General features: G+C 44.6%; 1 long non-coding RNA gene across 1 annotated transcript; it reads left to right on the top strand.

The window, feature by feature from the left end:
- Window positions 1-39,949: 39,949 nt before the first annotated feature.
- LOC122154767 lies at window positions 39,950-108,958 on the top strand. Its single transcript, XR_006166855.1, has 4 exons — window positions 39,950-40,007; window positions 41,939-41,997; window positions 71,000-71,109; window positions 106,451-108,958. It is a non-coding gene; the product is annotated as an uncharacterized LOC122154767 (long non-coding RNA).
- Window positions 108,959-144,179: the final 35,221 nt, after the last annotated feature.

Below are 144,179 nucleotides of genomic sequence, written 5' to 3'. Positions count from 1 at the left end.
TCTCAAAGCCAAATCCGCAACGTGTCTCTGCAATAATGACTAGAGAGAAGGACTTTGCTCATTCAGGATATTTCTGCCTCCTCCAAATATACACAGGATTCCTCAGATTCCTGGAAAACACATGAATGTACTGTTAATAGGTCTTGTCTCTTGTGTTAGAAAAAAATGATATAATTTGTATTTGAGGATCATCCCTGTTTACATGCCTGCAGGAATTGAAACTGCTTTCCAGAAGCTATTTCCAGATAATACCAGCATACATTCTCCTGACCTAAAAATAGTCAAGTCGCTGTTTAAACCGCAGAGTGAAAATCTTTCTATCTGTAAAAGAGATCCCAGAAATATTTATTCTAAGCTGTCGTGAGATCCTCCCAAAGCCTGTCGTATTTACATTTTTTATAGGAGCAGTGTGACTCTGAACCACCTTTATCTTGCAGCGTGAATGGACCAGGCTCCCGTGTTTTGTGTACGCGCTCGTGCTGTGTCAGTGAGCTTCCCAGAGACTGCAGGAGAGGGATTTTCAGGAACGGTATTATCAAAGCTAATCCTTTTGGGGAAAAGTACACTGAAATCCACTGCAGCTCTAGATGATATAAGTTGTAGCAAGAAGTGTTTGGGGTTGGGTTTTTTTCCCTTCATGCGTTCTGAGGAGCAAGGAAGGAAAAAAAAATTCCTCTCTATGGTGTTTTGGGGTTTTGTTGTTTTGTTTTTTGTTTTTTTTTTTTTTGTTAAGAACTGATACCATGAGAGTAATGTGCACAGTGAACAACAGGGCAACACACAGCATCGTTTCCACGGCACGGAGTCCTTTCCCAGCACCAGTGGCTACCAGCTGCAGTGCATGACACTGACTCACTTTCCCTGGCTCGGCCTGGCTGCGGAAATACGTTGATATGACTTAGCATCGTAACTCCTCAAGACGTCTTAATACTGAAAAGACATACCAAGCCCTTAGTCATATCCTGCGCACAACACAGCATTTGAGTTCCACAGGGCGGGCCGAAGCAGCAGTAATTTGTTAAATTGGTAGAATATCCAACAAAACGGATTAGTGGTCCGGCAGCGCCAGATGTCTCTCGGGCTTGTTGGGGATGAGTTGATGGAGAAAGCTGTATCGAGCCTGTGCTCAGTCTTGGTGGGACTTGCCGGAGCCCCCCGGATGGGCGCACAAAGTGCTTCCCCTCCATTAAAGGCGGGCGCATTTAATGATTGCACGATCCCATCCCCGCCGTGCACTTGAGCCTCTTCCAAGCCAGCGGCTACGCCAGCACGCTCCCTCCTTCCTCCCAGCGACACCTCTAGGAGACATCACCCAGTGCTGGCGCCCACCCCGCCGGGGCAGCGCCGGCCGGCTCGGCCCCTGGGGCTGGAGGCAGCAACGGTGGGACCCAGGAAAGCATCCTCTGCCGCCCGCTCCTCTCCCTGCCGGGGTGCTGCCCGAGGACACAGCCCCTTTGGGGGTGATGGACGTCAGTGTCACAGCAGCATCCGTCACACACATCTCGGGGTGGGCTTCTCTGACGAACCAGGATGCTGCCGGGAGAGTCATCGGTCGGTCGGTCGGTCCAGCAGCGTGGCAAGGGGGCGAGGGGGAGGCGCGGGCTGGCTCAGCTACGCTGAAACCTTTCCAAACCCTCCGCGGAGCAGCAGCACCTCCAGAGACTCCCCTTCAAACAGGAGATCCACGAGAGCTACGTGCCAAGCTGCAATAAGAAACGGAGGCTGCGAGTTGTGTAATATTTACATTTAATACAATCCACTGACATCTGACATTTTTCTGGTAAATTTTACGTGGGCCATAAACACTTCTGGAGCACTGAGTAAATTTTAAGTCCTCCGAAGGTCTTTTGCGCTGGTGGTATCTGCAATGAAATATTTCACTGCCTTCCCCTCTAAAACCTCATCCATCTGCATCTGTCCCAGCTTCGGGATCTGTCATGAGACTCCTTATGTGTTCTCGGTGCATCAGTGCTGCAGAAGCATCCCCCCACTTTTTGTGTTTTTGGTGTGATATTAGCCACTATCAGCTCCTCCGCTGAGTGCAGACAGCATGCACATGACAAACCCAGCTTTCCTATGCCCCAGCCCCCAGAGCAAGTGGCATCCTCCCTCAGAGGGCTTTACACAAGCTGTCCCCTCGGCTCCGGCAGCACTACACACTTTCTCTTGGTGATTTGTGCACAGCTGCCCTGCCGATGTAATGGTGTCACAAAGAGACACCTTTTAAAAAGCAATAAAAATTCAAAAACAGGGGAAAGGAAATTAATAGCTGAGCAACCAGCCCACCTCTGGTAATGAAACAGAAGGTGGACAGACAAGGAGAACCTGAGTCAAATGCAATGGCTCCAGGCTTCGTCTCCAATCCCTTCCCCTCAGACCTTGGAAGGAGGCCAGCAGAGCATCCCGGTATCTGAAACAGTATCCGACCCTGAATTTCAGATCAATTTGCGCTCTGCAGCCTATTAACTTTTTGTTAATTCTCTCCGCGTTGTTTTACATCTTGCCTTCCATCACGGAGCAGGAGGGTCCGTGGCAGTGCTGGGGTGACTAATGGCGAGTCCCCCCTCGAAACCTGGGGATGTTCAAGTTACAGCCAGGTGCGGGGCTTAATGGGCTTTGGCGATGCTGCCAAGACGTAATTGCCGTAAATCAGTCTGAGCTCTATGGAGACAGTTCCCTGTGTTTTGAAGTCCATTTGCCCTTATTGCTTGTTCAGCTTCTTAATGCATTAATGATAGGATAGCGTGGGGAATACACAGGACAGCCGTCTCCCCCCAAAATCCCAAAGTAATGAATCAATACTGCTCCTATCTGGTTTGACCGCGGAGGAGAGGAACGTAGACAACGCTGCATGCAGGGGAAATCTCTTTTTCCGAAGGTTTCTTTGCCAGTCTCAGGGGGTGTTAAACATCTTTAAGGACCATGGGGGCTGGTTTGCAGAAGTATCCCCCATCTTTGCACATGACTGCAGTACTCCTCCCCTTGCTGCCTGTCCGCATGGGTACATTTTTATTTGAGCCTACCAATGCTTTTCAAGTTCCTTTCTCGAGCGAAACGTGCTGCGTTAACAAAAAAGCAGGGAGACTACCACAGAAGGACTGGAATGCTTTTTCTTATGTCAGGCAAGCTCTGGAAATCACGTGCTGTGTGGCACTTTGCGGCCAACAATCGGGCTCCAAACGGGCCCAGCACTTTTGACCTACTAGAAGGCAAGGTTGTTGGGTCTCTGCGGTGAGCCCGGAGAGGTGGAGGACGGCGACAGGCACTATAGTGTCCCTGCGGGCAGCTCGGAGGGCTGTCCTGCTGCTCACCGGCTCCATCCCCGGCTGCTGGGGCACCCAGGGGCCATGGCACCCCTTGGCAGCACGGGGTGGCTGTGTGGGGGCCAGGGGGGGCTGAGCAGCCACGAGCCACCCGGAGAAGCCAAGGGAGCCAGCTCTGCCTTGTTACTGAGAGGCCCCGGGGAAGTTATTGGGCTTGCCCACAGATGAAAGAGCCCCAGCGTTACGCACTGGAAGCGGCTCCCTTTGAGCTGGCTGAGTCTTGGCAGGGTTTTCTCCCCTCCACCCCCCTGATTAGTGCATTATAACCGCCTGACAAATCACGGGTGCTCTATTGACACATTTATGCCGCTGCTTTCTTCTCAGCCAGTCAAGAGGATCCCGGCTGCTGGGCGCTCTTGGGCATTGCAAACATCGCCTGATGCAAGTGGCACCCTGTGAGGGTGAAAAAAGCAGACATCCACGGACAGACTCTCATCCTTTTGATGCTGACATCATTTTAATTTTGCCCCATCTTCTCCTTTTTCATGTACAAAACTTAAAAGCAGGAAAACCCTGACAGAAAGGGCAAAGAGTTAAAAATCACTGCCTGGCTGTTTTTCATCATCTAGCACAGATTAAGGCAATGAGCAATTTCTACCCACCTAACGATGAGAGCAGCGAACAGCCTCTGCCTGCCTCCGTCTGACGGCACATCTCGTTCCTGTCCTTGTCACCAGCACGAGGGAGGGGCTGGCCTGACCTGCCCCAGCCGGCACAGCCCCAGCAGGAGAGCTGGGATGGATCTCAGCGGGGGCACAGGCTAGCTCACCCCCCTTAAGGCCTTCCCCAGCACCCTCCCGCAGCTGGTGGGATGGGTGGTGGGCTTGGGAACCAGCTGCTCTCAGATAACAGCCATGAAGCTGTCTCCGTGGGGTTTCTCAGCTTGCTGGGGAGAAGGATGACCAGTCCAGCTCTGCTTAGTTGCCATCAAAAAATCAGACTAATAATGGGGCGAAGTCTGGACCCCTGTATTTTTTCTCTAGCACAGAAGGCAGTCCCGGTACCCTTGTTCTGTTTTGATTTCAGAAGATTTTTTAACCATTGCTTCTCAAGAAACTTTATGCCCTGGGTCCATTTGTGTTCTGAGTATTACGTTGTACCTGAAATGACTCTGCAATTTGGTGTCACTGGTAATAAAGCTAATTTATTCACTCTGCTATCCTTTACTAAATTGCATGCATTAATGCCTCAAAATACCGCAGGCTAGCTAACTGGGTGGGTCCTTCAGCAGAAATCTGTGTCTTTGGAAGTGAAGGTCAAGAGTTTTGTTCCTGTTGCTGCATGTGTGCAACTGGCTATCACCCAGGGCTGGCTCCGCCAGCGTGTGCCAACAGACCGCTACGTCTTCTGCTGCTGCCAGCAGAACTACGTGAAAGACAAGCGATGCTATACAATTAGCAAGTGACACTTCTTCTTGCAGGGTACAAAGCAGAAAAACCGTCTCGTCACGGTGTGGCATCGGCTCTCTTTGAGGTGTGACTCAGCTCGGAGAATCTGCTGTATCAGAGCACAGGGCTTGACAGGGCTGGGGCCGTGAATGATGCTGAATGCAGAGGACCAAAGGGTCACAGGCAGACACTATAGAAGAGGGACAAATAACCTAACATCATTAAAAAAAAAAAAAAAAAAAAAAAAAGCCATAGTATTTAGACATAGAGTTATAACTTACACAGTGCACCCACCGCAGATGCAGATTTGAGCCTTTTAGTATATTTTCAGGTGCTTTTCTTGTCTAGTTCGAAATAACCCAAGATTTCAGTGGTCCCCTTGGGAAAGGATTTCACAGTTCAGGAAACCTCTCCGTATGGAACCATTTCTCATGCCTCCATCTGATTTTTCATTTGTCCAGTTTCACCCATTTCTCCCCTTTATATTAGCTCCCAGACTTGCGTGGCCCTGGGGATTCTTCTCATTCCTTGGTGCCCAATCCTTCAAGTCCTTGGACTCAGCAATTACATTCCCCCGAGATGTCATTTAGCTGAGTGATGTGTGTTTAGTTACTTTAATCTTTCCCCATAAATCAGCTTGTTCAACCTTCTCTCTGTTTCTCATTTATGAGTTTTTCCCTCTCTGCCGTCTTTCCAGTATTACTGAGGCATCTATAAGTGAATTTAGCATCATATTTTCAGCCTTGTGGGGGAGGACCATCATTTTCTTGAACAATGAGATGACATTTACTATATGATAGGTATTTTCTGAGCTATACAACTCTCCACTACCATACTTCTTTTTATATCCATTATCACAGCTGGGTTTCTCTCTGCAGTACAGATTTCCTATTAATTACCTCCCACCGTCGGCTTTGCTCCTTAAATTGGACAACAGGTTCTGGAATAGGTACTAAACTGGTTTTTTTTGTGCCCTACACCCATCTGAGTATGAGAACTATGTGAGCAGCAGCAGGAGATTATTCAACATCTGCCTATCTTGGTTTTCATGTGCCTCTCTTTGAGGCATCTAACGCTGGCCTTGCCCAGTATCCCATCTCCAATGAGGCCGAAAAATTTGGCAGTTCCTGTGATCTTAACTGTGATGATACTTTTCACAGATAAATCCACACTTGTATTATTTTCTTTTTTTTTCAAGTGCAGAACTGAGACTGCAAAAAGGTCCACAAGTCGCCGTTCCCCTCAGTTACAGGCAGCTGTTTGAAATAGATACTTCATCTGGAAGAGTCCACTGAACTTCTAATATATATTCATGCAGGATAAGGCTCACTCCATCACTGTTGCAAGCACAAGACTTGTATTACGGAAGACCAAAAGCTACACAAATGGCAATATGCTTCAAGTAAAGAGCAATGAAGGACACTACTCATGTCCTAAATCCCCACACCAGCAAGAAATTTGTTAGCTGCAAATGTCCAAATGAAAGATGGATCTCCATCCTTACAGTATTTCTAACTGTTCTTCGTTGTGTTTTGCCCAGATGACTTCAGTTATTTCATAAATCACCGCAGCTCCACTGAAGACAAGCAAGGCACCAAGACATGCCCTTGTTCCAAGAGCTGTGATACTGAGTTGTCACTGTTGGCACGGAGAAAGAGGAAAAGACTTTTTTGATCTCCTGTTCAAGGTGGGAAGTCTAAATGCATGTACTCAAACCTCTGCAAAGGCATCAGAATAAGCGACCTGCTCTTAACCTGGGCAATTGTAACCTCGCTTTTTAATGCCCTTATCTAGCAAAGCACATAAACACCTTACACATAAGCACAGTGAAACAGAAGCAGGTTCATAAACATTGATAGCTCAGGGTCTACCTGTCAAAATGTGGTTGTAAATTTGTTCCTTTGCTTACAACACTGCAACGGACTTCATGTCCATGTACTTACTTCTTCTGGTCTGAAATTCTATACAGGGCATCACCATTTATGCAGCAACAAAACCAGTGTTTAAGCAAAGTGATTTACATTTTACATGGACCAAACAGTTGCAAACAGGTATGATGGAAAATGTAGCTTATAACATGAAAACCCAGGTGCACTGGCAAACATGCAGCCCTTTCTGTGGAAACATGGAATCACGGTCCATATACATGTTGTATTGTAGTTCAGGTTTCAATGAGCACCAAAGGACATGGAATAACAGCCTGTGCCCCCTGATGCAGAAAGGACGGATTTCTTTCTGCGGGAACTCAATCAGTAGAACAATGAAAATAATTCATCAAATTAAAGTACAAATAAATCCTGTCCTGACAATTGGATGTTATCGTCTTCAATTTCAACTTAATTATTTTTGCATTTAATTACAAAACAGTTAATTGCTTCATTTTAATTATGTATCTCTTTTAATTAGATTGAGGCTAAAAAAACCTGATAAGGCTGCTGCTACCCCACAGCCCTTCCATTCGTCATTTTACCTCACACGGTATCGATAGCTTCCCTGTTAGTTTTCTGCGCCAGGTCTCTCCCAAATCCCCTGCTTTATATTTACCTTCACTTAAGCAAAGCCCTGGCATGGAAGCAATGTGGCAAGCCCAGGATCCTGCCTGCTAGCCGCAGCGAGACGGTGTGCCCATGCTTGCACAGAAGTGTGTGCTGGGCCCTGGGGCTTTGGCTCCGCTTTCCTCCCACACCACGGGGCCAGACTCATTTTCCAGCTGCGGAGGTTTGCCCGCCTGTGGGGCAGCCCAATTTGTTAACCCTTCCTTCCAGAAGAGAGGAGCACATCAGGAATTCCCCGGGGCGTGTAGGGGAGCCACAGTTTTATCTTTGCTCAGGCTAATCTCAAAACCTAAGCATGCCCCTCAGCATCAGCGGGAGGATGCAGCTGCCCATACCCCCACGGAAGCCCAGGGGACCCCCTCTGCGATGGGGAGCACGCTGAGTGGGGTGTCTAAACATGGGCATTGGGCCATGAAGGGGAGGTAGGAGGCAAGTTGCTTGTGCAATGCATACCAGGCCAGCATTCACATCAGGAACCGGCCCTTGTCCGGGCAATAAATGAGGCGGCTCAGGGCAGACGAGGAGCCGAACGGAGAGCTGCAGGGCACGGGTGAGCAGTGCCCACGGGGGACAGACAGCAGCTCCTTGCACCCCCAAAGCAGAGATAACCGGTGCGTTGCAATGCAGCCAGCCTGTCCTGGCTTTTATAGTAACTTCTACATCAGCATTGACTTCAACGTTTGCATTAGCATCTCTTTATACACGTTGACTTTTCGGTGTAGGCAGTGAACACCAAACCGCAGCATGAATGCCAAAGGGGAGATGTGGGTAGTAGAAAGGAAAGTCCCTTTTTAGCACGCATTTCAGCAGTGCTTCTTTTCCGCTTGTCAGCGTAAAAAGGCATTCCTGAACTTCTGACACAACAGAAGAAAGTCATACATAAAAGCTTATGAAGACACCTCAGACTGAACCACAACAGGAGGATTCTTGGCTGTCGCCTCAAAATTTGCTGTATGGATTCTAGCAATTCATGTTACCCCTACAAATTTAATACACACAAAAAAAAAAATAAAACAAAAATAACCACAAAAATATTGGACAAGCTTGTTAAGACTCCGGTTTGCTATGATGTCTTAGGTACAGTCTCAGGCCATCACTAGTTTTTCAAGATTAGTGTCTAGGCTCCCAGAACAAGGCCAAAACCTGCCATTTTGCCATACTATTAAACAAGCAAACACTTTGGCCTGTTTAGTTCTATTGAAACTAAGTAGCAACAAAAAATTTCAGGAAATGTATGGGAAAACAATGTCAACCAAACGATTAAACACGGTGAAGTATTCATAAAGCTTTTACTTTAGGACTAATCCCATTCTTTTGAGCTATAAAGCCCTTTATAAGACCATGCACTTCCTCCCTCAGTTTTTCTGGCCATTAACTGAAGTATGAATGGCTCTCATAGGGAGACCAAAACCTGCCTGACTTGGGAAGGAGTAGCCAGGACAGTAGGTGTAGCCTCCCACCGTGTGCCTCCCAGGGGCTGCTCATCCAACCAAGAGCTCTGAGACCCAGCAAAGTCATGTCACCCTGGGATTTTAGAAAACATGGCTTTCAGGTGCTTGTTTTGGTGGCAGGCTCAGAGAAGCATCGTCCCCCCCTTTCCCTCATAGCCCCATCAGGTATGTCCCAGCCTGCCCATCCTGCGAGGCTGAAGACCCCAAAGGGGAGCACCAGCCTGACCCCCACTTCCCACCCTGACCAGAACCACTTCCACTTGCCCTACTCCCAGCCCTCGCGTTCCCCACATTGGTCAAAATTAAGTCAACTGGTCTCTTCCCAGCACTAAAAAAATTAAAAGGCCCTTAAAAACAATGGAAATGTTTAGTATAACAAAAGAACTTGCTTTGCTCTGCTAAGGGATGGCCCAGCCCAGCATCCTGCTTCCAACAACAAGCAAGAGGCATAGAGAAAGGACAGACAGAAACAAACATGTCCTGTGCGATCTCCTTCTAGCACTTTCTTCCATCTTCAACATTTACTAAATGAGGGATTTCCCAAGTCAAAGGTTGCATTCAGACATATATGTAATTCCTGGATCTCTTTGCTGTATATTTGTTTAAACATGTTTTTTAATTCACTTGTGGTTTTAGGGTCCACATCACTTTGTGCTAACAAATTCTTTAAATTCACCGAGAACTTGGCTGATAAAGGTGTGGGGTTTGTTTTAGGGGCTTATGTGTTTAATTTTCATTCATATGATCTCTAAATATTTAAATTTCTTTTAAGAGTGGTAATTTTCAGTCTGATGATTTCACAGATTTCTTTCAGAAGACCTGGAAGGGTGAATAATGGCCCCCCATACACCCTTTGCCCAATGCTCCTGCATCTCCTGCCCTCCCCATGTTCCTTACTGGCAACACGTGGTCCTTTTATGTCTCCTTACTGGTGGAGAGAGACCAGTTTTCTCACAGGACATTGCCCCTTTCCTCTGGAGCTGAGTAAGAAGATAGTTTTTAGGTTTTAAGTAGAAACCCCGAAGTACCTGAGGTGTCACCAGTTAAAGTTTTGACAGAGGACCCTGGGTTGGGAAGGAGGAAAAGGTTTCTGGTATTGCACCAATTAAAAGGAAAAAAAAAAAAAACAAAACAACAAAACAAAAAACAACCCTCTACAAAACAAATAAACAAACACCAACAAGAAAAAAAAAACAACACAACAAATGAAACCAAGCAAACAAAAAAAAACCAAACCAACCAACCAACCAAAAAACAAACCAAACCAAAACCTTGCAAGGTGTTGGGTTTTCTGTCTTCCCAGAGGTGTTTACTCCTGACCTGGGGGCACCTTCCAGCTAAATCCTGCTGGAATTTGTCTCCAGAGGTAAGGTTACAGGTTTTTTGAATAAACCTGGCCTTTAATAAAATGCTTGCCTTTGTCCTGCTAGCTAAGCCTGCCTGTGGGGGTGCAAAGCCGGGACTGTGCTGGTGGTTCCCCTGGGTGCGGTGAGAAGGGGAATTGGGGCGGTGGTGGTGGCAGTGGTGGCAGCAGCTCTGCTCTGGGGCTCTGCCAGAAGGTCCCTGAGCTCCCCCCACACACAGGTGAACAGCGATGAGCACAAAAGCCAGGCTGGAGCTAAAGTTGTGTTTTTCTCTGCCAGCTCCCCACCTCCACGCTGGATAATCAGAGGGTCCGACTGCCCCCAGCCTGTCACCGCTGTTTTGGGTCGGCCCATCCTGGAAGAAAGGAGACAAAGTTCTCCTCTCTTGACAGATCAGTGACATAAAATTCAATATGCAAGGAGCCTTCCCTGGTGGCTTAACCCTCCTCACTCGTGACTTAAACCTTATTGTGACACGCAGCTCAGCACGGGGTCAGGGACCAACAAGCTGGTTTTGGGGATCGGAGGCCGGAATATCCCGGCACAGCCCCTTCCCACACAGCCTGAAGCCGGGCTGGCGTCGCAAACAGCTGTAATCCAATTAATTGATGTGACATGGGGGGGGGGGGGGGGGGGAGGGGAGAATATGGTGGTATCATGAGAGAGTTTGAGTGAAACACTTTTTAGCCACCCTTTCAAAGAGCTCCCATCAAGTGCTTTATTTTTAATGCTTCAATTTGCTTTCCTCTTCTTGATTGTAATACCCTTCTTGAACTTTACGAATAAAATGTGCTTTCCCTTTTGATTTTTGTCATCATCTCCCTGGCAAATTATCAGACTTTTAATTCCAAGCCTCCATTTCCCCATCCCCTCCCCCCAGACTACCAGCAGGGTGAGAAGTTAATAAAGTATTTCTCCCGGATTCCCTGCTCTCCAGTAAATCAGCACTGTGCCTGCAGCCCTGGGCAAGGTATATTAGATCAGTTGTACTGTCCATTCTCTTTAGGAGAAGAGGAATGAAATGTTAACCAAGGTCCGGAATTGGATAACTCTATTACAACCTGGATTATAGTAACCTCTCCTCTGTCAAAAGTCTTCTTCAGTTGAAGCAAGGTCATAACCCAGTGTCTGCAAATGCAAAATGTTCCTTTTGCCCAGGTGTCTCAAATGACTGGAAGGAGAAGAGGTGCCTTTGGGAGAAAATAAGCAGTGCTGGAAAGTAACATACAGCCCTTAAAGACAACCTACAAAGAAGTCATAAGTGATGCTATCTATATAGCAACCACAACCTAAATCAAAACTAAGGATGCTAAATTCTGGTCACTAAAAAGAATTGCAATAAACAAGATGGTCCAGAAACAGACTGGCCAGCAGAGAAACAGGGGCAAACTGGGCAGCTCTTCTCCAGGTCATGGTACCGAGAGGAGGATGGCTCTTCCTCAACGAGGATCCCTGCCCAGGCAGCCCCATCAAAGACTCTTCTGAGCAAGGCTATCACAGCCGCTTAACAAGAGGAAAACAACCACAGGGTATTGGCTGCTGGGAAGACCAGATCAGAGGTTTAATTCACTTGGTGGTGGTGAAGCTTAGATGTGATGCTGGGTCTGGTGTGGACACCTGGTACCCATGTCTTTTGGGGTCAGGAAGAAGTAGGGATATCAGAGGCAGTGATATCCCCACAGATAGCTTCTCCAGAGCTGGGGAAAAGGCACATCATCCTTGGGAGCATGAAGACATCTGTGAGGGCAGTTAATTCAACCAGTGTCACTGAAAATGATGTGGGTAATGACAGATAGTGTCAGCTCGTGCTGCTGTTTCAGTTACTGGAACAAATGAGAAGAGGGCAGAAATAGAAAAATGGAAGAGAAGTTTCTGCCAGATATCAGGGAGAGGGGTTTATTTTTAGCTCTCCACCTTTCTTCATTCAGAGGATAAGCAGCCTGTGCCACCAGAAGGACCCTGACCAGGCACACAGCATTGGCACTGGTGCTATGCTGAGGTCCTGGAGGTCCTGGCATGGTGTGTTAAACACCTGCCACTGCTTCGCTGGAGCCTTCCTCTTTACCCCGTACCTAACTGAGGAGCAAGCAGGTACTGTGCACAGGCTGCCTCGGCAGTGGGGCAGCACCAAGGGATCCCTCGGAGAAGCAGCACAGAGCACTAGCCTTGGTATGCCTGCACAACATTCACATCTGGTGAAGAAAATGAGGTGAAAATTGATCTCTGCTGCAATCACTAGATAAACTCCCCCTGATTTCTGAAGGACCGGGGCTTCACTCCAGGGCTTGTTGCATTTCCTTGGCTGATGCTCCTTCCAGAGGGGATACGTTTCCATTTCCCGCAGCCATCTCCCCTCCTTGGGAAAGGATGCTGACTGCTGCAGCCTGAGTGTTATCTTATTGTACTTCCACATGAAGCATCACCCCGGTGGGTGATAGCACAGAAGCACAAGCCACTGAGGGCTCAGACTGCCTCTCCCTCACTCGCTGGCCGTGCTTTTACTGGCAGCCAACTCAAAGGAGATTCCGCCTTGGTAGGAGCAGGACGCCCACAGCGTGCTCCTGAGCTGCCTGAGACCAGAAACGGGGGCATGGACAGGAGCAAGGGGAAAGCTGGATCTGCTGCGACGGAGACTGGGCCACAGCACAACTTGCCCACAGGACCCTGCCCGGCAGCTACCGCGGAGGCAAAACAAGAGAGTGGCGAGAGCATCTGAGTGAAGGACCTTTGTGCCCTCACTGGCGCCTTGGGTTGGCCTATTTCTGGCTCGTTCTGTGATAATGCAGCTTGTGTTTTGGATGCTTGCTTGCACTTAAGCCTTTTAATCACTTGTTCATTAAGAAAAGGTTTTCAGGACACCTTGCTGAGAGGCAGCATCTCATATACTTCTGCAGAGAAAAAACAGCCACTTAGTCAAACACTCAAACCACTCAGATCCTAATGATAGAATAGTAATGAGGGTGAAGTGTATTATCAACTTAATGATAAACTAAGAGATTTGGCACCCGTAACATGGGTTCGCTCTTGAAGCCCCATAGCTGGTTCCTGAAGGATAATTGAGATGCAATTGGTAGGGACTGGAAACTGCTTTTTTCTGTTGGGAATTGGATCAACTAAACTGCATTTTAAAATGAAATTTTTAAGTGAAAAAAACCCTAGACCTTCCTTGTGGTGATTTATGACATAACAGAATCAGAAATCAAATTTACAAAGGCAAAAATCCTTATGAGGTGTATATTATTTCCTGTTTACCTCTATGCACATCCACCTTGATGTGTAAATTTAACATCTCCTAACTCACGTGCTGGAAGAACCAATAGTTTCAGGTAGACATGGAAGTAAATGCAGTGACCAAGCCCACCCTGTCCCCAGTTATCCAGGATTCATACTTAGGGCTGAACCCTTCCTCTTGAAGCTTCCTCTTGCCATTGCTAAATGCCACCACTGGCAAAGCTAGTAAAAAGCTCCTCCACAACAGTCAGACTACTGCTCTAATTGGAATAGATGCCAATTCATTTTTTTCTGCCAAACCATCAGAAATGGAATTTATCAGTCTTTTCCTGTTCTGTTCCTGGATCCTCACTGCAGGGTGGCCAAGGCGCAAGGCACGAGGCTGGCTGTCCTGCATTTGCCACAGACTTTGCTCTGGCCATGGGGAGATGGGGAGAGAGGCCCGTGGCACCACAGCTCCATGGATATTGCACTCACTAAGAACCGATGCAGCTTTACGTACTTATATACACAAACATATTGATCAGTCACACATAAAGCTCAATCTAATGCGATGCCATGACAGGCAGCGCCCACTGAAGCGATTTGCAATTGCTTTAAAGGATTCCTTTCCTGACAGAGTGAATAATTCCTAATCCACACAGACACAGGCCATTTAGCGTGGTTTACCTTAAAGAGCGCTCCTCGGCTTGGCCAAAAGGCAAATCAGCTCTGCTAGAGGCCCAGGGAGCCCAGAGAGAGCCAGAAGCAAATCTGGGCTTTAAAATCTCCATCTCCTCAAGTATAGTGCTGTTTTTGAAGTGAGTCCATCTCAGGTACTTGGAAGTCTGGCCCAACCATTTTTGAGCCATCTAGGTAGATAACATGAAAAACAAACCAACTCATGTTCTGCATCCTCTTGCATGAAGTTTCATGAGCTCATGGGTGTCTGTTGAGGATCGAGGGGGATAGTCAGGAGGGGGAGCAGGCTCAACCAAAACACTTCTTAAAATACAGACAAAGTTAAACCAGACTCCCAGCGTGAGTCTAAAATTCTTAGCATAACCCTAAAATGCTCAGATCACCGCATTTTTTTCCAGAGAGGATGTCTCAGTTTTGCTTGGACTGTGTGGTTTCAGAGCCAAAACAGACCTCGTGAAACTTCCCTGATTAGGGGGTAAAAAAAGCACATTTCAGTCACACCCACCCTGCTGTACCTACAGCCGCAGGCACCTTTGGAGGAGCTGGTTTAAAGACGAGGCTTCAACTCAGGTTCCTTGATTTTCTGTCCGAAAGGAGCAGATGTGTAAATATATCCTGATGGCTTGCGCACCTAATCACAGGGCACCAGCAGCGGCTCTCGGCAGCTGGGGACAGGGCCTGATCGCGCGGGGAAATGCTGTTGCTTGTGGCAGAGCTGCCCGGGGGGGGGGGAGGCGGGGGAGGCCCCGGGAGCCAGGGGCACGGCTGGCATCCTCGCCGGGAGATGCCCTGTGTGGTACCCGTGCTAGCAGGGCACCGCTGGCAGCAGGGGCAGAACACACCCGTCCCTGTCATCCTAATACCTGTCTGCTGAGACGTCTTCCCACAAACACCGCTGATGCCTCACAGCACCCTGTCATCTCTCGTCCCTGTGATCGGCATCTCGCAAACCCCTGTCCGGTCGCAGAGGCATGGTGTGTGCGCACCCACTGTCGGGTATCACATCAGGTTTTATTCCGGGTGGCGGGATTCCTTCCCGGGTGTGTTGCCCCCCCACCAGCTCCTGGCACCGTCTTCCCTTCTCTGAGCTCAGGGAGATGCAGCGCTACCGCGGCACGGCTCTTGGGCACCTCGTTGCTTGTTTTGAAGGCCTGGAGCCAAATTTGTCAGATAAACACAACGTTCCTGTCATCAGTAATAAATACAGTAGATGACAATTTAATTCTTTGAAAATGAAAAGTTATCAGCTTTTACTATGGTTTATTTTTTTCCCCTCAATCTCTTGCATGTCTAAATTCAGTCCTCTCAAAATCAGCTCCATCTATTTAGTAAATCACTTTAACAGAAGGGTTAAAAATGCTTCCCACCATCATGAACTACAGAACGCATTTATCTCCTGCATCAATGTTCAGCTCCTGCATACTCTAGGACAGTGGTGCTGAGGTTCAGTAGTTGGTAGCAGATGTAGGCAATATTTTAAAGAAAAATATATGTCAAAGTGGGTTTTTTTTTTCAGTTTCTGTCCTATTTGCTCTGCTGTAATTACCATTCTTAAAGATTTTTTAACTGTATTTTACAGGGCTCTTCTTTCATTTCTAGTGCAGATCTGGCACCTTAAAGGAGCATCAGACACCTAAGGCAGTTCATCCTGCGGTGGTGGGATTATTCCCCGTGGCAACTCTGAGTCAGCTGCCTGAACTAACGCTACACCGTCACTGGTAACCTGAAAGTACACTTTCCAGTTTAAAAATTTGGATTAAAAATGTTGGGTGTTATTACCCAGCCCCTCTTCTGGCGGCAGGGGTGTGTGTGGGGAGGAGGACGGGGCAGACTGCGGGACCCTCTCAGACCACTCGCTAGAGCAGCCTCCAGCCTCCAAGTCCCTCTTGTCTGAGACCTCCTTCCAAAATCACAGGACATAGAAAAGCCACAGTTTGGGTCTGCTTTATGATTGATGTGTTACTGCTCTTTTCCTTTACAGATAAAGCAGTGGAGCAACAATTAAGGAGAAAATATGAGGATGATGCAATCTGGAGTGAAATCCCAGTTTAACCGAAGCCCATGGGGTTTTTGCTTCCTGCATAGCCAGAGTTCTCATGCCAGCAGGGAAACAAAATAAGAGGATGAGATGGCAGTTAATTATTCTAGTGTTTTTTTGCTGCGATCAGTGGGCCAGGGACTCCTCTCCCAGCTCTTTCTTTGCACCCACATTCCTTCCTTGCTGCTGGAGGCATGTCGTGCTTACAGACGTACAGACAAACCCCTACGACAGGACCCCGCTGAGGGATGCTGCAGCCCAGCAAGGAGTTTGTTTACAAAGCAGGTTGCAATGCAAGGCTAGCTCACACGCCAGAGGAATTTTTACCTTCAGAGGCTGCTTTCCCATTTCTGGTCACCAGACATAAGATAACGGGAGAATAAGGGGAGGAAGGACTGCAAGGTAGATGTGCCTGGCACTAGGCACCGCTCCCAGCTCTGAGTGTCAGTGTAGCAAGAGATAGCTCCAGAGAATTCGTTCCCCCATCTGTTCCTCTGTAGATCACTTTAAAAATTAACTTACTCTATTAAAAAGAAAATGTGATTGTTACAGTTAAGTGGCTGCAGTGCTAGAGATAGTTCGTCCTCCCCCCTCTCAAATTATATCCAAAAATGCACAATTAATAACACATTAACTTAGCCAGAAACGAGTAAGAGTAAGTTAAGGTTTTGTTATAAATACATTTTAGTTTGTGTAATAAACAGGCTTTTTTCCTGGTATGTAATATTGCAGAAGAGATAATTCCTCCCTACAGCACATTTCACACTTTTCTAGTTTCAGACAGATTAACACAAATGACATTTTGTGCTCATATCATCTGATTTTAGAAAGCACTCCTCCATCAAGTTACGCTACGTTCAGATAATTATTCTATAAAAATATTCTTAAACTAATTGTATGAATGGAGAAAAAAATATGGCCACATCAGCTAGACACTCTCTCTGTGTCCAGCAGAAAATGTCGAGCAAGGGGAGCTGCCAGGGTCCTTTCACCAGTGGAGAGAACCGACATCTGACAAGGTTGATATTTATGTACAGTTCACATGTAAGAGTATAATCATTAAAATCGAGGTAATGCAAATAAAAATAGGTATTAATGTTTCAAAAAGCTCAAAGGAGGCTTATAAATCCATTAATTTTTCAGCAAGACTGAATCCATCGGAGCCCAGATCCTTCTTTCTAATAAATTCAGTTGTCAGACTGAGTCATTTACTGCAGATGCTGACAGTGCTCTATCAGTACCCAGGTTAGGCTCTGCTTTGGTAGGAATTTCTTTCTTTGTCTTTAAATTGACCATGTGATAAAGCCTGCTGCTTGAGCAACGGGTCTTATACCAATTAAACCACTTAGTTTACCAAATTTTTTTCTGTGTCTAAAAATAATAAATGGCTACAGTTAGCACTTTGCTGTCTTCAGAGCTGATCTAGGATCAGTTCTCTTATGAGAAAAACACTCCCTGAAACGAGATGTGAGTTCTGCCTTGTTACACTCCAGAGCACAGAGTAGCGTAGTCGTGCTCCAGAGAGACATTTTCCAAAACAGTTTCCTCGCAAGTATTAGGCTGGTACCTTGCGCAAAGAGAAATGTAGAAACGTCTTCGTGAAGTTTTCAGCAAATCTGACCTTTGAATGCTGAGTTCCTCTCTCCGTTTCACAGGATGGTTTCACCACCTTTGCATAAGTCCTACATGAAGTTTCCCAGTAGCGCTTGTCCTGGCTGACGTCGTATTAAATCCTTCTCTAAAAGCTTCTTTGCAAGATGTCCCTGCAGTTCTGAGTTTCTAACTTCTCTGATGGTATCACTTTGATATCGGCAGAAAAGTCACAAGGATGCTAGACCTGTTGGTATCAACCCTCACCTTTTGTTGGGTTTGCAACCTAAGGGGCAGAGTGCCTTCCACAAATTAAATGGGATGATCAGTGACCATTAGCAGTCAGGATAACTTTTCATTTGCCAGGCTGTAACTAGCCAGGAGGCTGTGACTATTCCTTTTCTGTTTCATGACTGTACCTCCGTGCCAGTGCATGCTTCACATGATGGTTCATCTTAAATCGGGTTAGCTGGTCAAGCTGGTGCAGCATCTGGTGGTAAGTGTCCTTTGCTGTAAGCGGTGTCTGTACTACACAAAGATGTGCTGGCTCCCTGTTGGCTTCTGGGCAGCTTCTATGGTGAGAAACTTAACTTCAGAAACGCCTCAGCACTGATTCAGCTTGGACAATGTCTGAAGGTTCAGCCAGAGAAGCTATTTGGCGTCGAGCCTTCAACCCACCCCTTAACTGCCCCACAGGTACACTGGATGTCTGCGGCAGAACAGGATTTGAGTCCACGTTCTTAAATCTACAAAATGCTCCTCCTGTGAGTCTGGATTTGACTGTTCACGGTGTCATTTCGCAAAGCACAGCGGAGATGGCTTTGCAGGTCCACGTCCCTCCAACCCCCACCTCAGAGCAGACCTAACCCGGGTGACCTGGATGGACATCCAGCCCTGCCTCATCTGTTCTTGCCTGCAGGTATCCTGCAGCCTCCCTCCAGCCTTTTCCCGTGTTGGCTGGAGGGTCTGGAGCTCCCCAGATTCCCGTGGCTACTGGCACAGTGGTCCCTGTCAGGGATCGAGCTTGCTGGCCTCCTCACCAGGAGTTCACCCTTTTGATAACAGACCCCCCCACACACATTTTCTGCAGGGAATACTTACACAGGTGAAAACATAAATAGTCAAAAAATTCCCCCAAAGACAAAAAGGCAGGAGAAGAGGGAAAAACGGTTTCATGGAGGTATTTTCAGCAGGTCCCAGTGGATCACGTCACCGCAGGAAACTAATTTGTGGGGCTTTGTGCCGGAGGGCAGTGTCAAGTGTCACTGAGTTTCATACAGGTCCAGAAAGAGTTAGACGTGCATTTTAAATGATGGCAGTATTCAGAATGACAACGGGTTTGCTTTAATCACCAACCAACCTCGTGCTCCAGGACCTACCCCTCCGCAGCCGGAGCCTGGCCTATGAGGAAATGGCCTTGGCGGGAGGGGAGGGAAAGATTTTTCCATATCGCCTAGATGAATTACCGCCTAATTTCATCTAACAGCCTGGACTCGGGTGCTGGCAAGTGTTGGGAGGTGATGCAACGAGCTGAACTGGTGTCCTCCAGCTTTGGCAACCTCTGCTGCCCCTCAGCCCCTGCCCGTTTCCCACCTCCCCTCCCCTCCCCAGCCGCTTTCGTCACCCGCACCCGTGAGCAGCGGCCAGTTTACATGCTGCGCTCCCAGTCACACTGTCAGAGAGGGTGTATTTGGGTAATAAATACCGAGATGATGTGTGTATGTATGTAATACATTTGAAGCATAAACTACAGGTATTCTTAAATGTATATGTAAATAATTGGTATTCTTTAGCTGGTTCTGCAAACGTATAGAGGATAACTCTATAAAAGGCTGTGTCAAATAAAGATGGGAGGGATAAAAATCCCTGTGAATTTTTAATCTGAGAAATAAAGAACATACTGTTAATACAGCATAATTGTTTCATTAAATATTTAAAATATACCTTCCATACTAAATCTGTATTTTAACAAATATCTTTTCTGTTGATAAACTTGTAACACATTTTATGAAAATTGCATACAGCTAGGAGAAACTTCCTCAACAAAAAGAACTTAATCCTTACGTATTCAGCCTCCTGATCAAACATTTCCATTTTATATCAGGATACATTTGTATTATTCATTATAATTTATAAATTTTCTACTTAGAGATAATGCAATTACAAATGTTTCTTGCAAATCTTTCTTACTCCCCTTATATACCATTTCATTTAAATATCATTGTTATTTACAATTGCTTCATTTTAATAAGAAAAGATGCTCACAATCAATTATTTAATTGAATGATGCTTCTCAACACACTATTCATCTCTTCCAAAATAATTTGCATTTTGTGTATTCGGAGCAGATATTGGGAAACATTATTGTCATTTTGTCAAATAACATTTATGTACAACAATTTGGGGCAAGAGCTGATACAAGCATGGAAATCAACAACCTCATCAGCCTTACTGGGCTTGTATCCTCCATTACTAAGTGGAATAAATACCTTACTGGAGACAGACCTTCAGCTGGCAATTACTTTATGCCCCTGAAAACTGAGCTGAAAATGTTTATTTGGTAGGGGCTGTTACACGTGCCTCATTTTTTCGTGTTCTCAAAACAGTGTGCAAATCCACCAGAAATTCTGGCTGGGAAGGAAAGTTTCTCAGCCCTACCATATCTCAGTAAAAACATCCATGCGGTGCTCCTTTTTGTTCTTTTTCTCTTATTTATTTTTCCTTTTTTTACTTTTTTTTTTTTTCACTTACATTTGATGAACGACCAGATTGTATGAGAAGAACAAAAGAAGCTTGAATAATGAAGCAAGATCTTCTGTAGGCAAACAGCATCTCTGTAGTACAGCAACACCCTTCCACAGAGCTTTGGTATGTTTTTTTGCAGTGTGTTTTAGGGTTTTTCCCATTTCCACATCATTAAATTACATATGAAATAGTAGTTGCAGGAGGCTATCTAGCATTAGCTGGCAGCGGCAGTATTTGTGCCTTGATGCACTTCAAAATACAAACATCAGTTTTTCACCTGATATAAAATATCAATATTGATACAATCATGTGATCTTAGACCAAGGGGATGAGCTCAGACCTCAATCCCACCAATACCAAAGCAATTGGTGAAGTGTATTACATGAGATCTCCTAAATGAGTACTTAATTTTGCATGGTTGTCTGAGCAATTGTTACCGTTTTCTACGGGCATGTGGGTTATGAAACATCTTTAATTATCTCACTATACTACTGGTTTTTTTTCTACTTAACCCCTCCCTCACTAATTGCTCTTCAAAAGCCTGCTCGTCCTCATCATCAATGCATGACTGTCTCATTTACTGCACACTGTTCACACCCTGCTCTGAAAGAAGAATTATTCATGCCTTCCTGGGCTTTGCTGCAGCGTGCAGTATCAGTGTTTCACAAACATTTAACTTACTCCCACGGCGCTTCTGGTGAGATGAATTATCGGCGGAGATGGTTACGCATAGAGAACCAAGACACACTGAGCGTATGGTCCAAACTTCCCACTAATTCAGGGTGGAATGTTTGAAATACCTAAGGCTTATCTTTTCATAGTACATCGTATTTTCTACAGCACTTCATATGCCCAGAAAATAGCTTCTATTGATTTTAGATGCGACTGTGCATGCCAAGTACTCCTGCAAGCCCAATGTTGAGATTTCAAGCTGGGTACCGCAACATGCAAATTGCCATCTCTGAAAAGCTCAGTTTCTGTGGCTTTCCACCATCACAGAGGGATTTTGTGGCAGAAAAAAAAAATCTAGGGTGAGATCCCAGGTGGGGATTTGGCTGCACCATAGAAGAGGCTTTTCTCTGTCCATGTGCCACCCATGCTTCAGCTGATGTGAGAAATGAGATTCAGAGAACTGCTCATCTCGCCCCACGGCTCTGAGTGAGTCCAGAAACAAACCAAGGCTGTGCACAATGCTGACCCATCGCACTCAACATCCCAGTTGTCCTTCAGAGAATACAGTTTGGCCATAAGATGCTATAGATACACAACAGAGACAAATGAGAGTTGTCCAAACTGCCTTAGTTCTGGCAGCTTTCGATATTTGAGGCATTTCCTTTATTAGCTTTAAGACAGTAGCTTTTCCCCGTAGTCTTCTGCATTCTTTCTCTAAGTAAGATGTTAAAAATTCAATCCCATCATTTAGCATCAGCTGACATCCGTGTGGTTCATTTGGGTTGGTGGGAATGTCTGTATTCGCAGCATAACCGTGCGACACTGGAGCCAGCCAAGTAACTGATAACAGTGGTAGGGTTTTGTGGACCAGAAGTAGAAGAGGGTCTAACAGAAGTAGAAGACAGGGGAGGTTCGTGTACGATGTACATAGTTGGGGAACAGCAGAAGTCATGGATTTGGGAGTCCACTGAAAGCTCTGAATGCCCATCCCTCTTCCTTCTGGGCAGCAACGGGAGCAAAGCTGCTGCTGGAGAGACGATGCCCCCCTTATACCCCATTTGTGCAGGCACTGCAGGTGAGTGTCAGGTAAAGACTGTCACCACCAGTGGCCCTGGGCTTGGGCACGCTCCGGTGCTCTGTGCACGTGTACTGCAGTCAGCGAGGTCCTGGGGTCAGGAGGTGGCATTGCAGCACGGTGTGTCAGGTTGGACCCTGGGGACATTTTTAGCCATTCAGTAGGACAAGTAGTTAATAAGCAGATGCAGCCCACAGTGTGGTTTGGTTTTGTTGTTTTGTTTTTTTTTTTTTTTTTCATATTCTTATACTTCAAACAAGTCTAGGATGGGCATAGTAAAAAGCACGTCCTTGACACAAGGTCTTGGCTGCAAAAGAATTGCCAGCCCCTACCTCGAAGATTTCAAATTTCAGCTGAGAGATATCTGGGGCCCCCAGCGTAAGAAGGACATGGAGCTGCTCGAGTGGGTCCAGAGGTAGCCACGAAGATGCTCAGGGGGCTGGAGCAGCTCCGTTATGAGGCCAGGCTGAGAGAGTTGGGGTTGTTCAGCCTGGAGAAGAGAAGGCTCCGGGGAGACCTTATAGTGGCCTCCCAGGGCTTAAAGGGGGGACAGGAAAGGTGGGGAGGGACTCTGGATCAGGGGGTGTGGGGATAGGACAAGGGGTGATGGCTTTAAACTGAAAGAGGGTACATTTAGAGTAGATGTAAAGAAGAAATTCCTGTGCGGGCGGTGAGGCGCTGGCCCAGGGTGCCCAGAGCAGCTGTGGGTGCCCCCTCCCTGGAAGGGTTCAAGGCCAGGTTGGACGGGGCTGGGAGCACCCTGGGCTGGGGGAAGGGGGCCCTGCCTGGGGCAGGGCGTGGTACTGGGAGGGGCTTTAAGGTCCCTTCCAACCCAAACCATTCTGTGAAGAAAAAAATAAGCTTTTCCCCAGCTTGATTCTGAGAAAAAAAAAAATCAGTGAGCAGTGGACATCCAGCGTAGAAAACTTGAATGCAAATGCTTAATACTTTCCTATGTTCAGAAAGGAATGTTCTATCACAGAAAATACCAAGTCTTTTCAGTAAAAGGTAATGATCCTGATGCCTTCTGTGATTACAATAACTTTTGTAGTACTAAATAGTAATTGAAAATAATATTTTCCAAGTAATTTTGATTGATTAAATAATGAGCCATAAGCAGGAATCTAAAAAGATCAGTGAAATAGTTGTTAATGATTGGATATTCAATCCTGAGCCTGTGGGCCAGGGAGTGTGCCCTTTTTCACAGTGGGAGGCCAACGCCTTCGAGGAGCATCGCCTCGAAGTGATCATTGAAATCCTTTTAATCTAGTATTTTATATTATACCTTTCTTTTTACGAGTGGCTCTCTGAACAACAGCATTAAGTTGGATCTCCTGTAGACACAAGGCATGGACAGATGCTGGCTTCATTGACAGGATCCCTCTTCCCTTCCTAGTCCCCTATTTTTATGCAGATTTGTAGAATCAACCTGCAAGACCTCTGGCAGATTTTGCTGGAAATGATTCAAAAGTTAGCAGAGAGGGCAAATTGACACGATAAGGTCGCATACACTTTTATTAAGGAAATGGAGCTAGGAGAGTGTGGGCATATATAATCACCATATACAGAAGGACACCATATACAGAGCACAGCTGAAACAGCTGGAGCCACGCCCGCTGACATGAGCCAAAGATTTTGCACGTCTTGTGCATTCTAGCCTTTCATTTGTGTGGCGTGTGGAGGGTCTGAATGGTTTGCTTCTCTTAAAGCAGCACACCACTTGAAGTAGATTTCTAGGACATAATTGCTGTAGCTACTCTATGTGTTTATTATCTTCGCACAATAACTGACTCCAAAGCTTAATAGAATGGGATATCATTTCTTGCACAATAGTGATGTCTTGTTAAATTATTCACATTATTTATTTGACAGATACTAATAACTGTTATTTAGTATTCAAGAGAGAGACAAAAATTACTATTTGTTACATTCTTCCATTATCTAATATTCATAAAACGTATGTGATGTAAAATGTCTTTCTGATGGATGGCCGTCTAGGATGTGTTTACATGTTTTGCTTTATTAACAGAGAAAACAGCTACTGAAACTTATTTACAACTGTCCCCCAGTGCTTAGGCTAGCAAACTTCATTTCTAATCACTGAACCTCACTTTTCCATGTTCAGAAAATATCCCAGTTTGGACCACATCCCACTCCCGCACCCCTTGGCCCTTACTTGTGTGCCTGCCAGCCCGCTCTCCCATCTGCTAAAATGGGGGCAATGGATTCGTGCTGTGACCCCTCTCCACAGGGTTGAGATTCCTCAGGAGGTCTCACTTATCCCGGAGGTAAATTGATGTTGACATTTGCCTTCGGAGATGAAAACCTATTATATGAACGTTGGCTGTGTTTCCCACCCCAGCCGATACCCCACCACGAAACCATACCATTCATAGGCTCGATTCGTATGACAGAATGGGCTGCAGGCAGGATTTATTTTCCCATTGTTGGTTCCCATTGAGGCAAGGGGTATTTACATGTGTTAATAGACATTAGTCATGTAAATCCCTGGTTCATCAATGGGAAAAAGGACTCTGAAAATTGTTAAATCTGATTTTCCAGAAGATTAGAAACAAGCCGCACTTAATTGTATGCTGCTATCACTATTCCTTTTTTGTTTTTAAGAACGTTATTCTGATTATTCAGATATAATGACCCAAATATATTCAGTTATGCAGAACAATGAAGGGAAATCAAGTGTCCTTGATTCCCTGACATGCTCCTATGGAAATAACTGATTAAATCTTTCAAAGCAATGTATTTTTTCATCTCCCATTTTAATCATCACATTATATATCACTACTGTTCAAATGCAAAACCAGAAGTTTAGTTTTAAACGCACATCCAGCAGCTTCCTTGTTTGATTTAATCTTTTTAAACCCCGCAAACAAGTTATCAGCTGATGCTATAACCTCGAGCAATGGGCTTTCACTCTAATTAGCAAACAGGAGCAAACAAATCCCAACAAAGAAGAACCGTTCCAAGTTTCTTTGCCAGTACAGTCCATTCAGGGCACACAGCATCCAGGCTGTCAGCTCAAAAGTGGGAATTCCTCATATTTTCATGAATAACTTAAACACTTATTTTACTTGCAGGTAAGCCCCAACTAAATGGGTTTACAAGTAGGCTGCAGGTTGAGATTAGAGTTCAAAACCATCTTGGTAAATCTGGGATCCTTTCTCCAGAAGGAGATTCAATCCAATAAGTACAAGAACAAAGTAGGAATAATCCACTGTACAAGCAAAAGGGCAGTCAGTCAGCAATGCTGGATGTGGGCTTGAAGGGGCTTTTGACCCAAACATTAGTCCTGGTGGTGTGCTCTGGAACAGCTGAGGCATGAAACCGCTCCTCACAGAAGAACCAAATCTAATCTCAGATAGTGTTTGTATGCCTCTACTGTTTGTTGTCTTAGACTGCAAAATTTGGGGTCAAGAACACACTGTCTTCTTTATTATTGTCTCCGTACATCACATGCCACTATGGGGTCCATGTTAAAGCTAAAGCACTCCACCAGTGACGAAGATGAAGATGCTATTTAGCGATGCCACAGCCCCAGCAGGAGACCCAAGCGATGGGGAGGTCTGACCCACAAGTGGGAGCCCCGAGAGGGGCACGTGGGAGCCGCAGGGCAGGTGACTCTCCTCCCCCCCCGGCCCCCGCGGAGCTCGGTCCAGCTCACACGCAAAGGTGAGAACAAAACCCGGCACGTGTCCTTCAAACTACTGCTACAGAGACACACCCGCGCGCTTTCCTGAACACCGGGCAGGCGGTTTGGGGAAAGAGCTTTTCATCAGCTTTTGGGGAAGCCAAGTATGCTGTGTCCGGGGGGGTCATCCTCATCCACAGACGTACCAGCTCTTCTGAAGGACCCTCACAGACCTGCGGTGCAGCGCATCCCGCCGGTGTCAGTCCAACCGATTTGTCCGGTCGCTTTTTCATCACACTGCCTGGCAATTTCCTTCGCGTGGAAGGCAGACAGACTTCCTTCGTGTGGTTTCCCAGAGCTGCTTTTTTAAAAAAAAAAAAAAAGAATATCCTATTTACCACCTCCATTTCCTAGCATATGACTGATGGAAGGCAGGGGCTACACATCGCGGTTGGTAGTTCATCAGTCTTGTAATTGAGTCTCCTCAGGAGCCCAGGGTGAACCCCGGCTGGGCTCGGTGATTTGCTGCTATTCATTTCATCAACTTGCTCTAAACCCTCCTCTTCTGACAGTTCAATCTGAGGCGGTTTCTCCCCGGTCAGAAAATGCTGTGGTGTGGGAGGCTTCCCGAGGCTCCTCTCCAGCAAACACCAGCAACAGAGAGCTTGTCTGCCTCTGCTCTTACCCTTCTGTCATCCCTAAGTGCTCCCATTACCCCATGGTCATCTGTTAGCCCTACACATTTGCTGGCAAGTGGCCTCCACCTGATGTAGTTGAAAAAGGTTTTATTATTGGGTTTTATGCCTTTTAGTGAATTATTCCACAAAATCCATTTTGGCTTCTTTTCCTATGCTTTTGCATCTGATTGGAGAGCTTATGCTCTTCTGCTTTCCCTGGTTTGGACACAACCTACACTTCTTAAGACTGTCTTTGACAGCCTGCTTTATACAGCTGCTAACCTTGTGCTTGTTTCACTTTCTTTCTCAAATTTTCTGATAACTGGAAATACCTTTACAATGACCCAGTAGTAAGGTGCCTTTTCAGATAACCTCCTCACCACCTGCAAGCATTTTACCCTCTTGGCTGTTGATTTTAATTTCCTTTTAACAAGCTGCACACCCATATGTTGCTGGTCCCTGTGTGAACTGTGCACAGCGGTTTCTCTCGAGCACCCAGATGCTCTACAGACTGGGTTACTGCTGCACTTGGTGGACACCTCCACCAAACGTGATAACCCACCTATATGCTAAACAGGCTAAGGACGGGCACCACCACCCTCCTGCTGTCCTTCTTTTGCTCTGCTATACCTGTAGTCCTTGAGGGAGAATTTGGGGAAGAAGGTAGGAGACTCTGTTTCTTGTTTACCTTACCCTACTTTAACCCATCTGGTATGGACTCTGGAGAGTGAAGGAGTCTCTCCTTTTCTGGAGTTGGGGACTGAGACTCCTCTCACCTCCTTCTCCATCACCTCGCCTCACTCAGCTGGAGCAAGTGAAGCAACCAAGTCCTACAGCACTGTTCTGCTACTCCATGGCTCCACACCACCACGACCCAACAAATGAACGAGCCAGAAAATGGCACCAGAGATGGAAGCCAGGCTGCTCCATTGTGAAGGTTGTGGTCAAAGCAAGCAATTACCTCTTCACGGCCTTTAGTTTTGACTCCTGTAAAATCTTCTTTTATGATGCCTGCTCACTAAACATTAATCTTCAGAATGCAGTGGCTCATCTCTTAATATGCACGTGACTGCACTCATCCCTGTGTGCAGGAATGTTCAGAAGCTTCCTGTGCATTTCACAATCCAATACAAAATCTGCTCTTCACTCTTAATGACTTTGTGATTTATCGACTTGCTTATCTTTCCTCACTTCAGCTCGCTGAGCTTTCTCTATTCCTTTTGTACATCACTTCAGGGAAATAAACAGCACAAGCATCTCCTTTGCAACTGATCAAATGCACGATGGTGATACAACAACAAAATCATCATTAAGAAAACTCCTCCTTTCCGGGTACTCACATTCACTACTTGTTCAGCAGCTTGCATTGCCAGGCCTACTAAACAGTGAGTAATTAGACCTGCTCAGGATTTCTCCCTAATGCCATTACATCTAATGGCACTGGCAAAGATTTTGCTTCATGTGTGGACTTTGCTGATTGTGTAATCACCAACATGTTCATGCAAATCATCTCCTGGATGTTGGAAGAGATGTCGTGGCAGAAACTAATGGAATTTTAAAGGCTTTCAGCACAAAATTTCTCAAAACTTGTTCCCTCATTTTCTCTTACGGTTATCCACAAAGCAAACTATTCCTCTTTTCCTGAAAAGAGCTGCACTCTCCAGCTGTGATCCCAAGCCGCAATCCCAGTTATTTCCATAAGACCCAAAGACCTAAACCAGCTCTGAATCCACCAGCTCCACAAGGTCCCTCTAGACTTCCAGGAAACCATGTTTGTTCAAAGAGATCCTTCCCTGGATGGTGCGGACATGGTGCAATGCTCTCTGTGCTCAGTTCTGCTCTGGCTATTCATGCACTTCATGTATGATGACTAGTCTCATGTGTAGGAGAAAGGGAGTTTAAAGAAAGCTGTTATATCTATAGCCCCCAGTAGCCCCTCACTTTTGTAATGTAACAAACACCGAAAAAAAAAACTAGCCAAGATTAAGTAGGTGCCAGGACAACTCACTGAACTGGCCTTACAGCAAAGACTGGGTGAGCAAGCCCCAAAATCTAAGGAGGAGAGATATGTACCCTGAGAAAGATGTGGTGGCCATGGAGACAAGCAGCCTAAGGTAAAGTGCAGTGAGGCCGGGTGAGTGACAGGGCTGACACATCCTCTGGGTAAGTAGGCTATGGCTGAGCAGAGGTCCTCCTTGAGGCTTTCAAGTTCATATACTGCCTTTAAAGGGCCAAAATTCGAGCAGAAATGTTATTCCTATTAAGCGCTCTTTCATCAAAACTGTTTGAGTCAGCCTCCTAGCCGATCAGGGCAGAATATTGATGTAGGCAGCTCAAAATCAGACAGCAAGCCAAAAATAACCTGCAGCCACATCTTTCTTTCAAAAAACGCATTTGGCTATTTGATGGATTTCAGCTGCGGAGGCATCGACCACCCCTACACTGAACACAAGCCCCTTGGGATACTTGGGATCCCTTGATCATGGGGACAGAGGCACGCAACCCTTGCCACCCTCCCTTGCCAAAGTCCCGTGCTGAGTGTAGCACCCCAGCCACCTTTCCTCAGGCTGCCCTCGTGTACACCACACTTCACTGATGACACTAAAGTCTTCAGGGGGACAAATAACATGTGGGTACACATGGGGCGGTCCAGATGGCTTGGACTGGAGGGTCCCTTTCAGTAACATACAACACATCTAGAAGCAGCAAATACTGGTTGCTCCTAGAAAAGAGAGGTCTGCAGCCTGGAATGGGTCCTTCAGAGAAATCCACAGACCACAGTGGCTAAGGAAGAAAGGGGTAGTTTATAAAAAAAAAAAAAAAAAAATAAAGTAACTAAGCACATCTGTGGGCAGCACTGGTGAAACCAAACTGGGAATAATGAGTGTACTTCTGACATCCACGATACCAGAAGTATTTGGAAAAAGTCAGCAAGCGCATAAAGAAGAAAGCTCCAAACCAATTGGACAACCAAAGGTATTCTCTAGTAGAATGCTGGGAGTTCAATCTATTTAGCTCACCAAAAGGAAGACCGAGGAATGATTTGATAGACAACAGATAAGCACACTAAGGGAGAAAAAACATTAGGTATTAAAGAGCTCTTTCAAACTCATGGAGGAAAGGGACAGCAAGCATCAAAGACTGAATGGTGAGCTGAGACCTGTTCAAATTGGAAACGTGGCACACATTTTTAGCATGAGGGTTGAAGGGCACTGGGAGCAATCTGCCACAGAAAGTTATGGATTTCCTCACCCTTAATTATTCCAATGAATTATTGAAGTCCTTCTGAAAGTTATGCTTCAGGCAAACATGAACATCCTGTGTTTCGTACAGAGATAAGTGTATTACACAGAGGGTCAGAGGAAGCAAAAATAAATGAGAGTAGCTTTCTGGCCTTGCACACAACCACGAAGACTAACCTCCTTCATGCTCTTAGGGGCTCTGGTTGCTCCCCTCAGAGGAAGAAGATAGATTTTTCTGGAATGGTAGGTCAGGCCTGGGGGCCTGTTTCTGTCCTATGCAGGAGGGGCTCTGATGAATCTGCTCCTGGACTTCAGTGCTTGAAGACCTTTGGCAGCAATCCAGAAGGCAGAAGACTCTTCTTTTGTTTACATTTGGGGCATTTGCAGAAATACCTCTTCAGTTAGCCTCCCTTTCTAACACCAGTCAGCTGCAACTGTTCGCATTATTGCCTTGTGGGTTTTATTTCTCTTTTTTCTATTAAATAATCTGCCCTGTATCTCTGGCTCTGTAAACCCAACATAATTTTGTAGAACTTCTGCTGGTGTTTACTTGGTCACCCTTTAAAACTCTACTAACAGCCAATACATGTCAAAACTGGTGTCCACACGTTGCTCGCTGCTGTTGAATGCACTCGACAAACACTAGCTGGCAGCACTACATTTGCTGCAAACATTAGCATATTAGCCTATAAAGTTATTCATACCAAAGTGCATTTATGCTGTTTAGTTGAAATCCTATCATCTTTACCCTTGCAAGGCTTTTCTTGGCTGAAGATGCCGTTGTTTTTGTCATTTCCTCGCCAGGCACAACACAAAGGCCTTATTGACTATTCTTTCTTGAGTGAAGGAAGATATCGAGAGGAGTTTTGCTTACCGTGTATGCTCCAGCACATAAAAGACTTACATTGATACCATTTTCAGCACAGTGGGATCCAGGGCTGATGAGACCCTGGATTAGTCGTATTAATTTTTAATTCTTTATTATTGCACCTAATACACTTCAGCCATTGACAAAAATAGTTCTTTGTAGACACATTTTCTATCCTGTTATCTCTACCTTTGGGCAGCCAGTGTCCACGACCCTGTGAACTGGGAACCACTTCTGGGAACACAATTTTCCCCTTCCAAAAGGCTGAGAAAGCTGAAGCTGTTCCTCACCATACTGAGGAGGAACCTGGCAAAAGGTGTGCCAGGTCCACGGAGCAAGGCAGCAGACGTCCCGTGGATGCTCTCTGGGCTGAAACCCCAGAGAAGGTACCTCCCTGCACAGGGAAGGATGCTCTGCACTTACTGTGAGCCTGCTTGGGGACCCCTGCACTGCCCAGCAGCAGGCGTGTGCTGGGGACAACCTCAGATCTCTGCCACCTCTCAGACATTGTCCCATATAATCCCCTGATCTACACATAAGAGCTTCTGGCTGAAGCTGGGTGGCATTTCTGAGCCAGGCTGGTTGGTCTGGCCAGGGCATCCACTTCCAGCTGAGCTGTTGAGGATGCAGGTCATAAGCATCTCTGTTGTGCTGGTCCCTCAACACCTGCACAAGGATGGGTATGATTCCTCTCCCACTGAAGGCAGGAGGGAAGAGGGAACATTAGGGTAGGACAGTCAGGACAATATGGGCCACGTCCCGACCATTTCTCACCATTTGCTTACTGGGATGTAGCCAAGTGAAAATACTGTAACGTGGAGCTGGAAATCGTTGATTTTAGCTCTGAACATGAGGACAGACACAACAGGTCAGAGGGAGGTCCACATGGGTAGGGGCAGAGGAGCAATGTAGGGTAGCGCCTCTCTTTTAGACACAGCCTCCAGACACCGACAGCTCAGAGGGTGCCTGCCTTCATATTGAATAGCCTTTGTGGGGACTTCTTGTCATCAGTCTACTTTGCAATCCATGTAATTTTGGAAGCATCGCGCCCTGAGATAACGGGTTCCTCAGTGCGCCTGTGAGCTGCGTGAGAAGCATCTCCCCCACTTTGCGTTGAATCTCCTCGAGGTTTCAGTCAGTGACCCCTAATTCTCCTGCTGGAAGAGCTACCACAGACATAATTCTTGCTTTGGAGGCAAACCATTTCACCAAGACCTTAAGCCATGGTATAAATTACAGCAACCTTTGGCCCCTCCAATGAATGCCAGAGCCAAGCAGCAGAGGAAAAGGAAATTGAGACTGACACCCACCTTTATTCCCTTTGCTGATCTGCCTCCAGCTTTGGCTGACAGTCAAGTTCTGCAGCACAAAAATCCTGAGACCTTGTACGTGTAGCTCATGTGAGCAGCTCTTCATACAGAAAAAGCCCCTTACAAGCCAGGGAGCTGGCCCAGGAACAGGTTTTTCTTTCATGAGAAAAGGTTGCAGATTCAGGTCCTAATTTGTTTGATAATTTTTTTATTGTGCTGGCCAACATGCTAAAGAGAGATTTATTCATGAAAAGGACAACGTCAGCATCTATTCCCTGCGCAAACAGATGAGAAAAAAAATATCTGTAAACAGCAGAAGTAAGAGAGAAAGCATGAAAAGCAGCATACTAAATTACCCCTGCCGTGTGGGTCACTTTGGAGCACGTTTTTATTTTATTTATTAAACAGCTTCTGCACAAAGTATGTTTTGCTCGACTAGGGCATCACACAGTGAATACTAAAATGATGCTGTAGCTCTTAAGCGCTGGGGGCAGGAGGAGAGTGGAAACGCCCCTTTTATTCCTGGAGTTATTGTTTTATAAATAAAAGGTGCTGATGACACTCTGTGTACAACACAGATAGGGCGTAAAGAATCACTGCAGTGGCTTGATAGGGATGATCTGTAGCTGAAAACCCATTAACGCAGACAGTAGGTGAGGCAAATGTGCTGAAATGTCAGGATGTGGAATGCCAGGAGAACAACTCTTAAAATAGTTCCACCCAAAATAGGCTCTGTGGACAAAAGGAGGGGGGGTTTGCCTTCACTTATTTCTCTCGCCAGCTCCTTGACACGCCGTCCCTCCAGCACTCCCAGTCGGAGATGGAGGGGGAGGCCGGGCAAAGGACATGCTTTCGTCCCACCCATACGTGCCACTGCTGCAGTCCACGCAGGGGTGGGAGCACCGATCAAAAAGCAAAGCCCACCGCCGCCAGCGTGCGGGGGCCGCCGCAGCCAGTCGCCTCGAGCGGCGGGCAGACACGCCAGGTAAAACTGCAGCTCCCCAAACGTTTCAGAGCAGCCCTCTGCAAACAGCAGCAAATCCTCTGACAGGGATGAGAGGAAATAAATTGGATGGTGCCGGTGAGCTGGCAGGGTCTGCGCGAGAGGAGGGGACGAGCACTGGTGGGGCGGCTCTGATGTAGAAGTGGACGCCGGCGCTCCATCATGCTGAGCACACCCCTGTTCAATCACCTGAAAAAATCATCTCTTCCCAGAGTATATGTTGCCTGCAAAGCTCGACCAGCCCTCAAGAACTGCAAGTGGTGCCCACGCAGTCTTCATGTCCCTGGGTGAGCACCGCTTAGATGGTTTTGGAGGAAAAGCCATCACTCAAGGTTAAAATAGCAAAAAGCTTCAAGGTGACTCCGGAGATCCTGAGCGGTACCAGCGTGACCTTAACAAGGGTTAAAGGGAAGGACCCAGCAATGCTTTTGAGCTGCCAGGTACATGCCCCAGCCACATCGCACAAAAGAATGAGACCTAGAGCACAACTACATTCCCCCACTGGTTTCTGCAGGGAAAAAAGTCCAAAAACACAGTGTGTAGGCAAGAAGCAGGTCACCATGTGTTCCTGAGCATGATGGCCAGAGGACTAGTTATGCCAGACTTAGCTCTTGGTGCACGCCATAGGCATGATCCGAGGCAGGGAGGGGAAGCCTCCAAGCAAAAGAAAACCATAGGAGGAACTCACGTTTTGGCACGTGGTGAAATACAGCTATGTCAACAAAGTTTCATTTGCAATACAGGCAGTGAACATAGGTGGGAATTCAGTGCCTGGATTTGCACTCGGCATCTTGCAATTCACTGTGATGACTCAGGACTTTCGGTCTCTCTGCAGGCAAAGGCTGCTCAGATCTTACTCAGGCAGAATTTCCATTTTTCATGACACGAGGCCATGTCTTGTTCTCCTAGCTCTTGTCCTGATAAAGCTAATATTACTAACTCATAACATTTCAGAAATTTTGTACACAATCGTCATAGGCCTGAAAAGATTTGTAATCACTGTTTGTTGGATTTATAGTCACCTTTTCTGTGCTTAGAAGTGATGTTGTCACACTCTTTCTGAAAACCACCGATCTGATGCTTTGTCTGCTGAATCTCCCTGGGATCAGCAAGTGCAAACTGTCATTTCTACACCCACCTCCCTCAGGTACAGATGTTAAAAGCGACTCTTGCAAAATGTCTGATTTTGTAAAGGTGCCCATGGTATGTTTTCACATATCACCTGTGTGGCACCACCTACCCCGGGTGAGTCCAAAGGGCCCAACCTCTTCGTGAAACAGGACATCCAATGCGACCAACATGCTCAGTGCTTTGCTTACCTCCAGATGACAGTAGAAGATAGGAGTAAGATTTATACCTATGTCAGGCATAATTAAATAATGCAGGATTTTGAATAAATAAGGTATAAACAATTCAGGTGTTGGAAAGGACAAGGTGGAAGTAAATCTGAGTGAAGCTTTGACTCTAGAAAGAGTTGAGTGAACACAGACATTGCAGCACTTGGGAAGGTGTAGGAAGGAGGCAGACTGTAGCCTTCGGAAGCATAAATCATAGACTGTATCTATCTTCTCCAGTCATTAGGAAAAAAGAATGAATGACAGAAAAAGAAAAAGGAGAGGAGGTCAACAGAGAAGGGTTAAAGGTTAATTTCCTGATTGCCAGGATATGAAAGGTAATGGCCCCAGATGCCTGTGAATTTCCTTTCAAAAGAGGCATCATCATTTAATGCACTCTTTTATTACCACTCTCATGTCAGCTTCCTCATGCTCCAAAACGGTCTTTTCTTCTGCTATTAATATGATAACAATTCACATACCGTGCTCTTCTGATGGACCTTGACGTTTTTGACATCTTAGGTAAGGGCAGTAAATCTGTTAGAAACACAACCTGCTCCTGCTGAAGTCAACGGGAACTTTGCCACCGGTGTCTAAGGCAATGCGGAAGGTCCGATTCTGATGACTAATGGCATTAGTCACATCTTTACTGGAACCTGTTGTTTATAAATGATTCCAAAATGTTTGTTCAGAGAGCTCGATTTAGATGCAAACATTGCCAGCTTGTGCTTCATTTTATGATATCGGGTGCTGTCGAACCCTGGTGTGTGTCGCCAATGGTTTGCAGGCTGCCCGCTACTCTCATTTGTAAGTGAGGGATTTGCATTTTGGAGGGCAGGTAGCATACAGAGTCTTACAACAAGCTTTGTACCGCATGGAGAAGCTGGAGAAGCAGTCTATGTCTAGGTTTCAAGGCTGAAAGGTGACAAGCAGGTGGTGGGAGTCATGGTCCATCCCTGGTTCTTTTCCTCTGCTAAACGAATGGGCAGTCCCTTTGGAAAGGATGAGTATCAATGCCTTAGATTCAGCCCATTCACCTCAACCATCCCATAGAAATAATAAATTCTTTTTTCTGTAGACGCGTTGATACGGGCAATGGCCCCAGCTCCATCGTTCCCTGAGGGAGGGCAAGGGACAGGACAGGGGGTGTCCCCTGGGCCACCCCGCAGCTACGCAGTCACACGTGGATCGGTACCGCTCCCCGGCTTTCCCAGGCTGCGCTTCACAGAGGGTTGCTGGCCCCACATCTGCTGCGACAGGGGCCAGGAAAGGTCCTCTCTGGGGCTGAGGGAGGGCAGCGGGGGGGCCACCTCCTCCCAGGGCTCTCTGGGCAGAGGGGCAGCAGCAGCTAGCAGGCCCCTGAGGGTCTGAGCTGCAGTCTGCTGCTTTTAGGATCGTTCTCGCTCCAAGCGCGCGGCCCCGCGTGGATACTAGATGGGGAAATCATTTGTGTTACACCTCGACCTCTCAGCTGAGCTCAGGACCTCGCTTTAAAGGTGCTTAGTTTGTGGTCACAAGTGTATAGGACTTAAATAGACGTGGCAGAGCAAGGCAAGGTTGTCTCTCTATTGCACGGACAAAGGGCTGGTGTACCCACAGCTCAGGACAGGGATTAAAACTGAATCTACAAATTCTTGCTCCCAACACAACCACAAACTCACTCTTCCTCTTTGTAAGGCTCTTCAAGTCAAGCTCCTTGGCTCAGAGATGAGAGAAAGAGTTCGCAGCACTATAATGGGTAAATGGGGTTTACCGGCTTCTAACTGGGGTAATACGGCACTTACCCTCTTCTAGTGTATAGTGAATAAATCAGAGCTCACCTGCTGCTTTTTGGAGAGGAACTTGAAGTGCCTAGGTAATCAGAAGGCAGCTCTGAACGTGTCCTGAGGGTTGCCTGATGGCTGAACGACCGCATCTGCCTGCCCTCAAAGGATGTTAAAACCTAATGTACAGATCCAGTGTATGCAACTTGTTTTTGTACCCTGTGCCAAAATAGTATTTTACACTTCAGCAGAGAGCTAGTCTCTACGTAAATGGGCCACAAAACAGAGTTATGCCGTATTGGCACTTCTCAGAACATCAGGCATGGATATTGCCATTTTTCGGGATGTGGGATGTAAGATGAATAGATTTCATACCATGACTTCCAAGCCTCCATACTGGGACTTCTGATCAACTGCCCTATTCACCACAGTTATGGCAGTTATTTATGTTAAATAGATTAAAGGCTGAGCAACTTAGGCTTTCTCTCAGTGATGTGTTGTTTGAGTTTCTTTTATGTTTATATTTGTTTGCATTAATGAGGAAATACCATACTCACATTCCGCTGGGATAAAAATTTGCTCGTGGACTCGAGTTTATCTATTTCTTCTTAGAGTAGAAATGCCTTCAGTCAAGGGCTGGGCAGGCTGGTTCCTGGTGACCATTACTTATGAAAACAATTCTTTACACATCTCGCAAGGAGGCCTCCATGGCAGATGCCATGAGAAAAACTTTGTCATCTCCCATAAAAATAATTCTAACACATTTTTGACCCAGATCTTTACCCACAGAAGTCACCAACCTAATTCCTAGAAATGTACCCTGTTAGGCAAGCAGTACTTCTTTACGTAACGTAAGTGGCAAGACTCAAAAGTAATCAAGTCCTCCTGTTATTTGCAGCTTTGTTATTTATTGGGATCAGAGTCAGAGCCTTCTGAAACACTTTCTAGCACTGTTTAAAGACTTCCAGTTTTCTGGTTTATGTAATTTAACCACTTGGGAGCTTTTGTTCAAAAATAACTCTGCAAGTATTCTTCTACCATAAGTATAATGGGATGATTACATTACTACAGAAATTCTGGAAGTTTATATAAATAAGATGACAAATCTTCCTCTGTTTGATTCAGGCTGCTTGTGTATGTTTCTCTCTCTCTTTCTACCCCCACCCCCCCATGAATTAGTAGATTGGTTCTTCTTTTGGTACAATTACCAAAATTTCTGTTGTCCCCATTGTAAGAATCCCTTACAGAAGGAGGAAGAAACTACAGGGGTATTGCACTCAAGCAGGGATGCAGCCCTTGTTCTTCAGTGCCTTTGTCAGGCTGTGAAGCCCCATGCCCCCACCACGGGCAGATGTTTACTTCTGTCAGCTCCGTGGCCTGGCTGGGAACATCTGGCCATGGGATGGGGAGAAGAGCTGGGGACGGGGTGTTTCAGGTGAAGGTGAGCCAGAGGCTTTGCCTGAGTACTGCCAGCAGCAAAAGAGAGCAAAGGTTTGCATTATACTTCTTTTGTAACCTGCTCCTCCTGAGCTTTGCTGCTTCTGAGTAGCAAGAAGGGTTTAGAGTATCTGTGCACCAGAAAGCTTTCCTAAATCAATAGTCTCCTGTTGCTACATAAATACCTAACTGGAGCAAAGATGTTTATTTTCAAAGTGGGAGATGTTGCTCCTGTGACAATGTTTTATTATAATGATTTTGATCCTGAACCTGCAATCTTTACACCGAGACAAGACTCCCCTTGATTTCAGTGCAAGCTTTGTCTGACTAAGGATTCCAGAATGAGCTCTTTGCTTTTATTTTTATTGAAAAACAAGCCTGTGCTTGACAAGGAAAAAACAGTAAGTGGATCATGTCAGGGAGACAAGTTCCTATGAGAAATTTCTAGCAGGAAAAACACAGCTTTACGATTGCATGGCAGTAAGTTGCAAGGCTAAAGTTTTAAGAATTTTCCAGGGGAAAAAATGCTAACGCACTAATGTGAAGGGTACCTATTCCACCGGGGGAAAAGACCCAGCCCAGCACACGCCTCTGGTACCTCTCTGTCAGAGACTACACAAATGAGTAAAGGTTGCAGCACTGAAATGAATAATAAGAAAATATTCCTGTGAAAACTTAAAACATCCATGGGATTAAACGCATTTTGACCGAAGGATTTTTTGAGGGAAGAACGCACATCGGTCCGTCCAGGCTTCATGCCACCGAAATGGCTCTGATCCCAAGGGGGCTATGAGCCTCCCCAGGAGAAGCGGTCCTGCCCCTCAAGAACGACCGAAACCCGTGCCGTTTGCAGAGGGGAGCCAAACCCTGCAAAGACGGGGAACACGGGAAGCTCTACAGCTAATGATAATTGCAGAGGCTCGGAACTGGCAGCGGAGGGGCTGGGGTGGGCCTGCCAGGGGTGGGGGGCTGCCCGCCGGCCCTGTGGTGGGGTGCGGGTGGGCAAGAAGGACCAGGGGAGCGGGGCAGGTGCGGGATGCTGGGGGCAATTGGCTTGGGACCGGGAAACACGGAGCTGGGGCTTCTCTCAGCACCTGTCCCCTGCCCCCCAGCGTTGGTGGACCCCCAAAAACGCCTAGGGCAAAATGTCCGTGGGGCAGGGGCATCTTACTGGCCCTGGTGTGTGCTTTGGTGCCCCGCTGATGCAGGTGGGTGCTCCCAGAAGTTCAACCCGGCCCCGGTTTGAGCAAAATCAGGGGACTGGTAACAGCGTGGAAACAGCAAGGGGGGGATGTGGGGGGATGCATTGTGCTGGGGAACGGTGGTGGGGTGACACGTTAAAGAGCAGCAACCCCATTGCCCAGAAGGGGGTTACAGGAGCCTGAATTAGGTAACTCAGTGATATCAGGCACCTGATTTGGAAAGTGGGGAGCAGTGGGGGGCCCCACGTCAGCCAAGCCTGCAGCCCCTCCTGAGCCCACAGGCAGGGGGGTAAGGCCCAGGGCAGGGCAGGTCCCGTTGTGTGTCATGCGTGTGTGTGTGTGTCCGTGTGTCCGTGTGTGTGTGTGTCCCCCCGTTATGACACTGCATCAAATATTGGTCTTCAGAAGCAGAGGTGCAGCAGCATCGCTCTGTAAAAAAGGAGCTTTCAGCTCAGCCTTTCAGCAGGCTGCCAACCCGCTCCGGGGGGATTCTGCAGCCCCCTCGACCCCGCTTTTTAAAAAGAGAGAACACCAGGGTCAATGTGTTTAATTAAACTCACTCCTTTATAGGCGTGAACCGCAGGCAGCTTCCCTCCGCCAGCAAAACGCGCGGGTGCAGATGCAGAGGAGGCTTCTTCCCCCCCCCCCCCCCCATTCCCCCCCACGGCCCCCTCGCTCCCCGCCGGTCACGCACCCGCGGGACCCACCTGCCCACTTCCAAAAAGCCCTTGTCGCACCATTCTATTCTTTTATTTCCCCAGCCCGCCCCACGCCCGACCCGCGGACACCTCCCGGGCCATCACTGCGGCGCGATTTAGGGAGCGGTGCCGACCCCCGGGGGGAGGCTGGGCCGGGTCCCCCCCCCCCCCTCCCGGAGGGCGGCACCCCCGAAGGTGCGGGCCGGCCGCGGCTGCTGCACGGGGTCCCCCCGCGGGTGGGAAGGGAAGGGGGGGGTGTGTGGGGGGGGGGTGTGTGGAAGAAAACGTGAGTGGGGGCCGTTCCCGATCCCCCGCCCCCTCCCCCCCCCCACGCTGCGTTCTCAAACCCCACCCGTCCAGCGCGTGGCGTGGCGTGGCGTGGCGTGGCGCGGGGCGCGGCGCTCCCCCCCCCCCCCCCCCCCCACGGCCGCCGCCCGCCCGGCTCCGCAGTGTAGGGGGCTGCCCCGTCACCTGATCATCATCATCATCATCATCATCATCATCATCATCACCGCCGCGCGCGCGCGCGCGCGCGCACCGCCCCCCCCAACCCCCTCTCCCTTCTTCCCCCCCCCCCCCCCCCCACTCCCGCGAGCGCGCGCGGGGGCGGGGGTGCCCGGTATATACGGCCCCGCCGCCCCCGCCCCTGCCTGCCTCCTGCAGCAGGGGAGGCTGCGAGCCGCCGCGCCGCGACACGCCGCGCCACGCCACGGGGTGAGTGCGTGGGCTGGTGGGCGCGGGGCTCCAGCCCCCCCCCCCCACACCCCTCCCCTCCCGGTGGGTGGGTGGGGGGAAGGTGGTGGGTGGGGGAGAGGTGCTGCCGCTGTGGGAAGGTGCCGGGGGTCGGCGGTGTGGGGTGTGGGGCGGGATTCACGCGGGGCGTACCTGTTGCGGGGTTTGGGGAGGCGGGGGGGGGGGGGTGTTGCGGAGTTTGGCGCGGTGGGTTGAGCCCCGCGGAGCCCCCCGGAGGGGAGCGTCTTCTTCGCCCTGCCCGCCGCGGGGTCGCGGTGCCGGCGTGGAGGAACGCGGGTGGGTACCCGGGCCGGGCCGGGGGTTGGGGGGGCAGTGGGTAACCCGCTCCCGGCGGCACCTGCACCGCGGCAGCCCCCGCCGCGGGCTCTTACCGCAAAGTTTCTAGAACTCCTTAAAACGGGAAGTTACATGACAAAAAATTAAAAAAAAAAAAAACAAAAAAAAAAAAACACCAAAAACGCCGAGCTGCCGGGGACCGGGCGCCCGTGCCTCCGCGGCCCGGTGGGGATGCCGGCGTGGGTGCCGCGCTGTGTCGCGGGTGGGCTGCGCGCGGGGGCCCGGCCGGGCGCTGCGGGGTCGGGTCTGTGCGGCAAAGGGTGGTAAGGACTCGCCTCCCTGCGAATAGCTGCGGAGAAAAAGGAGCTTGCATAGACCTGGGTTGTTGATGTGTGTGGGTTTGGGGTTGGTTTTTTTTTTTTTTTTTTAGTTGAAATCCCTCTAAAGTTCTGCAAGCGTCGCATTCTAGCCACTGTTTTACCTCACGAGGACCGAGCGAAAGCGTAAATCGCTTTTTATAAATTTTGCTGGAAGATCCAGTACGTGGAGGGAAAAAAAAAAAAAAAAAAAAAAAAATTCTGATTGTGGGTGTGTTGGGATGAAGAGCAGGTGCTCTCCAGGAGCGCGTTAGCAGACCTTTGCGGGGCGGGTTTGGGGGATGCAGGTGCTGGCCTGCGCAGGAAGGTTCTAGAAGGCCACCACCCGCTCCCCCGCCAAGGCGGGTGCTGCCCACCCTGCGGGAGCGAGCCCCCCCCGGAGCCCCCACTGTGCAAGAGGATGAGCGATCGGGCATCCGCGCCCATAAAGCACCTCTCGCTGTTACCCTGGGGAGGGGGGGGTGGGGGTGACACCCTACAGCTCCTGCGCTGGGTGTCTGGGAGGAGGAGGAGGAGGAGGAGGAGGAGGAGGAGGAGGAGGAGGGCTCGGCTTCCCTCGTGCAGTCGTGGTTGGGTGACCGAGCTGTAGCTGGGTGCCGTCATTGACAGGGAAACGCCTTTGCTGCGCTGCCTCTGCTGAAGTGGCTTTGAGAAGTCCAGGTTGCTACCACCCGAGAGAAGTTTAGGACGGCTGTGGTTGATGATGCCCCCTCTGTAGCATGGGCGTTAAGATGCTTTATGCAGCAGGATGGGTTCTTTTTGCTTTCTAACAAACTAGACCCATTACACAAAAATTAACTGAGAGGGATGACCTACCTGAAGGGAGGAGAAAGAGCGTTTGAGGAGACCTTGATTTCAAACATCATTTTGCATGTCCTACCATTTGTCCTAACCAAGCAGGTTTATTACCTCCTGAAGGTGTGAAATGCAGGGTGTAAAGGCTTGCCTTTTTTATTTTTTGTTTGTTTTCCCCCCCCCTCCCTGCTTAAGCAGGAAGGAAACAGTTATTCATGAGCATGCCGTTCTGATGTTTCTTAAACATTCTTGCATTACAGCTGCAACATCAAGAGGTTAAAATACCTAGAACGTTTTTCCTTATCCCATCTCTCACAAACCGTCTTTAAAATGAGAGCATCATTAGCAAAATCGTAGGTAGTTCTGGGGGAGCAGGGGATGTTTAATGATTGAAAGCCACAAAGCCAACAAAATAACATCTTCACAAATACCTGGGTCTTGCAGGTCTTCAACGTGGTTGGCAGTGCCACAGCTACCTTCCTGCATGCGGCTCGGTGCAACATGTAAGTACAAGAGGTGTTCCTATGACTTTTTGTGTGTGTGTATTTTGGTAGATTAATGATTTCTTCCCCCCCTCTTTAAATAGGCGGGTTGATTGCGACAAACGGGGAGCGTAGCATATTGCAGATGTTTTTGGTTGGGAGGCATCATGGGTAATAGCTGAAAGACTCTGCTTTTCATACCCAAAAAAAAATAGTAACTAGGAAAGAGTTTGCCTGTATTTCCAGTGCTTGCATCACCAGCACCTATTCCCTGTGAAAGAATGAGATATATTTCAATTAATTTGTGGCCGTGTTATGGCCTTTCTTGAGCCATTGAAATGTTGGAAGGTAGGTACCCCAAGGATTTCATTAATACTACTCAGCAGTCATTGAGTAGGCAAAAACCACAAAGCAAAACTAAGGTGTGGTAGCAAATACAACTTTTCATGTGAAAATAGTGGTTTTAATGTAATAAGAATATAAACTGTCTAACCAGCATGGACCATCTACATATTAAATGCCTGTTAAGAAGGAAAGAGTTGGCCGCGTTTCACCGCAGGTTAAGTAATTGTGGGTTAATAGGATTCTGTCAAATACATGCTGGGCAATATTAGTGTGAGAAGTAATGTTTCTTATTAATATGCCTGCATTTTACCTTGAAAAAAGAAGTCCAAATTTCTGAAAGCTCTTAGTACTGCATAGGTGCATGATGGCTGTCTAAAAAGATGCTGTGGAGGGGAGAAATGGTGGATGTTCATAAGGTCAGTTTTAGGGAGGGGGGGAATTGGGCCTTCCTATGAAAACCGTGTCCTATCTGATTATTTTCCCTTTAATAAATCAGGCGAAGTGATGCTCCATTTTGACTTGAGTTAACATAATATTGTTGTTAGCCAGCCTTAGTCAGGCTTGCATGGGATGATGGCTACCAGTTTTTTAATTAAATTGAGTGTACATGGAGAGACTGTGGAGAACCTGATATTGCTTAAAATTGTTTTGAAAAAAGAAAGTATTTTCTGTACTTTATCAGTGTCTTCAGTATTTTCTCCTAATGGTTACTTTGTATTTAATGTTAAGGTACAGCTGCCTCAAATCACTTACATAAATAGTGATTAAGTAAATGTGACATTCTTTCACAACAGACTTATGAATTAGGTGGTTAAATTCATGTGTTTATTGAAAATCTTACAAGTTGGATTTCATAAGTATAAAGTTTTTCACATTCTTTTTACATATTGTGCATTTGTGTAATAGTGTCAATATATATGTGTGGCGCAAGTAGAGGAACCAATAATATTTGCTTTATCTTATTTTAACCATTACATTTAATATCTCATGCAGGTAGAGTGAGGTTGATGCAGCGGGGGTGCGTGTAAAATACTTATTCTCAAAATACTTTTAGGAAAAATAATTGACAAATACAGGCTTACCTGTTTGGGGGGTGGGGGGGAGTGGGTGCTTTGAAGAAGGCTTTATGGTTGGTTTGAATTTTTATTTTTTTTTTTTTTCTTCTGGTAATTCTACATTTTTAAATAGTTGGTTCCCTAGTTTAAGAAACCAAGGCAGGGAGTTTAAGAAAGCAAGGGAGGGAGGGAGAGATGTGAGACGTTATTACAGGAAAAGGTCAGTACTGTCCTGTTCCTTCATTGTTTCATTCATGGGGCTTTTCATACTCATGCCTGACCTGCCAAAAGATTATTTGGATGGGGAGGGAAAGAAGAGAGTGTTTTTAAGGTGGACACATGTATCGCAGGGGATGCTTAATTAGAAAATTGTAATGCAGCCCTACAGCCTAATGGAATGAGAAGATGACAATTCTCAGCCAGCTGGGTGGGGCACAATGCAGTGCTAACTGTAAGCCTTTTGTCTAATAAAAACGTCTGAAACAAAGTGATTGTATGGCAGTCGGCATCCCACTTGACCTTTTTAAAGACAGGAAAACAAAGTTAATTAATGTATCTTTCAGTCGCCACCCGGTATGTCGGGATTTCTGTGCATTACTAGAGCCACGACTCGCTGCTTTGGTTCCTATCACAGCATGGCTATTCAGAGTTTGAAAGATTATTTGTGAAATAGTGCCTGTTGAAATTATTAAAGCCTCGAGCAAAAGAAAAGCCCTGTGTACAGCTGCTAAACTACTTTGCTTGACTGTGTTGAAGGTTTCTTTTCTTGTCAGTGCAATGAATTAACTTCGCCAGAGTTTCACAGGGTTGCTGGAAAATACAGATCTTGCTGTTCCTAAGCTGCGCTTTAAGTCTCCTGTATTACTGAATAGTTGGAATTACTAGATAATTACAGAAAACCTAGTGCATTATGTAAGTTAAATGTAGGCATTGTTTAAAAACCTTATTTTAATGAAGTAAGGCATTCTTAAATGCTTTGTTAGAAAAATGAATTTGAGCTTTTTTTAAATGCTGAAAATACTGCATGATTATTAAAGAATTTGTAGCATTTCATAAGCAGGATACTTGCAAGATGCTGTTATTTTTTTTAAGGCTCTAGAATGTAAAATCAAGTCTAATAATCCCAGATATGTGTAAGCAGCTAGTTGTGTTTTGCTAAATTTGAAACAGTATAAATTGTATAGCTTTTGCAAGACTCCAGTAATCTATCCTCCTGAATCTATTGAAAATTGTGTTATACAAGAGTCTCATTGTTCTGATGAAGATCATCATCAGTGTGAGGGGAATTTTATATGGTTGTGAGGTACCTTGGAAGTAATAAAACTAATATTTGTGCTGGTTTGTTAGTCCATTAAATGCTTAATTACTTCCTTTGAACACGATTGAGGAGGTTCATTTACAAATTAATACTTGTTTTTAATGCTAGGTGACAGTATCACCACTGAAATGCAGAATTCTCTGTGGTTTACACTTTCTGTAGAGACAAACAATTTAATTTGCATGTATCAAAGAAAATGGTGGCTTCTCTCGGTGAAGACTGAATAGAAAACTGATGTGGTGATGTCTTAACGCTGGGGCACTGTTTTGTGAAGAATAACGTGTGCGCTGAAGTATCATCATAAAATTAGAGAAACTTTAAAATGAGCAGTGAACATTTTGAGATGCAGTTCCTTTCTGCTGCTCTTAATATCCGAATGTTGTAATGGGTGTCTGCGTTAATAGAACACACTCAGGCTTATGTATTGTATTATAGAAAAAATAGGGAATAGGCTAAAGAAGGGGACTCTTACGTGCTATCCAGGGACTGATTTTTCTTAAACTTACTGTAGGGTATTCAATGCTAAGATGAAAAGGTGTAAATGGTACATATTTATTATCTGTGCAGTATTGATCTAGATGAAAAGGAAACAAGTAAAAATCAGCATTTTAAATAGAATTTAAAAATGAATCTCTAAGACTTTGAAACCTGTAATCAGTGTAAATTGGAGGGGAGGAGAAGGAAGGGATTGGGGGAACGGTTGCAGGAGTGGAGCACATGTTCTACTTCTTCACTTCTGTATAAGGAAGTAGGTATCGTGATGGAGAAGATAAAGCGGCCACCCAAATTTACTGTATTTCAAATCAACTAGTAGCACTTGTGAATTATACAGGGTATTTCTGCAAATCAGTGTGTTGCGTCTGTGCTTTGTTGGAGCAGCAGACCTATTTGCAAAGCTGTTTGTCACACTGTCGTTTTTATTATAATAGGGCTTATATGGAAATATTCCTGCAATGCATCTAAAGAAAAGACAAATGGCAGTGTTTATAGAAGGTGGCAGATTATACTGCAATGTGTGTGCAGAGAGGAGGGGGTTAGTGTTGTCTCGTTCCCAGCCCCCTTACTAAAGAGGGATTGACATTATTTTGTTTAAATATGGTGCACGTTACATTGGACTAATGTAAAGATTAACACAATAGGGCCCTTAACCTGGTTAAGGACTCTGGGTCCTGCCCCAAGGTAAATAATGAATACGGTTTTGTTTGCCCAGCGGGTCTTACTGTGTGGAAAAAATAGCTGGGAGTCTGTTCTTTTTTCAACTGCTTGTCTTGCATATAAATCAATTAAAATTGAGGGTGTTTTGGCTTGTTAGAAAGGCCAAACTTTTTCCGAGAGACTTGGATTTTGTTGTTTTGTGTCAGCTGAAGGGCCTGATCCCATTTTAATATTTTTATACTTAAAGAGCAAAACCATCAATTTCAAGCTAAAAAATGGTGACCTCTCTAGCTGATGTAAAGCAGCAGTTGCTCTTGTGGACTTGTGCTGTTCATCCTCTGTAGTGAAAGTGGCCCTTAATTCAGCAATATACTGCTAATTTTTGTGTAAATTCGGAATTTTATTTTTCTTAAAGCATAAGAGAAAAACATGAACAAGGAAGGTGGAGATGAAGAAACAAATGGTATTTTTTTCTCACTGGGAAAGACTGCGTTTCCCCTTGAATAGATTTAAGTTCTTTATCTTCCCTGCTAAGGGGTAGCATACCCCTTGTGGGATGCAAGTCTTAAGAGGATGATACAGGGTTTATGTACAGGAAGGTGCAAAGCCGGACCCAAATTCCTTGGTGTCCTGATGGATTGGTCACACCTTCCCCCTATGGACCTCACCTGGTGATGGACAGGTCTGGCTGAGTGTTTGGCTGCTCTTTGTTCTGGTGAAAACCAGTGTTTGTCTCTGAGACTGACAAGTAAGAAATGGATTATTTTAAGGATTTACTGAAGTGCGAGCTTAAATTAGAATGCTTCTGAAGGCAGATCTCGTCTAGGTTTTGACTGCAACGGAAAGAGAAGTTGCAAATTATTATTTTCATTTAACTATCAAAGTAATGATGCCACGGGCAGTTTTGGAGCGTATTGCAGGGAAGCGGCTGCCTCCAGTTGTCTTGGCCGTGCCTACAGCAGCACGAGCTCTGCCCCAAATCCTTCATCGGCGCTTCTGCGGTCCCATCAGCCAAGCTGAGAGCCTTTTCCTTTCTGATGCACCTTGCACTTCTCGCATCCTCGGCCACGTCTGTTAGCACGAGCCACTCGGCTTGCTGGCACGCTATGGGCTTGCATCCTGAGCTGCTTGACTCCCCAAGACCTCTCAAAACAAATATTTGCAAGGTTGAGGCGAAAAGCGCTGCTGTCGCTGCAGCCGGGGGGAGGTGGTGCTCCCGCCTGCGTTTGAGCCCAGGCGTGCCCACGGTGGTCACGCAGTGGCTGTGCCTCCCCTTCCCCTGGCACGGCGTCCTCCCGTGAGAGGAGGGTCTGCAAAAAGGCACCGTAAGGGTCTCTTACCACCTGCTTCCCAGCTCAGAGTTAGATAATTTACCAGAGTAAGGTTACTCTAACCTTGTCGTGGTTTCAACTGGGGGAAAAAAAAAAAAATAGAAAAATCTCTGTCTAGCAGTGAGTGACTCATGCCATACATGTCACACAGCTGCTCGGAGGCGATCGGCAGCCTCGCTGTGCCAGAGCGGGTACTAAAGCTTCAGAACTAGCTCTGGTTGCAAGTCATCCTTGAGGACTTCTGTGTTTACTGGAAACCAGTGGAGACTCTCTTGGCATGCTGTGGTAGGTATTGCATTGGCGAAGATGCTGGTGGCTGTATCTTAAATCTCTGTTGCTGACTGATCACCAGGTCCAAGCGAGCCAAGGAAGGACCAGACAGAAAACTAAACAAAACCCTGGGCACTTCTAGTGTGAGTTATGCCCTGCTTTTCCCCCTGCCCCAGTGCTGGTGTGTTACTTGTCCTGAGAGCCATTGGGGATGGGCACAGCCTGAGGAGCTTGGAGCTGGTGCCGGCAGGGAACAGCTTGTTCCCAAAGGGGAGGATGGTGTTGTAGATGATTCCAGAAGTACAGCCTCATCACATCTTCTGGTGGTTCTCTAGATAGGCTGTGTTTAAGAAAAAAAAAAAAAAAAATACACAAACCAACCAACCAAAAAAAAAAAATCCCATAAACCCCACCAAACAAACAAAACCCACCACCAACCTTCCTTCAAAGCTTCATCTTTAAAAGTTAGTGGCACTGCCTGGTGAGTAACTCTAGGCTTGAAGGGACTTACAGATGCCAAGCCTGACCTTGGACACATAGATAAGCTTCCCTCCAGCATTGCTTTTCCTGCAAAGAAGAATTGGGTGAGGTGGTGGAAAGGGCATTTATTAACTTGTTGCAAATGTGCTGCGAGGTGTAATGTTTGTAAAGATGTTTGTGATCCTTTGAGAAGCGCAGCCTGCTGCTGGCTGGCACTCCTGCTTCATAACCCCCTTTGTAGGGGTGGGGTGGGAAGTGTGGTTTGAATCTCCAGTCCTCAAAACCTGCTCCCCATGGTCTCCTTCAAAAATGGAGGCAGTTTTCCTGGATAAGGGAGTTGATTCCCAGAGCATTTGAACGCATTATCCAGCTGGCCATCGATATCAGAGCCGCTGAAATGGGCGGTGTACTGGGCTGCCTGCAGCCTTCTTTTGGGGAAAGGAAGGGGGGTTCTTCATTTCTTTGTGTTTTAAGTGAAAGCAATGTCACTTGGCCAGAAAAGACTGGGAAGTGTGGTGTGCTCTGTAGCCTGCAAAGGGGATTTTGGCACTACTTGGAGCTGAGCAACCAGAGTACGGAATGGGATTTTCCGCTGTGAGTGATGTGCCCTCTTCCCTCCGCGGTGCGCTCTGCGGGAAGGCTCCACGTCTGCCTGTGTCTTTCGCCCCTGGACAGCATCACTTGCAGGATTATGGAGGCTGTCATTTATCATCACCGTTTCTGACTGTAAAAGACAGTCCAGCGCTCCTGACAAAGCGACAGGAGGATTTGGTATGGTCAAGAAACAGCTTGCAGGGTTGGCAGGCTTTTCTGTAAGTAGGAAAATGATTTAAAAGGAAGAAAATGAGGTTGGGAGGGAGGAAAAAGACCCCAAAAGACCGACAGCAACAACTTTACACTTGCACAGAGTTAAAATATGGACGAAGAATGAAAAGTGGTATAAATAAGTGCGCCTGAGCACAATTAGGGATAGGGATTATTAAAAAAAAAAAGAGGGCTTGTAGTCAGAAAGGTCAGCAGGATTAAGATTCCTTCCAGGGAAATCAGATGGGAGGTGAGTAGAGTTTTTTGGGAGGGAACATGAAGGGTATGTCAGAGAAGAGAACTGGTGGGTCACCTGGATGCTGGAGGGGTCTGGCTGGGGCTTGCAGGGGACTGGGAGCAAGCTTCTCGCCATCCACGTGCCAGGAGGCTGGTGTCCAGCTGGACAGCAAACAGCCTCTTTGAGGGGTGCAGAGGTTGAATGGTAACGGGATTAACAGCGCATTTGCAATCTAAAAACTAGCAAGTCCTGATATGTGCTAGCTCAGTTCTACTCCCATTAAAATCTGATGGCTTTCTGCTTTTGGTTTCAGCAGCTACAACTGCCACACTGAAAGAATCACCTCGCAGTGGATAAAGTGCACAGGCTTACCCTTAGCATCATCTTAGAAAGGTGTTGAGTATTCACATACCTGTTTATATTTAGAGCTGTGGTGTCCTGTACTGATTATTTTTTTATTGTTTGTTTTCTATTCATGCAATGTCAATACTCGAGACACATATGTTTTCAGCAACATTAAAGCGACCGTATAAAGCCCCTTTGCCTAAATCTTGAGCAGGGTTGATCAGTTTAAAAGATAATCCAACAGTGTTAGGAAAGCAGGTCGGAGGCTCCGTGGAAATTCAGCAAACCCTTCCATCAGAAACAAGAGTGCAAAGGGGCATCTAGCAGGACGCAGCGTGTTGCACGGGCAAGTGCATCAGGAAAGCCTCTGCTGCCAGCTGGTACCTGCACTGCCCCGGTGATGCTCCCAGCAGTTGCAGGAGAGCAGCTGCTGCCTTTGTGCCGCGTGTGTCCATTGTGCATTAAACCCTTGCAAGGCTTGCCTGGAGTGCGAGTCCTTCCTCCCCTCCTGCGCTGCCTTCACCACCAAGGTGCCTTAAAAGCCACTAATCTGCTGTCTTGTGGAAAGTGTGTTTGGTTTGTTTGTTTTTTTTTTTTTTTTTCCCCTCAGCTCCTGCCTAGTCACATCAGCAATCCGCTGCCCACGTGTTTCTCAGTTGCCATCCCAGTCTCGATGGATTCCCCTCACAGCTCACCTTGTTCTCCCCTGGCTGCCGCCGTGCCCGCGGCAGATTTGGGTGCTGTCACGGGCTGGCACCCCCCGTGCAGGGGTGCTGCGAATAACAGACGGCGCAAGAACTTGCGTCTTCAGTGCGTCCCAGAAGCAGCACAGCTGCAAGTTCAGGCTTCTTAAGGAGCAGGGATTTCTGAGAACACATACCCGATGAGCAGCAATGTAGAAATCTTCAGTAGGTATCTCCACCCACACCCCGTTTCAAAATAGTAATGGGAACATTCAGCAGTTAGTAGTCTAATGTGTCCTGGGATATGCGGTTTATTTTTTTTAAAGCTGGTTTTGCTGGCTATTCGAGAATCATGTGATCAAAAGTTAAAGGGGCTTTCTTTTTCTGCGCGCTGTAGGTTAAAGTGGGGACGGTGTCTCTGTGCCGTTTGACGCAGAATCTCACCGTAGTCCGAGAGTGCTGTGACATCCCTTTGGTGGTGCGTGGCTGGTGGATGGTAACGCAACAAATACCAAGGAGAACAAAAGCTGTTTGTATAACACACACACACAAAAAAAAAAAAAAGCTCTATGCCAAACCTCACAGAGCCCATAGCATTGCTGGTTCTTAAACTGTTTTGCCTTGTTGGACTGTAAGATTGGAAAGCACGTTAGATGCGTGTGCCCTGTCGGGGAAACAGCAAGGACTGAGTAAAACCTCTACTGCTTGCAGAAATAATCCAGGCTAAATCACGCGATTCCATAATTCCCCTTGTCCTGACACTTGGAAAAACACAATTCCTGCCGATTTCATTAGGTCAGAAGGTGTAACGTTGATGTCTTGGGAAATGCAGAGGGAAAGGGCTGCCTTGTTGACAGTAATGATGCCTACAGCTTACCTGCTGTTTCGGAACTACCAAAATTGCAGAGAAGTTATTGCTACAACCTCCTGAAAAAGTTGGTGAGGGCAGTGTTAGGAGCTGCGGTGTTTGATTGCCTCCCGACTTTGGGAATGGAAGATTGAGGTGATGTGGGAGATGTTTCTGACAGGCAGAAAAAGGGACGTGGGTTGCTCTGCAGGTACCAGTTCTCGCATTGTCTGCATCTTGCTTTACATTGCTTGCTTCTGTTATAAATAGATCAAGTCAGGAATGTGCCTTGTTTATACAAATCTGTAAAAAGCACAATATGCTTCTGGGTGTTGTGCAGCTAACCTATAAGGGTTTTTGTTCTTGTAGCTGTTTCTGGGGGGGCCAGGCACTATGTGTGATCTGCAGTGCTAGAGGGAGCGTAGGTGAGAAACAAAAGTCAGAAAGGCCTTCGCAGAGCAGCAGGGGAGCAATCTTTCCGTGGCTCTCGCCCAGACCGAGAGGGGTTTGACCTTGCAAACTCTGAGCTGTCGGAGGATTTGAAGGGGGCGAGCTGGGGAGCGCGTGGTTTGGCAAATCTGCGTTAGGGGTTAATGCTGCCTGGAGGGTTTTGACCAGCCTGGAGCTGGTGGGAAGAGCCGCCAGAGGTGAGGCTTCCCCTCTTGATTTTGCATTTGTCTATTTTCTTTTTTTTTTTTTTTTTTTTTTTTTTTTCCCCCCCCCTCTTGTCTGCCCTCTCGTCCCAGGATTGATCAGCCCAGTCTAAAACCACGCTGCGGAGGCTGTGCCCTCTCCGGTGACCAGGCGGGCAGGGTGAGGACACCCATCTGCCAGCAGCACCCCAAGGGGAGCCGGGCTGTGGGGCACGAAGCATCCCGGCTTGGGGACTCCCCACGCCGTGGGAGACGCAGCCGTGCCTGCGGCCGCCCTTCTTCCCTTAAAAATAAACCTGCAGGGGCTTCAATAAAAGGTGAAACGCAAGGTAGTAATTCTAGAGAACGGCTAATATTTTATTATTGGGAAGGGCTGGCTGTGTGAGTAGGAAAAAAATGTGAGAAAGAGCGTGTTCTGTAAGGACGACAGGGTGTGGCTCAAGCATCAGTAACAAATGCTGGAAGAAAAAATGCTCTTTGTTCTGCAGTCAGGTGGGTTGACAACTATTCTCACCCATCCCTGGCATGCAGAACACCCAATGCAATTAGAAGATCCGGGAAGGCTTGACATACCGAAGCTGCTGCAAACGCAGCAAGCAAAGAGATTCAGCCTAGAATCTGCTGCTTTCTTTTTTTATTACTATTTTTAAACAGTTGAGTTCCAAAGCTAGCCAGTAGCAAGTTCAGCGTATCCGTGCCTCATTGTTTTAATGTCAGTGTTTTGTGTGTTTAATGCTTCAAATGGTAAGTTAAAGCTCTGTAGCACTAAAATTTATACTGGCCTACATGCGAGTAGAATTGGACCAAAGCATACATTAAAGTGTATTAAAAATGTGCACATCCATATACGCATGCAGTACAGCAGATCAACTCATAATGACAATCTTGCTAATTGGAAAATAATTTCAAAGCTATTCCTTTTAAACTACCCTTGTTTGTCTGGCAGGTTTAATAACACTTTAAAAAAAATAAATGGAAAATAAATATAGATTCACAGTTGCTTTTAGATTGCTACAGGCTAAGGCAGTATCTTGAGCTTAAAAAAACTATTATCCTCTTTTTTTTTTTTATGCTTTGTTCATTATGCTGTAAGTTGGCTTGATTAAGTGACTAAAATGTTAAATGTTGGTGTCTTTCCCCCCCCCTTAAGCATTGGAACTAAAACTTAGTCTTATTGCAGTTGCTGGCAAGAAGTGAAATCGTTGCGCAAGTGAAATACTACAAACTTGTTTGTAGAAAAAGCAAGAGGGAATGAACGTATAAAGCAACAGAAAGAGGATATGACCAATGTACATCTCCTCTCTTCCCATTTTAAGTAAATTCTTTTAAGTTCATGAACAGGGATTTTGACAGTTACTTATTTAGTGTGTCTGTATAAATATATGTATATTTTCGTATCTTCTAAAAAGGTCTTATTTCTTTTTCTGGGAGGAAGAGAAATCTACTTGCAAATTTACATCTTGTGACATTTCCTTACAACTACATGCTGGCGTATGTACTGCTAGAGGCCAGCCCATCATTTCTTGGTAAAAAGAACCTTTCAGCTCGGTTACCTCCTGTAGAGAGCTAATTTTCCAGCAGTCAGGCTTGATCTGGATAAATAATTAGAGAGCGCGCGAGAGAGATGAAGATGATCACATCAGCGCTGTCTGTAATTCAGTTAATACAGCCAGACCCTGTGATTTCGCGTCTGCAGCGTACTTGCGTGGTCTCAAAAGCCGCAGAGGCAAGCAAAGCAACAAAGCCAATCGGTTACATTTGTCTTGGAAGAATTAGCGGCACTTTTCATTCATTTGTGGAAAGCCAGCAAACAGCTGCAGCATGCATCTGCAGCACGAGAAGGTGATTCTTGACACGTTCGCTCTCCCCCCCCCCGCCCCCCCCCCCACCATATGCAAAAATTTCATCACACAATTAATGCTGGGGTATTGCCATCCTTAAGGAGAGCTTTTTTTTTTTTTCATTGCAGTTTGAGACGTTGCGGTGTTTTTGTATTTGAGTTAAAATCTCTATGTTGCATAGCGGAGTGAAAGCTGACTAGATGAAGCCTACCATTTGGGCATTTATTTCTTTCTTTTTTTTTTTTTTTTTTTTTTTTTTTTTTAAAAGCTGGTCAAAATTATCCGATAGCAATACTAAACTGCAGAGAAGATGTACTTGGTTCTTTGAGTAAGCGGTAGCATTTCACATGACGCTTAACATCAGTGGAAGAGACCCGGTTAAAGCAAACTACATCCTATGGAGTCTTTGAGGATGTTTGTTATTCATGTGAATATGTTCCCCCTGCATATGGTGCTATAAAGGGGTTAAAAATACATCTTTGCTTCGCTTTATTCCCAGCGGTACCTCCATTGCATTTATACATGGATCAGATTAAAATAGGTCAATATCTTTTGTGGAAGGTCTTTTGACACTTTGGTGCGTGACTGCAGTACACCTACCTTGAGGATGAATGGACCCGGAGGAAATCCATGCATTAACAAAAACACAGCCTAGGGATACTTTAGGATCACATTCCTTTATTCATCAACTAAATCAAAGGCTTGACAGAGGATACTTTGTCATCGAGTCAGTCTAAATAATACTTTTTGAGGTGACAGATAACTTCTGCTGACAAAATAAAACAAGGTATTTAGGCAAGAAACGTCTGAATAGTGTGGGTTTATTCTTTTCTTTACGCTATCATTTGCATTAAAATATGTATGTATTTGCTCTAGCTGAAATTTTTCAGAACCTTATTAAAAAGAAAATTGTGTATTCAGGAATTGCCTTATGGCAGGAAGTCTTTGTCTGCCCGTTTGCTTTATTGCAGTTGTTTACTGCCTTGAATTGATTTTTGTCTACCAAATCAGTATATTGAGGATGGCTGGGGGAAGGCAGGGTTGGGGGGGGGGAGGCGCGGATGCAATTCTGCAGTTAACAGGACCAAAAAGCTGTTTGCTGCCTCACGGTGTGTAGGGGTGTTTGCCTTTTTTTTTTTTTTAAAAAAAGACCAAACTTGGAATTTCCATATTATAAAGAGGAAGAGGCTTCTTTTCGATATAATGGCGCCATTAACATCTATTAATAATGCAGACAGGGTAAGTAGCTGGAGTTGGAGATCCCTGGGGGCCTCGTAAAACAGATGTGCACTATATCTTCCCGGATTTGATAGCTGCTGGGGTCGAGGGGGTCGCTGTGGTTCCCGTTTATTTCCTCTGGCAGCGGTTTTCTAATTTAAGCACCTCTGTCTCCTGGCTACAGTTGCCTGCTGTGATGTGGAGGGGGTGTTCGCGCATTGTCATGCCTGCCGCCGGAAAAAAAGGGGGCACAGAGTCGCCCCTGCCTCGGCGCTGCCTGCCGCCTCGCCCGCTCCCGGCGCGGTCTCCTCAGATGGCTTTTCTGTTCAAGGTGGTGGAGCTGGGCTCTTTTGTTGGTTTTATTTTATTTTATTTTATTTGCAAAAGAAATTAAGGTAAGCCATTCCTCTTCTTCGCAGCTGCAGATATATATATATATATATTTTTTTTTTTTTTTGCATGAGAAGGCAGAAATATTTCAGCTTGCAAGAGCGCGTAGCATATTGCCTGAGGTGAGGTCTAGCCCCCAGTGGGAAATGTAGTTGCCTTATCCCCTTTTTCAGGATTACGCTTCTCAGTTTTAATTGAATATATTCGCAGTGCTGCCTCTGAATGCATAGGGCACTGCATGTTCTTTTATAGCTGTCTGCGTTTAACTCTGGGAGGGTGGGGTTTGCCAGAAGGACTTAAAATATTTCCTTTTTTTATGCTGTTTCTTTAATCGCAGAATAATCGCACAAAAGTAGCGATAAAATAGGAGTGATTACAGCGTATGGCAAAAAATCTTTATAATCAGCACCGTATCGGGTGTGTTTGCATCATACAGGTTTAGGATTGCCTTCAGTCAAATCCGAGATGTGAATGTCTGTCCTTGCGTACACTTGTCTTGCAATATAGTCTCGCTGTATGCATTTAAATGTAGAGGTATGCACCCCTGCTAGCTTGTCACAGATGTAGGGGGGCAGGGGGGAAAGTCCTGGCGTTGGGTCTGGATCCTTTTCAGCTCCTTCCACCAGCTGTGTATTACAGCTAAAAGTTTAGAAACGTGCAGAAGTGTAATGTAACTCTTAGAAAGGAACAGGCAGAAGGGGCAATTCTCCACCTCTTTTATTCTTCCATTACTATGTATGCAAATGACCATTAGTCTCTCACTTTGAGGAATACTGTACTACACAGGGAAATATAATTTCTGCTGTATTTCCTACAGCAATACCCTCAGCTGAGAATCAGGTTGCATGTATCTTTTCGGAATGATAAAGATACACCAGGTAGAAGGAAACAGAGGCATGAGCAGGGATTTTGGGGAGTGCTGCGTAATCCAGTCTGGGATTTCAGCAGGCAGCCTTCAGAACAGGGTGGACGGACCTTACTCTTCCTCCAGATTCATTGAAAACTCAAAACAGAATTCGCCTCTGACTTACCACACACTTAAAACCCCTTGCTGTACTGCGTTCTTGTTTCTGTATGCTGAGACACCGTGTATTCGCTTGCCCGTCCTTGCGAATGCGCGCTGACATACCAGGCGCTTCGCTTGGAACGGTACCGTGAGATTGCTACCAGACCTGTACTGAATTGGGCTGCGAAGGGACATGATAATGACTTGGCTACCTGGCGTATTTTAAAAGCATAAATATTTATAACGTTTCTTCCTCAAATGTTTTCTTTCGCTGATAGTGTCCAAATCCAAAAGATGGAAATTTAAAAAAAAAAAAAAAAAAACCCTATATGTAAAACTTGGAGGGGAAAAAAGACTTAAAAGCAAAATTACACTTTTATATAAAAAATTTGTCATTTTGATCTTTTGTTAGGGCCAGAGTACGCTTGCAGACAGTTGTCTTTTAATACATTGATTGTTCCTTTTATTTTTCTGATAGAATTCCAGTGTAATACTAGTATCTGTTAGACTTCAAATATAAATGCGCAGATTTTACAAAACATCTAAATTAAATAATTACATGTGTAACTTTAAAATGAGTACATTTGCAAATAACTTTTTAAAACAGAGACATTTTTCTTGGGAAAATTTGCTGTTTGTTACTTCTGGTAATTTTGTTTGCTGAATAATACAGAACGTTTGCCCCCTCATTACAGAAGAGGTCAATAAGGCTCATAACTGACAGGTTCAAAAGAACAATAAAATACTGTGTGTTTTTAAGAGTTACCTGAGTCAATGTTTTTACTGATAATTTCCTAACTTAGTCTGTTTGGTAAATTCTGTTATGTATTTACACAATATTTGTATCATTCATCCCTTTTATTATTAAATCAGTGCATGAAGCTAGGACTACTGTTAGCGCTTGATGTTTCCTTTTCTCCTGGCTCTATAAACTAAATCCTTCAGAATTAAGACCTAAACATTAACCAGCATAAAGAGAGATTGTAGGACAGAGCTGTATGTTTTGTAGTTTACCTATTGTTTGTTAAAACAAAACCAAAAAACCTGAAACCTTTTTTTTGTTGTTGTTTGTGGCATCAGTCGCTTATCTGGACCCCTTTTGGATTATTAACGGCAAATTTTACATCTGAAATGCAACTCAGATGCATAATATTTGGTGGTATAATATTTAACGACTGATAATGATTGAGACTACATACAATTCTTCTTTGCCCTGGTAAGAGCTTCTCTGTGAAATGAAGACAGACTACGTGGGTTTTGTGGTGTTGGTGTACATTTTAGTGCACGTTTCTCCCTTATTTTCCTCTGCAAATACACAGACAGATAGAATCAGTAATAGGAAACAGTAATTTTAATGACTTTTATACTATGAACGTCCTCTGGATGATCAAAACATTTTTTTTATGTCAGAATAATAAACAAAGCTAGAAGCAAAATTGTCCACTTTGGGAACTTTGCTGGATATAAAAATACATTGCTAGAAGTCAGGCTTCCGCGTTCTTTGGGAAACAAAGGAAAGATCCTCTTTCCTTTGTTAATGGTATTTATCATCTTTAACTCATTAGTTGCTGACGGCAGAGATGAAATGTTGGAGGGATTAGAGATCATCCATTGATAAAATTCACATAGGTTCTTTGAGGAATGCTCATGTGCAAAATACATGCAAAAATACATAAACTGCAGACATTGCTCCTCCTTGATGCTCCTTAAAGAACACCGGATTTTTATCCTGTGTTGATGTGTGTGTTTAATGTCTTCTAATTAAAGAACAATTGCAGGATTCCTTTTTATCTGAACTTTGGGTGCGCCCTTCTGTAAAATGGAAATGCTTTGTGATGCATCCATGAGAGGGGAACAAAGTAGAGGGTAATATGGGGCTGCTTGATATGATGAGCTGTGATTTGGCCTCTTCTGAAAATATATAATTGTAATTTTGTCTGAGCAGTCTTGATTTTTTGAAAAGTTAACCTTTTTTAAGTGACTGTCTGCAAACTGGGATCAATTATGGGTGGATGTAGAGCAGTATATAAAAATATATAGATATTTTTCTTTGATCTCCTTTTTTCTTTTTATTTACATGTTGAGGGAAAAGGATATGTCCAGAACGTGAGTAATATTTTTTCCTTTAGGTAGGTGTAGCACTTTTTCATAACACGTACTCTTTGCTTTTTTCCAAGTCCAGTGAGTTCTCTAATTGAATTTTAAAGAATGGTGTTTCGGTGAATGTTTCACTACATTGTGTCTTGCTCACGCAGGGCTTACAAACATACAAATAATTTGCACAATTTTAAAAAAATTTATTCCCATTAAATTGTATATACGAGTTCCTTGAACTTTCTATTAAGGGGAAAAAAATATTTCCTTCTAGTGACTCTTTTATGTTTTTGTATGAGATCCTGCAAACCTTTAACTGGGATCCCATTACTGTAGCTGCTTATGATAACCTCCAGCATGTTGATGTGAGGGGAGGAGCAGAAATCTAACAGCTCACACTCCAGACACCCACGCTGATTGCAATAGAGGAAACTCTGTACAGCAGCAAAACAGAATAGTAAATATAGAGTAAGAAATTGTGAAAATGTGGCAAGTTATAATTACAAAGAGGGGACCTCCATTGAGCTAAATACTTTTTGTGTATATGACACAAATGAGATGATTTGCAGGGGAAAAATCCTCAAATTCATATAATGTATTTACTTTTTATAAATGTATGTTTCTGTCTCCTGATTTCTGATTGGCTGACCTCAAAAGGAGGGCTCATTCTTCTCTGGATTGTGACTCTGGCTTCATACTCTTAAGAGACAGGACCAGGTACAAAAAGATGGTAGCATTGGCGGTGAGATCTGAAGAGCAGTAGTGATTCTCTGAGGATATAATTTCCCCCCATTTTTCTCTTTTGTTTAAGTCAGATATACACGATCGTACACACATTTCTGTGTGTCTTGGTACATGTGGCAGAGTGGCTGTGAACGGACCTCGGAGTCTGCAGGGATTCAACACGCAGGTACCAAGGATGCGCAGGGCCAGTGCTTCCAGTACCCTGTTTGAGTTTCCATGTGCAGGAATTTGAATTACTTCTCCTAGAATCTTCCATCAGGGAGGAGATTATTTGGATCGCAGGAGGATATAAATTAGTTATTTATCAAATGCGCCTGGAAAGACAGGAGGCTGCATTTGTGTACAGAATAGGAGACAACTACTGATTAATTATGCTATAAACCACACGTAGCTTATAAATGTGTGCATGATAAATGTCTGCATGATATGCCCTTTTCCACTTTGTCTGTGGACAACACATTCATTTGTCTCCCTGAGGACCGCTGCAAATACTCCAAACACCCATCCCTTTTAAAATAAAACCAAATCTGCCAACGTGATAGGTTTTTGGTTTGTTTTGCTTTTTTCCTTTCTCCTTGCCGAAATGGTGAATTTCCCCCTTGGCAGATCATGCCTGTTTGTTGCTCCTAAGAGGTTTGAAAGTGATTGGCATGTTGTAAGCAGCCTGACCTGGGGGGGGGGGGGGGGACAGGGACCCCCCCACTGGCTGTGGGGCACAGCCGTTGCCTCTGTGGGAGAGATGAGCACTGGGCTGGGGACGATGCTTTGGGTAGAGCCCCTCCTCTCCATCCCTTTCAAGGCCGCTGCTCTTAGCGCTCTCCCTCTCGTTAGAGTGCCGGTTTTGGCGTTGAAGGAGTTAAGAAAATGTGACTTTGTACCAACTTCCCTTCCATGTCTGCACTTACTAAATTTCATTTTATTAAAAGGCAAAGTCACTTTCCTGACGCTGTAGCTGCTTTGCTCTGACCTTCCCTGAAGGGCAGCCGTTATCCCAAAGGTACGGGTTTCTTCCTTGAGGAAATAACATTGCTGGCCCTCCCTCCTGCTTGTTTTATGCCCCAGCACTTAATTTCTGTGAGAATCATCGTATCTTCTTTGTGTGTTTAGACCATGAACACCGCATGGGGAGATTAAACTACTGTGCATGACAATTATGTGTACGTGAAACTCTTCATTAGCCTTCGTACTAAAGAAAGGAGAAAATAGGTGTCACGGAAAAATTTCTGCCCGGTTTTGCTTCCGCAGCAGATGGGTGGGAGTGTTGAAGTACCTCTTCTGATTCCCAGCGGCAGCGCGCGGGTTTTCAGGCAGACCTCACCTCCCGTGCTGGATGGACGGGGACCGCAACGTGCAACCGGGTGGTCCGGGTTGTGTGGCCGAACCGGGAGCTGGGGGGTCCTTCTCGAGAGAAGGAGGTGTCTCTGGGCCTGAGCATCCCCGTGCATCTGCGCCGCTCTGCCTGCGACCTTTTGCTACCTCCAGTAGCAGAGCCTGATCCTTCATGAGACCGTGGCCCTCGGGGAGGGGCTGGAAGTGCTCAGCGTGTGGTGAGAGAGGGCTCAGGTCTTGCGTTCGTGTCGAGTCACTGCCAAAAGCCGTGCTCAAAGCCCTCCGCGGCTGGCAGGGTGACACACCATTTTCTGCTTGAACAGCAGAGGGGCATTCTCAACGTCTTGCAAGCGCCTTGCTCTGTTGGAGTTGAACTTTGAACCTTTGTAAATTCATAAAACATCTATGAATATGCAGATTTTTGTATCAAAAGTCAAACCCAAGAGCCTATTAAATATTATAAATTAACTCCAAGTGACACTTCAGTGACATCAGCTGTGACAACGGAAGCGACATTTCTGAATTGCCTTATTTTTAGAGAGAGTGTTGATCATGGCTTTTTCAATTGTCACTGTGGCATAATGCTTATAGACCAACATATTTCTGGCAAGCGTGACGTGTCCCTTCTCTCCGGTTGCAGGCATGTGGATGGTCAGACTTGCTGCTGCTCAGTAGGGTTCCTGTGCTGACAATATGCAGCGATGGCATTTCTGTCAACAGAAACCCATGGGTTCCCATTAACCTATTCAGAATTAAAATGTTTCTTGAGAAAGGGTTCTTGATTAGATATCAGTAATGTTTACCAAGGCACAGAAGAAGAAAAATGGTAAAGCTTACAAAGCAAGGGCTATGATAAAAAGCATCAACAGTGCAGCATTCTTTCTTCTTTTTTTTTAATCCTCAGCAGTGGACTACATGTTTTCAGTTCTGGTGTAGCTCTCAAAGGATAACAGTTTCAAGTACTTGGCATTTGGAGAGGGGCAGTTCTTGCCACTGTCTGCATCCCTGGTCCCATGTAATTCTCTGACTCCCAGGCTGATACTAGATGTAGATAATGATCGTCTCTGCAAGGTGCTATGCAAGCATTTGCTAAGCCCTGCCTCAGATCTTGAAGGTTGTGTTAATGCTCAATAGTATAGGCCAATACTATTCTGTAAGCTTATGTCCTGGCAGGCTTCACTCCCGACAGTCTATGAAGGCAATGTCTAAAAGCGTCCACTAATCAAGAGCCCACAGCTATAGGCAATCTTTTTATTGAGGGGAAACTGCGTAGTTCTGGTGAAATTTGTTCTCTTTTAATGATTGTTTCACCTACGTTTATAATCATGCAGAATAAGATAGATGTAGAATAATTCTAGTCATGAAAGAGGTGGTTTAACTAACTTCTTATCTTGGTAGATCGCCATGATTGGGGTGCCACTTCCCGAAAGATTCAGTGCAGAATTTCTGGTTTATTTGTTGTGTAGGAAGTGCAACACAGATTGTAGCTAAGCAGATGGAGTACTGTCATTGTCTCTTCTGACTGACTAGAAATAACCACATCCGCTGTTTTATTATTCTGTTCTCTTCACCTCCTAAGTCGTAGCTTTGAAGGCCCGTGAGGTTCAGGCTTGTACTTACTCAGTCAGTTCCCTGGACGATGGATCCTTGGCCAGATTGACTGATAAATTCTGCTGTAATATATGTCATAAGCCTGGGTAGGAACCTAATTAAATTGTCCTGTGCTTCCCTTTTACTTTCCACCTTTCAATCATTGATTGGACTTTGATCCAGTATCTCCTATGTAACTGGAAGGAGTGCGGCTGTCTGTACAGAACCTGTACTGCAATGCAACACGTATCCAGCTTCTTCCAGTGTACCCAAACATACGTGTGATAACTTAGCTTTGTATCCACATCTTAAATACATTTTCTTGCTTGATATATTTTACGCAAGAATAACACTTACAGGCTAATTATTTTTCCTGTATCTTCCTGGCATACTTCCTTTCCAATAAGCTTGTTGAAATTAAGCCTGTGATAAGTCTGTCACTCGTAAAAATCAGAGATTCTTGTCTGTCATTCTCATGATTAGATGAGATAAAATTTATATTTATAAAAGAGATATTTACTGCAGGTTTAATCCAATTACTTGGTTTTAAAAATGGGGCTTTTTTGCACTTTATGGCTTTTGTGGTCTTAAATTATGACATTGAACATTGCCTGCTCCACTGGCATCGCTGATGGCAAAGCACTTTATTCATAATTTAACGTTTTCTATATAAACATTCCAAAGCCTCCTTATCCTTAGTGCTTTGGTTATGACAGGGTAAAATCGCACGTGATTAACCAGGGCAGTATGTCTTGTTGCACACCTATCCAATGACACTACCTACGTTCCTCTAATATGTTGCAGCTCTGAGGCTAATTATCCAAGAGTAATAGTCACGTTCAGTCTACTTGTGTGTGATGCAGAGTCTATTCACTGTTGTCACATGATCTTCCAGAAGACCATTTACTGTGATAACTTTGTAATTTAAAAATTATTTAATGGTTATGTTCAGGTGAAAAGGAGCAAATCACCTACTCCATGTGTCCTACTTTATTTGAAATGGTTTTTTGCCTAATCAGTGGATTTATTTAATGTTCTAATATAAAACTCATCTCTCCAGTTTCCACCACAAAATTGTGAGGCTACATCGTACACGTTTATAGCAGCTCAGATTACTTGGGTTTTGGTGAATCCAGCTTTCTTTTCAGCTTGAGAAAAGCTGATTGCTGTAAAGCTTGGAACATCATTACAGCTGGAAGTATTGTTGTTACTTGCTAATGCCTGGAAATTTGTTTGCTATCCTGAAGTCAAAGGAAATGTAGATCAATGCAAGAAGAACCAAAAATAGGAAGTTTTTATCACAGTTTAACATTGTAGTGGATCAGTAGCCTTTAGTTTTGTTGTGTGTTGTTAGATAGGCATGGTATGTCCAATACTTGATTTTAAATCTTAAAGGTGTTTGGATGCAGCTTTGTTTCTGTGTGTTCCTAGCAAATACCATTGGGTAACAGCAAAATTCATGTGTGGGATTGCCTGAGAGATAAGAGCACCTGGTAGTGACCACCAACCCAGAAGAAGGCTTTTGGGGATTTTGAAGAAGTTTTTTGAGTTTCTATTTCAGGACTGACCTGTGTTTTGGATGGTGAAAGGCTGCTGTTGACTGGGTGACTGAAAAGTGTAAGGCCTGTGTTGTATGTCTCTTGGTCCCCGATTGAAAAATCTGTTCTAAACACTGCCACCAAGGATCCTGCTTAATTGTTTGTTTGGATTTTTTAACTGTCTGTAAAAAGAAGAAAAATAGGTCTGTCTGTCTTTAAAAGGACATGAAGAAAGAAGGAGAGGCACGTGGATTAATGTTCACCGGAACTGGAACGTCTGCTAGGTGTTCAAATGAAGTGCTTTTCTAGTCATTTCCATTGATCAGGGCTCACAATGGGTTTTCTGTTCCAGCCGTAAAACCTTTGACCATACAGATGATCTCCTTAATGTATCTGGTCAGTTGTCCTGACTTTACTTATATCTTGAGAAAATCCTGTAGGAAATAGCAGGAGAGCTGGACTCTGCGCTCATGCCCTAATATTTCACTTGCTGAATAAAGCAAACCCTTAATTACAAACTCAGCCACATGGAAAAAAATTGTTTAGGGCTGACATTTGTGCATGAATTAAATGTGTGATGCGTTTGTTGTGGAGGCATGAGGTTGTAATTAGGGTTTTATATGTTATTGTAAAAGGAGATTAATGTATAGTGTGTTTCCTTATCAGCGGGAAGCAGGAACCAGTTCCCTGTGACAGCGCAGAGCCAGTCCCCGTCCCTGGACGTGTGCCGTGCAGGCGTGGGCTTGAGGAGCCCACCTAAAGGGTTTTGCATTATATAGGGTTTAAAAATACTGGAGAGGCAGGTATTGGTAACACAGGAGCCTGGGAGTGCTTTTGGAGCTTAATTCCAGGATTTCCTAATTTGCTAAAGAGGCAAAGTGCCTCCCGTTTGACCATGACACAGTGCCTGGGTACTTGAGAGGGGCTGTCTGGGGGTACCTGGCACCCCTTCAGAGGGGACCCCAGGGATGCTGTTAGTAGCCCTGTTCTCCAGGCTGCGAGCCAGCGGCGAGGGGTGGCAGGGGCGAGGTGGTCCAGCCGGCTCTTGGGCAGTTGGGCACGCTGCGCTGCTCGTGTTAAACATCGGGGGACGTGATGGGGGCACGACTGGGCAACTTTTAGTACAGTCCATCTGTCTGGGTTTTTTCTTCAGGGATCTGCTGCGGTTCCCAAGCTTTGCTGCTCCGCAGAGCTCACACAGAAATTCCTGTTTCAGTCCCAACTCATCACCAGCCAATTTTTCAAAGCAGTTTTCCCGTACAGCCGACTCCCCCTTCCCACACCCACACAAAAGTCTTTTATTGTTTTCTTCTTGCTGCCTTCTTCCAGCTTTTCCCTATACGAACTGAGCTGCACAGTGGAGTTGGTTATGAAATCTTTTGCATATGGACAGGGTTGATGTTTTCTACATCTGTACTCTACTGAGTCAAAATGATATTTTTAACTTCATCTGCAAGTCTTGCTTTTTGTGTCCAACACAATGGATGGGACGGGCCCAGCCCTCTGTACGCGCTCTCTGCTATTCTTTCTCTCCCTAGACGGGAAGCTCCCATTTCCCTATCTTGTTGACATAATTTCAAGATTCTTTAAAGCCACCCATGTGCATAAGTAAGTGGTTTGCTGAGCCGTGCATAATGTGGTCACTTGAATGCTTCTGGAATGCATAGGTATCATGTGAAGATAATGATCCATATAAATGCATTTCATAGCAAGAGACTCATCTATAGATGGTGTGCATGTAGGTTGCCTTAAGCATTGGAGCTGCTTTTGCGTTTTGTTCCTCTCTGCTTGCTCAGCTTTAGATCCCTTTTTTCAGCTTTATATTTTCACAAAGATTTTCTTTTGTTAGCTGTGTTAGAGATATTAATTGTGCCCACAGAAAGCCACAGTTAGGTGTATATGTATTAAAAGCCGCTATGCTCTTCATCTAGAGGAAAATTGGAGATTGTTTTCTTTAGTGATTTGAGTGGTTGGTTGTTGCTCAATGGTAGAAGAAAGTAGGACTGTGTTTCAGACAATTTCTACATTCCTTTTTTTGTTGTTGTTTGAGGAAAATTGTCAGGCTTTTCATACGTGGTTCATCCTGGGTCTGCAACCCTCCAGAAAAATTGGTCTGTTATTAAGGACTATAGAAACATAAAAGTATAGATATGAAAAACTACTAATTAAAATCAGCTCCAAAATTTTTCTCTTTCTCAGTGAGACAACTGAGATAATTGGCTGGTTTTGGTGTTGGTTGGTGAGGAGTGGAACTTCCTTTTCGTGTCCCTATGTATAAAAGCATGGCTTGTCTTTGATGTGCCAGAACTTCACGATCGAGTCATCCCCATGGCCCTCAGTCCCCTTACTCTGACACTTCGCGTCACCCTTCCTCCTGCTGCACAGCCCAGTCATTTCCTGCTGGTGCTGTGAATCATGCCCTTCGGATGCCTGACGCTGGAGAGCAATTTCTGCAATTAGTGAGCATAAAAAGCAATATTGCCCTCACCATGGCCGCACGAAGACTGCAGTCTCATGTCATGAGTCAGGTCTTGGATTGGAAAAAAATCAGGTCTTTGCTTAATGGGGAGTGTAGATACCACCAGGATGGTCTTGTTTAGGGCTTTTTTTGATGGTTGATGTGAGATGGACCTATCTCAAATACATTTACGGTGCTTTCTTATGTTAGTCTCCATACTGAACTCTTGTGAAGCCTGTCTTAATTTGTGCCTTAAACCCAATTTGTTCATGGAGGCTGCAAATTACTGCTGCATCTGCCTGCATATCCCACGTATCAGGTGCTGAATTAGCTACAAGGCATGCTGATGGGTCATTAGGTGTCATTAGCCTGGAAGTGCTTCATATGAAGCATATTGCAAAAAATCCCCCAAATTAGACCAGTTCTTCATTGGGTAATCCATACGTCTTCTGACGGCACGTCAACAGGAGAGTTCAATGACTTCTTATTTGTATGTTCTAAGAAAAATCTCACTACAGACATGCAAACTGGAGAATAGGGTAAGATTTTGAAATAATCTCCAGAAGATGTTCCCTGAGTTAAAAACAAAAGAAAGTAAGTTATAATTTTTGATCCACATAATCTTGCCTTTATTTTGAAACAACATAGCCTGTGAAACTAAACCTCTTGGTCACAAACCAATGCTTTCATAAATGTTTAAATTAAAAAAGCACTATTAGCATAAATATACTCAGACATGTGAACAATAACTCAATTTAGAATACCACGTTAACATTATTAATCAAAATACTGAAGACAGACTGCTGACAACACTCATCTGCGTGCAGCATATTAGTGAAACAAGGAATAAGGCTTGTATTCTGAGATCATCTTTATACTGCAAAGCCAGGATGTATCCATCATGTCACTAAATATCATTTATAATCCATTGTAGAATAAACTCCTGAGTTAATGTTTTTGCACTGCAGGCTGTCAGAAAAAGCAAGGAAGATTTTTAATGCTGTTCATGATTTGAAAACATTCATAATTTGGGATAAACATAAAAATACTCATAGAGCATCCCTATCAGAGCCTATGAATGAAGAGGATGCGCATCAAGAGAGTCCCTGCTACACAATAGATTATTGGGTTTTCGGGAGAGTAAATGCATAAGCTTTTCTCATAGCCAGATAGCCACAAAGGCATTCTTCCTGGGGCTGAAGTGGCACTGGCATGAAATTGGTTTGTAAAACACATTGTGCATTACAACACTACCTCTAATTATGACGTGTATTCTAACTTCCAAATAATCTCTCCTCCAGAGCCTTCAAATACTGCCTTACCTAGTCAAGCAAGACCTTTTTTGAATGGTTCAGCACGTTCACGTGTGTAAAAGGAAAGCTGTGACAGGGTTTTGTGGCTCCTGCGCGGGCGGTTTTTACTCGACCCAGGAACACTTTGCTGGTGAAATACCTGACCTTTCTCGCCTGGCAAACCCTGACTGCATTCATTCTGGTGCTGCAGCATCCAACTTTTAGCTTCTTGGAAATAAATGTAGCACTGGAAAAAGGTCCCTGCCAGAGATCAGTGGCAAGATTTTGGTATCTTCCTTGGCCAAGGGGAGAGGGAAACCGTGTCAGCTTCTTCTAGTCTGTTATGCTCTAAAGAGACTGAAGGGTCAAGGATTTCATCACCAAACAAGCAGTCTTTGGCTTGTGTGCCAAGGTTGCCAGCAGTTTTAGGGGCATTGGCACCCACTCCCTGCAAGAGGAGTAATCATCCTGCTGCACTCAGTGAGTTGTCAAACAGCTGATATGCACTGGTGACTTTTGGTTTCTGGCAAAGTGCAAGAATTGCACCTTGCTAGGTAAAAGACTCTGCTGTCATCACACATCTTTTTGTCTTTACCAGTCCTGTAGGACATTTCTTAATCTGTGTGAAAAGCAATAGCTATTTGTACCAGTATATTTATTATATCATACCACACTATATTTATATCATTGAACATGTTTCTCATTTTCATTTTGGTCTGTAGATTCAGACCAGAACTCTGTCTTCTTTTGGGCTTGTTCCCAATTCCTTTAGTGAGCAAGTAAGACCGCAATTCATGATAAATGCTGTTATAAGTTTTCCTTCAAACATTCGTTGATACTACTTGCATTCAGGACACTTTTGGGACCCCTGTAAGATACAGTAATCTGTTGAGATGTGCAGAAATGTTACTCAAATTATTGACATGCGATAAAGTACTTCAGTGAAGGTTTCCTACCTGATTTAATCACATCCACAGCAGTTTCCACATGACGCTTGCAAAAGGACAAGACCTGAAGTTAAGCAAAGCTCGCACAGAGAGGTGTGTTTGCCAGTTCTGGCACCAGTATAGATGCTGGCGCTCGATGCCTTTGTTTGACTGTGTAGTTTAGCCCTTACAGTGGCAGTGGACTTCCAGAAACCAGAGGTGGGGAATGAATGGGATCTTACAGGAGTTAATTTACCTGAGCCAGCAAAAACAGAAGCACAAAAAGCCTTGTGCACTGGGCAGTGTTTGCATTACAGCCAGAATATCTTGACAGGTTCCATTTTTATGCGCTAATTAAGGAAACGGATCTTTTCCATGAAGCAGATTTGGAGTCTGTGTCTCCTCCTCTAGAATTTGGTAGGGATTTTTCAGTTAACCTCAGAGCTGTGTCAGAAGAGAGGAATGTGATGCAAAAAGAGTGCACTTGGATTTACAGGGGAAAACCCCTGAAATTAGCATTACCCTTTTTGGTGTAATGTTAAACCACAAGCAATAGCTTCTGTGAATTGCTGGCATTGTTGAAGAAATCCACAACAATGTGAAGGTTGACTGGAAATAGGCTACCTGATTTCTTTGTAGTAAGTGTTAAGGTCCTAAGTTTCTAAAATGGTATTAAATCTGGGTTGAAATACTGTGCTGCGATAGGACAGGTATTTGAAAATGTGTTTTCACTTTACTTACATGCCTCTGAGCTAGGATTTCATGTCCCCTTTTACAGCTGGCTTCATCAGTGTTTCTTAGGTCAGAGCCCAGGCATGGGGCCCCCGCGTTACCTAGCCGTGACATCATTTTCAGTTGCAAAAGAAATACAGAATCTGAAATGAAGGAGGAGTGAAAGGGACTGCAGGCTCTAGTCTATAATTGGGAATCTTTACTTTCATTTAAAAATGTCTTAGAAGAAGCTTTGTTGTTCATCTTTCCATATAAGTGGATATATTCTCATTGTCTGCTGTTAAAGAGGAGTATTTTTAACAGCTATGGAAAGGTCCTCGGGGTACATGTGTGTAATAATAATTTTTTACTTTTAAAGGAAATCATCTGTAAATCCCATTAGTTATCATTTTTCAATTTTCATCTTTCCTAAGCATGATTTAACTTCAAGTGTTGCAGTCCTTAAATCTAATTAAAGAATCGCCTTTAGTTCCCATCAGAAAGTCAACCTACTGTAGATTGTTGGACTGAACGCTGGAGACGAACAAATTAAAGCCCTTCCCCGTTGGGGTACGAAAGAGCTGCAGGGACGTTCCTGGCGTGCAGAGCGGGGCCGGAGGTGGCCAGAGGTGCAGACTTGATCCCGTAGCAGCGGGGCTGCGGGAGGACCCGGGCTGGGACTGGCAGGGGGCGGATGGAGGGGACCCGTTTCCATCTGGCGCCGCTCTGCTGACGGCTTCCTGGGAGGTGGTCCCGGCTGGGGGGGAGAGGGCTGTGACAGCAGCCTTTGCTCTGCCCCCGGCGGGCAGCGGCGGTCCCTCTCCCCACCAGCACGGTGTGTGGCCTCCCCCCTCCCCCTGCTGCTGCGGCCCCGCTTTGTGCTCTGCAATATTCGATAGCAGCATCCATGGAAACCGCCGCTGGCGGCGTCTTGCGAAAGAATTTGTTAATTAAAAGGCGTTTAAAATTGTAATAAAGTTGCTATCTTAAATCCAGCGGGGGTGTTGCAAACGGTATCCCACTCGGCCGTCGCTCTCCGAAGCTGAAATGCAGTTGGAGATGAAGTGCCCCTTCACACCCAGTTCTCATCTTCTGTTATCTTAGCACACAGTCAGAAGGCATATATTAGTATTAAAATTTATATAATTAAAACAGTGAGGGCTTGACCCAACCCGGTGACCACCCATAAACTCTATTATCTGTCCCCCACTTCAGCACGAGGCGAAGCACCGAGGGGTTTGTCCCAGCCCTCGGTGGAGCCGCCTCTGCAGTGGAACCATTCTCAAGAGCACAGAGAAGATAAAAGGGGGTGAGCAAGAAGGGAAGGAAACTCGATAGCCTGGCAGAATTGCTGCAAAATGAACATGAGGGCGAAGACGAGACAAGCGTCTCACAGACTGAAGGGGAATAAAAAGCTAAAATGTGGTTAGAAACTTGGGGGTGGTTGAGCTGAGGAAACGGTAAGTGTGCTGAGTCTGGGGGTTGTCGGGGGAAGTAACTGAATTTGTGTTCAAGGGCTGGATCCGTGTTACGTGTGAAACTGAACATCGTTCGCTGCCTTTGCATGCGGGAATCACGTGGTGCAGGAGGGTTGTAAACCTGAGAAGTTAGCAGTCTTTGCTAAAAACGGCTCTAAGTGTCACTTAACCGTCACCTAGGAGTTATTCTTTAAGGAAAGATTATGTTCTTACAATGTGGAACAGTAGGGAAAAGTAGAATACAGTAAAGGACGTTCTTTGGGGTAGAGGAGTTGATGCAGTTTTAATGTGGGTCTGTGGCTGATCACTCCCCTGGGGCAATTAAAGGAGGCAGCTGTAAGGTTGCGGGATGAGCCTGGGAGTAGATGGGCAGAACTATCAGGAAGGCAGCGCTCCGCGGGAGCTCGCCTCCAGCCAGATCCCAAACATGAGAGACTCCATGTAAACTCTGAAGAAAGGGTATTTGGCGTTCTTCTGGACACGCAGGCAGACAGGTTCAGCCCCTGCTGTTTCAAGTCTTCTTTACTAACGTTTTTTGGCAGTTCTCCCTTTCCATCGATGAGTAGTCTGAGTAGTTCTTGCTAACTTAAAGTAGCTCTGGTAGCTGATGCTCAGACTTGAAGGATTAAATGTTTGGCGTGCAAAATGAGGAGAATTAGTTTATTGGCGTTTTCTGTTCAGCAGGAAAGGACAAACAATCTAGACATTGACAATTCGTGTTTTCTTTTGAGATTGGTTTCCCATATAAAAGTGTGTAAAATAAAAGCTGTATTTAAATTTTTTCATGGAAAATATTAACTTACTCTAAGGTCAAAATTTCTCAAATTCTTATCCCTGTTATTTCATTCTAATTCTTATCACAAATTGATCTTTTATCCCAGCAGAAATAATTGGTTCCGGCCAATAACAAATCCTCATCTCGATTTCATTGGCTTGTATCTCGGGCAACACAAGAGACATTCCTTAATGGCTCAAAATATCCCTACTGGATAATGTAAGTAGACCATCAAACTAATCCAATTAAACTTTTTAACCTTTCAAAGTTAAAAACCAAGGATTTAGACACTGTCCACAAACAGAACTAAACACGCTCAAATCTTTTTACTATATGTCATTTTTTCCATGTTAACATAACTGCATTTTCATTTAAGTGTATCTCTAGTGGTTATTACTTTTTACTAGTGTCACCAAGTAATTAATTTTATGGTTAAAGTGAATATATTAAAATGGAGAACCCCATCCCAGCAACATACCTGCAGTTAAACAATATTACCTCTCTGTGTGGTGAGGATTCAAACCAGTCGATTCGTAATTTGTTTCCTAACCTCCAGGAGGAACGAAAATAAACTGTACAGAGCAAGAAAAAGAACAGAAATTGTATTGGCCTGTCTTGCTGAGTAAAGCGATGGATAAGAGTAATTCTGTGAACAGCATAACTTACTTTATTGCGGAAGGAAACAGCATGCTCAGAAAATGGCTGCTGTCTCTCTGGCGTGGTTGTTTCCACATCTGACACCTACCAGTGCCACTCACAAGGGCGCTGATGGCAGCTGAAAGTTGCAGTAAGAGGAAGGAAAGCATTTCAAGCTGACTCATTTCAACAAGTGAACAAAAATCCCTGGATTCTCTCACAATGGCCCGTGAAAAGTGTGTGTTTGTGTTTTCCCTTTGCTAGCAATGCAAGGTAGAAGTACAAGGTTTGCTTCACGCCTTTCCCCACCCTCTTTTACGTGATGGGGTTGGTGAGTGCGGGAGGATGGCAGCGAGCTCCCTCGCAATGCCCCGTCTCAGTTGGACCACTGCCTACTGCAGATGCGGGAGCCTCTTGTCTGCTTCCCTATAAAAATGAGGCTCTCGATCAGTAACAACCTGTTCTCCAAAAGTGTAAAAATGGTATGTTTGTACCAGGTCCAGCTGTATGTTGGTTTGACCTGATTTTATCAAGCGAAACAGAGGTTTTGATCACTTTTTCTAATATTTCACGTTACTCAAGTCCCATTCAGTAACGCTGTTTCAGGTATGAGATGTAGCAGAGAACTGTTTTGCTACAGGCTCAGACCCGAGGAGACTCCCTCAGCACTGTGGCCCGAAGAGGGGTTTGCTTTCCAAAGTCACTGTAAAGGTCAGATGCAAGTCAGAAGGGGGGGGGGGGGGGGGGGGGGGGGCAGAAAAAGTCCTTTTTGACAGCCATTGAGGTTGTGTTTTGGGAAGAGCCATTCCTAACCCCTCCGCAGAGCTTCTGCTTCAAGCAGAGACCAAACGGCGTAGGTGTCTCATTTTCTGGTTCCCGGGCAGACGCCAAGCTGTTCGGTGGGGAGCGGTCGTTTTGTTGTGAACGTTTGCTGGGTTGTTTCCAGTCAGCGGCTGGGGGTCGGGTTTGGGGGCCAGGCTGCTCGTTTGTGTCCCAGTTGTGCTTGGCGTGGCCACCAAGGATGGCATGAGAGGCTGATGGGGAAAAGGGGGGGGGACTCGAGCACTGCTTCGGAGCAGTCCCTGCGGGGTGAGGTGGCCCTACCACGGTCTTTCTGTGGCCATCGGTGCTCAGCTTTCACTAGGGACAGTGCTCTCGTGCCCGGTGAAGTTCCACAGGGCGAGTGAAGAGTGGCATTTAGGCTGCCCAGTTTACTGCCCAAGCAGGGGGTGACTCCTAAGGGGGGGTATCTCTTCTGTAGTCAGAAAGTGTCATAAACTAGTCAACAGCGATGTACTTCTGCAAGAAGACGACTTGCTGGATGCGAAGTGCTGTGCGTGTGATGCATGAATAAATCCTTTTGAGGTAGCTGATGCCAATAAGGACCCAGGTGGAATATTTCTGTGTCCTCTTTGGGGCACGACCCTTCAAAAAAAAACTATAAGGAAGGGCAAAGGTTAACAGCAAGAATGACAAGGAATTTAGAAAATAGGATGTAGGACAGCAAGTTTAAATAATGCGAGCTGTCATTGGGCTTCTTGGCTAGGCTGTGCAACCTTGGAAGGTCTGTGAGCCTTCTGGAGAGTGGGGAGTAGTCTGTGGTCTGTCTGCTGCGAGTTGGGTAAAGAGCAGTATGTTGCAGCAAGGAAAATGTAGGTTAGGTTTTAAGAAAAAACTTTGCAACAGAGAAGGGAGAGAAGCCCCAGAGAGTCTGCTTGTGGTGGTCCTGGGGTCTCTGACACTATGGGGGGGTTTGAGGAGAGCTGGATAAAGGCTGGTCGGGGGGGTCTAGGTCACTGTTACTGCTGACAGGAGATGGGGGGGATTGGGGGGGGGCTCCCCACAGTCTCTTTGAGACACGTGGTTACTCGTTCTTTATTTTTACGACAGTTAATATTGGAAAATTAGTGCTGCGATGTGAAAAGTGGGAACGTGCCTGCATCTGGCAACTGATCGGCACGGTGTGCGTGCGGGGGTGGAGGTGGGCGATGCGAGAAGGCAGCTCTCTTAACCGGCTCACCCCATCCCAGCAATTGCAGATCACTGCGTCAGTGGGTAGCTCTGCTTCTTTTGAAGATATCCTCTTCTTTGCACATTAATAATTTCTTAAATTTTTCCAGTGCTTTCAGTTATGGGATTTGTACGGATGGCTAAGTACTATTTTTGTAGCTGCTGTACACTGCATAGAAATAATATCAGTGCATCTTCTAGTCTGGATTCTGCATTGCCTCGTTGGTTTTCTTTGTCATGTGTCAGGTCACTAACATCACTTCAGTAGGGTTTTATAATTGCATTTAATATGTCACTTACTATGCACGCCTCATCTGATTTCTATGGTACTAATGAGATAATTTATCTTTGCTGGGTTGCACAGTCAGTTGTGTGTTGATAATGCATTTAATTTTACTGAGTTACAAAATCTTGGCTGATTTTAGAGAAGGGTCAGGGCCAAGATAATTTTGTATTTTAAAATACTTATCAACTCCAAATGCTTCATGTTAGCTTTCTCTTTGTCTTTTGAGCGAGGGCAACTCCATCCTGAATTTTATTCAGAGAATTCATAAAACTTCTGACATTTGATTGAGAGAGGAAACAAGATGAGGAATTCCGTGCTAGCGTTTATTAGCTTTTTAGGACTCATTTTGGCGAGGAGGAGGATGGTGGGGAGGCAGAGCCAGCTTTCCAGTATCAGAGCTATCAAAACAGCAAGCCTTGCTACCTTGCAGCAATAAAAGCCCAGCGAACAAATTTTAATGGGTGAGGGGAATATCTTCCACTACTGCTTTATTATTATTTATTTAAATTTCACAGGAGCTGCATTCTGTGCATCCCTGAACAAGGGATGTCACTTGTAGGAATAGTTTTAGGTTTTAGACACTTTTTCAAGTACTGTATTTCACTCCCGTACAACAGTTTTCTTGCAAAGTTAATTGCTCTTTTATTTTACAGTGACCTTGACTGTGTTTCATATCTGAAGAAAAATGACATTTGGGTTTTCTAATTTAGAAGCACAAAAGAGGTTGAAAGAGACAGCGTTAGTACCTGATTCGCATGCCGAAAAAAGGTGCTTCTGTTAAATTACAGGCTGCTGAAGCTGGGGCCAAAGATAACATTATTAGACTTTTGGAATAAATATGATTAATGGGACAACAGGACTATCATTTGGGCCACCTCTTGTGTATATACCTTATTTATTTTAATGAGTAGGATTTCATCGTTTAAATCAAGTATGTGTGTGCACGTATTTTTTTTTTAACCTCTCTCATTTTCCCCTCATTTGGAGGTTTAAAATGTCTAAAAACGTTCATGTTTTCTGAAGTCCACCCTGGCAGAATTTTTGGAAAAGGAGGAACCTCCCCTCATGTATTGTCTCTTCCTCTGGTTAAGATGTATGAGATTTAGGAGAATACGAGCCATTATTTGTAATGGAAAAAAACTCTCCTGAGATGTGAAAAGAGTAGTCAGTGTGAGAGAGCTGCCACTTTTTCAAGTCTATGAAAAGGTAGCATAAAGTGAGCGCTCTGGCTCGTGCTGAGCTCGCTGGGAACAGCTGCCGTGCAGGATTCCTCCTGAAAACCTTGTCCAAACAAATCATCATTTAAATATAGAATTGTTGCTTTACCAAAGCCTCAGTCTTGAAAGATCTTTCATGTTGGTGCTTGAGATGAATGTGTCGTAGTGCAGAAGCCTACAATACATCTTTCAGTCATCTTTTAACCTCTGTTTGGTATGAGGGGAATCAAAGCGCAGGGCAATGCTCAGCTTGTGCTCGCTCGTGTTTCACGACCGTTTGGTTTTTGTCAAGCCTGTAAAGAAATTTGGAGTCCAGCAATGTTGCTTCCCCCTGCATTGCCTCTCCAAGTATGGATACAGATTGTATAAATTTCCCACTATTTTTAAGACTGAGATGAAGGAGAAAATACCCTTTCATAAAACCAAAGGGGTTTTTTTTAACCGTTTAAAAGCGCAGACATGGTAGATACTGGGTGGACAGTGGCATCAGCGTGATAGATTGGCACAATTCCCGTGCCTCCCGTGGGGTCAGCAGAAGCGTGCATTATTCTGACATGCTGTTTGGGAGAGGGGGGAGGGAATCTTTCAGATCCTTAAATCATCTTTTGTGAGCAAAGATCAGAAAACATTACTCCGGCAGCTGAGCTAGACCTACCGGGTTTTTTCCCCCCTTAAAACACTGCAGTGCACTTTGTTCCTCTTTTCCTTGCCTTGACTTCAGCCCACAGGACAGAGCGCTGCAGCTTCCTTGTGTATGTCCAGTTTTGCACCAGCCTCCATCGTATTTCTGCTCTGAAATTCCGTGCGTCTGTCAACTCTCCCCTGGGAAACAGCTGATTTCTTTGTTTTGGCAAACCAAAATAAAAGCTGAAAACAGAATAAGCACATTTTTTGAATACCAGTATGACCTGATACGCTAAGAGTTCTTGTTTATGCTTGTGTCTGTGACCGAGATGTTAAGTGCCATCTCAGAAACTGCAAATCAGTTAAAATGGAAAAAAAAAAAAGATATTTGGCCTATCTGAAAGGTGAAACATTAATGTTTTTTTCCCTAAGGGCCTGGAAAACCCTTAACTCTTAGCAAGATAAAATATGTTGAAGAGCGTCTTAATACTTAACAAATGGCTGAAAGCATTTAGGGTACTCTTCCTTTTGGTGAATCAAGTACCTTTAAAGCCTGTGGAGCCAAACTATTTTCTGCGTGTAACCCTACCTGGAGGTGGTCATTGAGCGTGGCCTGAGTTCTGGCAGCAGTATGAGATGAAAGGAGGGGAGCATCCATGCTGCTTGCGGTCCCTCTCCGAACAGCCATGACCACTGTGTTTGGGAGTCAGGGTTTCATGGGGAGCTGGGGCAAAAATAATGCTCTCGGATAACGTGCAACACATTTTTCATGTTTGTAAAACCCACTGGGGTTTTACTAAAATTGCCTTACTCTGGGATTTAGATTGGTGCCCGGTGCCACTTTACCAATCAGTCAGCAAAGCTGTGTTTGCTCACTAAACAGGTTTTTGCTGAGGTGGTACGTCAGCTCTAAAGCCCTGAATGTTGGTCCCTTTTCCAGCCCTTCTTGTGCAGAGAGTAAAATAGGAAGTGCAGATTCCCCAACGCATCTTCTTACCTCTGTCATCCAAGGATGGATAAAATCTGTTTTGAAGGCCCGGGCTCCCTTCTAGTACACTGTTTGAAGTTGGTTTCCCTTCTGCAAAGCTGCCTGCCTTCCCCTCGGCTAAAATCCGGTCCCTGTTCAGGAACTGTGTTTGTAAAACCAGTTTTAATCTCCGCACGGCATGTTAAACTGATGTTAACCTGGCAAAGGGTCTGTCCCAAGAAGCGCAGTGGATTGCAATCCGTTCTACGGTGTGAGTGCTGTCTTATAGGCTCTCTCTTTTTAAGGCAAAAATGCCGAACTTAAACACGAAGCAGGAACAGCTTGGTTTTTTGATCCTTACACTGAAAGACATCCTCATTTGAGGATCAAGGCAACTCTGGAAATTCCTGCATCTTGAGCTCTTAAATGATGTAAAAAAAAACCTCCAAAATTAATATACGTGCAGTGCAAAGGCGTTAGCTAAGTGCTGAAAGCAGCATAACTACATCAGTCCGTGGCAGAGCCCAAATGAATAAACCCAGCCCCGGGAGTTTTCCTGGCGGGTGCAAGCTGGCTGACGAGCAGAGTTTGTGTGACCACGCTGCTCGCCCTCCCAGCTCTAGCAGAGCTTGGGCTTGGGCATTTGCACTATGGGCTTTTGCTCAGCTGAGCTGGGTGCTCTTATTTACATCTGATATTTGAAGGGACTGTCCGTGGGGAAGCCCTGCGGGGAAGCGCCAGGGTTGGCTCACATCTGTTTCCACTCTCTGCTGTCTTGGGTAAAGTGGCCTGTGGCTGATGGATGTGACGCTTAACGGCAGTGGTGGATGCACAGGTGTTTCCCAGAATGTCACTAGAGGAGGGGAAAAAAAAGCTAAAATGTAGTCCTGTGTCTTCAAAAAAACATGGCCCCCGTGCTTTTTACTGTCACAAATGTGTGCTTATAAGGGAAACCTGCTGCGTATTTCTCATTCCAGATACTAACATAGTACTGTACCAGTAAAGCAGAAAAAGGCTCAGATAAGACTCCGTAGATATCCTTTATGTATTTGGTATTAGCCTTTTTTCCTTTATTTTCTCTTTTTTTTTTTTTTTTTTCTCTTGTTAATATTTTCTTTCTTCTTTTTTTAAGAAGTAATTGAAATAGTTTTATTAAACATCTTCATATTTCCTCTTATTAACTGAATGAGTCGGTATTTGCATCTGGCCGATCTGTGGCCAGTTTAAGAAGTGTCATTACAATTTATCTGGGAACCACATTTAGCTCTTGGGTGTATAAATATTGGAGAATGCAGGAATTTCCTGAAAACTGGTGCATGATAAAATTAAGGAAGAGCAGGAGGGAGCTCAGTTTCATTTCTGGCAGGTCAAGGTATAGAAATATGTACTTGTATGTGTCTTGCTTTGTGTCATCGAAGACACACAAATATTTTTCCTTATCTAGCATCCCTGTCAAATTACCAGCTTGGGAAATGAGATGTGCATTGAATTTTGACACCCGTGACAGCCCGAGGAAGGGATTGGTATGATTTTGGTACCAGGTGACATGGCTCTACCATAGTTTAGCAGCTGGTTTAGTGAATCTCCAGGGTAAGAATTTCTTCCACTTCGCTGCCAGCATCGTCTTCCAAGGAAATCAGTGCAGACTCTTGCAAATAGCTTTGTCCTTTCTCCAATAGACTGTGCTCTTAATAATCAAAATGAGTTGCAGGCATTCCATTAATTGTCCAGATAATTAGCTTTAGGCAATCTGGCATTTCATCTTTGTCTCTGACTTAATCTCAGCTAGTTTTTGTTCAGTCGCTGGCATGTGTAATTCCTCATCTATTTTGACATTTCTCTGTCGCATTAGCATTTGTCATATTTCAATTCCTCTAGACTCGAACAACCTGTAATCAATCATACTGGTTTGCAACTGACTTATGCTACATAAAACACATATAGTTGTAACTTTTTGCGTCCACCGATTTGATAAATGTGTGTTTTCCGTTCCTAACACCCGCTCGCAGTCTTAGCTGGCTCGCCTTGTTTTTCTCACAGCGCCTCCACGTAAGTTGTTAAAACCTTCTGCAAGGATTCTCCTTCCCTGGGTGTGCGTATGTGGTGTTTCAAACCTAACTTGGTTTTTATTAATCCCTAGAACAGTGCCAGATGGCGAAATGCAAGGCGATGCGATAGGGCTGTGTGAGTGTGCGCACACACGCGTTCCATCCCTGTGTGCCTGAGCGCGCAGGGCGATTCAGTGCAATGGAAGGTTTTATTAGATAATAAAGCTGCGTTCTAAGTCGTGCCGGTCGCTTCACGTGAGTACTGAAAAAAAAAGGATTTATTTAGCTCTATGCTGAGCATGGCTTTATAGAAAAGCTGTTTAGAAAGCTCTGCTATTACTGATCTGGAGCACTTCTGTTGCCTTTCCCCAGAAGTTGCATGCCTTCTGCCGCTGGGTCTGGATGAAAAAGGAGAAGCCGTTTTTCTGTGTTCATTTGGAAAAACTGTGAACCTCCAAGTTAGTTATATTGGTCCCAAAGTGCTAGTCTGAAACACTGCATGGGCATCAGGGGCTAGCCCTTAAATCTGTCACTAGTTCCCTGGGTGTTGCACACTTTGCATCTGAAACCAGTAACGAGGTGGAAAGATTTGGCAGTGAAAAAGAAAACATCTTTCTTCTAAGTAGATTTTTTTTTTTAAAAAAGAAAATTTAATTAGGCTTGAAATTGCTGAGAAATTCAGAATATTAGAGCTAGATCTGGTGGAGAGGTGTTGCGTGTGCAGAGGAAAACCAGAAGTGTGTTCCCTGTTTGAAAATTGGGGGGAAGGTATACGCAATATGTATAGTTTCATGTTCGTGCTATATAGGAGAAGGAAAAAAATGCTCTTTTGCTCCCTTGTTCTGGAGTTTACTGGATTTCCTACCCTCAGTTTGTTTTTAAAAGGGAAACACTGCGGCTTCTTCTCCAAAGGCCAGTTGTTTCCCCTGGTCTTTATAGATATATGTAAGTGTGTATATATATATATATAAATATGGACAGGAGCAAGCAGAAAACTTTATCATAAATATATATATATAAGTATATATATTTATATATTTTTTTATATATATATTTTAAAAAAATATGTATGTATATAAGGACAGGAGCAAGCCGCTAGAAAACTTTATCAAGATAAAAGTGCTTTGAGAAGCTGCATCCACTCTTTGTAGCAGCACAGCAGCCACTGCCCTTTGGACTCTTCTAACGAAGATGTGCCCATCATGGTGGAGGCACCAGCAGCGTTGCATCTGGCATCCCAGTGCACAGAGCCCTCCTCCTGGGCACTCGATGCTACCACCTCTTGCTGTAGCTGACTTGGACTTTGCAGATCAATTCATCATTGAGATCACTGCGAATATCAAAGGTGCTAGCTAACACTCAAAAAAGGCAAGTTGGCGCCTTCCCCAGGAGCCCTGAGGTTAACTGCCCAGTGCACCGTTGGAATTGCTGAACTTGGGACTTGACCAAGACCAAGCACTGAGCATTCCAATGTTGCACAGGTCCTTAAAGATCGTGGGGCATTTTTCTACCTGATACCTGAGCCTTGTGTCCATTTCCATGCAGGAAACCTGCCTTGTGCTTCTTGTCTTTGAAGGAAGTGTCCAAGGGGCTTCAGAGCTGCTCTTTTTGGTTGTGAAATGTGAGGCTGGGGCTCAGCAGTTTGCCTTCAGAGACATCTGCTGCTCAGGAGAGGTGTCAGGTGCAAATGCCAGTTTGGGGGGAGAATAATATATAGGGTGCTGGTTTTGCATGTAAAGTACAGATAGATGGATTCCTAACTTTGTGCACACAAGTCATCCTGCTTAAGTATGTTGAAGAGTTGGAACCCATAAAATCCATTACTTCATTGATACCTAGTTGCTGTATAAGTCCCTTAAGTAGAGTTTAAGTGCAGTTATGCCTTTTGAAATATTCTAGTCCCCTTTAGACTGAGAGGAACAAGCTGCCTAGCTGCAGCTTTTTTTTTTTTTTTTTTTTCCCTGCTGAACCTGATATGGTCCCTCTCCAGCCCAGAATACTACATAGTGTCTGGATTTTTCATGTTTAGGGTTCAGTTTCTGAGACACTGTGGTAGATTAGGTATTTGTAGCTTTTAGTTTAACCCAGTTTAATTGGGTTCATACTGTAATCTGTTCCTCTTTATGTATTATTTCCTCTTCAAATACACTGCTGTTTTATGGCAAGAGGCGTTATTTTATGTAGTCTTTTAGGGCTTAATACAAACTGATCAAAAGTTCCAGGCTCTAAGATTTTATCATAACTCATCTGATGTCTTCCGTAATGACATAAACTTCTCACCCACTGGCTTACATGGGGCTTTGGTTGATTGGTTTTAAAAAGCCCTGGTTTTCAAGGCCAAGTTTACTCTTCTGTTGGTAGAAGGATTTACCACCTGTGATGCAATAGGTAGGTTTCCCTAACTAAGAGATTTTAAAGCCAGAAGGGGCTATTAAATTATTTAGTTGGTGTGACACAAGCTATAAAATGTGATTTAAACTAGGTGTTTTCTGCAGTGAATCCCCCAAGTGGAAGTTGTTTCAGCCCCTTTGGCTGAAAAATCACGTCCTTCTCTGTCTGCTCCAGAGCAGCGTGGCCTCTCCGTGTGTTGACTGAAGGAAGGGAGCTGGCCGAGTTTGCTTCTATACTCCTTTGGTAAATACATATAGTTTGTTTTTAATAAAGACGACTTTAAGTGGTGTGAATCCTTGTACTTGTGGATGACTCTTTCTCAGCCTCCTCACACGTTTTGCAGCCGTGGGAGGAAGTATTTGAACACAAACATGATTCGGGATTTATGGAGACTGCTCGTGTGAGTGGAGTTATTCATTTGCATTGCTATTTGCCGGCGTAAGCTCATGCATTATGCTTTGCCTTTTATCTTCCCTCTGTGGATCCACTACCACCCTTCACCACGATGAGCTTGCAGGGAAGAGTACAGGCACACAGTGGGATTTGGGTTCAAGTTCCAGCTTCAGCCAGGTCGTTCTACCCCTGCCTTTCAACATCTGGGCTAAGAGCTTTTCTCTGATTTACTGCAGGTGTTTCTGGAGTAGGAGGTGAGCAACTGCATCTCTGCCACACGTGCTGGCTGTAGATAGGCATTTGTACAAGATTACCTGAGAAATGGGTTAGGGAAACTTTAAAGCCGGCAGCGCTAATCAGCATCCTGCATGCCCGGTCTATCGGGCACATCAGATTCACGGGAAGGACAGAAATACCACGTGCGGGGGAAAAGGGTCAGGAGTGACGGGTGGGGAGGAGGGAGAGATACGTTTAAGAACCAGCCAGCAAGGAAATGGAAAGAGTTGGAAATGCATTTGCTGTTGCTGCTTGTCAAAAAGCAGAAGTTGGTGCGCGCTTATAAGAAGAGCCATTTTTTTGCTTTAGTGTCTCAAATTCTAGATTGTTGCTGTTTATTCTGCAGTGGTTGAGGAGAATGTAGCACAGTGAAGTCTCAGACTATGGTTCTTTGGTTGTCGTCTTTGCAGTACTCTCCTAAATTAAAGGAATAAATGTAATAAATTAGAGTAATAACACAATGCTGCATTTTTTTTTTCTGGCTGTGACAACAACAATTTGGCTTTAATCAAGAAGTTACAGCCTCCTGAAATTTCATTTATAGTCTATTTCTTAAAATTAGGAGCTTAGACTATTTCCTGTCAGTCTTAGTCTGCACTACTTCTCCTAAATTATTTAAAGGTATTAAAAATGCATAGCACATACACTGTACCGAGTTTAATGAAAGAAGAGATTGGTCCTGACTTTACATGGAATTACACATTAGCCATTATTTATTGTTGCACTTTATTTCATTTGGGAAACAGAATTAAGTCAGATGAATACTTTCTGATGGACATTACTCAGTAACACCCTGTATGTTATTTAATGTATTTTATAGATCTATGCATTATGTTTCCAGAGAAAGCTCATTTTCCATTCAAATTTAAATGGGCGAAGTCACCTCTTTAAATAGCAGGAATTTACCATGATAAAATCTAGTGGGTTTTTTTAAAATCATCTGTCTGTTTCTGCCTCCAGTCAAGCTCGAGGGAGTCAAATAAAATTTAAGAGAAATCCCTTCTCCTTCCTCTTCCTCTATCTGTCAGTCTCCTCTGCAACATATTTATGTTTTAAGAATCTGGGGTTTTGCCTTGAAACTGTAGAAGAATGTCATCCGCAAGCTGCAACCTTCTTCAAATATGAAGTTAAATGAGTCTCGTGTAAATGGTTAGCGATTGCATTAGATGTCTCTGATACTTGGCACCTTCCTTTAACTGGATAGTCTAGTAGGTTGGTAGATAGTAAAGCAATTCCACTGGTAATTGGATGTGTATTAGCCTGGCCTGACACCGAAATACATTCTTGGAAGAGCATATATATCAGTTACAGAAAGATGTAATATTTCTGTCCTGATAGAGGCAAAAGCTGGTGGTGCTGGGGACTGTGGCTGGGGACCTGTGAGTCACGGCTGAGCTCTGGGGCTGTGCATCACCGTTACGGGAGGATTCTCTGCACGGGCAGATGAACACCATTTCATTTGGCTTGTGTTTTTCCCCTCTCGCATATCAGCAAAGCTCATGGGCTGGTTGTGATCTTCTAAACCCAGTACTTCAGGGAAAAAAAAGAGGTCATTTAAACAACTGTTCACAACAAGGCTGTCGTTGTGTTGCTTAGGAGAAAGGCACTGTATGCGGTTGCAGTTGTCCAGATCTTTCGGGCTTGCGAGATGCTATTTGTTAAGGGGTGACTTACATGAAGTTTTTCGTAAAACCTGGGACCGAGAGTGGGACGGGCCCTTTCCCAGCCTGCAGACCATCCAGTGCTCAGTCAGTCCCCACATCTCTCATTCAGCATCTTCCAGGGGTTGCTTGACTTGAGGGCTGATCTTCCCGTTTGCTGGGGGATTCATCTCCTGCCTCCCTGCCGTGGTATCGTGCGCTCAGGCAAGCTGAAGCCCAGGCATTAGAAATGGTCTGCCCTGTGGCAAGACATCCCTAGCCAGCGCTGGCCACCTCCACCGAGAAAATCTCAGCCAAAACAAGGAGTGACCTTGTCAGTTATATTGGGTGCAGTAATTATGCGCGCTTGCATAAATGTCGCCAACATGTGCTATTGCTTCTAGATGAGCAGGTCCTCACTTAACAGTAGCACAGCACTAAGCCATTAATTATAGGAGTCAGAGGAGAGGTACAGCTGCAGATCTGCCCCGTCAGGATTTATCAGGCTCCATTTTGTAATCAATGGTTTGTTTATTTATTAAACCATCACAAATGGTGCATGCGCCCTAGCCACGGCTGGCCCAGCTCTGCTCGGATATTTCATCTGAATCAATGGAAGCAATCATCTGCTTTACATCAGGTATCGAACCTGTGCAGGTCCTCGAGTGATAAATGACTTTATTGTCTGGGTGGAATTGACTGGAGCTGATGACTGCAGCTGGGGGAGGTGGTAAAAACACTGAATTCCTCCATAACTAGTGCATTTGTGCCTTTTTGCTTTTTTCCTCTCTCACTCTAGCTTCTGCAAAGCAAATCAGAGTCTTTATCTCTGCATGACAGAATCTGATGCAATGAGAGGAGAGGCTCATGAGCCACGGCAAGAGGGAACGTGCTGGAAAGCAAAAGGGAAGGGAGTTCATCATGCTTTGGATGTGTTAGAAGTCAAGGGGGTGACCAGAAGCGGTGGCCACTGTGCTGGTCTTGACTCTGATCTCTCCAGAGCAGACATACACAAATGGTCCCAGTGGGCTTTGGGGATGCCATGAGGCCCTTTGGTTTTTAGGGGCTGCTGCCGAAAAAAAGCAAAGCGAACACAAATGCAGTTGAAGCAAAGCAATCCCCAAACCCCCCTGGAAATACCTCCTCAGCCCTTCTCATTAACATTGACCAGGCAAGGAGTTGACACTAAGGTCAACAGATCTTAAAATTTATAAGCACAATAGCAGTATCCTGTTTATTTCTGAGTTTAACAAAAAAAAAAAATCTGCAGTGTGTTTCTCTGCATGTTTGTGGCGGTTGATTTGTTTGGGGAGATGGCTTAGGTTCATTTCTGCACACAGGCCTCTGTTTTTAATGGGGACAGCATGTCCCCTTATGTCCCTCTGAAACATGGGGCTTTGGAGCTCACAAGTTTGGGGTTCCTGTAGCCGCCGTTCTTCTCTTACCTCTGGCCAGAGGTCTGACGAAGACACTAGAGTCACTCAACTCTCATTGCTCCCTGGGTGTAGCCCCTATAATGTAGGAGGAGACTACTCACCTAGGGATGTTTTGGTTGGAAACTTGCTCCGAGGTCAGAATTCTTACAGTGTGTTGTCATTTCTGTTATTGCAATAGCAGCAGCTCTTCCTCACCCGTTAATAGTATATGGTGAACAATTTCGGCTGGGTAGCCGGAGACTGGAAAGAAGCCCCGTTTTTAGGGTGCTTTTCATGGGGCCTGTTAAAGTCCATAGATGGTTTCCTGTTTTCTGCAGTGAGCTCCGAGCCTGTGGATGTTGTAAGAGACAAACCTGACTCGGTGTGAATCCCTTGACATTGCACTGGGGATAATTTCAGCCCAGACCTGTGTTCTTGACAGCTAATTCACCGTCACACGGGCTGCTTTACAGGAGCTATACAATTTGCAAGTTGCGTGAGGTCTGTTATTGACATAATGAGGCTTTATTGGATTAAAGGGTTTGCTTCCAGAACTAATTGTTTAAAAGAATATATAGGTTTTTATAAGCCTCCAAAACTAGTCTTTGTAAGATCTGCATTAATATATTTCACGCCCATGCTAGCAATAATTCAGACATATTGTTTCTCCCTTATGACCACTATGTATGGGAGGGTAGAGGATTACCAGAAAGACATGTAAGACCTTGGGATCCAACAGTGTTATATGAAAGAAAGGCTTGGGCCAGTGTATTATAAAAATACTGTGTTAAATAAGTATTTCCAACCTGTATTTGCTAAATTATGTGCATTGTACTTTGAACTTGGCCCGCTGTCCTGAACGTAGAAAGGGATGGGGACATCATTTTGTTTTCTCCCAGGGATAATGTCATCTTTTGTCTTTTCCAAATAGTTAAGTCAGTAGGCTTCTGGGTGGGCTACTGTTGGCAGTGTTAGACAGCAAAGAAAACAAGGCATGGAATACTCAAGTGTATTCCCCACCATGCGCTCACTTTCGGAAGTGTATTCAAAACTTTAAACGAGCCAATGCAGCTGCCAAAGAGCAAATCTGATACAGCTCCACCTCTGCCAGGAGTGCCTCAGTGTCACAGGTCATTACTGACCCTCGGCGTGGGCTGTGCAAACCCACTCCCTAACTTCCAGTGCCCGTGGGTGCTGCCTCCACTCAGCCTGCCCCGTGCGGGACCCGGGGTCGTGCTCCTGGCTCTGCTACTGGCTGGTGTTTGATGCTGAGAAATCGCTTAACGTCAGCACAGCTACCTTCCCCCCTCCACGGGGCTTACTTGGTGATGCATAGCTGTGAACTTACCATGTGGAATGGAAACGTTCCTTGAGTAGAAGCAAGGGAGAGAATTAATTTCCCACTGGAGCTCGCAGTTGATGCTGCGTGGTGGGGTAGCACCAGGGAGTGGGAGATAGCGAGATAGATACATCCATAGCCATCTGGCAGCCACAGCCAGCTCCCTGCAGTTCTCTAACCGCTTCCTCGGAACTGCTGCCCAGACCATATGAACTCGACCCGCAGGACGGGAGATGAGGGCAGTTACACTACTAAACCACACAGAGAGATAAATGTTCACCTGTCATCTTGGGCAGCTGTTACAAAAACCCGCTCCCAAAGGGCAGCTCTGAATAGGTACAAAGCAGCGTTTTCAAGGATTTGTACAGATAAAGGGCAGGGGAGGGGAAAAAAAAATAAAACAAACAAACAAATAAATAATAATAATAATAAAAAAAAAAAAGGCAAACAAAACAAACAACAAAAAAAAAAAAAAAAAAAAAAAAAAAAAAACAAACAAAAAAAAAAAAAAAAACAAACCCAAAACCTGAGTGTTTAATTCAAGACATCTAAGCAGCACGTGTCAGCACAGAAACAGAAAAGCACTAATACACCTAAAGACCTCTTCGTGCCCATTAGTGGGTGGTCTGTTCTGGGGGGAGCCTCAGCACAACGTGTGGGTGAACAGGTCGGTTCCCGCCGGCACAAGGGTTTTGGGGTGTATCCCTGAGAGCTGCAGCCTGAGCTGTCCCCCCAGGAACTGCTGAGGTCCGTGTCAGCGGCTCGAGTGATGCCGGTGGTGCCCCAGCAGCTGACATCCACCAAGGAAGCTTCCCCACAGCAACCTCAGTTATCATGATGCTTACTCCTGTTATACTTTCAAAAATGTTCGTAACTGCAATTCAGCTCAGAATAAGTCAGGCGATCTGATTTATTAAAGGGAGGGCTGCTACCTTCCACTGTAGACACACATCCTAGTCATTTGTGGTGCTATATTGTAGTGAGAAGCTATATACAGGATTGAGTTCCAAACTGGTGACTAACACAGTGATACCTTCCGTGTGCCTGTTTCCTCTTCATGTTTTCCCCTCCAATACTACCAGTAGTAAAAACTTGGTGAATATAAGGAACGTGTAAAGCTGCAGATGTTACATTTTCTTTCCATCAACCCATTTTCTGTATAAAAGAGGTCAAAGCACATTAGGTTTTTACCATTGAGATTCCAGGGCTTCAGAGCCATCTGAATTTGTTCAGTGGAAAATTAAACTAATATGTGCTTATATTAACGTCCTAAAACCTGCACTGATTTTTTTTTTTTTTTTTTTTTTGCATTAGTTTAGAGAAGTTAATTATCTGACCATAAAAGTGCATGGTAAAAGATTACAAATGGAAAATTATTGTTCTTTTAAACATTTTGTTGGACAGTGAGTTACACAAAAAGGAGAGATTGTTGCTTCAGAGTTACTGTCTTGCTCCTCGCTTGGGTATTAAATGCATTCAAATTTATACTAACCAGTTCTTTGGTGTGCAATTTGTGTGCATGTTGATAGAGTTTCAAAAAGTGTTGTGTTTTTTTTTTTTTAACCCTCCAGGGACTTTTTATGTGCAAGCCAAGTGCTTCTCCACGCCTGATAGAGCAATTTCTTCACTCTGGAAAACGCTGCTAGATAGAAATACGATAGCAGAGCAAACATTAGCTTCCTCAGAACTGTTACTTGTTCAAATAAGGATACTATAACAAAATCTTACACGGGGTCAAAAGTGCTCAACTTAGTACTGATGAGATCTCTCTCAATAATTTTTGGTACATTTCCAAACAGAGGGCATAGTTTATTGAAGGTTGGTGCACAGTGTAGAGAATAAGCTTATATACACTCCTGATCTGGAAAATTACTTAACTTAAACCTTAAATCTATTGCTAACTATTCTTCTAATGATCTAGGGCTCGTCCTGTAGCTTGAATAGATTGGCAGGGGTTTATTTTGGTCAAAGGACTCGTACTGGTTTACCCTCTTGGAAAATCTGAAGGTTGATGGAGATGTTTTGTGGGTTTTTTTGGTTTGGTTTGGTTTTGGTGTTTGGTTTTTTTGTTTTTTTTTTTTTTTGTTTGTTTGTTTGGGGTTTTTTGTTGTTTTTTTTTTGTTGTTGTTGTTGTTTTTTGTTTTGTTTTGTTTTTAAAAAAAACTAGCACTTCATCTCATTGGAATTCTTTAATGCAGTGCCAGCAGAGCCTGCATAGTAAAGTGCGCATATATACACACACATAGAGTCATGCTTGTAGAAGAACAGATTATCTGCACAGTGTACTATTATCCAAAAGTCTATCATGAAAACTTGAACCCAAGTTAAGCACGTGTGCGTATATGCAGAGTCCATTTCAAGATCAGATTCACAGCACATAATGATTTTAAGGGTATTAATAATCTAGGAATAATACATATCCGAGATACGTAGCAGCTGTGTGGGTTTGGAAATGGAGAAAACTTTAGCGAAAGGTGGAGGTTGTGTTCACACTGAAAAGGGACTCATAGGGGCAGATCTTCTAATAGTGCAAACCAGCACAAGCTCTTTTGGCTTTGGAAAAGGAATACTGCTCTAAAACAAGGGAGCATCTAGTTCAATCCGTGTAGCATACAGATCTATTACCATTGCGTATAAGTAACAATTTCATACTAGCATTTTAAACTCTTACTCCCTTCTTAAGCCGTATGCTAATTTTCTTAAAGAGAAGTCTAATTGCTCTCTTTATATGCAGCTCCAAGTCAGAAGCTTAATTTATCCCTCCAGTTGGATAATTAAATCATGGCATGTTCATCTCTTGTGACTCTTCCTGTCCCAGAAATCTTAAATTCTTCTTCTCTAGCTGTCTTCCACAGAGCACAGCTCCTGACAAAGCCTTCACCTTTAATTTACTTGTGCTGGTAAGACAGCAGTTTGTCTCAATTCAGAAGCGAGGCTTCATTTTCCTTTCCTTGAGTTTCACTGTGTATTTCTCTTCCTAGAAAAGAAACCCCATCTCTCCCACATGTACCTTCTTCAGGCATTACAAAACAGGATTTATGGGGTTTTTTTCTTCCCCATGACCTGATTTTACAAACCTGCAAAGTACTCCCATTTAAATCAGCAGCCTGGCTTGCCCGGTATGGTTTGGGGAATGAATTAACTTGAAAAATCAAAAAATACAATCTGAGTTCCTGTGTAGTGCAGTATGAATATTGCTGCAAGTGGGCAGTTAGAGCTGGAGCTGCGAGGGTGGAGTTGCTGCACAGAAACAGATGATGGTACCCCACTGCAGGGAAGTCCTGGGAGTCACTGATGCACAGCACCCCACAGGAGCAGGTTGCAGAAGTATAGACTTGTATTGGAAAATAAATTGAAGGTCTAGAAGAGTTCACGCTTGGTGAGGCATTTCTATTAGAATTCCTTCCTTTGGAAGGTTCAACCTCCTTGCTTCATTTCTTTTCTTCAAAATGAGAAGTTTTTGAAAGCTCAGCTGTGGATCAGGTAGACCTGGGCATTAAGCAGTCCTGCTAAAGTCAGGAGGACCGTGCACATACCAAAAATGAAGGCCTCCTAGTCAGCCTTGCTCAGAGATTTTGCAGGATTGCATCCGGTAAGAGGGATTTCTGAAGAGCTTTCCTGTGGTGTGCTTGTGGGGTTGTAAGAGGTGGTGCAACAGTTAGTTTGCAGAGTGACAATTCTGGTGTTGAAATGTTCGTTCTGATATTATTTTTTGGTTTTAGCAGTGCCTATGCCTGCAGTCATGTCAACTTCTCTTGACCGTTACGCTTCTGGTGGAACTGCTGTGTTGGTGCACGTTAAGGCAAGAGTTTGGTGAAGCAAGAGAAGCTTAAAAAGCTAGCTAAGGATGGGCTTTGTGCTTTGCTTTGTATTAGGATACTGGCTGGCTTCTGAGGCTTCACAGTGCAGCATGTCTACTAGCAATGCTGACTTTATTGGAACTGCAGATCAGCACCTCGTACTTTCCCCATTGATTTTTACATGCTTCATATTTTCCAGTACATTTCATTCATGTCACTATAGCACATCAGTATTTAAACATCATTTAAAATTACAACACTGGTTTAGCAGGTGCTGAGACACCGCTCACCTTCTTCCCCATCTTCCCCAGCATTGACCCTGTAGGATCCTTCTGCATCTGCTGTCCCCTTCCTGGCTGACTTGGGATGATCCCTCAGGAATTCATGGTGGAAAGGCCTAGAAGTTCCTAGAATTTAAATTAAATGTGCTTTGTACCCAAATGTACACCAAGTGCATTTATTTTGGGTCACGCAGCAGTCTATCTTGCAGTGCATTACTTTGTTGAGAAAAGACATCAGTGCTCCTGATGGCATTTGTAGTGTTGGCTCTCGCTGATAAAGTCCTGCCTGCTCTGGGCTTAAGTGGGACCTCAGAAGTGATCGAAATTTCACACTCCCTCCAACTGGCCAGAGAGCGGAGGTGGCAGGCATCACAACTACAGATTTTTTCCCTTCCCTTTGATTTTGAAATAGCTCATTTGTCAGATTTCAGGGGATGGTCTTTGCTTGTGGGTCCTTAAGTGAGCAGGACTGAGTGCAAATGTGCTGCTACTTAGTTTTCAGGAACACAGACTCTCCCAGTTGGGTGTCCTGGTACCTATGCAGGCATTCTTTAAGCATCACTGATGGTTCTTTAAGTATTGTTTTATTTAAAACTTGTAGAAGAGTGATGCTTAAAGAATAGACTGTACTTGAAAGAAGGGGCTGAACTACCTGAACTAGTTTCCAGAATAGTGCACCACATGCTGTGGGTCAGCTTTAGTATCTACAAGTCGATTTTTTTTTTTTTTTTTTTTTTTTTTAAATGCATATGTTATCCTTGAGACAGCAAGGAGCCATGCAGGGGGAAGCACTGTGATATCAGGGCAGCGATTTTGTCAGAGGTCTTGTGTGCATCTTGAAAGGTCTGCTCCTGAGATTACCCAGATTGCTGAAGTCGCTCAGAGATGTGGACAAGGAATCCCTTTGAACACCGACCTTTTGCTTTTCCCTTTCTACTGATAAAATATTCAAGGGAGCAGAAAGTGACCCATTTTGTGCACTGCCTGTCAAAGCGAGCAGAGGAAGGAGAGTACAGCGAGGGCCCAGGTGGAACCCAGTGAATGCAAATGATTTATGGAGTAGCTGCTTTAAGCATTTCCAATTACTTCTATCATCATCCAGTAGTGTCTATTCATGGGTATGAGCTTAAACACATTGCCTAGAAGAAACGGCTGGCACAGGCAGCTGCGGGACTGATACACACTCCAGCATCTCTCTTTGTCCCTCTGCTCACTGGGTATTTCCTAGTGATTTGCACAGGGAAGAGAAGCCCTGCCAGGCAACCCCTTCGCTTCAGCTTGGCTTTTCATCACAGCTAAGCAAGCAAAGTTAGGAACTTGGTGCATCCTGAGCTCAGAAATGCCTTGCCAGCTTGACCAGGGTTTATTTCTTGCAGGCTGGAAAGGAGGACAGTTCTCCTGACCCAGCTGCACACCAGCAGGGAAGATGCTTGACGTGGCAGCTGGTTACACAAGTTTGTGCCCTTCACGTCCAGCCCAGACAGATCCCTGGGCTCTGCCTAGCTGAGGAGTGTCTGAGCAGCTTTGTGAACCACAGCCACGCCACCCCATCAGTGCAGAAACATGGCAATTAGCTGACTCGGAGAGAGAGGTGGCTAACTTATCTAGGCACGGGGGCTTTGTGGGTTTTTTGTTGTTTTTTTGGTTGGTTGGTTTGGGTTTTTTTTGAAAAAGGTGCCAGGGTATGTCTCGTGGTACATATTCTCCCAAAGTAATCTTACGTAAAAGTAAATATTTCATTTTTCCTAGGTGTCAGAGGCTTCATCTGTGGTTAAAAAAAGGGGGGAGGGGGGATGTTGGCAATAACATCATCTTCAAACAGGAGCGAGTTTGCAAAAGGAGGAGGTTGGGTTGAGCTGACAGAGTCTGAAGTTACCAAGAAACACTCAAGGCAAAGAAATCAACCATCAAACCACCCATCAGCTCCACATTTTATGCTATTTACGGTGGGCTTGGCAGGTAGTTTGTGAAGTTGAACAGCTTGGCACACAGTGGAGCTTTTATAGGGCTTCAGCGTTAGTAAGCAGCACGCTTCACAGTCCTGTGAGAGGCTTGAAGTAATTTTTCCTCTGTAGTATGGCCATATGAAGAACATATGTACTTACAAGTGGTAGCAACAGATCAGCTAAAGATAGGACCTTTGGATGTGTCTTAAAGGATGTTACCGGTATTCTGCCTTTATGCCAGAATTCTTATCCATTTCAAGGAGTGAGAACTAATTTGGAGCATCTTCTTTATCTTTCCTGCCACTTTTTACCCTTTTTTTTTTTTTTTTTTTTAATTAAACCGTGTCCTATTTCTGCTTAATGTGCATTACACTGCTGATATATAGCTCCAACTCCTTAGCGGCGTCTTTATGAAATGAAAAGTGATCAAATTTCCTTGTCAAGGAGGATGCTGACTTAGAGATCCCTCTTTTCTTAAAAATAAAAATACGACCTAGAGATAAAACTTTAAGAAAAACTTTCAACCCAGATAGTAATTATGTGCATTTAAAATGTAAGCTGGGACAGTTGGTTGTACAAAACTATTCGTAAGCAAATAGCCTTCAGAAGACCACTGTACTGTCTTTTCACTTAGGTCCTATATAGTAACCGATTTTATGAAATACAGTATGGCTGTTAACCAACAGAACTGAACTCTTCAGTTGCTTAGTAACTAATCCAATCTAAGGAGGAAATAAAAATAGCATACGTAATTTTAGAACCTTTAGGACCTTTGCCAAGCAAAATATTCTCACTAGCAGCAGTCAGGTTTGTGATTTGAATGGGCTAGCTTAATAGAATAGATTCTATTTGTTTTATGTAGATAAATGGTTCTTGCTTTTCAAATCTGATTAATTACATATCCGGGCCATTAGGTCTTGTAGCTTCTGCACTCTTCCACAAGTTTATTTAACTAAAAATATAACATAACTAAATATAATATAAATAAAAATGGAAAAATGTTTTAGTTGCCGGCTTCTTTTCAGCCTTAATCTGGTTAAAAAGCTCAAGACTGCAATATAACTCAATAAATCACATTATATTGCCAGGAGGAATGTCATAAGCATCTGCTTAATTCAAGTGTGGGGTTTTTTTCCTGTACTCATCTGTAAAGCTTGTTGACGGGAAAAAGGATATTATTTAAAAAAAGATATTATTGCCACCATTGGTGGAAATTGCCATATGGTACCATAGCACTGCTTATTCAAGCAAGGTAGGAACCTGATACGTTTAGTTTCTCTGAAAATAATTCTTTAGCTGATGAAATTTGCCTCCTGTTTTAAAATACGACTTCAGAAATTTAGCATTTGTCTGCATTTTTAGAGGCTTGCTCTGTTTATGCGCATTGCCCGTGCGTTTGACAAGTTTCATACACAAGACTTTTGCAGATTACAGCGAGGATCTGCATTTTTTTTCCCCACAATTTTATCAGCGTCACCACTGGATGAAGGATTTGCAGGACGAAAGCCTAACGTGTGTGAATAGCGTCGCCGAAGTCGGCTCTCTTGCCCTTATTCCTGAATAAGGTAGGCGGTACGGGATCCGATATTCATGTAATGCATGTATTCTGAAGCGGTCACGGTGCGTTGGGTTATCAAAACAGATAGAGTGCTCCTTTCGCAAAACAATTTCAATACCAACTTCCGAGTACATGAATTCTGATTTAATTCCCTGCTCCTCTGAACCATGCATTTGGGAAGGTCTCTGGTATTCCTTAATCTCTTTCAGTTCAATAAGTATTTTAATGTAGGGCGAAAAGCACTCAAATTCAGTTTTATGTGGCTGGTACGTTTTGCTTGAAGAATAATACAGTTTTTTAGATGTAGTGATTCAGCACGTTTTTCATTCCACTTTAGGATTATCATCCTGTAGGGTAAAAAGCTAAATATAGCAAATGCATGCCTTGCATGGTAGTTTTAATACTTTTTGCTTAATGCTATTTTTGCTGGTGGAGTTTCAGGCGCTGCTATTCTTATTTTCGGCGTTGTAATTTATTAATACTGCTAGCAGCCTCGTTTGAAGCAAATTAAGATTTTTCATCATTGTGTGCTGAAGGAATAGCGTGCCAAATCGAAGAGGAAGTTTCCACTGGAACATCGTTGTAATTAGTTTACGTGCCTGAAACCAGGAGAGATGTAGTAGGTATGTCTGACTGAGAAACAGAGCCTCCGGAGTTACCCTGCAGGCCCATCACTTGGCCCGTGGAGATGCCTGAGGTGAAATTTCTGGGTGCAGTGGCAGGAGAAGGGGCACTGGGGCTCTGTGCCCACAGGCAGCAGCCCTTCAATCCTGAAAAAAAACCTCCTCCTCCTTCACAAGGGGTGGAAGCCAGCCACGTGCATAATTTCCATGTATGAACATGCTAATTTGAGGCCCTGCAAGCGAAAAGGGGAGTGGAGGGTGATAAACAATGGTCTGTAACAACCCCTGGCTCGTTAGGGTAAAAACAGCTGAAAATTGAAGCCCGGTGGCATCTGCAGCCAGGTCCTGGGGCTGAGCGCGAGGTGAGGTCCTTCCACCCTAGGCTGGCTCTGGGGGGACCAGGCTGTGGCCGGTTTTCCCATCACCGAGGTCATACAACCTTCTCCCCATCTGCATCCCTTCCTCTGGTAACTTCGGGAACCCTCTGCGACCCGTGTGGCCGAGGGGAGCACGCCAGCACATAGCTTAACGCCCCCCTCGGACCCATGTGCAACCTCCCCTAGATGTCTGGTGGCCGTACGGGTCCGGTGCCCCCCGTGCAGCAGCGCCCAGCCAAGCCCTGAGGCTGGGGCTGAACATGCTGTGGACCTCTGTGTTGGCATTTGGGGGGAAACCGAAGGGAGGGGAGCTCTTCCGTGGAGCCAGTGCTCAGTTTCTACCTGGGGCTCCTGGTCTAGGCTGCCCTTGGCAGCATGCCTGACCTCAGAGGTCTGCCTGAAGGTTTATATTTTATTGAGGGTAAAAAAAAAAAAAAAAAAAAAAAAAATAAAAAATCAAAATGCAAGTGCTGTGGTAAAATGCAACTTGATATGCTGCTAATTTTTTTTTGCCCTAAAGAAGTTCAGAAAACATTGCGTTAATATAAGGATTTGTGGCCAAAATATATTATGCAGTTAATTCAAGTAAATTGCAGTTACTTCGTAGCAAATAATTACCACCTGTTTCACATCTGCCTCAAATCCGTTCAAAATACAGCAATCTAGTCATCATTCTTGTATTATGTATGTAGGTTTATTATTTGCAGTTAGACTTCTATTTACTTACCTGATTCACAACAGTTTTTTCATGCCTTCTGTACACAGAGTGGTGAATATAATAACCTCCCTCGGATTTGTTTATAAAACCTTTCAAAATATGTTTGCAATGCATGACAGGGCTCCCAATACGCCACAGACACTCGGTGGCCTTTTTCATCATGAACTGCGGCTGGGAGAGTGCCACTTGCTGCCCTCAGATCTCAACACCGCTGTTTCACCTTCAAAAATAGTCCACATTAACCTGTCACACGCGTGGTCTCCTGAGCTTTTTCAAAGTCACGTTTTTCTCTGTGAAGATGAGAGCTTTTGGGTTGCCTGTTCAGAGCATTGAACAAGTGATGGACAGTGAGGCAAATGAGGGATTTTAGCAGGAATGATCATCTCCTGCAAGGGTGGCCAGGTATGATGGAAATGCAAAGGAAAGACGGGGACAAAAGCCAAATGTATGCTGCTTTAAAACGGTCTGCGAGCAGGGCTTGGACGTTTTGTGCTTTGTGCTGACTGTTCTCGCTCACAGCAAGATGTGTTGCCATAGTGGTTTCTTTCGATACTACAATTCACAACAAAACGGTGAGCGCGGGAAGGAGGGCGAGAGGGGTTAATTCCTTGCAGCACATCTAGGCCATCCCCTGAAATCAGAGAAGCAAAAGCAGCTGATCCCTCAGGCCACCCTGCCTCTCCAGGACAGGAATCGCAAGAATCAGAGATCTTGCCCTCGGCTGTGCTGGTGTGTAGGGATGGAGAGGAGAGGGATGGGGAAATACAGCCAGGTGCTCACCTCTGAGTGTCAGGTCTTTGCTGTTACACCCGAATGGTATGTTTGGTTTTGCAGCTCCAATATTGAGAGCAAAACATGATCCTCCATACTTTTCAGTCTGTTGGGGTGATTGGCCTCCCAAGATGTATTTCTGTGGCAACACCCTGTCTCCCCCATAAATTTGCCACCTTAGGTAGGAATTGGTTTTCCGTACGGGCAACTCCACTTCATTTCTGTAGTGCCCCCTTGATGTTAACCTTTCTCACACCAGGAACGGCGTTCCCCTCCCCTAGAAGCATCTCTGCGCGGTTGTGATGCAGCGCTCGTGAAATCTGGATGCTCGTTTCTGTTCCGACATGCTTTTTCGGGAGGGGAGGGCAGCGGTGGGCTGGGATCTCCAAATATTTGTTGAAGGTGGGGGAAAAAAAAAAAAAAAAAAATTATAGCTAATAAAAGTTGAGTTTGAAGGATTCCTAGGGAGTGAGTCGCAAACTCAGCAGCATTATTGCATGTCTTTATAATACCTCTGAAAACTGCCTGTCAAAATCTCCCACTAAGGAGCATTGCAGATTAGTAATTATGCGCATCTATTAGCTAAGCATCCATTCTTTCTTTCAAATGCTTTGTGGCAATATCTCTCCAAAGAAGCACATATCTCATCTAGGTGTCTGCTAGATGGCCCGAACACCTCCCCAAGGGAGATGCCTCTGATAACACTATATTAAAGACAGGGCTTGGTTTTGTCTTCTAAACCGCTATCACACAAGCCAGTGCACAAGGAAAGACACCTATTATAATTTTGTAGACAAACGCTAACAAAAGCTGCCTGCACACATGCACACACAGAGAAAAATTCAATGCTAACATTGCAGGAGGCAGTGAAGATGACAGGAGTACTTTTATTGTCAGCTCTGCTGGGGAAGGAAAAAAAAAACAAAAAAAAAACAAAAAAACCCAAAACACCTTATTTGTGCAAATAACCAAAGCTGAGCTTCATTCCTGAGCATCCTTGGGATGTTTTCACATGTGAGGTATGTTTTGTCAGCTATGTCTTTAGGTACAGATTCTCATCTTCAGATACTTGTGCTTGTTTGTGTTAAACAGATTAGAGCCATAGTAATACGCATACACACACATTTAGAGACATGAGTATTGTATAGTAAGAATCCTGAATACATGGTGGGTTTGGTGGGTTTTTTCAAAAACTGATTGAACTCTTTTATGCATAGTTTCCCTGATTATATTCTGTTCATTAATGGAGAGCAAGTATGAAAAAGAACTAAGAGCAAAACTGGAAGCAGAGGATAATAAAATCCATTGCTATTTAATTAATCTGAAATTCATAAAAATGCCTCCTTCCAACTTGTTATCTTCCAGACCCTCGATTACTTCATTCTTTTGGTGACTACTGCTAGACAGACGCATCCTGTTGTGATAAAGCAGACCAGCTGGATTTAGGACTGTGGCTTCGTGTTTGTGGTACAACTGACCATATGTGATTCCCTGTCAAGTTTGCAGCTTTAATGGGAAATCTCTGAAGTATCTGCACTTTGATTCATGTTTTTCATTGGTCTGGTTAACAAAAGAGGGGCTGGCTTTGTGCAGCTGGCTTGCACTGACATCAGTTGCAGTGTGGTCTCTGCTAAGGAAAGGGAAGCTCTTGCATACTTCCCCTTAAGAGTTGGTTTGGGCTGTTGGTGTTTTTTTGGGTGTTTGTTTTTGGTTTGGTTTTTTTTTTTGTTGTTGTTGGTTTGTTAGGGAATGGTTTGGGGTTTTTTTGTTTGGTTGGGGTTTTTTTGGGGGGGGGGAGGGGGCGAGGTGTAGGAAAAAATAGCTGGGACCAGAAACTACATTTCATTTGGGATATAATTTTGAATTCTTATGCTGATAGTGGTTTTTATCTGGCTTCAACAGATCAAAATAATTCTGTTAATTGTTATTGTCTTCCTGCCTGCTTTGAGAAATGTGTGTCTCCAACCTCTGTAGGCCTGGGAACAGAAGAGTAGCTACTTGTGAAAGAAACATAACAAACAGCAGATAGAATTTGGAGGAGTTTGTTGTCTTTTTTCCCTAAGAAGGAGTGCTATCAACTTTTCTGATATTTCTGATCTCAGCATAATTTATTTGAAGGTGTATAAAGGACATGCTTTCCCTCCTTTTATCCATGTAAGGCTCAACCATGTCTAACCTTTGCTTAAAGGACTATATTTGTGTGAGTTCGTAGGCCTGAATTTCTCATTTATGTCTTTTGATGCATGTATGTTGTTTTCTTGCTCATATGGTAATGGACATCTGGTGTCTCTGGCTAGAGGGAGGAACGGTACACTGTGCAAACCGTGCCCACTAAACTCTGCTGGTGTGTCTCCGTCCTGACCTACAACATCCTGGCTACCTGTGAGGTCCTGTCCCCAATGCGGAATGTTCTTCCCATCCACTGGAGGCTGCAGCAGTGTTCCCTTAGAGGTGCCATGCCACAACAGTGAAGAAAATCTCAAATTCCTACAGCGTTATTAGACCTTCTGTTACCCTGGCTGTCATGTTATGTTAGCTATCCCTGGGCTATGACTTGGCTGTTTAAAGGTATGGTGGACAAGAGCTGAAGGTACCCGCGGCATTTGGCCGAGGGCAGGAGGGAGGAACCAGCAATAATGTTAATCTTTAATTTTGTTAAGGAAGAGAGGTGAGGAGAAGGAAGGACCCTCTCTTCAGTCATCAAGATTGAGAAAGTAATTGCATCCTGAAGAATGAATGGTTTGCATTTGTTGGTCTTGCAGACTTGAGAGCAATACCCATAGGAGCAAAGGACAGTGCTGATCACACGGATATGGAGGAAATAAGAAAATTCCCTTCCTTTTGCACTCTAGGCAAGTTTTACTTAGAACGTGCAGTGAGCGTATTGTAAGTTTTAATGGGTTACTTTCACCTCTGTTCTCTTTGCTCCTCTGAGCTCTCTGTGTTTCAGCCAGAAAAGTCAAATGCCACAGGAACATCTCATCTTCTACTGTTTGCAGCCTGAAGGCAACTGGCAAGGCGTCAAAACTTCCAAGTCAGCCAAGTGTCTTGAAGTCCCCTGTTAAACAGGCACAGAGAGAAAGCGTAGGTTAACACTCAGTACCCAGCCCTGGGCTTACCATTTGCCCTTTGGTTGAATATTTAACCACGTTTGTACAGTATATTGCCAGTGGCTTGTAGCCGGATGGTATCTGCTCTGCACCTTATCAAACGCTGAAAGTTTGAACTGCGCCTTAGTTTTAGCGATCTGCAAACTGCATCTTTTAAGAGAGCAAGCAACTCAGATTTTTTTTTTGATGGTTTTTTTTTTTTTTTTTCCCCACCTGGGACTGTCAAACCCAGGGACTGAGCAGAACAGGAGAAGCAGGGAGCAGCTCCCTCCCCCCATCAGTAAGAATGATGCTCAGAAGTGCTGGGTTACAGATGGGGGAGGTGGGATGCTTCTTACTGAATTGCTGCACCTTTATGCTTTTCATCCAGGACTTTTGTGATAAAGGAGGGGCAGAGAGGAGGCATCCAAAGCGCCACACGGGCATCTCAACCTCTGCTCACCTCGCAGCTGTGGAAATCGTGCCGGTGGTGAGGGAGGATGCCCTTCACGGTGGCCAGGAGGGAGGAAGAGGCGAGGGGCTGGGCACCCGAATGCTCTTCCTGAAGCATCCCTCATTGCGGGCTAGGTGCCAGCACCATCAGTCCAGGTGATTCAAACTGCTGATTTGTCACTTGGTTTTGCTGGTAATTCCTCTAAACAATGAATAAGCAATCTGGTAATGGGCCATAGATTTCCCAGATGAAAGCCGGCTTGTTATGACATAGATGTATTTTCTGATAAAGGGTTTCTAAAATGGAGGCATTGGCATCCAATCATATATATAAGTGAAGGCTGCATTATTTAAGTACACTGAAAGAAAATGCTACACTTAAGTGTCTTGTACATATTTTAGATCCCTTTTCCTTTGAGGCAAAACTTCACTTTTTCTAAAGCTAAAAGATGTTTAAATTAAAAAGGAACAGTACAAAATAAAAACGATCAGCCTCTGTCCCCAAAGAGGCTGTGCCCCAGCAGAACACTTAGCAAGGACCACATTGTTACGTGCTCCAACAGCAGGATGCTGGTGGGCAGAAGGACGCTTCCAGGTCTTCACAGGCCCTGCTGAAGTGGCCGTAGTGTTGGCAATCAGGTAGATAGTTCCACACCAGCGTTTTATTTTAAAGTGCTGGTTTAGTTTTGCTGTTCTCTATTGTTGTAAATCAGTTTCCTAAAATGTATGTTGTTTTTTTTTTTCCTTCCTCCCAGACATGTACAGTTCAATACTTCTGAATATTTGATCATATAAGCATTAGACCCCTAATCTCCAAGCCTGTGAAGCAACCACAGAGTGAGCTCTGTCATGAATATTAGCAGCCCTGTCCTGCTGCTACTCGGATAATGGGGGAAAGGCTCTGACTTGTCTCAATATTGGATTCAGCAAGCAAATCTTCATATTATTCCTTTAAATCAAAATGGGCAGTGACACCCTAGACTAGTATGGTGCCTCTCAGAAGTGCACGTTTCATTGAAATATGTCTCAGAGACTATTTTCTCATTCTAAAGGATGAGAACGTGCTGGCCCAATGTAAACGTCGGTGAGCTCAATGCATTTTGTGCAATGAAAGGGACAGATCTAAACCAGCACCAGGAGTCAAGCCTGGGTCCTGGCAGCCACGGATGAGCACTTGCTTCCCCATTATGTTTTTAAGACTCTGTGTTTGAGTCCCTCTGCCCACTAGTTTGAGTCTCGGTCGGCCTCCGAAGGGCGGTAACTTTGCACACACCTCTCTCCCTGAGAGGGCAAGAAATTATTCTTCATAAGTAGATGATCTGGCAGGCTGTGGTGTGGGGGTTTTGGTTTGTTTTTTTAACAAATATTTCCTTAGTCTGGATTTTAAACGTTCACATACACAGCCGGGAAACTGTGAATGAGAGGTCCTTCGTGAACAGATGCGCTGGTAGGAAGGAGTCTCCTGTTGTGCAAACAGGGCAGTGTACAAACCGTGCGGTGTTCAGCTGTTGTTGTCTGCAATTGGTAACACTTAGCAAGGGACAGTAGAGCATCTGGAAGCTTATTTTGAAGTACACACGCATTGTTTTGGTGAAAACGTCAGAAAAAAGCCACAAAATCCTTTTGAATTTCGCCATGATGAAACAAAGTCCCTCTAGCAGGACATCTAAAAGCAATCCTGAAGTCCCCAGTGTTAGTGATCTACATTGATTACAAAGTGATTTTTCCAACAGAGAATCAGCTCAGTAAAAAAGCATCTTGCTGTGCATATATAGCACGTACCAGCCTTTATTAAGGGATCAGCTGATTATTATTCTGCTACCAGCTTTTATTTTCTTCTTCTACTCCCCCTCTTGCGGGAAAGCTGCATACAAATGCAGCAATCGATTGAGAGGAGATGTTCTTCCTTTATGAGATTAATTACAAACATAGGGATGCTGTGTCTAGCCCGCATGTATGATTGATCTTGTAGGAGGAAATGCAATAGGAAACTAATGCTTCCTTTTATCCAGTAAGCAAAGTTCAGAGATGTTTACATTCTGCTAGGTAAGCACAGCTGTCTAAAGACGTGAAGACGGATGGACTGTCCTGTCAGCACAAATTCATGCCGAGGTAACAGACTCCGCCGTCTCTGCGGACCTCTCTCCGGCCAGGAGGCTGTAGGGCCAGAATCGCTAATTTAGCAAACAGCTTAATTGTTTCACGTTTTAATTAGCGGGGAGATCCAGGCAGAGCCGATGAGCTGCAAGGGGAAGGCGTTGGTGGACCGTGCTGGTGGGGCCGTGGGGCGAGGAGGGAGGAACGCTCCTGGTGATGCCGAGCACAGGGTGGTGGCTATTGCAGGGCAGTTTTTCAGAAATTGCATCGATTTTTTTTTTCTTTAAAATCTGGCTGGCACAAGGAGTGATCTGTGTATTCGCTCTGAGTAGCTCACAGCGTGTAACTGTGGAAGCATCTGCAAAAAGTGCAGTGCTTAGCTGCCCTTGTTTCTATTTGTATATAAATATACTCGTATGAGCCCTGGATTTGGCTCAGGGTGGTTCTGAAAAGGTTCGTTTTGTTCTCGGGCACAGGCTGGCACTTGTATTTAGGCTGAGAAACAGTGTCAGAGGTGACGGATCCAGCTTAGTGACTCAGCCTTCTTCCTCACACTATTTTAAATAATGGATGTGCTACTGCTGATATTTAACTCCTGCCAGAGCTGCTGAAATATATGGCCTGTTTAAAATACCAATACAACACCGAATGTCTGCTCAGGCAGAGGAGGAGATCTCCACCTGGGATCGGTTTTCTCAAAAGGAAAAAATAAATCGGAGGGAGGAGGAGGAGGAGAAGAAGGAGGGGGGAGCCTAGGACATAATATCTTGTAACAGTGTAAAAATGCCCTTCACTTGAGGCAGTAAAGCAGTCAGCTCTAGCAGCATGTCGACGGAGAATCCTGAAATCGATACTGCAGTCTGCATTATATTTATACAAGCATACGCACTGCGCGGATGACGAGGGAGAGAAAGGGCTGTTCCCTGGATTAAAATAATTAGTGTAATAAATACAGCCTGGTGAGCGCCAGAGGAAGTAGGGATCCCTTTGTTCACATCTCGCCACTTAGAGCTGGGTAAGCAAGTCTCGTGGTGTTAAGCTCAGAATTTACTTACCCTTCTATTCTCTGTCCAGAAGTCTTGAGCAGGATGCTCTGCTGATGCCAGAATTAACAAGCGACGCTGGATCTCTGCTGCCTTCGACCAACGTCGAGGATTTCAAGGGTCTTTTCTTCTCTTTTCCTTCTTTCTGTCCATACAAATCCTGCCTGATAAACATGGATCCGTTTGCTGTTTAGCAGTCAGTTTGCTAGGCTTGACAAAGGTTATTGCAATAATTGATGTTCCTCTTCTAATAATTAATGTTAATGAGTCCACTAAACAGTAAACAAGACAACAAAGAACTGTTAATGAGACAGTCTTTACTCATTTGTTTAATCTTCTAGTAAGATAATGGGCGATAAATATATTGCTATTCAGCCATCTTCAAGTCCTTAATGCGTGGAGAGTGTTTTAAAAAGAGATTTGAGCTGATTTTTTACACTTGCATTTAGTAAATTCAGCTGACTGGGTAGGTGGGGCGCCTGAAAGAATTGGGAGACCTATATAATTAAGTGCCTTGACATTCTGCTTCTGAAGGACATTGGCGGATATCCAAATGCTATGTTCTGCTCTCAAACCATTTAATTGAAACCATACAAAAGGGGGGGGGGGGGGGGGGGCGCAAAAGAGAGGGAGATCTTGGCAAAAACCTTATGTGCAGTTTTTCACTATTGGATTGACCAGACAGGGCAACAAAGCTGATAAAACAGGATTAGCAAAATTGCATTGTTGGATATTATATGCTGTGTGACATGTACTACAGCAAAGGAATTTGGCAGGATTAACCTGCCGAGGATAAAGATGTACCAGACAAGAGGGCTGAATTAATAGACTGCTGTGACCAAAGCAAGGAAATCTATTTGCATGGGATATTAAGGGTGGTAATAACCTTGTGGGATGGGGTTGCAGTTGATGTCCCAAATCCTGTGCTGACCCCGTGCCCGAGACCTGCTCACCACCCAGAAATTCAATGTACAAAAACCATCTCATTGGCACGGTTTCTCATTATGCTTTCCTGTTTCTAAATATGAAAAAAAAAAAAAAAAAAAAAAAAAAAGCTAATTCCTAGGCAGGATTATCTGCGTTACTGCAGTTTTTTGTGTTGGTGGCTTTTTTCCCCCCAAACCGATAAGTTTTTTTTCCTGTTTATAGGCGATGAGATTCTTCTCTTAATGCACTAGTGTCATCCTAAAGTAAATATTTGGGTTTAGTGGTTTTCTTCAGGGCTTCTAGACTCAGCCAGCTGGACAGCATGAGGGAATGCAGTTCCCTAGGTGCTGGTTACTCAGCTGTTTAGGAGATTGTACACTTACATATGCGTAACCTAGCTGAAATCATAGGAAAGCTTTCAAACCACATTGCATTAAAGAACATGAAAGCTATTGCCAGTAGATGACTGAATAAAATCCTACTAAGTAAAAATGGGAGAATATTGAAATTTCAGCTCAGACATACTCTAAGACTATGTCAGACTATTTGACTGAGCAGGTAAAGAAGCAGAAAACCAACTTCCATCTCTGGTGCATTAAGGGGAGAGAAAGTAGGTAAGTGTTCGTTTCTCCCTTGTACAACATATAATACTGGTTTTTACTTGAAAAGGCTTTTAAATTCGCTTCTTCCAGGCAGAAAGCAATGCATATACAGTAGCCTGGTTTTTTTAAGGAGTCTGATATACTTCAGCGCAGATTGCATGGAAGGTTTCAGAAGGCTTTAAACAACCTTGAAAAAGGCTCATATAATTTGTTTTTCTTTTCCCACCCACAGTACTAGTGGCGGACTTTAGTGTTCCCAGGGAACAGAGAACGTACAAAAAGTATTTGGTGTTACTCTGCGTGACACAATGTGCTTCATGGAGTGTGCTCTGTGCCACCACGTGTGGTAAAAGATCTGCTCAGGGGAGACGATTCACCTTCATCCGGCATTACCGTGTCAGCACTGAACAGCACCAGCCACAACACAAGTTCAGCTTTCGGGCTCTTCCTTTCAGGGCTGAAGGCTGAATAATAGATATGCATAAAATATAAATACCTTGGTTTTTTTCAACGTGTTAAAATTCCAGAAACTGCTCTTTAAATAAAAGCTCTGTTAGTACAACATGACTGAGACTTTACAAGTGTGCACACATGTACGGGTGTCAAGAAATTTAGCTCCGTTTCCTGCAGTGACTAAATTGCATAACCTGTTTCTCTGGGCTGTCATCTGTTAGTGCGTATGTTATCGCTCTTCTGCCCAGGGACCTAAACGTGACCACGGCTCCCTTCTCTGCAGGGGAAAGACAACACATGAAGTTTCCTTTGGATTGCATTGGGCGGTAGGCATGGATGGGGGGAACGCTTCCTTCGTCAGCAGCATCAGAAATTTTGCCTCCACATCTAACCCATTTCAGGAGAACCAGTAAAATCCAGCAGTTTCTCCCAGGAGCTTTGCTAGGCTTCACGTCACTTTCATTTTGGCTGGTTTGCTTAAGGACTCCTGCGATGGGTCCTCATCCTGAGCTGATTCACAGAAACTCTGCTTTCTTTTGGGTTTTGGTTGCTGAGGAAAGCCTGTAATACGCAGGGCTAAGTTTATCAGTTGTTTATTTTTCAAAGGTACCTAGATGAATTAGCCCAATGAGTTGTTGGTAACCCCTTAAGAATGATCTATTTCAAGCAAGTCATTGCACCACCCATGCAGCGTTTTGAGGGGAATCAGGGAGAAGCCTCTGTTCGTTTCCACATTTTTTTTGTCTGCTTGAAAAGCTGCAGGACTACCTGGACCCGTGCCCACCCCAAGGCTGTTCCTGTAGTGCTGCAGCATTGCGATGCTGAATTCTCGTGCTGCCCCAGAGACACGCAGTGTGCAGGCTACAATGGTCAGCGTGCTCACCACCATCAGCCTTGCACAGACAAAGGAGATTTATTTCTTTTTCCCTTGAGCAATATGAAAGTCCCAGAATCTGTAACCCACTGTTTGGTTTTAAAAGAAGATCAGCTTTCCTGGCCAGCAGCAGGATGTGTCCCTCAGCTTCTGCAAGCTCCTGAGGGATGGGTGTCTTGCAGGGGAACGGAGGGCTGCAGACCAGGACATTCACAAGTCCCAGCAGGACTTCTGTGGGCTGGGGGCACCTTCCCAAATGCCAGCACACCGGGCAGGTTCTGGGAATGGACCCTGCACGCTGGTGTCCCACCCGCCTGAGAGGAGCAGACAGGGTGCGGGCGTGGGGGCGAACGGTGGCATCGCGCTGGGGAAGCCACGCGGTCCCTGGGGCACCGCTCTCCTTTTGACAACGTCCCGAGACCTGTGGCAAAAGCAGCCTGCTTCTCCCATGTCTCTGAGGGCTTGGCTGAGTTTCGAGGTTGCTTTGCGAGCCTGCATCCCTCCTGAGGTGAGCGCAGCTGCAGGGGCCACCTCTGCGAAGCAGAAGATCTTGAGTGCAGAGCCAATCTGCCACTTTTTTTTTTTTTTTTTTTTTTTTTTTCGCCCCCCATGGATTCATACACCCTTTGCACTTTTGCATTTCAAGCAGGCGGGGGGTAGATATCTGCGGGATCAACGGACCTAACGCTGTCACTTTGCTTTGCAGCACGCGGCGATGTGGAAGACGGACCCCGGCGGAGGGCAGAGCATGGAGGAGCCCGGCGGTGGGGAGCCCGGCCGGGGGGGCCCCCCCCTCGGGTGCTGTGCAGCAGCTGGTGTTGTGAATCAGGCCGTCGCCAGTCGGAGAACGGCTACTTCACAACACCAGGGTCGCACCGCACCACGGTTCGACCGCCGGCCGGAGAGGAGCGGACGTTCCCGCAGGCAGGCAGGGGATGTGGAGCACCTCCCGGCTGCCTCCGCCCAAGCCCAGACCTGCAAAGGTAATCAGGTGCTCAACTCCTATTTAGGCACCAGCCTCCCACTGAAGTCTGAAATAGAAGTTAGGCCCCTAAATATCTCTGTGGGTCTGGCCCCGAGACCCCGCCTTGCTGTGCAGTGCAGAGCAGTGCTTCAGCAGGCACAGGGCGGTGCTGTCAGCAGCGTGGTCACTGCCTGTTTGCATGCCGTGTGAATGTTAAGGAACAGGTAACTTTTATGAAGCCGTGGTAAATCGCAGGAAAAGAAAAAAAGCCTCTGCACGCTCCATGTGTCGTTCTCCCCGATAGTTGTGTCTGTGGTTCTTGCTTGTGACTAGTCCTGATCCCTTCCCTATCTAGACACCGGATCACATGTTCTCTGCAAAAAATCCTGTACGTACCAGGAAAGAAGCCAGACTCCTTGGGAATGACATTTAAAAGAACCCTAGGTGTGTTGTAATGAATGAAAAAGCACCAAAAATAAACAGTGGGGTTGTCCAGAAGTGGTACCAACCGCTTGTCCTTAAAATAGAGAAAACATTTGATTTTGCGTTGCTCAAGCAGCTCTTCATAAATTATTAGGTATAGAGGGACAGCAAAGCACACTCAAACTAACCCTGTCTGGAATGGCCCTGTAATACCGGTGCCATGCGTTTCAGGTCTGAAATGCAGGCTCTCCCCTGCGCCCTCCCTTGTACCACAGCACCGTAATGTTAGTTTGAGGGGAGTGGGTTATGGCAGAATTTCCACCCAAAACCAGGTCGTGTTCATGGAGATCAGCACAAAGCTGACGGCTGTACACGATCCTTCAAGTCAAACTGAAATGCTGTTCGTTTTTTTGCTCTCTGTAAGCAGCAATCTGCTCTTGGACTCAGGATGGGGGGTTTCTGGTGGGTTTTCCCTTCCTTCCACCCCTCAAGATAGACTGGCTGTATGCTCTTAGGTTGTTGTCTGGCTGTTGTCTTGTATGACATAAAACACTGGATGTATCTAAAGCAAAAAGTGGAGAAATGCAGAGAGCAAACAATCAAGGTGCCATAGAACTCGTGAGGAGTTTTTTTGAAAGTTTTCTTCATTGTCCTAACTCATCTGATTGAAGCCAGCACTAATAATCCACCCTGGATGTATGATTGCTGGCAGGAAGATTGAGATAGGGGAGAGTCAGGATATACACAAATAGCATGGGACAGCCTGGAATGGCAAATGAAAAGAGGCAAAGGTGATTAATTACATTCGACCCATCCTAATCTTTCTGTTCAGGTGGGCTTCCTACAGAAGTGATAATGAATTCCTTTAATAGCAGAAAGTCCACAGCCAGCACCATGAACAGCACGAGAGACGTATAGGAGGCTCACTCATACGTTAGGAAAGGGCAACCTGATGATGCAGGCTAGCACTGGCTTTTTTCATTGATTAGAGGAAAAGCAAGACTGTGTTTCTGGTTCAGGCACTATGGCAAGGAGAAGTATGAATTTGTCAACCCAACAAGCAAGAAGTCTGTTTTATTAAACTTGTTCTCTGCTAACACAAACAGTGTGCGCTGTGTGGTAATCTCATTGTTCATTATAAACTTGTTTTAAAGCCTAATGCAAATCCGGGGTTTGTTTCATGGGGTAAAATACAGAACTCTTTAGAAATGGGAGACAACAATGAAATAGCCCAAATAACCCCTGCACACACACCAATTTAGATCAGCAGCTATTCATATATCGAACTAAACACTGTTTTGTCTTCTATTGTGAGCCAGAAACCTGTTTGACCTATTCAGTTTCTGTCGGAAAATACACATAACATTTGAAATAGGTTAATGCTTAATATCCGCTGCCGGGTGACCTGATAGACTATCTCCATACTTCTCCAAGTATAATATGTGGAAACAGGTCATTTTCAGTGCCCTTTGTTAAAGAATTCCTTGGGAACATCACACTTCAGAAGTACCTTTGGGGCATTTATTGTACTCCCTGTTTCTAACTTGAATCCATCACGCTTTATGCTCTTCTGAAGTGATTTTCTAGAAAATTAATGGATGCTATAATACAGCATTGCTACTGAAAATCAAGCACTCACGCTTGTCATTAAAGAGCCTGATGGTGTCATCTTGTGCGGTGGATCTCAGCCTGAATAGCCAACTGTCAGCTTCAGGTGGCTGAAGCAATTTCTGTTTGCTCCCTTCAGCAGTTAAAAATACTTGATGTTAGCACGTGCCGCAGTGAAAGGTGAATGCACAAAATAAATAGTTCAAGATGAGTTTTAAATTTGTGTGAGTGTTATTCTTAAATAAGCGCCTACAGTTCATGTCAACCCCAATTCTGGCTGCTGAAATGGGAAAACAGGGGCTCGCCTGGTTTCTGGGTAGCCCCCAAAACAGGAGGCCCTTGCAGTCTGTGGGTATGCCTGGAGAGCTTTCTGGTGCTTTCCAGATCCTTTCTCCTGCTTGCGTACTATTATCAAAACTGGTAGTTTACCCCCCACACCCCCCCAAAAAAATACCCCATTAGAATTGTTGAAAGGCCTAATTTTATCATCTTAATAAAACACTGTGCTCAGTGGTGGGGAAAAAAGAAGAAAAGGGCAAAGCCTATCAAAGCTGAAATGCTGGGCTGTAATCTCTTGTGAGATTTTTTTTTTTTTTATTTTTAAGGGGTTGTTATTCCAAAAGTGCTTTTTGTATTTAAGCAAATAAGATTTCATTTTGTCCTTGAACCCTTTAAAATCTAAATCTGATGGGTTTATTTTCTCAGTGCGCATCCACTTAGTACTACGGCTGTTCTTCAGTTATTTTGAATGGCTGTCTTTGTTTCCTTCCCGGGCTCACCAGCAGTGCACGTAGCACTTCAGAGAGTAGCATCCTTGTAAATTTTGTTCTCTTTCCCCTGCATGCAAAAGCCAAGCTGGCAGGCACAGTAGGGCTCAGCATCTCTCACTTTCTGTGTTTGCATGCACGCTGCTTTGTTATCGTGGGGTTCCTCATGAAAAGTGCTATTAACGGATTTCCTTTTCGTCTCTTTAATTAGGCTTCCTCTTTGGCAAACAACTAATATGAAATTAAAATGATATTTCAGGCAGCATTGCGAAGCAAACAGTAGGTGGGACTGAATTTTGGTACCCACAAACCTGAGTCAGGTTTTATTTCAGTGCTAGAACAGCATCTCAATAGGAAGAGGAAAATCGGGAAACAGTCTTCAGGCATCTTATCACAGCGAGCAAGAGGTGACGCTATGGAGGAAGAAAAGGGCCTTGTTCACAGCTACCGTTTTAAAAAACAAAGTAGGATTTTGGTAGGAAGTCTGATCAGATTAAATAACCTATGAAACTCCCATCTGTTTATTCTGTCCTTGGTACTTTGAAGTAATTTCTGTGGGACTCGTGCTTTATCCAGCACATGGCAAAAAGATGGCCAGTGGCAAAGAAAGCAGGAAAACAGGGAAAAAAAGGCAAAATGAGCAAACAAAAAGGAGCCGGGAGGGAAGGGGATGGCATCCCTGCAGCAGGCACTGAGGGGGTGAGGCAGCAGCAAAACCACGAGCCAGAGAGCAAGCACCACTCAGGTGAGGGCACCGAGTGGGCATTAGCTCGCTGTGGGTGAAGAAGCTGTGAAATGCAGGTCTTGGGCAGCAAAGGCATCGTGCTACTTCAGCACTGGATTTCCACAGCCCTGTATGCGTGGCTGTAGGGTGATGGCTCTGCAGTGCTGTGCGCCTGCTGATGCCCACCTCAGTCACCCTGTAGTAAATGACTCTCAGCGATTTTTGCAGTTCACAAATGCAAGTATATATATTAGATATGTATTTTTAGAAAAATCAGCATCCTCCCTGTATACAGTCAGGCCTCAAACATGTACATAAAAGGGGCTGAAACGTACCCATTGTGCAACGAAGTGGCACCACAAAGAGCATAAAAATCACAAAAGCTAAATAACTGTTTCACTCAAAGGTTGATGTAAACAACAGAAGTGAGTAAGCAGTCTCTGAAGATCATATAAACTACTCAGTGAAGTTTTATAACCGATCCTCTAAGGAGATTTTCCCCGTTTAAAGGCCAAAGCAACAAAGACTTTGCTGTGTCATATTCCTTGTCTTTATGTATACGGGAAATTAAAAAAATTATGATGCTGTTTTGACAAACAGTCGCCTCTGTTCTTTAGCAAGACTAACTACATGTGCCTCAATAAGTGAGATTTTACATTGCATTTGATTAGACATAGTCCTCCAACCGTGCATTAACGGGCAAGATCTGCCCACACATGCGAGCTTAATGCACGCAGCTCTTGCCGTCACAGAGATCTTTTTGAAAAAGATGTGCAAAACAGCCCAGCCAGCTGCTCCCTGATGCCCATTTCGTGCCAGGAAAACTCCTCTGCTCCCAGGGGTACACGGGCACTGGGCTGGGTGCTGGGAGGGAGGCCAGGACCAGGCACCCACCCCTGTGCCACTGCAGCTTCATCGCCCCACTGCTCTGTCCGCAGAGCGCGGGGCAAGGGCTTGGCACGGGCTTGTTCATGCCTGGGCTGGGACAGCACAAAAATCAAAACTGGGAAGAGACCTGAGGTCTCTCTTAACGTTTTGAGCACGTGCCGTCGCCATGATTCAGCTAAAACTTTTGGCAGTTTGGAAAGAAAAACCCAGTTGTAGAGGAGAACTCTTTGTCGTATGTCAGACACTCAACATCCAAATACAGTGTTTCCCCCCCCCCCCCCCGCATGCCTTTAGTGAAGGGGTTGTTAAGATGACTAAACCTGCATTTTAATTCCTTCCTTTGCACAGGGGTCTCGTGCCCTGACCTCTCCACCCTGGTCTCCCTGCCATTTGGGATGTGTAGCTGTGGTAGCACAAGCGTCCCTGGGCTCTCCAGGAGAGCTGGCAGCGCCTCCGTGTGAATAGCAGCCGCGGACTGGAGCGGCTGCTAGCACTACAAATTGCATTTCATTTCCAAAGCTCGGGCTGAATTTCACCGACACAGAGACGCCAGATCTGGGGGAGGTCTGAGGGGGCAGCGTTTTTTTGCCGGTTTTACCTCGCCCTGCTGAGGCACACGTCCGCAGGACGGGGGTAGTGATGCGCACCCACCCACCTGCTCCCCTCCCCAAAGCCTCCCCAGAGGGCTGAAACAGGGACAGGACCCCACCACCCTCAACTGATAAAGAACAGGACAGTCTTTTGCAAAAGGCACTGCTCTCCCCGTATGCCTGACAGCCCTATTCCTTGCTGAATGGCAAAAGGGCTTTAGCGCCGACAACCTACAGGGGTTTTACATGACTATTTTTTATGATGTAAAAATACTGGTTTCCATAGTAACAGCCATGTGGGCCGGCACTTACCCCAACTCTGGAGATATGTTGCAGAAGACTCTTGGAGAATAAAAATCCCTGCATGTCCCAGGAACTGCTGCATATCAGCAGGGTGTTTCCAGGGGAAGCACTCCTGCTCTCCATCACCTCTCCCTTCACTAGATTTCACTATACCTAGTTTATTATTTTATCGTTCCAAATAAACTTTTGTTGTTGTTCTACCTTAGGGACCTCCAGAGAGACCAATATCACAATGCCAGCATCTCCCACATCAGCTACAGTGTGTGATAACTCTCTGGTGAGAAGCAGCAGCTCTTTTCCTCCAGGAATGGTTTTTGATCTCTTCCCACTTTCAGCTAATCTAAACCCAAAAGTATTGAATCACATTCCGATGGCTGCGTTCCTGCAAAAGCCCTTCTAGTTTTATTGCTTGAATTAAAAGCATACTGTCTTGAAGCCTTGAATTCCAAATGGCAGTGTCTTTGCTGCTTAATGACAAGGTAAGGGAAGCGGAGCTGGTGACTGCTCGCAACAGCATGTGCCGAGGGAACAGCATCACTCATCCTGTCATGGGGGAGAAGTGTCTGCTGTCAGGGAAAAATACCCTAGAAATTCCACCCCTTCCCTCCCCGGCAATGCGACGGTGAGCATGCAGGCAGCTGCCCAGAGTGGGAGGTGGTGCATGCCCTGGCACCCACGCGAGAATAACCCCAGGGCCAGGGCAGCCAGAATGAGATTTCCATGCTCTGGACTGCAACAGGCAGCTCAGTTGTGGGCAGCTTCCAGTGGATTTAGCTTGTTTTAACCTATGTGAAATCTGGCGTTTCTGCCTTTGTAAACAAAGTAGCTACTATATTTGTGCTGGGGAAAGGGGAGATGTTCTCCAGAAAGCCTCCCCGTCCCTGCTGGGATGAGTGAGCAGTTTTCCAGCAGCCTAATGCCCTTAACATGGCGCAGCTGAGCTCCCTGCTCAGCCCCTGCCCTTGGCTGCCTGTGTCCCACGCACGTTGCAAATTCAGGCACCTCCACCGGGGCTGCAGCTTCATTCATAAGAGCTGAAGACTTATTCCCTCAAAGCTAAGCCCCAGAAAAATACCAGATTGCAAAATAGAGATGTTTCGTAGTGACTGAAAGACTCAGTGACCAAGAAAACCCTCACACGAGCTTTCTTTTTTAATAAAGCAAACAGCACTGCCTTGTCATGTGAATTAATATCCCCACAGCATGGCTATGTGTATTTATTCCTTGCTGATGTTGCTTTTGATCACTACTAGATGAAAATGAAATCTCAGCTGCTTCAGGGCTGCTGTTAGGACAGATTCAATGAGATGAAAACACATTTCAGGAAATACCACTGAAGCCAGTTTTTGTTTTAATTTCCAGGGACATGTAGGGCTCCAATTCCTGGGGCACAGGAGGAATTACAGTCAAAGAAAGGCATGCTGAAAACACACATGAAAAATCTGTCCTTCCAACCTGCAGAAGCAGATGCCATTCAGAGGCATTGCTGTTATCTCCCTCGGTTACGAGACTCTTCCTTTTGAGGATAGTATTTGGGGAATCCAAGTCCCTTTCTTCGCAGACTTTTTGAAGGTGAAGCGGGTCCCCGAGCACAGACATGGCCAGGACTACAGCCACGGCTGTGGCACCATGACACGCTCTCCACATGCTGGTCCCATGGCCTCTGTCCAACAGTCCACCAGTCTGTCCCATCCGTCCTGTCTCCAGGTTACTCAAAACCTCACTTTGGTGACTGACTTTCAGCCTGGCTCGTGGCCTCACAGGCAGGTCCCCTTGCTTGGGGAGCGTGGGGAGCTTATCCCCAGCTAAGGTCCTCATTCTCACTCTAATATGGGATAACCTCCTTCCTCTTGAGTTTATAACCCCACGTCCCCATTTGGGAGGTGTACCTGGTTGGGGAGGTGGTATGAGCATCAGATAAGGCAGAAGGTGCTCCCGTTACACAACACTTGTAATTACACAACCGGCCTAAGGCAAATAGTGCCAGACCAGATGATTTATGCTGTGTAAATGGCTGCTTTTCACAACCTGCTTGGTTCAAACCCGACATCAGTCAGTTTAACCTGCATCTGAAGAATTGGGTCTCTTCTAATTTAAGCACCTGAATGGAATCCACCAAGTCTCATAGTTAGATCTGGTCAGGAAAAAAATTGACTTTTTCCCATACATTCATCGAAGGAAAAATCCGTATTTGGAAACAGTTTAACTGAATAAGTGAAACTGTTATTGAACATAGCCCAGATTAAGTGACAAACTCCAGGATGTTCTCAGAGGGGAAAAAAAAAAAAAAAAAAATCCAAACCACTTCTCAATTAAATTTTTCCTATAAAAATGAACATTAAGTGGGGCAGAGAAAAACTTCTGCCCACACCAGCCTCCCCCTACAGCGCAGTGGTAAGGATCTGGGTGCCCCGAGTGTCTCCTGTAAGAGCATAGGGTGGGCAGGCACAGCTCTCTCCTTCTGCCACTCCTGCTGTGCTGAAGGGGCTTAAAAGGCCAAGAAATTTGGCCCCTTTCAGACTTTCTTTCAGCATATCCCCAGTTTTCTCTGCATATGCATTGCACATAACACGGTGTGGTTATGACACACAGCAGGGTTTTCTAAACACTCATACAAGTAATAATAAAAAGCCCTGGCCATCCTCATCTGGGTGTCTCACAGAAATGGATTTAAAGACCTCATGGTCTACAGACAGGGTACAGAGTCTACAAAGAGGCTGACAAAATCCCACCGCCCTGTTCCAAGGTGGGAGGGAGACCCTTAATGCTCTAGAGCCCAAAATGGGGTCTCAACCACCCGCATCAGCATTTTGTCTCAGTTTCGATCTCGATGGCAGCACCTCTCTGAAGACCTCCAGATTGGAGAAGTGAACAAATTAAGTTTGCTGCCATATCAGCCCGAAAAACTTAGTAGCAAAGAAACAGGCTTTGGACCTGATGTTCTTAGCAAGACTGAATGAGACCCTCCGCCACATGTGAGGCTCACTGGGGCCATGTTTCTATGCACAGACCAGCATCAGTCATCTGCAGTGTGAATACAGTAATGCAAATATACTGGTGAAGTGATTCAGGAATTAGGAAATAAAAAAAAACTTGTACCTTCCTCCTGTCCAAAACTGCAGGTTGGAAGAGGAGTAGATAGCTGAGAAGAGTCTCAATGCCTTTGAGAAGCAAAAAAAAAAAAGTTTTATTGTGTTCATTTTAATTACCCTGTGAGGGAGCACAGCAGCCTGGGTGAGTCTCCTGCTATCTCATGGCAGGGTGTTGTTTTAGCATAGAAAAATACAGCAGAACAAATACCAACCCGGATGGGAGTTTCTGAAACCCTCCATCAAGTCTGTCCTCTTTCCCCAGATAACCCGAACTCTCTTACATGGCCACAACACAGGAATTTCACCTTCATTTAGAGCAGAAGATACTGAAATGGAAACTCGGGGCAGGGAGGAAACCCTTCCAGGTTGAAATCAAAACAAATCACTTTTTTGCATATTAATAAGGCTCCTGATTGAAAGCGTTCTAGCTGTTCACGGAGGAATATCAACAGTAGATGCTGCTAATTTAAGCCTGGCTAATTAAAAGCAAAAAGAAAAAAAATCACTTCCCTAGAAACAGCCGCACGCAAGACGGACTCACCCAGCACATTTCATCAAGCTCCGCTTACGGCACCTGGGTTTAGGGGGAACAATCCCATGGCTTTTTTCCTCTCTCACTGGCTGGGGTTTTCCCACCGCCCGTTGCCTCCAGCACCCTGCCCCTCTGCAGAGCTGGCAGCAGCGACCGGTGGGGACCCACGGGGACGTCCGTGGCTGCGACCTGCTCAGGGCTTCAGCCAGGCGTCACCAACGGCGCGGGACGTCAGAGGTGGCTGAGCTGGGACCGTCCCTGCGGCAGAGCCTGTAAGGATTGGCAGCTGCCGGAGTGCCACTTGTCACAGGTGTGCCAGCCCCAGAACTGACCCCCCCCCCTAAGAACCAAACCACTTTGGCTACAAGGGCACTACGGGATATTATGGCTAAAGTTGGGCAAACGGCAACCTACTGCCATCCCCCCTTCCCAAGCCACCAAGGCGGTCATCTCGCCGCAGCAAGAAATCTTGTCGGGCACGAGCCTGCTTCCCGCCCCTTACTGATTGCAGAGCAGTAATTGCATTTGACCGCAGCAGACACGAGTGATGGAAAAACCCGGGGAAAAAATCAACGCAGGCAAAGCGTAGGAGGAAGGAGGGCTGTATCCTTGGCTGCCGAGCGCTGGCGGTGTCCAGCGGGAGTCAGGAGTGGGCGGCAGCAAGAGGCCGCTTCCCCAGGCAGCAGTTTTGAAGCAGAGCTACTGCAGGAAAAGCTGCTTACGGGCTCTCAAAAAGCCGCCGGGAGCTTTGTGTTAACGGCTTGGAGGCGTACAGCACCGGTTCGGAAGGGATGAGGGGAAAAGAGCCGGATCTGCCACCATCAGTTCTGCGCAGGCGGAGGGTTCCCGCTGCCGGGCAGTGCCCGTCCACAGCCGCTCTGCGAGGCAGCCGCCAGCCAGACCCGTTTGCTCATTACCCCTTCAGCAAGCATCCCTCTTCTCCCTGCGCTGGGTCCGGGCCCCGCAGCCCAAGCAGGGAGGAGAAGCGTCTCTGCAAGGCTGCCGTTAATCAACATATTCTCACTGAAATGACAAACGGGGTTTTGTTCTCCTTTTCTTTTTTCCTTCTTTTTTTTTTTTTTTTTTTTTTTTTTTTTAATTTTATTTTACGCTTATTTATTGTGCCTCTTTGAATTTGCATCCCAAGGGCTTCTGTATGACAATGTAATAGTATTAGTCACCGTTTTACACATTAGGGAACATATAATATTTAGCGCTCATAACAATTTCTAGCTTCAAAGTGCCACACAAACATTAAAAATACACTGTATTTTTCCCTGGTTTTTTTCGAGGATAGTTTGTTCTTGCCTGAAGCTGTACAACTTCTCTTTGTATTATCCCTCATGAGAAATGGGGCTTTTCTGTCACCACCTCTGTCACACCAGAGGTTGCCAGTTTTCTGGCCTCCCACTCAGAGCAGCTCTGAACAAGAGAGACTTCCCTGGCTCCCCCCTTTTCCCCATCCATCCGCAGCTCCCACACACCTACCACATTCCTGGCTACTGAAGTCCAAGTGCAACATTAGACAGCACCAGCAGTGGTCAATCAATCCTTCCTTCAGCAGCTTGTCCCATTGCCTGTAGGATAAAAACTACAAGATGTTCAATTTCTTTCTTCTTTTCGGCTGACGCTTCACTCATGCTGCAAATAAGCCTGTTCCCTGTACAGGACTAGAGACGTGTATCGTAACCCACCTCACGGCCCCCTGGTTTGAGTTGTGACAACGACCCAGGTGACGTGCAACAGGCACGTTTGAACAGTGGAGGTCTGCAGAGATCAGGGAGGTAATGGTGAGGTGGCTCTGCATCATTCGGGGGATCAAAAGGAGCCTGTCTAGTAAATCTGCACCCTGAGAGGAATGCTGACTGTGTCTAACGGAGAAATAATATTTATCATGTGGTAATATCTAACTTGTGAAATATTCTCATAACTTTCACCTGTATATTTGTTAGACGGGAAGAAATATATAATGGGTGACATAACGTTTTACATGCTATGACATATTATAACTTCTTAGTCCCAAACAGCAGCATATGAAAAGTGGTTTCGAGTTTAAAATCTGTTCTCTTAACACCAATAATTTTTCCACCTTGCAGGTTCTCTTGCAGGATCTGTGAAGTTCCTCCAAGTGCTCTGCAATAAAGGACTAGGATAAAAAAGTCTGTCTGTTATTCAATATATTCCTGCACATATTACATTTCCAAAGAAGTCTGCACGTCTGATGGAAAACATTTGGGATCCCCAAATCAAAAAACACCTCTTAATGTTATGTCTTAAGAAACACTTTTTGATCCATTGCATAACAGGTCTTAATCCTGCCTTCAATTTTACTTCATTTAGACAACTGAGAAAGAAGGATTAAAAATACTGTCTCGGTTGGAGACATCACATGGGATTTGTATTCATTCCCCAACTGTGATTTGTAGTGCTATGAATTCTCAAGAAATATCTTAGCTTGGCAAGTGTATTCCTGGAAAAGAATGATTCAGGCTGGATGGGATCTCTTGGGTCATCTAGCCTATCGCCCAGTAGTCATGGCTATGCTATGACATCGGCTGCATTGAAAGGTCTTCAGTGGAAGAAAAACGAAGAAAAGTCTGCCATGGTATGTATGTCACACGCGCCAGATTTGACAAACAGAAAATCCCAAATCTAAGAACAATGAAGCATATAAATATGCCAGTTCAGGAGTCATAACAATCCACAGTTTCCACAAATTGCACGCATTTTTCTTCTACCAGCTCCAGCTTACACGCCTCATGCATTTTAATGCACACTTGCAATGCAAATGAGTTTCGACTAACTCCTGTTTGTCAGCTGAACAAAACCCAAAAGATTCAGCCACGAAAAGTTTCTCCAGACTCAACAGATGATCAGCATCCCTTCCTTCCAACCTCAGCCTCTATAGACAAGCTGGTGCCTGAGCTTTGGGGAAGAGAGGGCTGGGACACTGGTCCTCAAGCACGTTGCTTTGGGAGGCGGGAAAAATTTGTGACTGGGAGTTTGTTGTCTCAAATTCAATTCCCTGCCTACATGCAATTGCCAGGTAAAATTAATTCTGTAGCCCACTTTAAAAGAGGAATAAAACACGTAGCCTCTCAAACCACCACAGAAGCATCTAGAGTTTCTCCAGTGCTCAGCTGCAAGGCTGTAGACATCTCAGCTGAGCAGGAACTGGGGACCAGGGCTCACATAAGCCCATGCGGCCCCAGGCCCTCAGCTCGTTCCTTAGTGCAGGCAGTCAGCAGCCAGGTCCTTCCCACAGTATTTCAGCTGACGCCTTCCGCCACTCCCTTAATCTTATTTCACAGTGGGTAGGGAAAAAAGTCAGGGCTTATATTTCACTGAGTGCTTTGTACACTCACTCATTTGCAACAGATATAAGCATGGATGGATTCAGTACAACCTCTTAGCCACACATGAAAAACTCCCCAGCCTGATCATGGAGGCACCGAGTTTCACACGTCCATGTGCACATCCCTCTTCTTTTCCTGGTCATCTGCAGGGATGGAGCCCTGCAGCATGTCATCAGAATGTTCCTGCATCGCCGGGGCTCAGCTACTGAGCAGAAGGTGCCTGTAACGCCCCAGTAAAGCTGGTAGCTGCTCTCAAACTCTCTTTTCTCCTGTCAGATTTAAGCAGTGTCTTGTCAAATGAGTATATGTATTTGATCATCTGCAAGGGGACAATAAGGGGATAGGAAGGAAAAGACACCTCTAGGCTAATGTTCATAGACTACCATGAAGTGCATGTCAGTGTGCGCTGGCATAACACATGATGGGACCGGTCCAGGGTGAAAACCAGCTGTATTCCGGGTCTTCATGGGGCTCTGCTTCTGAACCTGCAAAGTTGGAAGCTCTGTTTTACAGGATGATTGAGTTTACCGTCATATTAGATTAAAATTGTTCGGTGAAAATTATGCCCCGTGTTCTCCCTGTTTAAATTGTTTTTTAGCACAGCTCCTACTACAGACCTTCCCTCCAGCCTACTCAGCCCGTGGTCTCTGTTCCCAGTCTGGAGGACATGTGGCAAAGCCAAGACTCTGTGCTAGCATCATTTCTAAACTCCACAACTTCTTCAGCAAAAGGGAAAAAAATTATACGGACTATAGCTGCATCCCATGGGTGTAAGAGTACAGAGCATCTCTGCGGAGAGCACCAATAGAGCTTGGATGTATGAGATTAGGTGCATTCGTATGTGGGCCATGAAAAGACCATCTGTATGAACAGTCCTCATCTTCGGTTGCATCTACCAAGTCGGTGTGGTGCAGGCTTGACCCAGGGAATAAGGGGCCCATTGCAAGGTCACAGTTTTGAACAATCTTACCGGCTGGACTTGCATAGTCCTCCCCAAAACCAGAGTCCCTAGGGGTTTGCCGGGCTAGCTGCAACTTGCTGATATTTAGCTGGAGATCCTTTATTTATTTGCAACAGGTCAGAAGTGAAATAGGGCAGATAGATATTAAAACATAAATCTGAGACTTCTCCATTTTTGGGACAGACGTTTTCTAAAAACTTATTTGGATGCCTGCACCCATTCAGCACCCAGCATTCTCCATCTTAACATTTGTAAATGATGCTTTGAAACATTGCAGTTCTTTTAGGGGAGAGAGATTTCTCTGAAAGGAAAACTAAGTCAGCTGTGATACACTGCTCTGCCCCTTCCCTTAGCAGCTCTCTGCAGAAGCTGGATGTTGCACTGGCAGGCAGCTGGTGAACTGCAAGCAGAAATAACAGCCAGTTTTTAAGTAGCATAGGTTGCCGATTCTTATATGCAAAAAGTGGGTGCATCGAGCCACCTAGGATCTACTATGAGGTTAAATTGGGGTCCTAACCTTGACCAGGCTCACAGCAGAAACAGGTAATTCAAGGGTTATTGTCAAGAGGCTTTGCTCCAGGCACAGACTATTTGGAGCAGCTGGGAGAGGGTGAATCTTCCCTGGTGCTGGCTCCTCTGCGTAACACAGCATCAGGGTTGACCAGGTTTACACTGCACCTCTTAAAGAGATGGTAGAAACCGCTGAATTTCTGTCTCTCTGCCCAACCCACAAACCTAAAATAGACTCTGGATAAAGATATGGCCTCCTGACCCCCTCTCGTGCAGACTGAATTAAAGCTATTGCTGAAGGTGCCCTATCGACAAAGCTAAATGGCTGTATGTACTGCGTTCGGACAACACAAAGAACTGATAAAAGGCACTGAACTGCTTTAGAACTATTAGATATCACCTTCTTCTCTACCTGAAGAAGGAGGCATTCAACCAGAGCCTGTTCATTCCCCGTGACCCAAAAACCAGGCACAGGGCCACTAACTGGGCAAACCGAGCAGGAGAATTAGGCAGCAAAGAGAATTTGGAGTGACTGAAGATCAGAATCGGGAGAGAGGTCATAAAATAAATAACAAGATAAGGAGCCAGACATGAAGCAGAGACGTCACGCAGAGCATCAAAATGAGCAATTGCCAGTGGGCAGTGCATCCATCACAAAGACATAGTACCTTGGAGGAATCTCACAGGTGACCAGGGGAAGCAGAAAAAAACCCTGCACTACTACAAGGCCCGCTCCAGGCAGGGGGCTGTCACCCCTCCAGCAGAAAACAGGAGTATAGGTGAGCACGAGCAGCCTAGCCCTTTTCTGGGAGTCAGTTAATTTAATGCTGCTCACCGCATAACTGCAGCAAGAATGCAGAATTTCAAGTGTCAAGCAAGTAAATTTATATTAAAGTAACTGCAATTATACACAGCCTGCTCTCACTCCCATGGGAGGCTGTGGCAGGTTTGTGATGGACTTCACGGGAAGCAGAATTAGGATGATAATCGATACAAGCACAGCCATCATTTTGCATTTTCTTGTAGCTGCCAAAGCCTACGATAGTAAAAAGCAAAGGGCTTTTTAGATTACAGAGCAAAGGCCTGCAGAGATTTCAGCTACTCTCTGAATAATGGCATGTGATCAAGTCCTTTTGTGAACAAAAAAAAAAAAGAGAATTTCCCGCTACGTGCATGTAATTCCAATGCTGTGATAAGTTATTTGTTTCACCGCTAGTTAGATCACTACACAGTGTTCAGTGGCACAGAAGGTTTTGGTCAATCAATGCATTTTTCATCTCTCATATAAATAGTGGTTTGTGCCTTAACCGTGTTAGCGGCAAATGGATCTCTGGTCTAACAAAAGCAAAACTAATTTTAGCGCTGTGAATAACCCACTGTGCTTAAAAATTAACCACTTCCTTCAATTACGCACACAACCAGATAGCTGAAAAAGTCATCCAATATATTAAGAATTTGATTGCTTTTCTGGAAAAAAAAAAAAAAAAAAAAGGCAGTAACAGAAAGAACAGCAGTTTGCCCATCCAAATGGTGAGTGGCCAGAGGGGATTAATGGGAGGCAACCAGTGCTGCAGGTAGGTACCAAAGGTTGCTCCCTCAGTGTATCTGGAGTTGGTTGGGAAGAGAAAGGCTTGCTGAACACCTCTGCCACAGAAAAGCTGAGGGCTGCTAGACTGAAGGAGTGATTACACTGATAAGCAGCCAGTGCAAAATAAAATCGTCCCTTCCCAGATAACTGCATCTTATTCCACACCGCTACTCTGAACATTATGAGGAAAATCCTCATTAGGCTGCTGTGCCTGGCTAACCTAAAGAAATAACAAGCTCTCTAAACAGAATTTATTTTCCAAGCAGATACCTTGACCTACTTCAGGACGAGCCCATGAACTGCATGCAAGATGGACTTACCATCTCCCCCAAGAGCTCACCCGCCTCAGAGCAAACTGATATTCCCCAAAAGGAACAGACAGGAGAAAGGGGAGTGCTAAGCACCCGCTGTTCTTCCTGGGACACCAACTCTCTATTGACAAGACTTCTAGATTTCAGAGGTTACTACAGAACCATAGTGCAAATGATCTGCAAGGAGCCAGAAGATCCCTTTTGCATTCTAAAGCAGAAACTCATCGTTCGCTTTGCTCTCGTTAGAGGCCAGTGATGAGACTCGCCAGAAAACTTCAGCGATTATCACAGAAACAGTCCGAGAAAAGAAAGACAAGAAAAAGAGGCGGCAGTCCTGCAGAACAGCCAGATCAAAATGATACAACCATCGCATGAGCTGCTGCTCGGGGAGCTGGGGCCAAGCTTCCCCGCACCAGCTCTCGGGGTGTGCACTGCCAGCCCACTGCTACCTCCTTGAATTTCTCCCAGGAAGATGGAGATAAGCAGCGAGATTTGCTCGTGCTCACTTCTTCTCTGGCCCTGTGAGGGGTGCAACACTGGTCTGAGCAGGGCAGAGACACTTGCAACTTGTCCTGAACTTCGCTCCTCTACCAAGAAAATGCCAGAGGCTGGGAAGGTGCACTTTTCTCCCCCATCTGCTTTCACCTGCATGCAGTCAGGAGAAAGGATAGATTTGAAAAATGGTTGTACAGTTCTCTTAGTAGCAAGTCCTGCTACTGTTCAGCATGATCGCTGGGATTAAAAGGGTTTGAATTTTCAGCACTTTCCTCTGTGCACACTCTCTTTTGACAACATGATGTCCCACTGCAGCTATTTTGCAAATCCTTTAGCTATCTGTTGAGGGAAGTGTGACAGACAGATTTGGCTCTTGCCTTGTGCCCCCAAACGGGGGCGGGGGGTGTGTCATAGCCAATCTCTGCCTTCCCCCAGTTGTCCTGGGGTCAGCCAGATTTAATGTTTGCATTTTGTTTGATTCATTCACCACACTATCAGCGTAACCCAAGACAACATGGGTGACATTTGTTGTGAGCTGGCCCCTTTTTCATTAAGAATTGGCCTAAATCCACACACATTTAATGGTAATTGCTAGGCAGGCAGCACAGAGCAAATACCTTTTATTTCAAATCCAAGACAAGTCAGTGCTGGCTGATAGTTTGTTGGCACTTTCCTACATTAATTAAGTACCTCTCATCTAATATTACACACGGTCTTTCTGAAAACCTCTAGTGAAAAGTCTATTTGTTAAAAGTGCCAGTTGAAGTCAAAACAACGTCCAATATTGCAAATTAGGATTCCAGATTCCAGGATGAGATCTATTAGTCTTTCCCTGTTTAACTAATTAAAAACATGGAGGGACAGAATTTGTTTTGTCATTCTTCTGTCCGTAGGACTCCTTACAGTAGCTAAGAAAACAAAACAAAATTCCCTTCATTTATCTTAAGATATCGGCTGGCTTACCCATCTGTGAGCAAAGAATGTTTTTGCTTAGCTTGCTTAACTAAATGAATCTTGGTTCACTTGCTTGCAGCTGAAGACAAATTAGACTGATTATATACGAAAGGGCATACAGTACATCTAGGAATTAAACTGTGACTGCGTATTTAGGATGAATGAAATGAATAGGCAGCAACAGCTTTGCGTTGCTCTGAACAATCAGCCGTCCCCGTCTCTTGCGATCTTTTTAAAGCACTTTCAAAATAATCCTCGGTGTTATTCGTGTGTGTAAGTTGCTGGTTTGCAAGTATGGATTTTGAAAGAAACAAAAAAATGCCCGTGCAAACTTTTTCCCCTTTGGTATGGGAAGCATTACTGAGCCCAGCAGCTCGCTGTGATGCTGCCTTTCACACTCAGCTGAGGAATTCCGGCCACGCCACGCTGCCAGGCTGCTCCGTGTACAAATCGCAGAGGCAAGCAAGAGCATTGCATCTTCCAGCACTTTTATTTCCCACAGCTCTCTTACTCCATAGGATGCTGCAGAACGTATATCGTAGCTGCTGCAAGAGCTTGACAGGTGGTATTTCACATTCACTGCTCTTGGTGGTATGGGAAGTAGGCTGAAGTACTGAGTTCTTCACGTGTCGATGGTTTTCAGTAATTAGCATATTTCAGCCCAAATCACAAACATCCTCCCTTGAAAAGAGTGATAATTGGTGACAAAATCTGTGGCATGCAGTTTCATCAAATGCAAATTTGGGCCAATAAGACAGACACTAGGCTATACCAGGAGAATAAAATGAACCATCATTTTGGTAAAAAAAGTAATTTTTGCTAGCATTTTGGGCATAATGATTTTCGAGAGGACATTTGTAATTTTAGTGTTTATGTGATAAAAGTGGGGATTTGAAATGCACAGACAAAAAAGTCTTATAGGACTGTTCTTGTAGCATGCTGTTGACCATCCCCTGTACAACTGCTTCTCAGTGTAACTATGAAAGGTCAATACATCTCAAACTGCAGCTTTAGGTGTCCAGATCCTCTCTGAAACACACGTCCTCATTTGTGCTGTTCCAGCTATTTCCTGAGATGCAGTAATTCCAGTTTGGGGCTCTCTCCCCTCAGTATGGATGCAAAAGAGAGGTGGAAGACTCCCTCTCTGGTTGTTTGAGACAACACAGGCTGAGGTGGGTGCTAGCTCCTTTGCAGTGCTGGTTCTTGCAGCTTCATAACCCAAGAACAGAGTCAGGAAGATGTTTGCTCCTGTGATTGATGTCAGTTTGGGAAAGAAAAGCAATCCCCCTAGCAACAAAAACCATACATTTCTTGAATAGTGGGTGCTGCCCATATACTGAAATGAGATGAAAACTGCAAGGTAAATATTTGTGCCCAGACAGGACAAACCTCTCTTCTGAGAGCAACAGCTCCCAGCTTCTGGGAAAGGTGGTAGAGGCTTGAACTGGCCAGAATCCTGCTGGGGAAATCCCCAGGGAAATATCTCTAAACAATGAACTACACTAAGGTGTTTGGAGCTTGTTGACCAAAAGTCTTCCTAGATTATGATCATCTTAAGGAGAGATGGTCTCGAGGGGCATCTTGACTTGTATTTGCAATTACACGTAACTCCTTGTCCATTTGGTACTGCATGCAGATACACTGCTACCTCTCAGGTGACCATAGGTGACAGAAAGGCAGAAATACTGAAGTTGTTTCCCCCACTATGACACAGGGAGCCCAAGCCAGAGAAAATACTGAACCCAGGTCCCCAGGGCCTCAGCTCACAATTTCATCTAAAGCCATCTTTTCTTCCCATCCCTCATTTCCAAAGTCTGATTGTTCTTTCCATCTGCACCTGCTTTCCAGCAGCCTGGTCACCCTCTCTCCCCACTGAGCCCTGCCCGTACTCCCACGACCGTCCTCCCTTCCTAGTTCCTAGCAAGCGGTGACTCAATCACCACGGGGGCAATACCTCATGCCTCCCACGCCCGGTGGGTTTTCCCCGTGCCATTTTAGCAGCATGGATAGTCACAGTAGGCTGACTCTGTCTTCTCATTTCAGCTGCTCTCACACATACTCAGGCCATGGAGAAGCAACAGAGCACTTTCTAGACCGCAGGCACAAGCTTTTTTCTCTTACTAAAAATACCTGAACTACTGCAGCAACTGCAGACCCGGCCACTCTCTGTTGGCTGAAACGTGATTCTCATCTCAGTAAGAAATCAGCACAAAAGTTTTCTTTCAAAGACCTTCTGACTGCAAAAACATGGGAAGCAAATATAACAAGTCAAACCCCCAGCCTGAGATAAGATAGTCGATACAAGGCAGGATATGGCTTTTGGTCTGAATTGGATGCTGTCTTACTAAATGCTGATAAGTGCTCATGAATGAAAGTTAGCAGTTTCCTTTTATCTAATGTTTTTGGTTTTCTCTGATATGACAGGCTCCTGTTTTAGTATTTAAACTTGCTCTTGATGTATTGATACACCAAGAATTTATCAATCATGGCGAAAAGACAATTAATCATAATGTTGGGGGGTTTGTAACACAATTGTTGAGTTTTCAGGATATAAGCATCATAAGAAAATGATTAACTACATACAGGAATGCATATCCACCTTACTTTTGAAAAATCGCATTCCAAACGCACAAACATATATTTCTGTAACAGTCATACAAATAGATACTCAGTCATATCCGAACTCACAAAACATACACTACTGGCAGTTGGAGAGATAAACCCTTGTCCAACACTGAACAGCTTTGTCTCTTCCCTCGCTACAATTCTCTACCATATTGAAAACAATTTTGCATCTACTGCTGAATCCAGGCTCTGAAATCTGAAGACTGTTATATCACTGTGCTGTACAATCACCAAATGCCAGATTAAAATACACACAGGCACCATATTATTCCATTATCAGGAGAGCACAAATACATCTCCCTTCAGCTATTATTTATATGGTTCTAAGAAGCTGCATTTCTTTCCAGAAAAGATTGTTTGAGAATTTCTGTCTTTATAACATAGTAATGTTACAGGTATCTAAAGGAAAAAAACAAGTGCAGCAATTTGGTTTATACATATTTTGCATAGATTGATTAGCTTCTTAAAAATGAGGACAAAATTACGCCCATCAGAGATGTGAACATTTTGTAAAATAACGGTGCTTTTCTTGGTGTCACGGAGGATGAAATTTAATTAAAATTTTACATTACTGCTGAAATACATTTAATGTAAACAAAAAAAACAAAAAAAAAAAAAACAAAAAACCTTAGTAATGTTAATAGCTAGCTTGCTTTAACAGCCATCAATAACTGATCCTCACAATGACTTCATGTGGCACAGAAAGGCACAGTATCCCCAGAAGCCTACATGCAGGGAAATTTTAAAAAGCAGTCACACAGTGAGAGATAAACCAGGATCAGAACAAAAGTAACCCCAGAAGCTCCATTTTTTTTTAGCCCTAGAGGCATGCCAATCCTTCTCTCATCCGCAGCATCGACGTTTCCCCGCGGAGCCGCGACGGCGAGAGCTCGGCAGCTCGGGGAGCAGGCACTCCCGGGGCTCGGTGTGTGTCAGGAAATTCCGCTTTTCCACTGGCTGGGCTGCAGTTCCTGCGCTGGCAGTGCAGCCCGGGGAGCAGGGGAGGCAGATGCGCTGCGGGGGCCCGCGGAGGTGGGGAGCACCTGAGAATAACCCAAGCCACAGTGGCCTTCTGCCTCACAGGCGTTTGCAAGGAGTTTCTGCGGGGAAAATCTGATTTACAGGCAAGCCAGAGAGCGTCCGTTATCCTGTAACGTGCAGAATCAGGCTACATGGCATACCTGTGAAATTAAACCTGCCTACACACAATGGAATTGCATTCTCAATTCAGCTGCATCATTTTCCGTTGCTGCTGTACAAGGAATAGCATTTAAAACCTGACATCAGCTGTTTTAGATGTACAGGGCTTCCCCAGACAGATGACTGATCAAATGCCCAGATAAGAGGTGTAATGAGTATTTTTGAGACTGCCTTTGTCTAGAAAAGACCCCTGAGCAAAGATACGAGCTGTGGCCAGAATTTTTAAGCAATTCACAAACGGCTAGTTGTTAATAATCCAAAATTTCTCATATAGGGTCTTCCTCTCCTCTGGAAAAAACGGAGCAATTTATAAATTAAAAAAAAAGTTGAAAACTGTGGAATTGGCATCACTGAGATGCGCAGACAAACAGCAGGGAAGGACAGTACCATTAACCAGAAAGACTGGCTGCACCAGCTGCTTTCGCCATCCCGAGCAGTGTGTAACTGGGAGGCTTCCCTCAGGGACTAGCTCATGGAAACACCAGCAGGTTCCTCATGCAATGCACAGGAGAAGAGCAAAGTCAGAGCTTGGCCTTATTTTGTCTAAAATTTACCTGCACGATGTGCCTTCAGACATCGGGAGACACCAAATCTCTCCCGAGCCCAGTGTTTGTGTGTCCCCAGCACCGAGCAGACACGACGCTGGTGTGTGAGCCGTGGCCAGCAGCTTGTACAAGCCCACCGCATGGAGCAGCGAGCCATCCTGCAATGAGCCAGTACAAAACTTTTCCCAGGATAAAACTGGGTTTTCTCCATTTCAGTCTCCTACTTCTCCTCAGCACTTTTTGGTTATATTTCCCAGACCTGAGTGAAACTGGACATAAAGGCCAGCCCTCCTCCACTGAAGCAGGAAAGCACAGACTGCTCACAACGCTCCTGACCAACGTTGCAGCCTCACTCCTTTCCCAAAGCATTTAAAATATTTGGTCCTAATTCCAATCTACTCAGCAAACCCCCAATCCAGGATTTCTTGGAAATGATCAAGTCATTGAGGATACCCAGCAGCCCTCTTTTCTGGGAGGTTCAAAAGCTAGGAAAATGAGTGTGTCTAATGAGAATTTTAAAGGAATAATTAAGGTAGCGGGAAACATGAGCCAAAAATGGAGCCTGTACCTACTATCCTCTACTATTTTCGCTTTCATATTATCAAAAGATCGAGTTGTTAAGCCTGCTGAACTCCAATGGCTGTGAAAACCTGAGCTCAAACAGAAGCTGCTAATGAGAGGCATTTCCTAAAGCTGCTTTAGCAGGTGTTTCCTGCTGAAACGGGGAGGGTCGCGAATGTAAATCTCATTTGGAAAGTTTCTAACCCCGGGGATAATATTCAGTGGTGCTGCCACTCTCACTGCCATCTGCACTAGAAAGTGGTTCAGACTGAACTAGATAGCACTTGATCCCACTGAGTGAGCCCAATTGTTTGCATTCTTGCACAAATGCGTGAATGGCAGCCTTCCGGCGAAGCAAATGCTGGGTCTGCTCCCTTCAAAGGCTTTGCCAGTGATCCTTGCCCTGCTGGCTTCATCCTTAATTGGCCTACACGGTGGGGAGCAATTAAAAATAAATGGTAGCTTGCTGCGCTGCTGTAAGGGGAAGTTTTGCAACTCCAGGCATGAGCGCAGCTACCTTAGTCCACCGCGTATGCCATGCACAGGGAACGGCAAGAGGGAAAGGGGAGAGGCCTGGCTATTCTGAGTGAGTGCCAGGGCAAAATAATCACGTTGTTGGCTGCAGTAAATCATCATTAGCCTTATGATTAAAGGTTTGATTGTTTGGGGCAGGAGCACGCCTTCCCTAGTGTTTCTGCAGAGTGTGGGAATGGCATTTCCTATTATGCCTGTAGTCCAGAAATGGGATTTTTCATATCGTCTTCACAAGACTATATGACCTCCCTTCCATACAGTCTCAATGGAGAGAGCAGGATGGCTCTTATCCACATAGAAAAATTAGATTTCTTCAAATGAAACATCCAATACCAGAAGTTGTAAAACTAGTCTTTAATGAAAGACAACTAATCTCGGAGAAAAGTAGTGTCCCATAATTGTGTCATCAGGCTCTCTGAAACTTTAATCATAGGGGGGGAATTCTGAACCACTGATAAACTTGCCATAATCATCTGTATCAAGCAATGGAGTTTCTCAGATAATTTCCTACTATATATTAATGAAAGTCTGCTATAAGGATGAACTGAAAATCCTGATCATTTATGGAATTAAAACCTGAATTAAAAATACAGACTTTTGCTACACACCAACCCATATTTCCATGACATTCAGAAGTGGATTAAAGCACAAAAAAAAAGGAGGAGCTGAGAGTCACCTGATTTTCCTTTGTTCCCTGAAGATACCTGACACTGAAGGTGGCCAGCTTCACCCAGGAACTAACCAGGTAACTCATGTCATCATCAGCCATTTTATAAGCACCACGTGTATGTAATTTCCTAACGACAAGGTTGCACATAATTTTTTTGCATCTTGCTGCTTTACTATAAAGCATCTCAACGCTTCCTGTATCAGAAATCTGTGGTATCTTCAGGGATGTCTCTTCATTTCATGATGGAATAAAAAGAGACAAAGTCTACACTGGAAAATCTCCAGGACATCCTTTTCTCTTGTCTCTCTTCATTGATGCTAAATTCAAGCTAACAAAAGGCTTTACTCAGATGATATCCTAAACAATTGGGGAGGCAGTTTTTAAGAGCTTACCATCTCTGAAAAAAGCTACCACTCTTTTTAAGCGGATTCAGTGAGCATAGTACAGAGCTTGTGTACAGACACAGACTTCTTGTTGCACTCATTTTTATGCCCAGTGTTTAGAATGAAAATCTAGTCATACCTCTAAAAATTATTTCTCCCATAGCTAATGTGTGATGTTCCCGTGTCTGCAACACATGTTGGGAGTGGGCCAGAAAGGTATACTGGTTATGTACCAGCCCAATTCAACCTCTGTGATTACAGAGAGCTCCCCTCCCCTGGGAAATGACCTACAAGAAGCAGCAGAGAAAGATTTTTTGCAGTAGATTTAATCTTCAGAGGGGAAACAGGTTATACAAATAGATCTCTGCATAGAAATATCTTGTGCTGCAATGTACCAGACCATCTGAACTGCATTGACAGCATATGATTGACTCAACTGCTGAACTAGGACATTTATGTGCAAGCACATACATTTGATATGGTTTTTGCAGGCACGTCCAAAATCCACATTCTCCAAAACCACAAGATTTCAACAGCAGTAGGATGCTCTGGGGGCTGCAGAGACATTTTTCCTGTTCTCTCTATAGAGGGCCAGAGAGGATAATGTAATCCACAACTCTTCAACAAATAAATGTCACTCATCCAAGGCACTTTTAGTCCATTAATTTGTGATGCAATTTCTTGAAAACTTTGAAATTATGCAAATCTCTTTAAACCAGTTCTGAGCAAAGAAACAGTGAGGGGCCAGTTGCTTAGTGATAATCACAAGAGCAAGGATACTTCAAGCCCTGCTATATCTGTGCAGTCAATGTGATGAAAAGGCCGTGGCCTTGCAAGGGAAACAACACTGAGCTGCTTTGTTGTGTTGCTTTGTTGTTGTTACATGCTTATTCTAGTTGGTTACACTGAACATTGATAATCAGGTCTTTTGACTCCAGGGTTAAAAATTTCAAACTAAATAATGCTAAGAGTTCTAATATATTGTTACTACAACCTTTGTAATAAGGTCTTTAAAAATCAGGCGGTATTTCAAATCACAAGGTAATCTGTAGATTTTTACATATACTTTGTGTTCCTCCCACATATTTACAGTACAGCATCTAAGTGCTATGAAAAATGTTTAGATGAGGCACAAAATATGCCAGTGACATGAAGGCTGCCCTGAACATTTTGTCTGCTCAGATGATTAGACAAATTCTGTGGGAAGAATTTAATATTAAAAACCTACTATGGCTAGGGCTGGTCTTGTCAGCCATGAGGTCACATTACGGGGTCCCTTCCCCATTTCTCAGGAACCTTGATCCACTATTAGTTACTCCACGGTCCACCAGCAACTGGTCCTCCATAAGGCAGGAGAACATCAGGAAAAGCATTTCTGACTGCTGCCAGTGTCTTCCTGTTCAAAAAATGCAAGCCAGATCTTAGTGAACACTCACATTTTCTAGTGTCAATTCCTGAGTACAGTGCTTGCGATTACAATAGCAAAAAATGTGATTTTATAAAACAAATATAAAAATTGCGGTTTTGCTTACCTAACTGCTAAGTGCTTTTCACATTTACAAATCACTCCAAAATAGCAGATTATGAAGTGATCCAAAGATTTTTTTTTTTTTTTTTTTTACCAAAAGGCTCAATAATTCTTTAATTAATAATGGAAGAGGAGCATTGCCCTGGCCCATCTAAGAGGACTAACAAAAGGAGGGTGCACATTATTTCTAGCCCCAGAAGTATGCAGTATATTTATACAAATCATGCAAACCTTGAGGCAATACAATACAAAGCCAACAGTGCAATGAACTAAAGATTAATGTAAACATAACGAAACGTCACAAGGGGAAATTCATATTGCACAGCACCCGTGCATATGGAAACAGACCGCTTCCACGTTGCATGATGGCGATTTCCAGTGTTCTCGGGATCCCTTTCTCTCAATAAACGTTACATCTCAACTTGCATAGCACAAAGTGCTGGACAAGAGCTGGTACGGGGACAGGGAGCAGTCCCGGGCTCACCCCTTGCTCATGGCCACCAGCGCAGCACCATCTGCTGGGAACACACACACTTTGGACAAATCTTTCCAGTGTTTGTCACCACTCATCCTCCTAAGCACAAAAAGCCCTGAAAATTTCAATTTCTCTGGTTCTTCGCTCTTCTTTTCAGCAAAGATGAAGTGATTAATCACCACAGGTTAATCAGCTTATCACTTGAGCAATTGGCAGCTTGGAGGACTTGGCGAAAAGCACAGTATGGCCTGCAGATAATTTGCATTTTAAGGTCCTATCCAAGAAGTCGTTTCAATATAGTGGCCTCTGATCTCTGCAAGCTAAGTTCACAGGTAGGCATTTTCAAGAAACTGAGACAGGCTAGTGATGCCAAAACAAAGCTGGGAACCTGAGACAGGGCTCCTTGGACTGAGCAATGTTTTTGAGTGTTCAATGATTCCAAGGAGCCTGGTTTCAGATATTCAAAAGTGAGACAGAAAAGGCAAGGGTTAATTCAGCAGAAGGTGCTGCTAGGTGAGATATCTAAGCTAGTGAGCATAGCTAAATCTGTGGAAGAATTAGTCACATTTCCACAGTCAAAACTAAGCTTCATTATAAATTAGGACATCAACATCTTTATTAGCTATGAAAAACACCATGCATCCTCCCCACATTAACAGCAAGAGCCAGCTGGAAAATTTTGGCAGGCTTTTTTTTTCTTCTCCCAGAAATTTTTTTCTCTCAGAGAAACATCCACTGAAGGAGTCTGAAAGTTTAATGGAAATCAGAAACCTTTCACCCTGAAAGGTTACTCCAGGACAGAATTTCTGCAACCTCAGAAGAGGTGATTGGGGGTACGGGCAACATGCTGAGACAACCATACTGCTGCTGCTGTGGGAAATACCTCACTTTGTCCTTCCCCAGGGATCTCCTCACCCCACCCATACCGTTGTGTGGCACAGCCAGGGCCAGAAAGACATTACTGAAAAATATCCAAACTTTTCACTTGCAGAAGGAAATACTCTATTCAGTGACACTTCTGAGGGGTTTGTGGCTTTGGGGTAAAACCTTAATTCTTGGATCTCCTTTAAAAGTAAAATGAAACCTCCAAGAGCTAAGGAACCCTTAGTAAGATGTAGGTAAGAGTCCCTTGAACTAAACGATATTATCTTAAAGTATAAAATTTACATTGAGTAAAAGATATAGGAAAGATGCCCAGGAACCCCTGACAGAGTTGTAGGCATTATTCGGTATCAGCTAACCAGTTGTGCGCGCTGTAAAGTGGTCGAAGGTGACAAAATGTATCAGAGATTTAGAGACCAGATGCACTTAGGAGAGCCAATTCATCTCCTTTGTTAAAGATACTCTTTTCCACTCTTATTGGTAATCCCAGTGGACTGAGTTAGCAAGGCAAATCAATTTGTGTGTTCAGACTTTCAGCGAGAACAAACTTTTTATTCACTTAGAATATCATCACAGATTAACAGTCAGGAAAAGGCCACCCATTATGTTTTCCAAATAAATGCTTCCTGCTTACAGTTGTTAATGTATCAAAATATTACTAGGTTTTCATCACTATCTGTCTACAGCTTTGCAAATTCACTACACCGCTGTGTCATTTGCCCCATGACAGTATTTGCAAGCAGAGCAGCCATTCTCTCCTGAAAAATCCAATCTACTACCCAGAACCCATATTTCTCCTAAAACATTTTATGATTCTGGAAAACAATTTCTATCATGAGAATTTCATAAAATAGCAGGGAAAACTGAGCATATAAATCTATATAAATACCTAACTGTAACAACCTCTGGCACTTTAATTCAACATAGTTTAGTTTCCTTCTTGTAAAAATGGTTTCCTTTCACAAAAGGTACATTTCAACATAAAGATTACTATAGTTTGAATAATCGGAATGACATTCCTGATTAATTCTTTTTTCCAGCCACTTTTAGTAACAAAAAATGAACAGGAGGGAAGGTCACTGTGACCAACAGTGTTCCCTGAATCCAGCTGGAGACTGCTAGCAGTAGCTATTTACAGTTTTAGTAGACAAATCCACAAGCCCCAAATATTTTTCAAGTGTTAAATCAATTAGTCAATATTTAAAGGCCATATATGATAAAATTCTTCATTCAGTTGCCCCTGCAAACATTATTGCTGTTATCTCACGTGTACAGGGCACAGCAGCAACTTGCAGGCTCCACCAGCTGGTGCCTCACTCTGTGAGTCAAAGACACCCAGAATAATGGTCCCTGACCCAAAAGCCTGGAGTTTAAATGGCAAGTCTCCCCAAAAGGATGACATAAGGAGGAATTATATGACAGAAGATAATAAAAATGTATAGGTGCATTCTAGTGAATACTATTGCAGTGCGTACGATTCCTTTTCAGAACAGTTTCTCTGAATCTTCACCTGACTAATGAGGTGTGCTGTTTTAGTTTGCTTTTATTTCACATAGGCTGTGTACTAATTCATATTATATAGCTTGAAGCCTTCATGCATGGTGGAGCAGGAAGCAGAGGAGGGAAAAGAAATGGCAGTCTCCTCACAGAGCATGCCAGCATTTCTCTCTCCAAAGACCCCTGGCTTCTCCCTTTTCTTCTTCTCCCAAAACACAGAGGGTTTGTACGTGCATGAAGTCTGGCTGTGGTGGCAGAGCACAAACTCCAGCTCACAGGGCTGGTTGAGGAGGTTATCTGTCACTCTGAAACAGAACAACAGATACAAAACCCAAGGTGAGGGTTCAAGCGTACCAGTTCTGGCATGGAGGGATTTGTTGTATGTGTACTAGTTTTCATTTGCCCTGGGGTATGCCCTTAGCATCTACTCACACATAAAAGAGGAAGACACAGGTGTCAGGGAAATTGCTGGCTGGCCATCGATTTCAGAGAGCTTTCAGGCCATCTTTAAATCCTTACATCACTTTATTGAGAGGAAAATGTGGTCAAACGCCAGGAGTGTGGGCAGTCATTAAAAATGAAGGGTCAGCTACAACACTGGCTAAGAAGGCTTCAAAGCCCGAGGCCAGTGCTCCACGAAAATGAGAGCAGAGCTTCCTAGCAGCCCCCAGGCTAGCACCCGAGGGCAGCGCCTGCCAGAAACGGGTGCCTGAGGGTCCTGTCTCATTTTTACATTTTAGCAACACTTCCGTTGGGTTTTGCCCGGCTAATAATATCCAGTTGAATCCAACTGAAATTACAGTCTCTGCCTACCATTCACTGCTCAGGACTGCTGGGGACAAAAAGGCATACTGGAGTGCGAGGGTGTTTTACTAAGAGATCCAGCAGCACCTTGCACAGGACCATTTCACTGTTATTTCTCTGGAGTTAAGAAATAGCAAAAAATTCCGGTGCAGAGCTCTACGCGACCCCATGCATAGCCTCTCGGCGGTGCAGTACATCCAGCTGCACCGACAAATTCCACAGCGAACATAGGGACTCAGAGCAGCCCCTGAACTATTTACAATAACCTTCCCATCTCACTCCACAGAAAACATTTATTTAGGCAAAGAGAAGAGGAGGATGAGGGTATCAGAAAACAGGCCGCTGAAAAAGCAGCATCAAAAACAAATGCTGTATGTAGTGCCTGACTTTTTTAATGAGGCAGGAATTTGTTAATTAACCCTTCTGGTTTAATAAATGCAGCCTATAAAGTAAGGGAACGTATTGTATTCACAGAAATCTGTAACTACACCAAAGGAAAGATGATAGTTAAAAATACCCAAACGGATTCTGGTTAGAAATAATTATTTGTCTTTGGTTACATCTTTTAATTTCCTTAGTGGCCAGGAAGAACAAGATAACACCCCCCAGGATGACCACAACGTAGGTTTATGTGACAAACCACTACGTGAAGATGAAATGTAAATGTTACGGGATTGCGGGGGGAGAAGGCAAGGTACCAACTGTATCCTGTGCCACAGGTAGGGGTTTCAGTTCAGCATTCACCTAGCCCTGATCACCTGAATCCCTGAAGGCATCGTTCTTAGCTCACATAAGGCAACTGACTGATTCCACTTGTCTCTTTTCAGACTGTTGAGCATGCAAAATGAATACAAATTATTACCTGGCTCTTTTCAAGGTTCAAAACAGAATAGAAAACTCAAACGTAGGCTGCAAAGATAAATGACTATTTGATTTGTATATTTACAAGAGCAACTTATGTACTTTTAATGTAAATAGAGATATCACTTATTTACATTTATTTGTATTACATTTAGTTCTGTTACACAACATAAACTATATATTAAAATGATTTTGCTGTAAATTCACATGGACCAAGGAAAAGGCTCATTTATTGGAACAGTCCTGAAAAATCATTCAGATGAGTCACGTATGGAAACATATTAATCCACATATGGATTAATACTGCTTTGCATCTTCTAGCCTGTGTGCCCCAACTTTAGGAAACCCTTGAGAACATTTAGGGCCTTCTGGTCATGAGGCTCTGATAGGAACTGTAGTTCCCATGGAAGATCTCTCCCCTCCAGCAAGTATACTCATAAACAAGATGTGCCCTAGCAGCAAGTCCTGCCTGAAACTCTGTTCAAGAGCTTATAATCAGTAGCTCTGTAAGCAGTAGGACATGACCTGGTATCTGACATCTCTCTTTTCTGTGGATTCTTTGATGTTTAATAAAGGATAAGCCTTTCTTTCCATGGATGATTTCTCATCTACATGGATGTCCATCTTCAGGAAATATGCAGGAACTTAATAGCTCTGCAGTCTCTATCCCATCACAGTCAAATTTAGACAAAATTGCCCAATATTTGATACTTACTTAGAGGACAGGAAGGAATAACTGACATAAGCAGGCGCACAAACAGTGAGAGCAACAGCGCCATTGCAGTCAAGAAGGAAATATGCTGCCTTGCTGTTCTGACTTGTCGGCTGAACAGTGACAACAACACTGCTATTAATTGAGAATTATCACCTATTGCCAGCCTTAGTGAGTAAGGTGAGTAAGCTTTTGAAAGCTTTTGAAAGAGAGGCTCCCGAGGTGCAAGGAAGACATGTCTGCATACATACAGTTACATCAGAGAAGACGTACTCTGCTTGATTTCTGTACCATGTGAATGTGTAACCTCACTTCTCACCTGATCATCACAATGTGATTAATGTAAAGCACTCCAATTCTCATGTTGAGCAACATGCCAAATAAGCAGTGAAACTACAGTTTTAATTATCATCATGAATATACGTCTTTAATCCATCTATGTACAGTTTCTGCTCAGAAAGTCTTCGTGAAACTAGCACTTGAGATGGCTCATTCAACTGTCCTCAGCTGACTGGCCTGGGCACCAGTAATTACTCACTTTAGGATTCTACTGATGTTAATAGTAGTAGAGGTAATATGCAGAAAGCCTACAGTGGCGTCAGAACTCATAATGGGGTTTCAGAGCTGTTGTAAGTATTGTATCATTAAAGGAGTTTTTCTTTATTTAGACTCAAAGGAATTGCTCTGAAAGTGGCTAGGCTGAAGGGCAGTGTCCTGGGTTGAGTGAGTGGTGGAGTTTTTTGGTGGCAGGGCCCTTGACTTTACACCGCTTTATGGCAAAGCCAGCTTTCAAAAGAATTTGCACTATTCAGCAAATAATTCCTCCTTTAACAAGGAAACATCTAATTTCTTCAGTAATGACATATTTGTCTGTGACTGACAGGTACAGAGAGATTCTGATCAGCTCTCTGCAGTCATGGAGCTGCTGTTTGTGGGACACTGACTCCAGAAATAACACTTTACATAATTACTTATGTGCTCGGTCTGACCCACCAGATGACAGCTAAGAAGAATAGTGGACACTCTTGCAGTTAACGCAGTATGGAACCTGGGACACCATAAACACATCAACAATCCTCGTGCTGATTAGAAAAATATCTATCTAGGTGAAGAGATGAAAAAGAAATTATCCATCCCCAAGTGCTGGTTAAGCAGCAGAGCATACAGGCAAGTATTTAGATTTTAAATGAAACTATCTTCTCATACACAGAATACAAATAGCTGAGATACCACTTAGAGGTTATGACCCACCCACTCAGCTCATCAAAGTATGAAGATATGCAAGTGAAGTCGATATTAGCTGAAGAATTTATGCTGGATGCAAATCCCTGCTGAACAAGTTGCCTTGCCTTCGCTTAGTATCAATGAATTTTACCCCAAACCCTCACTACAGCACCCAGTCTGGTTTATCTGAAGATCATTTTCTGTTGTTTTCAAATAGGGTAATTGACTACATATGAGGAAGTAGGCAGATGAATGCAAAAGTAGGTAAATCTCTGGTCACCTCTCCCCTTTCCTACAGAGCAGTTTGTTGCACACATGAACCGATAATGTCAACTTTCATGCACCTTTTTGCATAGATTACCCTGGATATGCCAGTGGGAAAATGTTCAGTGGTAAAGTCAGCATATGTTTTAAAACAGTTGTATGCTGCTTTGGTTTGAAGAAGCTTTAAAGTCAGTCCACTGCTCAATACAGTCAGCATGGCTGAAACAATTACGATTCATCAACTGTAAAAGGTACTTTCATTGCTAGAGTAATACCATCTCAAAAAAAAACAACAAACAAACAAAAAAACAACAAAAACCCCAAGCAGGTAAGCAGCAGTCATTCCCTAGATCTGCAGCTCTCAAAAAACTCACATTCAAGTTCTGAAAACATGCAGTAACTGCAAATACACTCCTCAGGTTCAAAACTATATATATATATATAAACTATATAATATATTGGGGGATGTGGAGTGATCTGATGCTTCTGGATGAATCACCCAAGGAAGAAAAGACACAGTAAGTTATTCTGAGGCTCCACACTTTGACGCTATTAAGCAGACAGGGATGTCAGGCCTTAATGGATTACCATAGCCCAGGAAATTGAACCTAGGAGCCAGTCACTGTTTAATGCCCAACAGCAAGATTAATGAGGATTCAGATTTGGATTCTAGTTTGTGATTGATCACTGTCACCCTTCAAAGTTCAAGGATCTCTTTACTTTTCCTAGGAGCACTGCTGAAGATGATCCTCCACTGTTTCTTCAGTCAGTCTGAACCACGGAGAAGTTTCCCATTACTGTGTTTTTTCTTCACCTCTCCTTTCCTTTTCTAAGGGCAGTTTTCTGAAGCAATTTGGCAATTTTTTGTCTGACTTCTGTCTAGCACTGTTTTCCCTGTTTATCTACCATTTTATTACATTCTGTCTACACCTTACCTCACCACCACAGTTTCTAATCCTATGCCTTTTCCAGCTCTGATTTACTCAACTTCCATTTCCTTTTTTCCTTTCTTTTTTAATTTTCTCATTTCAAAATCACATTTCACAATCCTTTTTGGCAGAAAGATGGAGGTATCATGTACTTGCTGGTGTGCAGATGCGTTCCTCATAACTCCAACATCTTTTTCATCCAGCCACTGGAAGAAGTTGATTCTGAAGTCAGATTTAGTGCTAGGTGCACAGTTATGTACTATCTAGTTAAAGCAAAGATATGCTTACTTTAGACAATTTTAGAATTGAGACCGAATGTGTAGTCTCCTATTTGACTAGTTAATCCTCTACTGCATCTGTATTTTTTGAATCTCAAATTCCATCTGGCTAGTTTGTTTCTTAAACTCCTAGCAGTGGAAATTTTAAAAAGAGCCACAAATGAAAAGGAATAAGACAGAATATGAACCTAACACAGGAATTCCCTCGTGGAACCTTAAAACTGATTAATGCCACTTTCTGTAAGGTTCAGATCAGATGTGATCATCTAGAAAGTTGGTCTTCCAGAATAAACGTCAAGCAGCATGATTACCAAAATAAAGGCAAACGATACAGATTACTTTCAAGCTTTGCAAAGCTCAGTGTGAGAGGTCCTTATCCCTCCTACAACTATCCTTTGGCAGAAACTGAAGGAGCACAAAATGTGCCAGAGGGAAACACTGATTCCACACAATCAATAATTTTGATTTTCATGCTGTCACAATTCAGTAGCAAATTAGGAATCAGAGGATCTACCAAGAAATACCAGATGGTTCATTATGAAATACACCAGCTGTCCTTTTTCCTCCAATGTCTCATTTTAAACTGATGGAAAATGAAGTTACTTTAATCTACTCTGTACAGCTCTACAATAAAAACAGACAACAAAATAGAGGTTGAAATATCCAGCTACTCACTGGATTGACCTAGTCTACCATCACAATGCCATGTAGTGTAATCACTCAGATACTTCACAAAACGGATCACATATTCCACTGAGGTACCTCTGCTCTCAACGCCGTGCTGGCCCTTGTCTAATGGAGTTCATAGTGTCAGGGCAGACAAGCAGACAAGCAACTGTAAGTATAAACTGGATCAACGCCCATACAGTTGAGTTACTAAGGACATGAGTCGAATGCATACATTGTACCTCAAGCCTAACAAGGGCAGTTAGCACAATTCTCAGATGTCATGCCAAAAGAGGCGCCTGCATTAAGTGCCTGAGAATGGAAAGCAAAGGCAGTTTTAGAGGGATACAAATAAATAGCTTGAGACAAAACTCCTTAGCTCAACAGATTAGCAATACACCTATTTCCAAAACACCCATGCATTTCAACAGAAGGCAGGGGGGTGAAGAAATTACTTTAAAATCATTATTTGTGTTTACTATCTTTGGGTGCTGTCTTTGCAAAACCAATAGCTCAGAACTGTTAATAAATAAATCCTTGGGTTGTAAAAGGATACTTTCTTAGACATACTGGACTAAAGCTCTTCTCTGTTTCATTTTAGTTGTATTACTTAAGGGATTCATCTGGTGCATTTTAAGAGTATTCTTCAGAGCTTAGTCTCAGTTATTACTGCACAGCCAAATTCATTCCACTGAGGTTTGCTAGAGATAACAAATCTATCCCTCAGCCAAGCATGAAGATGTAAGCAGTGAAAAAAGAAGTAGTCCAGGGGGACATTTTTCGCATTGCCTCACAAAAAAACCCAATTCATTTTCAAGTTAATTCTTTTAATTTCCCTAGCTAAAGAAGAAGACTTAATTCCTGCTGCTAGGTGAGTGCATTAGCAAAGTCTAAAATACAGCACAGTAAAAAATGTGTACGATTTTCTCACCTATGTAGCTGGCTTATGTGTTTATAAATTTTAATCCTTCAAAAACTTTTGGAAGGTTACTCAAATGTATCACTGATAGATCTGCAGCCACAATTTCTCCACACTATTAATGCAAACTACATTGGCTGGGGGGCTAAGTGCACACACTTGCTCCTCTGAGAGAAGAAAGAAATAATAATTTCATGGATTTTACATAATTGTAGTCACACAAGCTCCTTTTTCCTCTTGGAAATTGCCAGACATCTCTGAGTGTACTAGTTATTCTGGAAAAAAATGCTTTCGGCACCAGGATTCCCTTTTTACTTTCAAGACACTTGGTACCTCATATTTCTATTACTGTGTTTAAGTGTCTAGGCTGAACAAGAAACCAGTGAAACAAAGCAACAGATCAGCAAAAGTTGAATTACTTCTAAAATTTAGATATGGCATTGAGATATAGGACTTAAAAAAAATCAAGAGAAACAGGCATTTATCTTTCTTTCCAAACAAGATATAATTTAAAGTTTAAACGTTTCCTTGTAGTAAATAACTCATTTTTCCTCCTTAAACTGTTCATGATTTTTGAAAGTTATTCCTACTTTAATAATCTACAGTTTTAATAAACACTTGACACAGAATTTCTTTAAATATGTATTATTTATCTGTGTCTATGTATTAAAATTCTCTCCTCTTTCAAGTATTTTAAAAAGATGGTTAAATTGATCCACTTTGCAAGACAATGTTTATACTACCTCTTTTAGCAATATTGTAAACTGAATGCAATCTGTTTTTTAACATAATCCACAGCTGCTTTCAAATGTCCTTTCTGAGACTCTAGCCCTTTTTTCAAAGGACTTTCATGAAGAATGTCTTTAATTAGTATTCATTTCAAGTACATTTTTTATTCATTTCATAAAAGTCTGGTCTGAGTAGAGTTCTCATAATTGTAAATAACAGACTAAATACTCAAATCTTTAAAATTATACTGGAGAGCAGTAAGATAATTCACATGCTATTCTTTCAGATTTCCTTTACTATTACTTCTTGGCATATCTTTTTCTTTCTTGTCTTGCTATCAAACTTAAAAGACTATGTTACACACTGAAGAAGGTTATATTTAAACTGGAAAAGGTTAAATTTTGCCTGAGCTGAATGTTTTATGTAATACTAGCCTTGCAGAACATTGACGATGATAAATGCTGTGCAGTTAACTCCCTTTTACTGGGTCCTTTCTGTCGCAAAGACCTGAAGCATGATACTGAACTGGGGGAGAAACTAAGAAATCTGTATTTTCTGCTTTCACTAGCTTTAGCTAGCCATTCGCTGACTTTTTTGTTGTACTTAAGCATGTCTGTACAACACAAGATAATGAACAAAAGAAAGTTAATGGCTTCCCAGCCTGCCTGTCCTTTCCTCACCTATGGAGAGCTTTTGCCCAAAATCCAGTGTTCTGTCTTGATTTGGACAGCGATACATTATCTCTACCTATAGACGGAGAGACAGAGAATAACGTGCTGAAGTCACATAATGAGCCAACGTCAATAGGTAAAATATGCCTTTACTCTTCAACTACACTTTTACATCCACAGTACTGCACTTCTAGAAAGTAGTGACACAAAACACTTTATTTCTGTGTACCGATTTCAAACTAGGATGCTTGGAATGTGAATAGCACCAAGCACTAAGTCAGGGTGAAATAACTGCGAATAAGGCACTTCATCCCTCAGAGACCACCTGTGAGCAGAACGGGACCACTTGTAGGACACAGGAGTTTATTAACCACGTGTGATTTTGCTGATCACATTGTTGGCATTGAAGTATCACCTTATTAAGTTTAATCATTTATGACTTTCATAGCACTCACCATTTAGATTCACTCTTCGCACATTGTTTGTGTAAGCTAACTTCTACATGTTCACATTATCACACAGTGAATGGTCCTGCTTTGGTGTGCTCCATTTGCGTTGAAACTGTCACATTTGAAGCCAAAACACCAACTTTGGCTGGTTTCTGACAATATAGTCTAACTATTTAAGATTTTTTCTTCCTAACACCAGTCCTGAGAAGCTGGGTTATTTGAAATACAAAGTTTATGTAAGCTATGGTTATGGAAATGTGCAGTATCGCCCCTCAATTTCAGAGAGCTAAAGTGTTGTGGACCGAGCAGGTAACGCTGCTTCACTGAGGTGGATGAAATACCTGAAGACACAGGCCAGCTAAGCAGTCTAGTGTTTTTTTCTACCCAACCCTCAGCTCCAGGTGAGGTGAACGTTTACCGCCATTTGGCACTTCACAGAGTTCGGTAGTTTCACGCAGGACCCCGGTACCTTGTCAGACCCCTGAGCCCGCGGCCTGTGGCCGGGCCTGGCGGCCTCTCACCCCGCAGCCGCTGCGGCTCGGGGCTTCGGGCAACGCGGGAGCAGCACGAAGCCTCTTGGCCACAGCCATGAAACTACGGCCCGGCCGAGCTCCGGCCGCCCGCAGGAGCAGCGTTCGCCACCCTGCACGCTCGGCCCCGCCTCAGGTTTCCGCCAGGGCGGCACCCTTAGCCGGGCAAAAGGACAAACACGGAGCGAGGGCGCCGGTCCCCCGCCGCCAGGCCGCGCCGGGTCCCCCTCCTCCTTCACCCCGCCTCGGCGCCTCCCTCACGCCACCGCCCTCGGCCGTCTCCCGCCCTGCGCCTGCGCCGGCCGCGCCGCCATTACCGCCGGCGGCGGCCGCCCGCCTGCCTTTGCTAGAGGCGACGCTCGGGCGAAGCGTCGAGGGACGCGTCGGTGCCCGACGGCTGGAGCGATAGGAGAGGGAGGGTGACGCGGGGGCG

This window comes from Tyto alba, unplaced genomic scaffold (genome assembly GCF_018691265.1).
Source record: "Tyto alba isolate M040663 unplaced genomic scaffold, T.alba_DEE_v4.0 Super-Scaffold_46, whole genome shotgun sequence".
In the NCBI taxonomy this organism is placed as follows: Eukaryota; Metazoa; Chordata; class Aves; order Strigiformes; family Tytonidae; genus Tyto; species Tyto alba.
The sequence above is the reverse complement of the archived record's forward strand: the minus strand, read 5'-3'. Positions and strand labels throughout refer to the sequence as shown.